Source organism: Pantherophis guttatus, chromosome 13 (genome assembly GCF_059756535.1).
Source record: "Pantherophis guttatus breed Tessera chromosome 13, ASM5975653v1, whole genome shotgun sequence".
Classification (NCBI taxonomy): domain Eukaryota; kingdom Metazoa; phylum Chordata; class Lepidosauria; order Squamata; family Colubridae; genus Pantherophis; species Pantherophis guttatus.
The window spans coordinates 16,461,786-16,602,500 of NC_142075.1; the positions used below are offsets into that span (position 1 = coordinate 16,461,786).

Below are 140,715 nucleotides of genomic sequence, written 5' to 3' on the forward strand. Positions count from 1 at the left end.
AAACTTGTCAACTTGTGGACTTCAACTCCCAGAATTCTGATAATGCTGCTGAGCAGTGGTGGGATTCAAATAATTTAACAATTGGTTCTCTGCCCTAATGACCGGCTGTGTGGGTGTGGCCATGGTGGGTGTGGCCAGGGGGTGTGACAGGCAGCACTCTGCCTCCTGCATCCCCCTGGGAGCGAAAACGGGCCGTGGGGGACCCGCGCCACCCCTCCTGCCCCATTTTGGGCCTAGGAGGCCTCCCTGCATTTACCTGGGAGTCAAAATGGGGCATGTGGAGACTCCTGGAAGGGGCGGGGTGGGGAGGGACAGAGCCAGCCAGCAATTTAACTATCGGTTCACCCGAACCGGCTGAATCCCATTATTGCTGCTGTGGAATTCTGGGATTCAAAGCCCACAAGTTCCCGAATTTGGAGATCCCTGATCTATTGAGCCAAGTAAGATGGAATAGAAAGAGGCAATCCTTTGGTTTATAGCTAGTAAGATCTTTAGGTGTTTAAGTAGCATTTAGATTGGTTTTTGGGGTTCAAAACAAACTACCCAACCCCAGTTAACGAACGAGCAGGAACTATATTCTGAGGTAATGGAAGTTTCCGAAGCATCTTCCAAGGACAATGGAAGAAACCATCTGGAGATTATTAGAAGATGAAGAAGTGCGGCCAGTCTGTGCCTCTTGTGACAAAAGTGGCTCAAACTTCAGACCTAACTTTTAGGAAAACACATTCTTCTCCAAAACAAGATGAAGACTATTATGTTAGGTAGATAAATGGTTCACCAATTCACTCCAACCAGCCAGCCTTCAGTCACTGAGTAGGGGGGGGAAAAAACCCTATGAGTAAGCTTACATTCAACGTTTGCTTAACTATAGCTTTGTTGAATAAAGCACAATTGGTTGGGTTAAGACAAACTGCTGAGCCATAAAATAGTTAAGAAACTACAGCAGCTAGATCAGGGGTGTCAAAGTCAAGGGCCATGGGCCTGATCCCCCCTGTGTTGTGGTTGGATCCAGCCCACGGAGCCATCCTGGTCTACCCAATGCAAACAGGAAAGATTGGGCCATTGTGGCTTCGGCCCAGTCTACCCAGTGCGAAGAGGAGAGATCAGGCCAGCATAGCTTTGGCTTGGGCTACCCAACATGAAGAGGAAACATGTCAATAGTTTGGGGAGTAGTGTCAAGCTGGCCACGCCCACCCGGTTGGCCACACCCACCCAGTCGGCCCTGCCCACCCGGCTCCTGGCTCCCCCGAAGTCAACCACAGCCCCATGTGGCCCTCAATGAAATTGAATTTGACACCCCTGGGCTAAATTCAAACATCATGCTAAAATAAACCATACATGAATAATGGCTCAGACCAATGCATGAATCCTAATATGGATATCTGGAAAAAGAAAATGAATTGGAATATGTAGACATCCCCTTCTCAACTAAAATGCAATTCTTGCCTGCTTTTGTTACAAAAGCATTAACACTCCTAATCTTATGAAATGAAAACAGCTTGGAAGGAGGGATGACTACTTTCCTCCAAGGAGTGACTATTCAAGTTATTTATTTTATACAACTCCGTTCTCCCTAGTAATTAAAAAGTCCGTTCAGTGGTGTTTCCCAAACTCAAGGGAAAAACATAACTGATTCATAATGAGAACAGGTGCCCTGTTTTCTACTTTCAGATCAAAGAAAAATCCTAAAGCATAGAGATAAAAATGTTCTGTTGGAGAATTTGCTCCATCTGCTGAAAAATTCCTCCCAGTGAAGTCCTGCCAAAAAGAGATAACTACCCTATAATTCAGGGGGTCAGTAATATTTACTTTGGCAATGAAACAAGGGGACCAGGGTGTAATATAACATCACCTGTCCCATGTCTTGTCGTGCCTTGTCTTGCCCAACCTTGACGTACCCCATTGAAAAGGAAGATGTAATTGGTTATCAAAGACAGAACATGTTGGTTAATCAGTTTAAATAATAGAAAAGACTTGTAGACTGGCTTTTATATTTTGGCAATGGTTTACTCTCCAAGCTTGTTTCAGTTTAGTTTCTGAATGTTTCGTTACCAGTTTAGGTAACCTCATCAGCGGGATTTTCTTGTCCTATTCCTCTTTAGCTTATATATGACACAGGACACTCCTAATTCATTGCAACATATGTTGGCTGCTTGGATTTACATGGGAATGTTTGCAATCCAGATTCACCCGGTGACTATTCGCTCAAGTATTGGCCTGTAGAACTATGCCTGCTGTCATGCTCATCCTTGAGGTTAACTTGCGTGATTAAATAGGAACGCCATTTCTTCTCCAGCCTCCCAGCTCCACCTTATCCGTGTCAGTGGCATTTCCTTGGGACAGTTACTGGCTGAAAATTTAGGAGGAGGGTATGAAAAATGGGGGAGGGAGGGGTACCATGCAGTAAAGAAAGGGTTGCTTAAACTCTTTACATTTCAACACGCATTGGGGACAGAAATTGTGTTCTATTTTTCTGCCTACGAAGTTAGGATTGAATTAAATGTCAAGCAGAAGACAAGAATTTCTAGGGAATTTAGAATGTCTGAGAAGAGCAATGCAAAGAGAATGTGGACTGATGCTTGTCTTATATGTCATTGCCTGTCTATGTGAGTGGGGACGGACAAACAGACAGACAGGCAAGACACCAGAATATAAACTGACAGCAAACGGCACACCTTACTAGCACTGATGGTGTTATCTCGTTTGGGTAATGAAGTCTGCAAGAAAATAAGCAAGGCAAAAAATTCTGGCACCAGATAAGACAATGGATAGAGGAGATACTAATGCAAAATATAGAAGCAAAACTGGAATTCTTTCTACTGGGTATTATTGAGAGCAAATACAACAAGAGCACAATTTACCTAATGTTACACATTTTAACAGCAGCAAGATTGGCTTTTGCACAAAAATGGAAAAAACAAAGAGACCCCCACAGAAGTGTTAGCTAAAATATTAATTTGCGCGGAAATGGACACACTGACCTTGGAACTTAAAGATAAGAATGAATCAGAGTATTATGAAATCTGGGACAAATTTTATTATTGGCCAGAAAGGGGGAGAAATGCTGGGATATGGGACCGTTGACGAGTAAAATGCTTGGAAGTTTTTATGCTAATTTGTTATGATAGATACGATTGAATTAGATATCGAAATAATCTATATGGATGAAAGAATATACGTATTTGAAATGTGATAATCAGTGTAAATATGTATAGAGACAAGGAAGTGTATTAATTATACAACAAAATTTGATGAAAATGTTTAAACTGGAGATGTCACGTTATGTCCATTGTTTTTAATTTATATCATAAATTAAAAAAAACCTTTTTAAAAAAGAAAGAAAAGAAAACAAGTAAGCTCAGAGAGCACCAAGGAGCCCCCTGAGCTACAAATACTCTCCTTTATTTGTTACTAAACAGAGCTGTTATACCGCTATTCTAATCTGCATCCTTCTTTTGGATGGCAGTGCCAAAAATGGATACCCAAAAGAAAATTTCTTTGGTCAGCTCAGGTCTGACCAGGGAAACTCTAAACATTCTTCCATGTTTCTGAAGCTTTTGTCTTACATATGTCCAGCTATGTCCACATGGTTAACATTCCTTGCTGGAAAATTGCTTAAGCCAACTTCATGCTGGTAAAGAATTGAAGGCAGATTTTTACCTTTCCAGCTGCTCAATAGAATATACTTGATGGTCAAGAGAGACCTCTGCTGGAATCCACTCACCACTACGTGAAAACAAAATATAAACTAGGTTCAATTAATTCTTAAAGGAAATTATTACGATTATGCTTCTAGGTTCAATTAATGCTTAAAGGGAATTTTGAAAAACCTTCTTGAGCATTGATTGAGAAGAGTGGGGTTCAATCTATTTTCCAAAGCACCAGAAGGCAAGACAATAAACAATGGGTGGAAACTAATCAAGGACTGAAGCAACCTAGAATTCCCATAGCTTCGAAGAGTCACTAAATGAATGGTCGTAAATTGAGGAATACCTGTATCTCTGGAGTGGTCCAAGTATCTAAAATGCTCTTAGTGGAGGAAGGCTGATGAAAAAGGCTTTTGATGTTTTTCACTTCAAGCCAAGGTGGCGCAGTGGTTAGAGTGGTTATGGGAGCTTCTGGAGGTTCTGAAGGCCCTGGCTGAATCCCCGCCTCTGGCACCACATCTTCTCCAGCCTCCTCACTGTCTGACTTGAGCGCCAGCTGCACAGGCTGCTGGCTCAGCACCACATCAGCCTCCTTGCTGTCGGAATCAGCTACTAACTGCACAGGCCGCTGGCGGGCCACGACACCCCTGCCCTAGTCCTTCTTTTTACTAGAGATACCCAGTTCCAAAAGAATCATCTTTATCGCTCTTCTCTGACTCTTTCTAGAGCAGAGTTCTCCAACATGGACTCATGGTATGGAGGGAGAGGGGAGGATGGTTCCACACAAGCAGACGGCAAGTGTGCACGATTTGCACCAGTAGCAGGCACACGCACCTGCCACTTCCTTAAATGGAGCATGTGCGCCCACTACTCACAAAGTGAAGATGTGCGTGCACATGCTCGCCAGCCTTCCTGTGGTCCGACTGCAAACCCCTCAGGGCTCAGTAGTGGGCCGCAGCCCACAGGTTGGGGACCCCTAGAGTCTCAACATCTTTTCTTTATCATTGCGACAAAACTGGATGCAGTATTCCAAGTGTGATCTTACCAAGTTAATATGAAGTGGTACTAACACTTCACACTGATCTTGATTCTATCCCTCTGTTAATGCAGCCTAGAACTGCGTTGGCTTACAGGGACACAGTGGCTCAGTGGCTAAGATGCTGAGGTTGTTGATTGAAAGATCGGCAGTTCAGCGGTTCAAATCCCTAGTGCTGCGTAATGGGGTGACTCCTGTTACTTGTCCCAGCTTCTGCCAACCTAGCAGTTCGAAAGCAGGTAAAAAATGCAAGTAGGAAAATAGGGACCACCTTTGGTGGGAAGGTAACAGCGTTCCATGCGCCTTTGGTGTTTAGTCATGCCGGCCACATGACCACAGAGACATCTTCGGACAGCGCTGGCTCTTCGGCTTTGAAATGGAGATGAGCACCGCCCCCTAGAGTCGGGAATGACTAGCACATATGCGCAAAGGGAACCTTTACCTGATGAGTTTCATTAAGTGTTGTACCTTATGATTCTTGATGAATGTATCTTTTATTTTATGTATTTTATGTACACTGAGAGCATATGCACCAAGACAAATTCCTTGTGTGTCCAATCACACTTGGCCAATAAAAATTCTATTCTGTTCTGTTCTGTTCTGTTCTGTTCTGTTCTGTTCTGTTCTGTTCTATTCTATTCTATTCTATTCTATTCTATTCTATTCTATTCTATTCTATTCTATTCTATTCTATTCTATTCTATTCTATTCTATTATTACACACAGGTTACATCTGTTTACTTTAGCTGTTTTGTGGTTTTTTTCCTGCTCAATGATTTTTAGGGTGAAGACTACCAATCAATGGTTAACAATCACCTCTGCAAAACCCAAACCACAATCACAAGGAAATCTCATCAATTGATTATGTTTCACTGCGGCGGCCCAAAACATTTTGGACTTTAAGGCTAGTGGGCAAGCAAAAAGGGATCCAAGATCTCTAGGGAGATGAAGGTTGTCAGAAGGCACAATTTGGGCCTTTTAAAAAAACCTACATTCATACATTTCATTGCATGTAACACATTTCAAACAGGAAGCAGAGTTGCAAAGACAAAAGTTGCCATTCTTTTATTTATCCCCGATGTCAGCTCTCTCTCTCTTTTTTTTTTTTTTTTTTTTGTTGATACAAGACGGGGGCCGCTAAAGAAAGTTACCAACCATTGAGGAAATACATAAAGATACTCACAATAAAAACAACCACCATGCAATTAACAAACGCGGCTTTTGTGTTCTTTTTTTTTTTTCTTCGCCTTCTGCAAACAGCTCCCCCCCTTCCTCCCCCCCGTGGAAAAACTCTTATCCAAGACTCGGCCCTTTTCTTGATCAAGCAGCTAAAAAAAATCTAGTTTTAGCTTTGGATCAAATTCAGCTTCATCAACCCAACAAAATGTAACCGGCTGGCTGGCCGGGTTTTTTTGTTTTGTTTTTTCCTCTGGATTTTTGCACACTCCCTTTGCACACTCAGGTCACAAGCGCCCCCCCCCAATTTCTATAGCTCCTCGGAAGGGACCCCCCCCCCCGGCCGTCCAGCGCGCTCTTTTGTGGCCCTTCTTGCTTTGCGCAGCCAGGAATTCAGCGGCGTTTCGGGCCGCAGAAAAAAGGCACCGAATACAAAACGGTGGTTCGGAACACCGATTCTTTTCCTCCTTTCTCTTCCCGCTCGGCCGGTCCTTCCCTTCCACCCACCCACCCCCCAGCCACCCATCTCCACGCGCGAAGAAAGGGTGTCCGTCCCCGCGCGCCCCGCAGTGGAGAGGAGAAGGACGACCTTCTGGCCGGCGGGGGTTGCGGATGCGCCTTTCCGTGTGCGTGGAAACCCACCCACCCCTTACCCTTCCATCTCGCGTCCCCGGGAAAGAGCGGGAAGGGGAAAGGAGGAGCCGTTGATCTGCGCCCCCACTCCTCCTCTCCAAAAAAAGAAAAGAAAAAAAGGAAGAAAAAAAAAGGAAGAAAGGAAGGAGCCGGGTGAAGGGAGAAGGCATCCAAGGTTGCCGCGTAGTAGCCGAGAAAGCGTCGGGAAGAGAAGGGGGTTTCCCCCGTCTCTCTCCCACCCACCGACCCCCTCACTCCCTCTTTGCTGCAGCGCCGGCGAGATCCAGGATGGGCGAAGCCTCGTAGGAGAGAGAAGCGCAGCGTAGCGCAGCGCAGGCGGAGACATTTCTTCGGGCAACCTTGTTCTCAAGCCAGGGCTGGGGGAGGGGATCCCCGCCTGGAAACCTCCTCTCCCCCTTTCCCCCCCTCCACATACACACATACTCCGCTCCTTTTGCATCAGCCCCCTCCCACTCCTTGCCTTGGCCGGGACCCCCCTCAAAGCGGCTTCATCGTTTTGGGTAGGTGGGTGAGTGGGGGGCAGACTGCTAGTTGCCCAGCCCAGGGCCTTCGCTTTCCCCCTTTTGCACGCGCGCACACACACGTATACACACACACACACACACACACACAGACACAAGCGGACGCAGGCACCCTCGCTCGCTCTCACTCACTCACTGACACACACACACACGGACGTAGTCTCTCTCTCTCTCTCCTTTCCATCTCTTCCTCTCTCTTTCTTTCCATCCCTCCTTCTTTCTTTCTCAGCTCCCCTCTTCTTCCCCTGCTGCTCCTCCTCTTCTTCTTCCATCACCGCCGCCGCCTCTTCCTCCTCCTCCTCCTCCTCCTGCCGCCACCGCCGCTCCGCCCGAGGCCTTTCCCTTCCCTCCGGAACCGATTCGCCTTCCTCCCCCCCCCCGGTGGCGGGAGGAGAGGGAGGGGCAGGCAAACGCTCGCTCGCATCTTCCACCCTCCCCCCTCCGGCCTGTCTCTCTCTCTCTCTCTCTCTCTCTCTCTCTATCTCTCTCTCTACCTCCCCCCCATCTCTCCCTCTCCCTCTCCCCCCCACCTCCTCAACCTTGGCTCGGCGGATCGGGGGCAAGGCCTGGGAGCGGTGCTGGGGGTGGCCTCGGACGCAGAGACGGGGCGGGCAAAGCTGGACTCGGACCCGATGGCTCGTCCCAGGCCCCGTGAATACAAAGCCGGGGATCTGGTCTTCGCCAAAATGAAAGGCTACCCGCATTGGCCGGCCCGGGTGAGTACCAAGCAGGAAAGGATGGGGTGGGGGGGGGAAGATGGGGCGCCTTGGAAGGGGAAAAAAAGGGGGGGGAGGGGGTCCTGGGCCTGGGGAAGAACTGAACGCCGGCCTTTTCTCCTCTTCCCCCCCCCACCCCCAAGCCAGGCCCATCCCTTCCCCACCCACCCCCCTCCCTCCCTCCCTCCCTGTTGGCGCAAAGGGTTGTCTGCCTGTTTAGCCTTTCCGCTCCCCCTCTTGATGATGGAGCCTTTGTGTTGGCAACGCGAGGATAGATGGAGGGCGAGAAAGACACGCATACACACAAAAGAAGAGAAGCCCGCCTCCATCCATCCTTCCATTCTTTCTCTCTGAATTTAACAACCCCCCCTTTTTAAAATGGGATCATTTGGCAACGGAGAAGGGGGGGCGATGGATGGGTGGGTGGGTGGGTTTCCCGGTTCTTTCTCCCAATGGGATCCCCCCCTTTCCCCCATCCAGGCACAAACACGCACACACACACACCCCTTTCTTCCTCTGGATGGTTTGGTTCCCAGGGTCTTTCAAAGCAGCCCTGGGTCCTTGGAATTGGGGAGGGGGGCTGGAGAGGAGGAGAAGAAGAAGGGGGTTGGTGGTGGGCGCGGAGGGATTGTCGTTAAAACGGCTGCAGAAGAGAGAAAAGCCGGTGGGCTGGTCAGCCTGATCATGATGCCAGGTTTATTGTCATCACCGTCACACACATACACACACGCCTTAAATTCCCTGCTGAAAGCCGCCCTCCGCCTCGCCCCCTTCCTGGTTGCTGTTTGCGCGAGAGCGGGAGAGATGGAGGAGGGGAAGAAAAATCCGTATTTTTCACCCCCCTTCCTCATAGCCAGAAGTGCTGAGCCTCTTCTGGAAGGCCTGCCTGGTTTGGAGAGAGGCTGCCCTAGAGATCCATTCTAAGGCTTGTGAAGAAGCCAGATAGATCTCTGGGGGTGCAGAAGCTTTCCTGGGCCTGTTTTTTTTTTTTTTTTAGCTCCTTGGCCTAAATCTTGGATGTTTTGAGGTTGGAAATGGATGCCCCTACCTCCGAAACGGGCAGAAGAGAAGCAGTGTGAGTGGTGGATGGGCCTTGGCAAGGTTTTGAGGCCAAGAGGCCTAGTTGATGCCTTAGATTGGATGGTGGTTGCCTTACACTGGTAGTCCTCAAGTTACGGCCACCATGGAGCTGGAGATTTGCCATGAGACGCTGGTGAATTTCATTTTGTTAGATAGGGCCCAGGGTTCGAGTCTTAACAAGGAAGAGGAGGTTGTTTGTATTTGTTTTGGGAAACTAAAACAACCTGGAAGGCAAATGGAAGCATTGCTGTTCTTCAGAATTAGGGCTTACAAAGAACAGTAGAGATAGTCCTTGACTTATGACCACAATGGAGCCCAGAATTGATGTTGCCGATGGAGACGTTTGTTAAGTGAGTTTTGCTCCATTTTTTACGACCTTGCTTGCCGCAGGGTGTTCGGCGAATCGCTGCCGTTGTTAAGTCAGTAACTTGGTTGTTAAGAGAATCTGGCTTCTCTATGGACGTTGTTCGTCAGAAGGTCACAAAAGGGGGGTCACATGACCTCGGGACACTGCAACCGTCATAAATAGGGAGTCAGAATGTCTGAATGTTGATCATGTGGCCATAGAGCAGGGGTGAAATGCTACCGGTTTGGACCGGTTCGCCTGAACCGGTAGCAATGGTGGTGGGTGGTTCGGAGAACCGGTAGCGACGGCACCACGAGACTCCATCCACCCACCCGGTCATCGTTACTTCCTGGTTTTAACCAGGAAGTAACCTGTTTTTTACCCTCTGCGCATGAGCAGAAGGGTTTGCACATGCGCAGAGGGTCCCCATGTGTGCATGCACTTCCGAACCGGTAGGGAAGGTAAGTAGATTTCACCCCTGCCATAGAGGATGCCGCAATGGTCATAAGCGTGAAAAAACAGGCCAGATGGCTTTTTTTCCCAGCGTCGTTATAACTTCGGGTCACTAAATGAACTGTTTTAAGTCGAGGACTGCCTGTACTGGATGTACAAGATGTGAGAAAGTAGGGTCATAAAATGCATTTGATTGAAGCCAATCAGGTGTTGAGAAGGGTGCATTAAATTCCCTTCCCCTTGCTTCTGACATGCATGAACTTTTGAAGATAATTTGAACCCCAGACACTGAGCTTGGGATCTGTGCATCTGGGCTTCTGTATCTGCAGTGCCAATACAGGTAGTTCTCGACTTAACAACCATTCATTTAGTGTCCGTTACAACAGCACTAGAAAAATGGACTTCGGACTGTTCCTCGCACATACAATGGTCACAGTATTCCCCACCACCACCAATGTTTAAAATGTGAGTGCTTGGCAACCAGCATTTATTTAAAACAGTGGCCACCTCTCTGTGTCACCCGATGACCACTTACAGGCTTCCCAGTGAGGTTCTGACAAGCAAAGTCAATAAGGAAAGCCAGATTTGTTTAAGGATTGCATGATTCATTAAACTGTGGGGATTCACTTAACAACCATGGTTTTAAGAGAAAAAGGTCACGGGATGGGATATAACTCACATAATAACCCCCTCCCCTGCTTAGCAATGGAAATTCTCGCCCCAGTTGCGGTTGGTCATACGTCAAGAAAGGACCACCTGTATTCCTTTTGCTTGCAACTGAAAGCAGGTGGAACTTAGCAAACATCCTTCTGCTGCAGAGGCCTCCTGAGGTGGTCATGTTTGGAAGGCTTTCTGGTAGGGAAACCTTGGCGGTTGTAGACACACGAGAGGTTCCCTCTTCTCTAAGACTGTGGCTTTGTGGCAGAGAATCCTGGGTGGTTGTAGGCACAGGAGAGGTTCCCTCTTCACTAAGACTGTGGCTTTGTGGTAGAGAATCCTTGGCGGTTGTAGGTACAAGAGAAGGTCCCTCTTCTCTAAGAGTGTGGCTTTGTGGTAGAGAATCCTTGGTGGTTGTAGGTACAAGAGAAGGTCCCTTTTCTCTGTGGCTTTGTGGTAGAGAATCCTTGGTGGTTGTAGGCACAAGAGAAGATCCCTCTTCTCTAAGACTGTGGCTTTGTGGTAGAGAATCCTTGGTGGTTGTAGGTACAAGAGAAGGTCCCTCTCCTCTAAGTGGGTGGCTTTGTGGTAGAGAATACTTGGCGGTTGTAGGCACAAGAGAAGGTCCCTCTTCTCTAAGACTGTGGCTTTGTGGTAGAGAATCCTTGGTGGTTGTAGGTACAAGAGAAGGTCCCTCTCCTCTAAGTGGGTGGCTTTGTGGTAGAGAATACTTGGTGGTTGTAGGCACAAGAGAAGGTCCCTCTTCTCTAAGAGTGTGGCTTTGTGGTAGAGAATACTTGGCGGTTGTAGGCACAAGAGAAGGTCCCTCTTCTCTAAGACTGTGGCTTTGTGGTAGAGAATCCTTGGTGGTTGTAGGCACAAGAGAAGATCCCTCTTCTCTAAGACTGTGGCTTTGTGGTATAAAATCCTTCGTGGTTGTAGGCACAAGAGAAGGTCCCTCTTCTCTAAGACTGTGGCTTTGTGGTAGAGAATCCTTGGTGGTTGTAGGCAAAAGAGAAGGTCCCTCTTCTCTAAGACTGTGGCTTTGTGGTAGAGAATCCTTGGTGGTTGTAGGTACAAGAGAAGGTCCCTCTCCTCTAAGTGGGTGGCTTTGTGGTAGAGAATCCTTGGCGGTTGTAGACACACGAGAGGTTCCCTCTTCTCTAAGACTGTGGCTTTGTGATAGAGAATCCTGGGTGGTTGTAGGCACAGGAGAGGTTCCCTCTTCACTAAGACTGTGGCTTTGTGGTAGAGAATCCTTGGCGGTTGTAGGTACAAGAGACGGTCCCTCTTCTCTAAGAGTGTGGCTTTGTGATAGAGAATCCTGGGTGGTTGTAGGTACAATAGAAGGTCCCTCTTCTCTAAGAGTGTGGCTTTGTGGTAGAGAATACTTGGCGGTTGTAGGCACAAGAGAAGGTCCCTCTTCTCTAAGACTGTGGCTTTGTGATAGAGAATCCTGGGTGGTTGTAGGTACAATAGAAGGTCCCTCTTCTCTAAGAGTGTGGCTTTGTGGTAAAGAATCCTTGGTGGTTGTCAGCACAAGAGAAGGTCCCTTATCTCTTAAGAGTGTGGCCAATTCGAACAGGCCATTGAAGAACAGCAAAAGTGCTTATCTGAGCTTTAGTTGTGGAAGAAAACAATGGGTCATTGCACATTTAGATTTATATAGTTGATCTTCATAGACCCACAACTACGAGATTTGCAGATTTGTCTTTGGTTACTGTATAAAAATCTAGAGTAATATCTGCATACGTTGGAGACCAGTTTTGTTTTTCCCAAAGTTCTGCGACACCTAATAATTGCTGTTGTGCTGGATCCCATAATATAAGAAATAAATGTTAATAACAATAACACATCTTCCCCTCCCCTCCAGCTCTTGGAGGGGAGGGGGAGATGTGAATAGCGAAGGTATCCACTTAACATGGCTTTATTGATGTGGCAAGGTTTCTGTCTGTTGGAGGTAGGACAATTTTTTTGACTTTGGAGGAGAATATACGGCATATCCAGAAGATATCTAGATCGGTAGTGAAGGTCTTCAACTTTTGTGTTGAACAGTGAAAAATGTGAAGGTAAAGCACAACAACAGATGTTCCCTAAGACACATGGTTGCTTTGAGGAAAGACCACCAACCTGTGTAGAACATGCTCCAAGGCCCTTCTTCAACTCCAAGCCTTCTCTATTGAAAGGATCCACTTTGGGCTGGATTCTGTAGGAAAGATCTCGCTCTACCTTGAAATATTGGAGTGATGTTGCTAGAGAGAGCAGTATAGTCAAAACAATTGGACATAATATAAGATAGTGTCCTGTATTCTCTTAGTTCAGGAGTCAGCAACCATACACTCTCAAAGAGCCATTTGGACCAGTTTCACACAGAAAAGAAAACACCGGGAGCCACAAAACCCTTCCTGTGCTGACTATTTCCTGAGCGACCAGAAAACTAGCATATGTAGTTGAAATTAAGTGTTCTGTTTTCTTGTGAAACTTTTCTTTTCTTGGATTTATCCATGGTTGGCCTACCAGGAGTCTCAAATCGCGTGCCCGCGGGTGTCACACATTGGTGGTTGTGATGCATATTTTGAGCGACAGGGAGCCGCAGCAGAGGGATGAAAGAGCCACAAATGGCTCCAGAGCCACGAGTTGCTGACTCCTGTCTTAGTTACTTTCAACCGCATGCAGTTAGGGATGGATGGATCGAAGTTGGGTTCAATACCAGATCTTGTAACATCCTCAGCATAGCAGAAGACACGTAGACTTTGGTTATCGTGGGTTGAACAGAATTCCAAATGCAATTATTTATTACTTGCTTTCTCCAACCTGATGCTTCCAAGGATGTTTACATAGCAACTAAAATTCCCTCCAGGGTTGACTGTTGTATCTCCACACCTTTAAAGGAAAAAAAACGGGTTGGAAAGTTGACTTCACAAGCCTGTATTTCATAGTTATGGAAGGCTTCTGAGATCCTAGTGAGGTGTGGTTTTGGAATCAGTTGGAACTATCACAGGTTTGACTTTAAATTAAATGCAAAGCCTTTATTGTCATTGTACATCATGTAAACAATGAAATTGGTTAAAAGGTTCCCTCCTCCAAAAAAATGACAGTTCCAGGACTGTCCTTAATATACAAGCAATTGCCATCCATCAGATGTCCTTAGAAAAGTATTTTGTCCAATTTTTCCTAACTTGGTCCCTTTCAGAAGTTTGGTTTGCACTTCCAAGAACATCCAGCCCCTCGTATAGGTAAAGGTAAAGGTTTCCCTCGCACATATGTGCTAGTCGTTCCTGACACTAGGGGTGGCGGTGCTCATCTCCGTTTCAAAGCCGAAAAGCCAGCCCTGTCTGAAGACGTCTCCATGGTCATGTGGTGGGCATGACTAAACGGCAAAGGTGCACGGAACGTTGTTACCTTCCCACCAAAGATGGTCCCTATTTTTCTACTTGCATTTTTTACGTGCTTTCGAACTGCTAGGTTGGCAGAAGCTGGGACAAAGAACGGGAGCTCACCCCGTTATGCGGCACTAGGGTTTCGAACTGCTGAACTGCCGACCTTTTGATCGACAAGCTCAGCATCTTAGCCACTGAGCCACCGCGTCCCCCTTTATCTGTAAGCAAATGCATAAAACAACCCAGGTGTCAGCAAAAAAAAAAAAAAAAAAAGGATTGGCAGAACTTTGCAAAAATTGTCTTATTTTAACCTTGATCAAATAAACCAACTTTATATTTCTTCTTTCTTTTCGTTCTAACGGCCTTAATCTTTAACTCAATCAAATATTGTCACAGGGTTTGAATTTTTTACGGGCTTTCGAACTGCTAAGTTGGCAGAAGCTGGGCAAAGAACGGGAGTTCACCCCGTTACGCGGCACTAAAGATTCGAACTGCTGAACTGCCCCCCTTTCGATCGACAAGCTCAGCATCTTAGCTACTGAGCCAGCCCTGTAATCTGTTTTTATCTCTGTGTTACCTGGTTACTATGTCTGATGTCAGCAAAAGTACGAGCCATTGAATATCCTGGAGAAAGAACCTTGATACCATTCTTTCCCATAACGAAGACTACAATAGTGCATGTGTTTTAAACCTTTCTGTTTTTATCCTATTCCTGTGTTGAAACTATCAAGAAATGCGGGAGGGAGTATCAGGATAGCATGCAGCATATGTATAATGGGGGCAGGGCTTCCGTTTTGTGGGCATCGCTATCATCTAAAGACCTTTGTGGCATAGAGCAGCGGTCACCAACCCGTGGTCCGTGGACCACTGGTGGTCCGTTAGAAAATTTTGGTGGTCCATAGAAAAATTATTTGCCTTTTTTATGTTGCACTAAATCAGGGGTCTTCAAACTACGGACCCTGGGACGGATACGTGCAATGAACGTTTGTGTTGCTGCAGAGAGTCTCCCCCTTCTGGGCCTTTTTCTGTGGGTCGGAGTGGGGGAGAAATTCTGACTCGGGGTCTGCTTCAGCCTCCTGGTGCGGGGCTTTGGGCGAAGGCTGGAGGGAAGCACTGCTGGTGGCAAAGAGCCGGAGGGCGTTGTTCCAGTGGGACTGTATCATGGCCTGGAACTGGCTGACCATTTCAGCCTGCTGAGCCTCCAGGCGCCGGTACCTGGCCTTGCACTCCCGCAGGTCTTCCCTCTGCTTGGAAAGCCTATGCTTGTAGTCCTCAGTGAGGTGCTTCTACTGAGCCTCCTTCTCGATCAGATCCAATTTGGACTGAGCTGTTTTGCCAACTGTTTCTCATGGTGGCTGCTTAGCTCCAACAACTGCTTCCTGTTGGGACCCTAAGGAGCCCGGGCAGACAGGCAAGGAGTGGCTGGGAGGGGGGAGGGTACAGGCCGTCAAGGCACCCCTCAATGTGAGTGACATCAAGTTGGCCCAGTCACATGACCACCTAGCCACGCCCACCCAGCTGGTCATTAGGCAGATCATATTAGTGGTCTGCGGGATTTAAAATTATGAATTTAGTGGTCCCTGAGGTCCGAAAGGTTGGTGACCCCTGGCATAGAGCAAGAGTCTCTAAACTTGGCAACTTTAAGACTGGTGGACTTCAACTCCCAGAATTGCCCAGCCGGCCATGCTGACTAGGGAATTTTGGGAGTTGACGTCCACAAGTCATAAAAGTTGCCAAGTGTGGAGAGCCTCCTATGGAGTCTGGTTATTTGAGGGATCTCGTGTCTCCCATAATATCTGTTTTGGATTTGGTCCAGTAGGGTTGGCCTACTTGAAGTTCCTTCAATTAAATGATATTTATTGAGACCCTGGAATGATAGTTTTCCTATAGCAATGCCTGCCCCGTAGAATGAGGTGCCCCCTGAGACACCCATCCTACTAGTGTTTCAAAAGTGCTGGAAAACCTGGCTCTACTCCTGGGGTTTTAACAAGTGTGAGTAAAGCACCTTGGGATTCTTTTATTTTCCCCATTCCACTCTAGTTTTTATCATCTTGCTATCTTTATTCCTTATTTAAGATCTGATTGTATCTTTTTAAAACATCGTTGACTTGTGAGCTAGCCAGAGTTGTTGGAAGTTGGGTGAACCTACAAGTTTAATAATAAATACATCTTCATTATATATATATTTTTACACACCTCATCATCCTGTTCTCCTGCCAGAGTAAATGATTTGATATGCTTTAAAGATACCTCTTCAGGGGTGGGTTCTACTTACCTTTTCTACCGGTTCGCAACGGGACCGCGTGCGTGCACTTCTGCACATGTGCAGGAGCTTCCTGATGACATCCGGGCCAGTGGGCGGAGCCTCCCGCTGGTTTTACTACCGGTTCTTGCGAACCGGTCTGAACCGGGGGCAACCCACCACTTGCCTCTGTATTCTAGTTGCTAAGGAGGGTTGTTGCATTTGTTTATCCCTGTTTGTAAACCTCTCTTAGAAATGTAGTAACAAACCTTTTGGGGCTTCTCTTTAAGTTCTCAGTGTGATAAAAGTCCATGATGTTAAATTTCAAGCCTTAGCTCAGCTCAGCTGGAAATTTGTTCTTTGGCTTTAGATCAGCTCATCTCTTCCAAGTATTGGCTTCCCAATTTATACGTGGATTTCTTTCATTTATTTTTTGTGGCTGCCAAAGAGACTGAGTTAAGGTTCTGTTTAAAAATTGTCTTTGGTTTAAAAGATACAATTGTAAGTGGGGGGGGGTGGAAGGAGAAAGAAGAAAAACGATGCATTTCAAACAGTCGCAGCGTTCTTATAATGATGAATCGGGAAGAAACAATTCAGAGGAGAAAGAACATGACAGAGGTGGACTTCAAGCCAAACCAAGGTTGCCAGGAATCAAACCACAATAGAGAGACACAGTTTGACCTTCTAGCCTCAGCCCTACCCAGGTCCAAGGACGGTAAACTGGAATAAATTGAAAGCAGATCCTTTTATAAGCCACTTTGTGCCCCTGGAGAAAAGATGTGATATAAATTACTTTCTCATATGAAGGAGGAACCTTGACTGATGCTATTCATTGTGTTCAACTAGAGAAGGTTATTACAAAGATATTGGAGCTTGTTCTTTGAAAAATTCTATGAGAATTTCTTTTTTCTTTTTTTATTTTGAAGTTTACAACCATTTATTTAGAAACTGTTTGAAGTTACAATGTGTTCTGACCTTGGCTTTCTTAGAAATTAAACAGCACAACCTTAGTCCCGGCAAACCTCTTTAATTCATTCGGCTGTAAATTACTTTCATTTACAGTCCGCAAGGCTTGATAAACAGTCTTTCAGAGGAAGGTTATCAACACCCACCTATCTCACGTGGAACGCTGCCAAAGAGCTAATTTCCAGATGCAGGGCAAGGCCAAACTTGGCACAGAGTCACAAACAGAATTTTCAAATCTTGAATCAGCCAGGGGAACTAATTGCTTCCTGCAAAAGCTCACGTCCCGTTCGCTTCTCTTTTATGTCTTATGGGAGGGGCCTATCATCTCCAAGCTTTACTCCCAAGTCGACCCTGTTTCCTTAATTGTTCCTGTCTCCTGGCAGCTCTGCACATGAGAATTTGAATATGAGAATATGAGAATTTCTTTTGAAACGGCTGCCCATCGTTGAGAATGTGGATGGTTTCATGCCCATCTGGAGGGCAAAGATTGGCAAAGCCTTCTTTGATGTTCACCCTTGACTTAACCTTTCATTTAGTGATGGTTCAAAGTTACACTGGCACTGATAAAGGTGACTTGTCATTGTTTTTCACACTTAACTGAATTATATCCCTTTGAACTATTGACTATTAACTCAGTCTAATTCTGCAATTGAGTGGACTTTGATCTATAAGCTTGATCATAATTCCGCTGGCAGTGATGGAACAAAACTAATGTGTCTTCACAGATGGAAGAGTTTTCATACTTATTTCTTTTAAAATTGCAGCTGAATGGGCAAAGCTACTTTGATATTCCGAACCAACTTATCTGTCAAGCCAAATGATCATCTGTAATAACAGCTTTTGTTTTGGGGTTTTGCCTGTGCCTTTCCTGTCCAAACCTTTTAAACAAACCTACAGCAACTCAAATGTTCTCTCTTCGCTGCGTTTCAAATATGAAAATTGCTTTTTTATTTTTTTTTCCCCCGTGGCAATAATTGCTGCCTGGCAATCTGGTGCCCTTCAGTTTTATGGGATAAGAGCTTCCACAAATCTTAACCACAAACAAACCATCTTGAGTTGGATGACATGGAAATTGAAGTCTAGAACATCTGGAACAATCGTGACCTTAGATTTCAGAACAATGAGATTCCAGATCCTATCCAATACATTGACTCTTAAAAACACACGGAGATGTTTCCATGTGTTTTTAAGAATCAGCGTATTGGATAGGATTGTGAATACTGGTGTGAACTCACCCTAATTTTGAAAGGCTCTCTGGCAGATTGGCAAGCAAATAAAAATCCATTCATCATATACAGCACAGCCATCATCCAGCAGAAGAGGGTTTAGTTTTATCAGCTGTAACAAATTGTGATTTTATGCAAACATATTCCCCTTAATCTTTATGTATAGCAAATTGGAACATCAGTTCTTTGTTTATACAAGGCCACCAGTAGAAGCAATATTAAAAACATGGTGGTACAGATATTAGTGTTAGATCCTTTTTCCGAAGATATTTATTGTTAGGGGGTAAGATGGGGAGATTTTAGACTGCCTTTCTGAAGCACAGGGCCATAGTCGGGTGTCCTACCATCACGAGTGATAGAGAACAAGTTGTATCTTCTTCCATCTCACGTTTTTAGATATTTGAAGCCTATGATCATAAGAGTTGTATTTTCTCAAGGTTAAACATATTGATTTTGTCTGATCACTCCTAGTTGATTTTTAGTCCTGTGGTCCTTTTTGAACTCTTAACTCGGTAGGATGAGTAGGCAAGGAAAGGAGAACGTTAACATTTGGTGTGACTTAGAAATCTTCAGGGTTAATTGTATCTTCCAAGAGAGGCAGGTTGTAAGGGGCACAACTGGAACATGGAATTGTGACTCTTCGCTGGGCTGCCTGAGTAACAAATTGGAAGAGAAACTCGGGTAGCCAGGATTAGGTGTGTGTTTCTGGTTATTTTTCTATCCTTTCCCTCCAGAGTTTCAGAACTCAACCAGTAACTTTGACCTCATGGAAAATGCAAGCTGTTTTGGCTACCATCGAGATTTTTTGCAAAGAACAAGACGTTGGTTTCATCCTTCCTTGTCTTGGTATGTCATCATGAATCCACATCACCCGTGTATTTTACAGAAGGATGTGTAGATAGTCATTGGGAGCACATTAAATGGACTATAACCAGTGGTGGGACTCAGCTGGTTCGGGAAAACCGGTAGTTCAATTGCTGACTGTCCCCACCTTTCCTGCCCCGCTCTTTCCATGGGGAATCCCCATGCGTCCCATTTTGGCTCCCAGGTAACTGCAGGGAGGCCTCTTCGGCCCAAGATGGGGTGCGGGATGGCACCCCACTGCCCGTTTTCGCTCCCAGGAGGCTTCCTAGGCCCGTTTTTGCTTCCCAGGAGGCTTCAGGGAGGCCGCCTGGGCCCAAAACGGGATGTGGGGGGTGTGGCACAGCCTCCCGTGGCCTGTTTTTGCTCCCAGGGGGGTGCAGGAGGCTGAGAGCTGCCTGTCACACCCCCTGGCCATGCCCACCATGTCCATGCCCACCCAGCCGGTCACTAGAGCAGAGAACCAGTTGTTAAATTATTTGAATCCAGGGGTGAAATGCTCCCGGTTCGGACCGGATTGCCCGATCCGGTAGCGATGGAGGCGGGTGGTTAGGAGAACAGGTAGCAAAAATCCCTGCCCCCCCTCCCCCAATTGCCCAGCTGAGCCGTGCAATCATCAGAAGCTTTTTTTTTAATTTTTAAAAGCATTTTTTCTACAACCTCTTTGGCTGAAGAGGTTATAGAAAAAAATGTTTTTAAAAGGAAAAAAAGCCTCTGCTGATCAGGCAAGTCAGCTGGGATCGTCAGAGACTTTTTTTAAAAAGTTGATTCAGTAAGTCGTGCATTAACCAAACGGCAAACTAAAGAGTTGAGTGCTTTGTTCCTACCACGGCTGTAATAGCTTAGGTATGATTTCTGTCCCATTTTGGTCTGTGCTGTTTAATGGGTTTTTTTCGGAATTTTACCAGTAGGAATATGCCTTCTTCTCTTTTCTGAAGCAAAGCGGTTACTTACGTTTGCTCCAATTTGTAGGGCAGAAGTTCAGAGCAACTGCTTAAACACACAAAGGGAAGAGCAATCTTGAAAAGCCTTTTCTGGACCAAAGCCCAGAAAACAACTGGTTAGAAATCTTGGAAATTGTTCTCTCCTGACCTTATAGAAGTACTTCTAAAGGAGCCTGATGACTTCCACATATTTTGGACATTGGTCTCTTGCTAAAGGCTAAGACTATTTTGGGAGCTGATGGGAATTGCATTCCAAACCATCAGATTGCCCAAAATGCATAGTCTTTCCCCCCAAAGACAGAAGAACTAATCTAAACTAATTGAGGAGAGAAGCAACCTAGAACTAAGGAGAAACTTCCTAACAGTGAGAACAATTAATCAGTGGAGTGACTTGCCTCCAGAAGTTGTGGGTGCTCCATCTCTGGAGGATTTCAAGAAGAGATTGGACAACCATTTCTCTGGAATGGTATACGGCCGTGATGGCTAATCCTTTTGCCGTCGTGTGCCGGAAGCAAGGGAAGCGTGGGGGTGTCGTGTGCGCGTGTGCCCATACCCATAATTAAATGCGCCCTGCCCCCCCGTGCATGCGTGCACAATCCCCCGTGCTCCCCCCACTTTTGGCACATGATGGCACGTTGGGCCCGATAGGCCCATTTTTCACCCTCCCCAGGCTCCAAGAAAGCCTCTGGAGGCCGGAAATGGCCTGTTTACTGACTTCCGGTGGGACCAGAAGTCCCGTTTTTCGCCTTCCCCAGCCTCCAGAGCCTTTCTAGGAGCCTGGGGAGGGTGGAAATGAGCCTTCCCCCCCCCCCGGGAGGCCAGAAACAGCCCGTTTGTTTACTTCTGGTGGGCCCAGAAGGCCCGAAAATCAGATGCGCGCACCGGAGCTAAGCTAGGGCAATGCTCGCATGCCCATCGATATGGCTCCATGTGCCACCTTTGGCACGCGTGCCATAGGTGTCAGCACGTCAAGATGCATTTATCCTAGTGCTGACATAAGAAGGAGAACGCAAGTGTCTGCAACGGGACGGTTGCCTTTCACCTACTTATTTTAGCTGGCGATAATGTCCCCTAGGAGATGGATGGGAAGGGGGAAATTCTTTGAATTGGAGCAGTAGATTAGGGGTGAATGATTGGGAAGATGGCCAATGAATGCAGAGGAGTGGGGGAAGGAAGAGGAGGGATTTTGGGTCAGCACGTCAGTGCTGGCTGCATGGAGTCAGTGTAAAAGTTGCCGTGCTAAATAAAATGGAAGTTTGTTTCAAAAAAGACTTTGTTTGAGACGCAATTTATTTGAAGACGGCCTGAAAACCTGAGGTTCGCCATCACAGGTATAGGGTTTCCTGCTTAAACGGGGGGGGGGGGGTTGAACTAAAACAGCGGCCCCGAACCTGGGACTGGTTCCATGGAGAAAGGTTTTTCTCCAGATTGGAGGGGTATAGTTTTGTGTGCCGCCTGCACCATGTGAATGGAACTTCTCTTGTTTGCAACCTATTCTAGTGAATTCGCCTCCTGATTAAAAAAAAAACTTCTCAATCTAATGGCCTTTTCTCTTGGTCTCATGCAAATCAAGAGCAACAAGGCTTGGGATATACATATGCCTTGAAATGGAAAAATGTTGGCAAGGCATCTAATAGTAAGCCACTTAGCAGTGCCGATTGGAATACACGTAAAAGTCTCCAGAAACTAGTACAGCTGAGGAGTTTCAAGGAGAAACATTAGACTGTAAAGCATTCAGAGTCAAATCAAGTGGGAAGTGAGATAGAATTTTATTTGGTTTTTAAGCTTTGTGTGCCCATATTGCTGGATTTTGTAAAGTTTTGAATGAGTCCGATTTAAGGCAAATAAAAAAAAAAAATCTTGAGATATTGGAAAGACTAATTTCAAAGTTCACTTTCATTGTTGTGAATTGTCAAGAACAACCTACAAAATCTTTGTCAAAACTTCTCCAATTTGGTGACTCTACATTTGCAGGGAATAAAATGGTGAATATCCGTATATAGATAGCAGGGCCATCGCTGGCTTGACAAGACAGAATTTAACAGATTGGGGAGAAAGCTGTGGTAGGCTTCCAGAAATTAGAATTCCAGTGCTGTGAATTCTGGTTTCGTATTTGTTCTTTTTAAAGCTCTCTTTTAAGCTTTTTAAAAATCATTCAGAGAATAAGTACCCGGTGTCCCATCTGAGGTTCTAAAGTGGCAAATTAAGTAGAGACAAAGGTAATATTTCTAATAATGAAGATTATTTGATGCTTCTGTGTCAGGTGCAAAGAATGAGGACCTCATAATACGTTCTAGTTAAGCTGATTGATCACTCATGCCTAGATGCAAGGATCTAAATCAACTAATGGTCAGTCCTAAATTGACTCTAGAGACAGAATTCAAGAGAGATTGGATTTTGTGGGAATGTAATGATTCCAAGCTAATTCCTCTCTTGACTTCTCCTCCCCACCTCGGCTTTGCCTGTCCTCCTACTACATCCTGTGTGTATATCCATCTCCATGTTGACTTCAACATTCACACAAGTTGTTTTTCAAGGTGGATCTTGGCTATGCACATCAAAGAAGAGACTAAAGAGGAAATAGCAACAGCACTTAGACTTATATACCGCTCCACCGTCAGCATATTGCCGCCGACAATCTTAGTCCTCATTTTACTGACCTCGGAAGGATGAAAGGCTAAGTCAACCTTGAGACCCATTAGGATCGAACTCCACACCGTGGGCAGAGTCAATCTGCAATACTGCATTCTAACCACTGTGCGACCACAGCTCCTTCTGTAGAGTTAAGTGAACCACCTTCCCAGGGGTGAAATCCAAATTTTTTTCCTACTGGATATGTGGGTGTGGCTTGGTGGGCATGGCAGGGGAAGGCTATTGCAAAATCTCCATTCCCACCCTACTCCAGGGGAAGGATACTTCAAAATCCCCATTCCCTCCCCACTCCTGGGGGAAGGATATTGCAAAATCTCCATTCCCACCCCACTCTGGGGCCAGCCAGAGGTGGTATTTGCCGGTTCTCCAAAACCTGTTAGAACCTGCTGGATTTCACCCCTGCATCTTACTCAGGAAGAGATCAGAATATAAATTTACTTAAATCAACTCTAATATACCATTGGCCTTTACTGCTGTTCTCTCAGGATTAGTCTGAGGCTTTCAGACCTACACCTGAAGCAGAATATATACTGTGGTTAGCTACTCATCACTCTTTTAAATCATCTAATTAATTGTTCTGTTAGATCCATATAAATAGCTGTATCGCTCCCCAGCTACATTGAGGAAATGCAACTTGTGCTGTAGTCAACCAAAGAGGTGGTTTGTTGTTAGAAGAAAAGATTGTGTCTGTTAACTCTGAAGTTGCAGTAACACAACAGAATGCATATTCTTTACCCTGTTTTTAATGATTCAGCCTCACTGATTAATTGGTTCTAACTAATCACAGTACTTTAGTTGATTAATCTAGCGGACCTGTTTCCTGTCATAGAGAAATATAACAGGAGATTGTGTGAGTAAATGATAAAGAAAGCTACATCAATAAATCTGAGGCCATTTAAGAAATAACTGAGAGTAAGGGTTGCTGGGAATTAACAATCTTATATATTTAGTTATTGATTTTTTTTAAGTACATTTTTTTCTGTTTCAAAATTAAGGACAGTGAATCAAAAGCAAGAAACACCTAAACGTTTATGTAGAATTTTAGATGCGAAACATCTGCTACACATCAACTAGTACTATTAATAATCATTAGTTAAATTTATTGGCCACCCAAGTCCTGCAATAATAATAACTATTACTTAACCATCACTATTGCTTAACGCATTGTAAGCCGCCCTGAGTCTCCGGAGAAGGGCGGCATATAAATCGAACCAATAAATAAGTAAATACTATGAATAATTGTAGCAATAATAACTAGTAAGTGGCCAAACTAGTAGAATTGGAAATCCCAAAACTTACGCCCTAAGGCAGGGTTCAGAAACCTGTGGTTCTTTCACCCCTCTGCTGTGGCTCCCTGTCACTCAAAATATGCGCCACAACCGCAAATGTGCGACACCCACCAGCACACAATTTATTGAGCTTTTCAACCACCAGTAGGCCAACCATGGATAAATCCAAGAAAAAAAATTTCCAGAAGAAAACAGAACATTTAATTCAACTATGTATGCTAGTTTTGTGGCCGCTCAAGAAATAGTCAGGCACGGGAAAGGTTTTGTGGCTCCCGGTGTTTTCTTTTCTGTGGGAAATGGGTCCAAATGGCTCTTTGAGTATTTAAGGTTGCGGAACCCTGTCCTAAAGGCAATTGCAGCTATAATTCCACTTCTGTCCTTTAGTTATAAACTGGAATCTTTTGTGTCTTTGTAAACAACATCACATTAAAAGAGATCGTCTGTATGAAATATTCAGAAAAGGAGAAAAGCCAACCAGGATATAATTGTGCCAAATAGCTGGAAGTTATGTTTTTGTCCCAAAGCAAAGATTCTTGCCACAGTGTTTACCAACTGCTCACCTTCAAATGTTGAAGTGGATCCAGCCTTTAACGGGTTTTGGAGGGAAATACACTGAACAATTGAGTTCTCTTTTGGAGGAATGCATGTCACTGTCAGAACTCTGGCCCATGGGTTCTTAAATTGTAGACTACCCTGTTTCCCCCAAAATAAGACATCCCCCGATAATAAGCCCAATCGGGCTTTTGAGCACATGGCAATAAGGCCAAGCGGTTATTTCAGGGTTCAAAAAAATATAAGACAGGGTCTTATTTTCAGGGAAACACGATATGTATTTATTTTTGGACATTTTCTTTCTTTCTTTTTTTAATTAATTTTTTTTAATATAAACATTCCATCTTCCCTTAAACAGTGTGTCATCTGGGTACAAATATCTCATTGAATAACCATCAAAATTTACAACAGCATTCATTACATTGATATTAATTCTCTGATTTTGCAATTGTGATATTGAACATAATAAACCCATTCCTTTTTCCCTCTTAACATATTTTTTAACAAGAATCTAATAATAATATTAAGCATAATAATCCTAATAATCACAATCAGCATATTGTTTACACGTTTGCAACTTCCATTTTTATTCTCTAACCATTGATAAAATAGTTCCCGTATCGTATAATATTCCATTTGTTCTCTCTCCTTAATTGCAAGTGTTAATCTGTTCATTTCTGCACGTTCTAATATTTTCCCTAATCACCTTCTCATCAGTAGGGATCTCTTCACTTTTCCAATTTTGTGCAAAGGATTTGGACATTTTCAAAGTTGGGCTCAGGATGTTACATTGGTGGTTGGAAAGCGTGAACTCCAGCGAGAAGCACCCTCAAGAGATCAAGATTCACGCAGGCTTGAATGAGTTTTGAAGCTGAGAATTGAAGCTTAGAGCACAGAATCTACCTGTACAGCCTATATTACAAGAACCTTGAAAACCTAACAGCATTTCTTCTTGCTTCCCTATACAAAAGGGAAGCATAGAGAAAGGCTGTCCCCCTTCCTTTCCGCTATACCCGTGATGGCGAACCTATGGCACGCGTGCCAGAGGTGGCACACACAGCCCTCTCTGTGGGCACAAACGCGCATCGCCAGCTGCTCCTAGGACTGAGAGGGGGAAAAAATGACTTATTCAAGGTCACCCAGCTGGCTTTGTGTCTAACATGGGACTAGAATTCCCAGTCTCTAGCCAGATGTCTTCACCACTACACCAAATGGGTTACCATACAGTCTGTATATGCCACTTCTATCATACATGTAGAAAAGCCAAGATAACTCTGAAGACCAATTCCCATTACATGTCATTCCTATGTTCTACGTTATATACCTTTACATTGTATCTTGCTTTATTACCAAGTGATGCTCACCCCCAAAATGCAGTTGACCAAGAGATGGCAGCAAAGGGTAGACACCTTAACTCTCTGTTGCCATCTAGTGGTCATCTGGAAAGTTATCAGCCAAGTAGGGCAGAGGTGTCTCTTGCATATTGCTGCCCACACTGTCTCTTAACTGGCAGGGGTCCCCAAACCCTGGTCCATGGACAAGCACTGGTCCGCGGCATGCCAGCCACTGGGCCATGCAAACAAGCGAAGCCCCATCTGCAAGATGCAGGCACCACGCAAAACCACACCCCCTCTAGTCCACGGAAAAACCTCTCTCGGGAACCAGTCCTTAGCCCCCCCAATATTTGGGGGCCACTGCCTTTGTTTGTTTGTTTGTTTGTTTGTTTGTTTGTTTGTTTGTTTGTCAAACATGTACAAGATAGCAGGTATAAATATGAACAAGGACATGAATGAAGGAAATGAATACAAATATACAGTAGGATAGGGATGGTAGGACAGGGACGGTAGCAGTGGTGGGTTCCTCCTGGTTCAGCCTGGTTCGGCCGAACCGGTAGCAGTGATGATGTGATGTCACCAAACCGGTTCTCTTTGTCCGGGAGCTGGGCCCTCACGTGCACGAAGAGAACCGGTAGTAAAGCCGGTTGGAACCCACCACTGGATGGTAGGCACGCTGGTGCGCTTATGCACGCCCCCTTTACAGACCTCTTAGGAATGGGATAAGATCCACGGTAGATGGTTGAAGCTGTGAGTGTTTGAGGCTGTAACAATGGAGTCAGGTAGAGCATTCCAGGCGTTGACCACTCTGTTGCTGAAATCGTATTTTCTGCAATCGAGTTTGGTGCGGTTTACCTTGAGTTTGTACCAATTGTGTGCCCGTGTATTATTGCGGTTGAAGCTGAAGAAGTCGTTGACGGGTAAGACGTTGTAGCAGACAATTTTGTGCACTATGCTTAGCTTGGACCCCAGGTGGTGCAGTTTCAGATTGTCCAAGGCCAAAATTTTCACCCAGGCTAGAACTAAGTCCTGTCCATGCTAAGGGTTTCATGAACTCCCCTCCCTCCTCAATCCTCCTAATTCTAACACCAATTCTCTTCTTCAGCAGCATGAGATCTATTTCTCCATCGTCTTCAGCCTCTGGTTAGATAAAGGCTATTATTTCCCCAAACAGTGGGAAGGTGGATGTACAAGGGGAGGAGAACCAACAAAGAGAATTTTGCTGCTTGGCGCCAACTCTAGCCTGCTGGTGGGGTTGTGTTACAGTCGGCACTTCGGCAGGAGTTTGTTTTCTTTCCCAAAGCAGCCAGCAGCGTGGGGGTTGTCGTGCGGCAGGGGTGAACACAGACGCTCGCCTGTCCCTCCTTTGTTCCTGCATCTCAGTGCCGGGGGTGGGGTGGGGATGGAGGATGGGAGGCGGTTCTAAGTGGGCAACTCCCCCCACCCTCTTTCTTTCCCCTTTGGGTCCTGCAGCCAGTGAGAAGAATTGCCAACGCAGTCTCAGGAAAACACAAACGGCCACGCGGAGCATAACTTGGCGTTGTGTAGAGAGGGATGCCAAGATTGCTACCGAATCTGTCTGGCCGAGGCTGCGCGTGCCCTAATTGTTTTCATTTCCCACCCACCCCCAGCTGATTCCAAGTGGAATTCATACCAGAGTGGAATTCCTCTTTTGGGTTGAAAAGATACAACGAGCCGCAGAGGGCAGAGGGAGCGAGTGTCCGTGCTTGAATAAAAGGCCCACATTTTTGTTTTCCATTTTACAAGGAATATTAATGCTTGGGTCGGGCCCGAGTTGGCCAGGTTGCTTTTCTGCCATGATTGGGCAGGGGAAATGTCACTCCCATGGTGACAATGCAGAGGTCCCTCCTCCAAATTTATATTCCAAAAGAGGAGTCGTCTTGCATTGCCCTGCGTCGATTGGCAGCTCCACCGCCTTCCACCGCACACTCCCCTCCCTTCCTCCAGCTTCTCCTGTCGCTGATACAAAGGGACATCAGCTGCCTTTGCCTTTTCCTGCACACACCATTTAACCACAACGGGAAGGGTGGAGAGAGCGGTATTCTCCAGCCTGGCCCCGAATAGAGTGAGACTCTGGAAATTCCCGAACAAGATTGAACTGGGAATCCTGAACCTGGAAATTCTAAGACCTTCACAAAGAGGTTGGGAAGACCCAAAATTGTGTGTCTTTTGCCTAATGACATTGACACACTCACATGATGCCGCCTTGTCTTCTACATTGCACAATATGGCAGGGCCGTGGTCCTTTCTAATGTCAGGAGCAGACATAATTTAAAGGAAACAGATGCTTCATCCTTCAGGGTTGTTAAAATTGGTACTCCCCGCCCAAATGAACCAGAGCAAAAAGGGCTCCTGATGGATGTTTACTTAAATGTTAATCCCAGTGAGATTGGTGTAGTTGCCCCACCACCCCAAACTCTGCCGTTTGCAACACTCTTTCCCCCAAGATCTGGCATGACCCTGTTCTCCTGCTTCCAAAAAGCTTTAAATGCCTCGTTTTTCCTACAAATCATGCGTTAGTATAAGGCTGGAAGCTCTGCAGTTTGCAGAGTTCTCGGTGCTCTCTCAACTTGTTTTCTTGCAAATGCTTCATTATCCGACTAGGTAACACCTTCGTCTTTATAAACAAAGAGCAAAACCTATCGCCTTCTAGCACTGATGATGCTAGCTAGTTGGGTAATGAAATGCCTGCAAGGAAATAGCCATACACTCGGAGGGCTCCGAGGACTTCACTGTTCAACCCCCGAGCTACAAATATTCATTTCTTGTGGATGCTGTACAATTTGTTGGGTATGTGGAGATGTGTTGTGGTTTGGAAACCAGGAAGGGTTTATTTGCTTATTTGTTTTTAGTTCATTTGTTGGGGGGGGATGTTGGGTTTTTTTTTATGCTTTTTACGGTCTTTATTGTTTTGTGCTTATGAGCCACTCTGCCCCTACACAATGTCAACTTGCAAAGCTTTCAGAAACTTCACACACAAATCTTTTAAATAAATAAACAGTGAGCCAATTTAGGAAGCGTGGACCTGCTTATTAAAAACATTATTTTTTAAAGGAAACCTTCTTAAGTGAATCTGCCAAGTGGAAAAAAGGAGGAGCTTGCCACTGTAAAAATGGAATAAAAATTTCCAATTTTGCAAAAGGCATTTTAGTTGCATTTTTGGCCTCTGGGCTGTGGTGTTGTTGTTTTTTTTCTTGTCTTCCCACTTACTTTTTGAGTGTAGTGGTGGGTGCAGTAACTGCTGCCGTTGTGTTGTCAAGCAATCATATCATATTATTGTTATGTCATACTAGCGAGCAAATGGCTGTTTGCTGTTTGTAAGGAAACACCTTTAAAAAAAACCCAGAGAGCCATGGAAAATTTCCTCTCCGTTTTTAAACCCTTAGATGCTTAAGCAATTATTTTCATCTTTGGGGGTGGCTCAACAACACGCCGCAAACATGTTGCTAGTCCTTAATCAACTTCCTAGCAATTTTATATTTATTTTAGCTTTTTTCCACAAGAGTTTAGAAAGGCCTGCCGATCCCTGTCCCCCAGCTTCAACCTAATAGGGTGGGTTCTAAATTTTTTTACTACCGGTTCTGTGGGCGTGGCTTATTTTGTGGGTGTGGTTTGATGGTCATGTGACAATTCTTTAGGATTTGAGCAGAGGTACTGGTCTACCAGGCTTTTAACTGCTTGCAGAGCTGTACCGGTCTACCCATTTGTTCTTGGAGTGTCCCGGTCTACTCATTTGTTTTTGGAGGCATTGGTCTACCCCAGTGCCTCCAAGGAGTGGGGAGGGAATGGGGATTTTGCAGTATCCTTCCCCCAGGAGTGGGGAGGGAATGGGGATTTTGCAGTATCCTTCCCCCAGGAGTGGGGAGGGAATGGAGATTTTGCAGTATCCTTCTCCCAGGAGTGGGGTGGGAATGGAGATTTTATCCTTCCCCTGTTACGCCCACCAAGCCACACCATGCCCATCAAGCCACGCCCACAGAACCGGTAGTAAAAAAAATTTGAATTTCACCACTGGTGTCAAGTGAGGGCCTTGTGATATTGTGATGGCTCAGCTGTGAGTCATTAGTGAGTCTTGTAACTCTTACATCACTGTAGCTCTTGCATCACATATTCTCGGAATTGTGGGGATAAAATCACGGGAAGACCCCCATAGGAACTGTCCAGAGTTGTCAGGTTGGAGAAATGGACAGGTATGAATATGGGATACCTTGTTTTGGGATTATTTTTTAGAAGGAAAGAATGGAATGGAATGGAAGCTGGTAAATAAAAATAGACCTCTTTTCTTTTAACTTATCCTACAGGAAATCTTTTTTTTATAGAATATTTGGGCATTTTTTTTCTCTTGAAGGCTTCTAGGCGCAATTCATACTTCTGGTTATTACCTATAAAAGTTTATACTGTATTAGTGTTTTTCAAATTTAGCAACTTTAAGACGTGTAAGACATGCTGGCTAGGAAGTTATGGGAGTTGAAGTCTACCTATCTTAAAGTTGCAAGTTTGAAAAGCCCTGGACTATACAGTGTAGAGGACGGTGCCTTGAGGAACCCTGTATCCAAGCAGAATCTGTTCATCCTGGTAAGACATCAAGAGAAGACAAGACATTGCAAAGTAGACCAACTCACAAAACAGCCATGGCAGGGATTCTAAGCACTGTTTTAGGGTAGAATAATAGACTCTTACTTATTTATTCCGTTTTTAATCTTTGCCGCTTTGAGATGACCAAGAAAGAAAGGCTGGATTAAAAACGGAATAAATAAGTAAGAGTCTATTATTCTACCCTTAAAACAGTGCTTGGAATCCCTGCCGTGGCTGTTTTGTGATTCGGTCTACTTTGCAACATGGTGTAGTAGTTAGAATGCAATATTGCAGGCTAACTCTGCTGACTGCCAGCAGTTTGGCAGTTCAATTCAAGGTTGACTCAGCCTTCCATCCTTCCAAAGTTGGTGAAATGAGGACCCAGATTGTTGGGGGGGGCAAGATGCTGACTCTGTAAACTGCTTAGAAAGAGCTGTACAGCACTACGAAGCGGTATATAAGTCTAAGGGCTATTGCTATTCATAACCTGATGTGCCCACTTCCTGTTTTCTCACAACTACCTTCTCACAACTACACGCAACCGGCTCTCAGTCTTAGGGTCTACTACACTGAACCTGCATTTGAATAGCTCTTCCCATTGTCCATTGCTCTGTCTATGCTGTTTGAGTAGTGTGGTTCCTTTTATTGGACATTTATTGATGGATCGTTCTTTCTCTTTGACTGACAGATTGATGAACTCCCTGAGGGAGCTGTGAAACCTCCAGCAAATAAATATCCCATCTTCTTTTTTGGGACTCATGAAACGTAAGTGAGAAAATTCTGCAGTAGACCTTTTAAGAGGCTCTGGGGTTTAAGCATCTCCTTATTTATTTATTCGATTTATTTGCCGCCCATCTCATTTCGAAGCATAGTAGGAGGTGCGAAACATTTTGAATATAAAGTAGTCCTCAATTTGTAACTGGCTGCTTACAGACCGTTCAAAGTTAAAAAGAACCTCCTGAGGGATACTTGCCACCAAGTTCCAAAGTTCCGACAGCTCTGACTCGTAATTATGACCATTTGCTGCATTCTGCAATTACGTGACTGCTTCATTGATGTTTTGCTGAAAACCGGCATTTATAAGCTAGTGGTTAGAATGCAGTACTGCAGGCTACTTCTGCTGACTGCCGGCTGCCGGCAATTTGGCAGATCGAATCTCACCAGGCTCAAAGGTTGACTCAGCCTTCCATCCTTCCGAGGTGGGTAAAATGAGGACCCAGATTGTTGGGGGCAAGAGGCTGACTCTGTAAACCGCGCGGGGGATTATAGGAGCAAGAGGGCGCTCCCATGTGATGCCTTTCCTGCGCGAGCTGCATTGGCTTCCAGTGGTCTTCCGGATGCGCTTCAAGGTGTTGGTCACCACCTTTAAAGCACTCCATGGCATCGGACCTGGGTATTTGCGAGACCCACCGATAGCCTCCCACCGACCAGTACGCTCCCACAGAGAGGGACTCCTCAGGGTGCCGTCAGCCAGGCAATGTTGGCTGGCGACCCCCAGGGGAAGGGCCTTCTCTGTGGCAGCCCCCGCCCTCTGGAACGATTTGCCCCCGGAGATACGAAGGATACCAGATCTCCGGGCCTTTCGCCGTGCCCTAAAAACTTTTGTTTTCCATCAAGCAGAGCTGGCATGAACCCCCCCTTTTTTTTAGCTCTTTTTAGCTTTTTAAGTGTAAATTGGGTTTTAAATTGGATTGTTTTAAACTGTGGGCCAAAGCTGTATAATTCTTTTAATTGATTTTAAATTTTGTATTGGTATGTTTTTTATCCTTGGCTGTGCACCGCCCTGAGTCCAATAGGAGAAGGGCGGTATATAAATTGAAATAATAATAATAATAATAATAATAATAATAATAATAATAATAATAATAATAATAATAATAATAATAATAATAATAGAAAGGGCTGTAAAGCACTGTAAAGCAGTATATAGGTCTAAGTGCTATTTGTTTCTGATTTTCAGCAAAACTCACCCATGGCAAACAATTGGATAATTGGTTTTGCTTAACTATCATGGCATTTCCTTAACAACCACTGCAGAAATGGTTATAAAATCAGGTCACATGGGTAACCCTCTTTACGACTGTCATAATTTATGACCATAATGGACGGGCTCCTTTACAGTCATAAGCCAAGAAGTACTTGTACGTTTTGCACATCCTGAAAAGGGGCTCTTCTTCTGGTATTATTGGAAATGTTCTCAGGTTATCCGTCTCAGAAGCCATCCAAAGGGTCTAACAGAGCTCAGAATTCTTCCAGTCTTGTTGGAAAACCATCAGAGTTGCTTGGAACACAAATCAGCTTGAAAGATTTCACCACGTTCAAAAATAATTTGCAGCTCTGCACGCTTACGAAAGTTCCTTTTCTTTTCTTTTGCGGTGATCTCAGACTGGATCGCAGCTGCATCGAGAGTTTCCTGCTTTTTTCCTGTTTTCTAAGTGTTGGGAGGAAGGGTTATGATTATTAGCTGCCTAATTGCCCCCTTGAATAATCTTTTCCTAATTGTGATCGGGGCACTTCTCTTCCCAAAAGGGGGAGGTTTTGATGCCCTGTTTCCTGCAACTGCAGTATTTTTCGCTTTGCATTATTTTATGGCAACGTATGAAAAAGCAAAATAATAATAATAATAAAAAAAAAAATGCAAGGAAACCCGTAATTACAGCCTTTCGGTTCTGCCTTCCCCATTTGAACAGACAGAGAGCAATTAAGAGGGTATGCATTCATTCAACGGGTCAGACCTTCAGATCCAGGAAATTCAATTCATTCAGGGGGTGGGCGTGGGGTGGAGAGTCAAATGAGACTTAAAAAAAAAAAGCAGTGTAGAAAGATATTGGTCATCCCCGTCACTTAAGGAAAAGGCATGCCTTTGCAACTTTTTGATTCAGGGGTGAGCTTCAAAAATTTTAGCAAGAGGTTCTCTGCCCGGTTGCTGGGTGGGCGTAGCCTAGTCGACCTCCTGCACCATGGCAGGGTGGGGCGTTTTTTTACCTCCCCGGGCTCCGGAGGCTTTCTTCAAGCTTCCATGAGGGTGAAAACGGCCTCCCCAGGCTCCAGAGGCCCTCTGGAGGCAGTAAACAGGCCCGTTTCCGGCCTTCCCAAACTTCTGGTAGGCCTGTTTTTCACCCTCCCTGAGCCTCCACCTGCGGCCTGCACTTACCTGCATCCAAAACGGGCCGTGTGGGGACTCCTGGGAGGGGCGGGGTGGGCGGGGCCAGCCAGAGTGGGATTTGGGGGTTCTCTGAACTGCACAGAATCTTAGCTAGAGGTTCTCCCGAACCCCTGCGAACCCCCAGCAGCCCCACCCCTGCTTTGATTGCATCTGATGAAGTGAGCTGACGGTCATAAAAGCTTACGCGCCTTTTCATAAGAGAGGTTAGTCAGAAAAGATGCTATCAGACTCTTTTATTTTTGCCCTCCCCCTACCCAGAAAGTACAGCAGTTCAGAAGTAAAAGCGCGAAAGCGGCCCTCGCTGTAGCCTGTCATAAAAATACCTCACGGCTAAAGGAAAAGGTCAGAGACGGGATAGTCTCTGAGCACAGCATCAGCCACGGTTTCTGCTGCTTTCTGCAGCGGCAATGGCTCTGCTGCGGTGCTCAGCCTGCGGAGTCATGACTGTTTCCTTGGCAATGGTTTAGCAGACACTGTCATAGAGGACTTGATTGGCAAGAGTAGACCGTGTCTCGTGAGTCACGGGATAAACACTGCTCCACAAATCACGATAGCATCCAGATGACCACCAAGAAATGTTCACAGGCCGGGCTGAGTAAACAAGGATTCCGTAGAGTTCTGTCGTCGTGATATTTGCTTTTTGTGCAGCCTGTCTTTGATCTGCAGCTGAACAGATTTAGCAGAATGTATGATTTCAAGCAACCTGCAAGAAGCGAAGAGACCCCATGTGGTGTAGTTGTGAAGGCATCAGGCTAGAAACCGGGAGACTCTGAGTTCTAGTCCTGCCTTAGGCATGAAGCCAGCTGAGTCACCTTGGGCCAGTCAATTTCTCTCAGCCCTATGAAGGAGGAGGCAATGGCAAACCACTTCTGAAAAACCTTGCCGAGAAAAGTTCAGGGACTTATTCAGGCCGATATCTTCAAAACTTGGCAAGGAGTCTCTGAGAGTCACGAACCAATTAAGCGAACTAATTGTCTCCTGCAAACTCCCCTCCCCTTTCGCTCCTCTTTTATTCCCTATGGGACGGGCCAATCACCATCCACCTGTAGCTTTACTCCTGAGTCGACCCTTGTTCCTTAGCTGTTCCCTTCTCCTGGCAGCTCTGCACAGGCACACACGGGGAACAGGCTCCAGCTCTTCTTCTGCTCCACTGATGTCTGACTCCGAAGGCAGCTGACAACTGTCAGATGGCCCTGACCCCCTCTCTGCCTCCGACGCAGAGCCCTCATCAGAGCCTTCCCCAGACTCCAGGACTGGCCCATGTTCCTCCCCAACGTCCTCACTGTCTTGAGTCTGCCACCAGCTCCGCTGGCAGGCCACAACAACAAGAGAGAAAAAATTATCCCAAACAATTCATAAGAAGCCGAGAATAAATTTTAGTGAATGATCCTTAGTCGGAGGAGGAAGCAGCAACAACAGTAAACAAGAGTGCAGAACTTGGATCTCTCCAGATGTTACTTCTCTGCCACTCCTGCTCTCCTTAACTTCGTATGAAACTAAACGGCCATCATAAATCAATATGTCAGATTCTGCTTTCCTTTGGATGACAAGAAACCAGCTGGATTGCATGCCAGAAGTTGGAATTAAACAGAGTTAGCTAGAGGAAAATCTATATATGCAACCAAGCAGGGGTGAAATGCTCCCGGTTCAGACCGGATCACCCAATCCGGTAGCAATGATGGTGGGTGGTTTGGAGAACCGGTAGCAAAAATCCCTGCCCCCCTGCCCCCATGCCCAGCAGAGCCGCACAATCATCAGAGGCTTTTTTAAATTATTTTTAAAAGCATTTTTTTCTACAACCTCTTCGGCCGAAAAAATGCTTTAAAAAGTTAAAAAAAAAAAAAAAGCCTCTGATGATCGTGCGGCTCAGGCGGGATCGTCAGAGGCTTTTAAAAGAAAAAAAAAGCCTCTGCCGATCAAGCAACTCCGCTGGATGATCAGAGGCTTTTAAAAGCATTTTTTTTACAACCTCTTCGGCTGAAGAGGTTGTAGAAAAAATACTTTTAAAAGTAAAAAAAAAAAAAAAAGCTGGCCATGCTCACCCAGTCACATTACCCACCACCACCAAGCCTCACCCACAGAACCAGTAGTAACAAATTTTACATTTTGCCACTGCAACCAAGCCATAGTTAGACAATCATTCTTGATTGAAAGGGGGGGGTCGCTTCCCTTTTTCTGTCTTCTAAAAATGTATAAAGAAGAGAGGTTTCTGAATATGTACAGATGGTGTTCTCTTCACTGGTGAATAACCGCAGGAGAAGGGCAGGGGAGATCAAGGCAATCATCAGTGTCTTCCTAGCCAAGTGGTGACATGAACAGAATGCTATGTGATGGACCAGTGCTGTGTTGCAATGAGTTGGCAAGTGCTTTTTATGTCTCTTCACCACAGGAGGGCAGATCTTCCTAAACTTTTAACCGTAAGAGAGCTGCAGTTGTTTACAGGAAAAGAAACACATGATTCCTTTCTATTTAGGAAACGCATTTCTCTCCGCTAAGTTGATGAGAGCACAATTTGTCAATTAGAGCATTTGTTCTGCCTTTGGAGCACTCCTGACTAATAGCTAAGATGTCAGCCGTTCAGTAGCATTGCCTGGTGGCAGCAGAGAAATGAACACAGAGAAGAGCACGGCCGAATGATGCCACGGGAGCTAATCAGTGGCGGGATTCAAATAATTGTAACAACCGGTTCTCTGCCCTAATGATTTCTTCCAACAACCAGTTTGCCAAACTGCTCAGAAAGTTAACAACCGGTTCTCCCGAAGTGGTGTGAACTGGCTTAATCCCACCTACTAGAGCTAATGTACCAAATGGTGCAGTAACCCTAGATGTAGGATCAGTTTGCGTCCCCGATGTGCGATGTGCGAAATTCGGGGATAAACGAACGCCCTACCGAACATGTCTTCACAATTCAACTCTCAGCTTCAAGAAATCAGGAATGAAGGCTGTTCAAATGAGTGCAAGTTTATTTCATGCTAGCTCTCTACAAGAATCTGAACTACCCAAGGTCAAAGCAAATTGACAGTAGATAGGAGTCGACGAATTCAAAGTGGCCCAGAGTTACATCTCTTGTGGGCGTGAAGGGACTTCAAACTGATGATGTGCTTGACCCCTCCCTCAGTTTGGTCATGTCCTACATCATGGGTGTCAAACTCAATTTCATTGAGGGCCGCCTCAGGGAGCCGGGCTAGACCAGGCCGAAGCCACACTGGCCTGATATTTCCTCTTCGCATTGGGTAGACTGGGCCGAAGTGACACGGGCCGGACCCTTATATTTTCCAGGATGGCCACACAAGCCGGATCCGACTACATCATTGGCCAGATCCAGCCCGCGGGCCTTGTGTTTGACACACCTGTCCTACATCAGCAGCATTTACAGTAGTTGTCAGGTTTCGAGGTCGTCTCAAATAAATTGCATTTTAAACAAAGTCTTTGATGAAAAACTCCCATTTATTAAGCCCGACATTCTAACTTTGACTCCATCGCAGTCAACACTGGCTTCCTGACCCAAAAACCTCCCTTTCCTTTCCCCACTCCTCTGCACTCATTGGCCATCTTCCAAGTCACTCTACCCCTAATCTACTGCTTCAGCTCAAAGGAATTTCCCCCCTCCCATCCCATCTCCTAGGGGATATTATCTCCAGGGAAAATAAGTAGGTGAAAAGTCAAACGTCCCTTTCCAGATGCCTCCTCTTCTCCTTCTTATGTCAGCACTAGAGTAAATGCAGCTTGAAGTGCTGACAGTAGTAAGGGCTAAACGATCCATTCGCCATCCTGTGTTAACGGGCTGACATGAGTAACTCGGTGTCAGGGCCATATTAAATTGTGTTATACCTGCAGTTAGCAATTATGTAAATGATTTATTTTTTTAAAAAAAACTTTTTAAAAAAAGCAGGGAGCCCCAGGGCTTTGAAATGCTGCTGTATAGAACTTGGCTCTCTTTGTAAGACCTGGCACAGTTTGGAGAGCTAGGATGGTTATGTAGATAAACTTTACCCTCAATGAAATTTGCAGCCACTTAGAAAACTGGGATCACAGAATGTTGGCTAATCTCAAAGTTATGGCTGGTTGGTGCCTGATCTCAAGTCTGCAGTTGTGGAAGAAAAACAGTGACAAATCACTTTAATGTCATTTCCCCGAAGCCTACAAGAATATGTTCCTGTAATCATCAAGAATGAAGCTCAGGTTGTCTTTTCCTTTTTTAAAAAAAAATAATTTTTATTAAACAGTTTGTCTTTAAAAACAACACAAAAAACAATCACACATAGATAAAAAGAAAACATGTCAAGACATAACGTATTGAACATTACATAACATTAATGGTAATTTTACAGCATTTTGTACCAACTTACGTACTTTGCTTTTGTAGTTCTCTGTCATTTCTGTTTACTACTCAATAGTAGAATAACCGCATTATTCCAACATATATATATATATATATATTTATATGTACGTATATATGTATGTAGGTGTCAACTTGCAAAGCTTTCAAGTTGCCATGAGCAGGAGGGAGGGAGAACTGATAGAGCTGATTGATTTCCCTAACTGAAGTGCATTCCATACATTCTTCCTGACCGCAATCAGAAGGAGGTGTTGGATTTCACAGCCAGCCAGAGTGGTTAATTGGAGAATGTGATTTATGACATATGAAGTTCGGCTCATGACTCATGAATTAATTAGGCATCTTTCAGAAACTTCACAGTAGGTCTTTGGTTATTCGGGTTTTCTCCCGTGTAAAACTGGAAGTGTCTTGGCGACATATAATATTCATTGTTCTTATCTACACATCTTATCTACACAGGTTGTCTTTTCCATCCCACTAGTATTCTAAATATGGATAGGTATCCTTTGGTCTTCTCCACTTGGAGTATAATATCCACAGTGATATTATAAATCTCCCAGAATTCCCCAGTCAACATGGCCATGTTAGATGGGGGTGTGTGTCACAGAATACATCCGGAGTGTGCAAAGCAGGGAAAAGCTGGTTAACTCTGATTTCTGAATGGAGAAAAAAAAAATCAGTGGCAGATGTTATATTTTTCCTCCAAAGGCCACCAAGCGGTTCATCTTTCAAAGGTCTAACCACGGATTAAGTGATGAGGTGATGTTCACACACCATGGGTTTGATGTGGTATCTGAACTGAGCCACCGTTGGCCTATCCAACAAAAGGGGATCTGCGTGCCATTTTCCTCTAGTTAATGAATAACACATATCTGTAAAGAATACGGATTATCATTTGATCTGTCATTTGATCCTATCCTTTCTTTCAACTGCAGGGCATTTCTGGGGCCTAAAGACCTCTTCCCTTACAAAGAATATAAAGACAAGTTTGGAAAATCAAACAAACGAAAAGGGTTTAATGAAGGCCTGTGGGAAATCGAAAACAACCCGGGTGTCAAGTTTAGTGGATACCAGGTAAAAAAAACAAAGGACTTCCTTTTCTATCTTTTACCGCCCAATTCCCCACTCCTTCCTTTTGCCAATATGTGATAGTGAGGACTGAAGGCAAAATTTGTGTAGCCAGAAAGTTTGGTTTTTGAGCCCTTCTCTTGTGAGGTTTTGCCTAAGCAAAGTCACAAAAATGACTACTGTGTTTTTTGGAGTATAAGATGCACCTTTCCTTCCCCCCCCCCCACCCCACTAAAAGGGGGTGAAAATTTGGGTGCGTTTTATACACCGAATGTAGCCCCGCCCACCCTTTGGCTTCTGCTTCCCAGCAATTTACCTCCTTGCAGCAAGCAGCAAGAAGAAACAGCCCATTCAGCACAGCCTAATTAGCACAAGTTGATTGCCCATTGGATTGGCCTCCCGACTCTCAGCTGTTTCAGGCTGCAGGGATTGCCCTTGCCTATTGCTGCGCAGGTCTCTGCTGCTTGCTGCAAAGAGGTAAATTGCTGGGAGCAGATTTTTTTCCCCTTGTGCTAATCAAGTTATGCTGAAAATGAAAATGAAAGTAAAGCAGGCTGTTTGCTGCAAAGAGGGAAAATTGCTGGGAGGCAGAGGCAGATTTCTTTTTCTTGTTTTCCTCACCAAAAAAGGTAGGTGCATCTTATAGTCCGGAGTGTCTCGTACTCTGAAAAATACGGCAAGTAGGATTTTATACAACTGGAGAAATGATCTTACCAGGCATGATGCTGTCTACCACCCAGTGTGTAAGGAGCCTTACTGAGTTGAGATCAAAGCTTGCACCTTCTTCAGGTTGTATCATTGGTATACAGGTAGTCCTCAATTTACAACCATTTATTTAATGACCGTTTGAAATTACTCCGGCGGTGAAGAAAAAGTGATTTATGACTTTTTCACACTTAAAATTATTGCAACCTCCCCGTGGTCATGTGATCAAAATCCAGACGCTTGGCAACTGGCTTGACTTTGGGACGGTTGCAGTGTCCCAGGGTCATGTGATCAACTGTCAGAGTTCCAAGTAACATACTTGTAGCAAACAAAACTTCAAGGCAGGTAAATTCCTCAAAGAATAAGTTTATTGGATATGTCATATTAGCACAAACTGGTGAAAAACCTTCTCTGAGTATTCCCACAGTTTTCACCTAATTAAAAATAAAAGTTTTTCACTTTCTCAAAACAATCAGTCACATGGTCCAATCAGGATACTGTCCAGTTGCTAGGTGACACCAGTCCCCTCCTCCTGAGCACCTGCAGGAATGTCCTTGGTTCTCAAGAGAAAGTATCTTGTTTTGACTACAAACCCCAACTATCTCTATTCCCCCCCCCCATCCCTCTGCTCCAGCGTGTTTAGCCCTGAAGTCTCAAAATGGTCTCAGTCAGGCCAGCTTCAGGGCTGACATCAACTTTTGCACAAACTGTTACCAAACAAACCTAGTCGAGGTCTAATTATTGGTTTTATTCCCAAGGCTATTCAGCAACAGAGCTCCTCAGAAACCGAAGGCGAAGGAGGGAACACGGCAGATGCTAGCAGCGAGGAAGAAGGGGATCGGGTAGAAGAAGATGGAAAAGGCAAAAGGAAGAATGAAAAAGCGGGCTCAAAACGGAAAAAATCTTACACTTCAAAGGTAATTCATGAAGCTCTCACTTACGACCTGGAGCTGTTTTGATTTATAGCAGGAGTTTCCAACTTGGCAACTTTACGACTTACGGAGTTCAATTCCCAGAATTCCTCAGCCAGCCATGCTGGGAGTTGAAGTCCCCAAGTCTTAAAGTTGCCAAATGTTTCCCAGCTGCCTTTAAGTCAAGGCTGAGTTTTTAAAATCTGCTTTCCGGAATTGTTCTTCAAGTTGTTGGTGTGTAATTTTTGTCTGCGACGATATAAAAAAATAAAGAGAACACGATCAAAGTTAAGGTTGGCTACTTCACAATCCTAATTCATCCTAATCCTCACCTCCCTCCCACTGTAACATACACAATTATTCACAGATTCTTAACTTTAGGAAAGAGTAAGGCCAATGATATATAAATATGCCATGGTTTTAAAAAGGGCCACCCAGATCTGTAAATCTAAGCGGAGGGAAGGCATTTGCGAGGTGGCACAGTGGTTAGAATGCAGTACTGCAGGCTACTTCTGCTGACTGCCAGCTGCCTGCAGTTTGGCACTTCAAATCTCACCAGGTTCAAGGTTGACAGCTTTCCATCCTTCCGAGGTGGGTAAAAATGTCAGATTGTTGGGGGCAATAGGCTGAGTCTGTAAACTGCTTAAAGAGGGCTGAAAAGCAGTGTGAAGTGGTATATAAGTCTAAGTGCTATTAGGAAGGAAAGGAGAAGGAAGGAAGGAAGGAAGATGAAGGAAGGAAGGAAGGAAGGAAGGAAGGAAGGAAGGAAGGAAGGAAGGAAGGAAGGAAGGAAGGAAGGAAGGAAGGAAGGAAACCAAGAAGGAAGCTGTGGTGACGCAATGGTTAGAACGCAGTATCACTGGCTAATTCTGCCTACTGATAGGAGTTCGAGCCTGACCTGTTCAAGGTTGATTCAGCCTTCCATCCTTTCGAGGTCAGTAAAATGAGGACCCAGATTGTTGGGGGCAATATGCTGACTCTAAATTATTTAGAGAGGGCTGTAAAGGACTGTGAAGCAGTATATAAGTCTAAGTGCTATTGCTGTTTGGGAAGGGAAAGGATGGAATGATTAAGAATAAAACTCCTTTCCTACCCCAGGAAACAAGCCAATGCATTTGTAATTAAACCCAAGAATAGTCGTCTTGATACCCTTAACCAGAACTTAACAATTTATTAATACTAAGCTATATAGTTTGGGAAAATAGCTTTGGTTTTACTTTTTGTTTTGTTTTGTTTTTTTCTTGATGGACGTCCCCTAGAAATCTTCCAAGCAATCAAGGAAATCTCCCGAAGACGAAGATGATAAGGATTGCAAAGAGGAAGAAAATAAGAGTAGCTCTGATGCCGGTGAAGCAGGCAACGACACACGAAACACTTCTTCAGACTTGCAGAAAACTAGTGAAGGGGTAAGGCCTTAGGATTCCTTCCGAAGCTGTGTGATTTTAAATAGACACATGGAGGGCAGGGGGCCGGGTCCATCTGTCTTTTTCAACCCAGTACAATTGACAGCAAGCTGTAACCCCCAAATTTCACAGCCAGCCAGTTTAAGAAGTTTACTTTATTTTTTTTTTTTCTGTTTAAAATCCAATTCAAATTTTAAAGTATTTAGTCTTTTTACCATATCTCCATGATTAGTTCCCTTAGTTCTGTTCCAAAATTGGTTGTTTCTCGGGTCTTTGTCTCTTTAAGGTTACAGTTTAAAATTTTTTCCAAAGCCCCTTTGTTGCACAGCCGCTGTTTTAGGCTAGGGGTCTTCTAAATATTAATATTGCTCCAAACGTTGTTGCAAGCCTGGGTTGTTGTCACTCACCCAGCTTCAGAGAGCTCCGTTTTACTCTGCTTTCCTCCAGCACTTTTCTTACTCCGGTTGTCCAAGCTTCATGGCAGCCGCCATGGCTGCCGCCCCCCGCCGCCGACTCGCAGAGGGTTCCCTCTGACCTCCAAGGAACTTGCCTGTTCCTCTTGGTCGTCCGAGGCACCTCTCCTTTTCCCCCGTCCCTGCAGGACGGTTCTGGTCCGAAGACCTATCGGCGGTGGTTCGGCAGCCGGGGTTTTCGCGGGGCTCATCAGAGCCCGCTATTTCCCCGACTGTCTCGCCGCAACGCCAAACCAGAAGTCCAAGAAGTTTACTTCATTGTCATTGCACCTCGTACAACAAAATTAAAGGCCATCTTCAGTGTGCATTATACATAAAAAATAAAACACAAACACACATCCTTCACATTCTATACCAGTGATAGTGGACCTTTTTGGGTGGAAACGTCACGCGCGTTTGTGCACACTTGTCGGGGCTGTGCTCCGCATAAGCCAAACTTCCGGGTTCTACCGCACATGCGCGCCTGATGATCAGCTGGCTGGCGTGCATGCTTACACCGGGTTTCAGCACTGCCACACATGTGCGAAGGACAGCTGATCGTCACACATGCATGCACGCCAGAAACCCAGAAGACAAACAGGCAAGGCCGTGCATGCCGGACGACTTGGCTTCACGTGCCATTTTGGGCATGCATGCCATAGGTTTGTCATCACGGTTCTATACAATTGAATTGAAAACCCCTGGTGTTGCATTAATATTGCAATATAAAAAATGCAAATAATTTTTCTGCGGACCACCAACATTTTCTCGTGGACCACCAGTTGGTGACTGCTGTTTCAGAAGCCATTTCCCAGGCTGAAGAACGTTTTCAGCCTCTCAAGCATGATCTCTGGGTGAACTGATCAAGAGGTCCTTTATTTTAACCCATTAAGAGGAATGTCCAGGGGTCCAGAGTAGTTTCTGAATGTGCCATTCCACACAGTTGCTTTGGCTCTTCTTGAAACTCTGTACATAGACAGTTGAGAGTCCTCTCTCAGTAGCTTCTCCCTACTTCTTAAAAATTGAATTCTAGATATTTCCCTGATACGCTTGGTGTTTTTCTTAGTTGCTCACTTTAATTAATCTACTTAAACCTGGCTACCAGTTCTTGTTGTTGTTGTTTTTTACAACTCATGACTTGTATTAACTATGGCTTTTTATATTTGAATGGGCTTAGACTGGATTGTTTTGTATTCTCCCCATCTCTGCTAGGTGCCGTCAGAAGGAAAGGGGAAAAACAAGCCTGGATTTCAGTCAGACAAGCCATAGTTCGTTTGCTGTCCACAATATGGCTTCTGGCTTGTTCCTAAATGTCTGTCGAGATTCTCAAGTTATCCAGACCATGGTTCTCCCAAAGGGTTTTTTTCAAGAAGCAACTGGACTTTCTTTGTTTGGAAGACATTTCATTTCTCGTCCAAGACGCTTCTTCAGTTCTAAAGTTAAAAATTGAACGGCCCTCTCTCAACAGAGGGGGAGGGATATGACACCACCCGTCTCCTGTTTACAATGCAATCTTTTCAACAGTTCCAAGGAAGTTCCACATCCATTTGCACTATTCAGATGACCCTGAGGGGGAAGGATAAACCTCTGAGTGGCCTCAGAGGATTCTCAGAGAGAGTACTAACGACCAGATGACTGCAAGGCATACAAACCCTTCCATTCCCCGTCATTCAGTCAGAACTGAAGAAAGCTTCTTGGATGAGAAGCGAAACCTCCTTCAAGGAAGAACAAAGAAAGTCCAGTTATCTCTTGGGAGGGGAAAAAAAAAACACCTTTGGGACGACTTGTTCCACAACTCGTTCAACAAAGTTCAGTTTTCTTTTGTATGAAATGCCTTCCAGTGTTGACGGACTCGTTTCAATCTGAAAAGGTGATCCCTCTTTTGTCTTCTTCTCTCTCCCTAGACTTAACCAACATATTGACTGCTGCATATTAAGGGAAGACACAAGAAAGTGACATGTTTGGTTGTTTAATATTCTTGGATTTGATTGAAGTCAGCACATCTCTCCATCAGCAGCATATATGTTTGTATGCACATTTAGCCACATTCCTACCCATTCTGTTCTCAGCAGCAACTTTCAACATCATCCCACCCCCCACCCTATCGACACCCCCCCCCAACCAGGTCCTTTTCTAAATGTCCTTTGATTTAACTGCACAAAAAGGCTCTTTTTCAAGCAAGACCCACAACCGACAACGGCCATTTTTAGATAACTTCTTTTTTTTTTCTTGTTTCTTTTTTTTTACAGAAAAAGAAGGGCAGCATGTCTAAATTTTAAACCGAATCTTTTAAAAACTGCCTTTTAGAGAGTACAAATTAAACGCTTAGAAATAAATGCCCTCTTCCTAACCAGTCACAAGGATCTCTATTCTGCTTAACAAATCATGACGTTTTAAAAATTAACCCTTTATCCATTCGTTGTTCTGCATTTTTCTTTTCTTTTTTTTTTAAAAAAAGGGGGGGTTTAAAAACAAACATGGCCAACTAGTAACTTAGGAACGCTGGTTTGTCTTGAGTAATTTTTCTCCTCGCTGACATCCGGCTGTGTTTTTTAGCAGATTTGCTCGCATTTTCATTTTTTAGGGAAAAGGGGAGGGGGAAAAAACCCCATGTATTTTCAGCTTGTAAGAAAAAAAAGATCCGCCATCTCTCCTTGGATTTTGTATGCATTATGTAAATGTACATATTTTGTATGTAAAGCAATGTGAAACTCCAAATTTTGAACCCCCGAATCAAGATTCCATCACATTTCTAGATCATTGAATTCACCGTAGGGAAAAACTATTCCTAGCGGTCCTACTTTTTAAACTTCTGTCTGGAAATTCAATCGTTTCCCACCCCACCAGGAGTACAGAAGTTGGCCATCTCTGTTTTTAAAACCTCACAAAATGTACTTGATTTATTATCATTATAAAGAAAGAAAAGTCAATAATTGTAAGAAAGTACCTTTCCTTATTAGAACGCTCTAGCTTAGCTATACTCTTAATCCTTTTCAAGATCATGACGTAACGTAAATTTCTCTAACTTAGTTCCTATATGTGGAGTTAGTAAAAAGTCTTTTGTGTTTCTCTAGATGAATAACAAGGAACTTTTTTTCAGGTCCCAATACAAATCGGAGCTTACTGTGTTTTGGGGACGCCTTCCATTTTTAAGCTTAATTGTGATACTGAAAGGCCAATGGGAAACAAAGCCAAAACATCCGATTAAAATATAAGAATAACAGATATACTGAAAAGCTTAAAAAACACACACAAAAAAAGGGGGAAAATAAACCCTGTCATTTTTCTGTTTTGTTCCTGTTTTGTTTTGTTTTCTACTCTCAAAACTAGATCTAGACTAGTAGATAAGCATTCCAGATTCCATTATTCTGTGTACATTATTGTTGCTATTGTGAGAATAGAGAATTTTATTTATTTTTTAAGGCCAGCTTTTATTGTGAAGACCATATGGGTTTAGTCCGGTTTTATCAACCCTTGTTATGCTCGTCCTTGAACCATCTTTCTGCGTACTCGAGGTTTGTAGTTGAAAAGTTTACTGTACAAAAAAAAAAAAAGGAAAAAAAATCAAAAAACAAAAAAACTATTGTTTTTACAGAATAAATTTATTGGAATGTGTATCTGGGAGTAAGGGTTTGAGGTTGTAAGCAGCTGAGTTAGCGTCATATTTGGCTTCATAATGTGTAATGTGAGGTATTCATGTAACTCGAGTATTAAAGCAACGCATTCTGTTAACACTTGAGTTGGTTATAATAGAACGCCAATGCAGGGGGAAGCTCCCTTGTGTCTCTCCCACGACTTTGATCTCTGGCGGTTGTACTGAATCTGACATTTCAAGGACCAGACCAATCCATGGCTGCCTGCAAATGGCCGACAAACTGTGGTGGCGCAGTGGTTAAAATACGGTACTGCAGGCTGATGTTGCCAGGAGTTCGATTCCCTCAATTCTGACAGGGCTCAAGGTTGACTCGGCCTTCCATCCTTCCGAGATCGGTAAAATGAGGGCACAGATTGTTGGGAGACAATACGCTGACTCTGTAAACTGCTTCGAAAGGATTGTAAAGCGGTATATAAGTGCTATGGCTGGGCTAAACTTTCATATCACATGAGCATCGATAGGGCTCCTTAACCACTGACCCACTAGGTGGCACCCAGCCAATTTTGGCTAAGCAGGGTCGGGCACGGTTAATATTTAGATGAGAGACTTCTAGGAAATAAGAAGAGTGGGAAGTTAAAAACAAATTCCTGGGGAAAAAATCAATAGCAAATCACGACTTATTTGGGCCTCAAAACTAAATAGTCTTTACTACTAGTAAATGATTACAGCCAAGATTGCCTCAACTTACAACCACAATGGGGGCTAGAATTTCCATTGATAAAGCAGGGGGGTTGTTAAGGAAGCCGTGCCCAATTTTATGATTTTTGGGGCCACGGTTGTTAAGCAAATAACCACAAGTGTTTGCCAAAGCAAATGCAGCTTCCCCCATTGATTTTGTTTACCGGAAGCACTGAGAAGGTGCAGAGCTGAAGAAGACAAATCCTTAAGGACATCATTGCTGCTCCATTTGTTAGAGTGTGCTAGATTGTAACTCAGTAGTAGGCTTACTTGTGACTCGGTATTGTACAAGCCAAGATTATTGGATTCCATCAATAAACATAGGTTAAGAAACCACAGTTAACATTCTGTGCAGACGTAGTTTCCTGGTACTTCTCAATAATAACAAAACAGCATATTCGCCATCAGCAAGATGTGGCAAAATTTCTAAGATGGCTGTATTGGTCTTTGATCATCATTTCCCAGCCAAGATTGAAAGTTCCTACTTTTCTCATGTTTTGTCTTTAATTCGTCCCCTCAGAAATTTTAAAAAGAAAAATCCAGTGGGTCGGTCAAGACTGACCCCACCTGAGGAGAAATATCCAGTCCACCACTCATTCCTGAAACCGTTTAATTCACCCATGTGGTTGAAAATGAAATTGGTACGGAGGGAGAATAATTAGACAATGGATGAGGGAGTTTATTAACAAGAGTTTGGACAACATGAGAAGCATTAGTTGCCTGGGGGAGTGAAAGATCTGCCTTCTTGAATGGTTTAAACCTTAACCCCATCGCTAACCCACAAACACTCTTGGGATGAGTCCAAGTGGTGAAATCCAATTTTTTTTACTACCGGTTCTGTGGGCATGGTGTGGTGTGGCTTGGTGGGTGTGGTTTGGTGGGCATGGCAGGGGAAGGATATTGCAAAATCTCCAATCCCATCCCACTCTGGGGCCAGCTAGAGGTGGTATTTTCCAGTTCTTCAAACTACTCAAAATTTCCGCTGCCGGATCTCTGAACTGCTCCAAATTTCCACTACCGGTTCTCCAGAACCTGCTGGATTTCACCTCTGGTGAGTCCCCAACAAAACCAATTCTATTTGGAGAAAGAGATTCCCACGATCTGACGGAATCTGGAGAAGCAAGCTCTTAAGAAATACTATGAAAGACAGAAGTCTTTTATTTTCAGTAATTTTGTTCCAACTGGGGAACCCCTTCTTTGCAACACCCCACAGTTTTGAAGCCTTCTTCTTCTTCAGTCCACCTTCTCTTCTAGCTGGGCTTTCATGAAAAACTCAGGGTTGCGGACACAGCGAAACATAAACAGCTGTGGAAGGACTCCGTGGATCACATTGAGAACAAGAAACCATATCTTCCCTTCATCGGGGACTCTGTAGATGTAGGGCGTTCTGGCATGTATGGAAGCACCAACGTGTGAGAACTGAGCCTGGAAAGCAGAAGGAATGGATTTCAAGTTGTCATTTGTGTAGGAATCGGTGTTAACAGTCCCCATAATCACTGGATGCATTGAGACATTTCCTTCAACCAGAGAACCATTAACTATCACTCTTGAAAGTTCCAGAGCCCCTGTGCTATGGATTTTAATGGATTTTTTTTACATGCGATTCCACCACTCACTTCTTTGTTCTGGACTCATGCATTTGGGGGGAACTGGGGTCTATGTCAATCCTCCAACAAACCCTCCCAAATTCAAATGCATCCCCTTATCTCAAAATCATTATGTTTGCCATCTTCAGGATACAACCCCTGTCGTTGGTTTGTAGCTTTGCATCTTGGGCAAACCCAGCTCATAAAACATTTATTTATCTTATGGCACAATCCACACCACATTTCGATAAAAATACAAGGGATAAAAATATGAAATATAAAATTAAACGTTTAGATTACAGATATAATTTTTTTGCTTCATTAGTCACCACGGGGAAATCAGCAAAATCTTCATTCGAAAAACAATGAGTTGGTTTCGTGGAAAGATTGAAGCTAACCAGCAATGGCTTAGTCCAACTGTGACAACTTTAAGACTTGTGGACTTCAACTCCCAGAATTCTTCAGCCAGCGAAGCTGTTGGGAATTGAAGTCCATAACTGAAGTCTTAAAGTTGCCAAGGTTGGAGACCCCTGGCTTAGTCAACCAGCTAACCCGATTAAGCAAACCGTTTAATTTTGAACCAAAGCTGATTGGGCTTACCCACTACATTAAATCAGAGGGAAGCCACCCATTATTATGGCTAATTCAATATGCATCCCCTTTCCATTAACTTGCTTGTTATTTTAAGCATGGCATCAATTAAAGTTGGCACATAATAGAGCATCCTGTTATTCTGCTTTAAGAAACCAGAATGTTCTGGAGAGGATCCATGTCTCTCTCAGCTCTTGGCATAGAATCGGGACATCCACTAGAGTTTTCCTGCTTTGAACTTTGATACAATGGTATATCGCCTTTCCAAAGCACTCGGAACCTGATCTGCTGCTCGATAAAAAGTTAAGGTGAAAAAAAAAAAATAAGAGCAATTTGCTCTTTCCTTTGCTAAGAGCAAGGCTTTTCGTTTACTTTCAATTTGTCTTTGTAGAGAAGGTGTTGCTGATTGGGATTTCTGGAACATGCCGTAAACTTAACATCTAAGATTATGTGCGAGAACAGAAGTCGTGCCAAGCCAAAGAATATTTTTAGCATAAACAAACACGTAAAGATAGAAGCAGCTAGGACAGTTTAGGATTGTGTTTTGTCCTTTGTCTTTCATCTGTTATCCTCTATTTCAAGCCGTGTGTTCATTTGTGTATTAGCAATGTTGATGACTGACCTGAATTCGTGATCCCTGACTCTGGCCTGCAGAGGAGGAAGGTCATGCTCTAGTTGACTTGAGCTTTTATGGGAATAGGGCTGATCCGTGGGGAACGGGGGGTTCGCTGGGGGTTTGCAGGGGTTCGGGAGAACCTCTAGCTAAGATTCTGTGCAGTTCGGAGAACCCCCAAATCACACTCCTGGCTGGCCCCACCTACCCCACCCCTCCCCTCCCAGGAGTCCCCACGCGGCCCGTTTTGGATGCAGATAAGTGCAGGATGAGCATGGAGGCTAGGGTAGGGTGAAAAACGGGCCTACCAGAAGTTTGGGAAGGCCGGAAATGGATTCGTTTTCGGCCTCCAGAGCCTGGGGAGGCTGTTTTCGTCCTCCTGGAGGCAAGAAAAAAACCTCCGGAGCCTGGGGAGGGCAAAAACACCCCACACACACACTGTGGTGCAGGAGGCCGACTAGGCCACGCCCACCATGGCCACACCCACCCAGCAACCGGGCAGAGAACCCCTTGCTAAAATTTTTGAAGCCCACCCCTAGTGGGGTGGTCCAAATATTAGTCTGCATCCTATGACGAGGACAGAGGAGGATGGCAGGATGAGGAAGTATCTCCAGTGGCAACAATAGTTCTATGTAATAACGGCCTCTGAGATCTCTGTGTTGCAAGAAAGGAATATCTCTATGTTTAAGCTGAGTGGCCATGGAGATTTCCTGCTATTGGGAAAAGGTAGTACAGGATCTTCTTGGGGGTGGCTCCACAATTGTGGGAAGTCCTCTCCCAAGAAAATCTGTCAGCTACCCTGTTTCTCCAATTTAGGCAAACACTGAAAACTAAAAAGGTTCATTCGTTCTTTTTAAAACTCTTATTATTTATTTATTTATTTATTTATTTATTTATTTATTTATTTATTTATTTATTACATGTATTTATATGCCGCCATTCTCCCGAAGGACTCACGGCGGCGAACACAAGTTAAGAAACAAATACAATAAAATCCCATTTTAAACCAAATAACTAATTAATAGTAAATAATAAAACCCGGAATCAGAGTCAGCCTATTTGTTTGAACAGCCAAGTCTTCCGGTTCCGACGGAAGGAACGGAGATCAGGAGCCGTCCGGAGCTCGGTAGGTAATTCATTCCAGAGGGTGGGAGCACCCACAGAGAACGCCCTACCCCTGGGCACAGCAAGACGACATTGGCTCGCCGTCGGAACCCTGAGGAGAGCGGCCCTACGTGAGCGAACAGGACGGTGAGAGGCAGGCAGGAGAAGGTCCTGCAAATATCCCGGACCTAAGTCATGTAGGGCCTTATAGGTGAGGACTAGCACCTTGAAGTGGACCTGGAGAACCACTGGTAACCAGTGCAGCTCACGCAGGAGGGGTGTTATATGGGAGTAACGAGGGGTTCCGGTAACAACCCGTGCGGCTGCATTCTGGATCAGCTGGAGTCTCCGGGTGCATCTCAGGATATATTAATCAAATAAAGAAGGTTCAACATTTTTTAAAAATGTTGATATTGTTGGGTTTGAAATGTGAGCTTCTTCCCCTGCCATTAACCACCTTGGGCATTTTATTTTTAGTACTTGATGAGCTAAAGAAGAAAATGATCCAATAACTCTTCTTTTGAGGAGGAATCAGATGTGGGAATCCTTCCACTCTGATAAACATAGAGGGCCAGAATTCTAGATATTAAAGTATGCAAGCCCAGAAAACTACCTGATACGGTTATTTACTTAGCAGTAGCAGTTACTCCTTGTTGAGTAGCACACTTAGTAATCTGGATTAATTGTATCTGGGCTAAAGGGTGTGGCTGGTGGATGAATATCCTGAAATTATTTTGGGTGTGTTCTTCCAGCTGTTTCTGGGATGAGTTTTTGGAGACGTCCCTTCTACCTGTCTATGGAGATTCTCAGTCATCCAGGTCACAGTTGTCCCAAAGAGGCAACCGGACTGTTTTTATTTTTCCTTAAAGATGTTTCACTTCTCATCCAAGAAGCTTCTTCAGTTCTGACTGTTCCTTCCATCTCTGCTGAACTCAGAGCCTTGATCTCAAGGGTGCAAAATAATAATAATAATAATAATAACATCAGCCAGCTAGTTCCATTACTGATCCATCTATCTGCTTTCTTTAATCTTGCTGTCTTTAGTCTCTTTGCAAGCACTTCATCCACGCTGAATACCTACTGGGTGGGGCTCTAAGCAGGATAATATCTCCAGTGGCAACAGTAGTTCTGCCTGGGTAGTAACGACATCCAGATTTCCCCATGTGCAAACAACAGCAAAAGAAATTGAATAGGTAGCTTTTTCCCTTCTGAACAGTGATTGAACAGTTGGAGTTTATTATGCTAAGCTATGAGGCCTGTTGTGTTCATACAGCATGCTAACTGAACCATCTTTATTTGATTAATACAGTTGCCTGAGTTTATCCAACATATTTACCAGAAATGAAGAACATTGGCCGAGTCTGAACATGTCTGCCAGCCACAAATTAGCTAACCGCTCATTTTAGGTTAGTAGGTTGATCAAATCCAGCCTATGTGGTTAACTTGAGTTTTGGCTTAAGCACGTTGAAGCCTTCCATATGAGATCATTAAAAATGTTCTGGTCTTACCTGAGCTAGACCTCCAGCATGAATAAGGGTTAAATCGGGCATCCAGGTGCACCCAGGTACAAGCAGACCATAGAGTGAAATTATGTAGTATGGCACTGAGTAGAACATGTAGACCAACATCTGCAATGTTAGAAAGGAAGAGAATTGATCCTTGCACTTTCAAAACCGGAGCCATTCGTTTATGTGTGAAGTCTCCCTGTACAATTTTGTAAATGATGTTAATCTAAGCCAGTGGGTCTCAATCTTCCTAATGCTGTGACCCTTTAATACAGTTCCTCATGTTGTGGTGACCCCCAACCATAAAATTATTCCATTGGCCATTGAAAATATGTGTTTTCCAATGGTTTTAGGCGACCCCTGTGAAAGGGTTGTTCGACCCCCAAAGGGGTCCCAACCCACAGGTTGAGAACCACTGATCTAAGCCATGAATCATGGTTTATGAACCATAATAGTTTGGTACACATCTTGTCAAACCATAGTTGATTTAAAAAAAAAAAATCATGCAAAATATGAACCCTGCTACTCTATTAAGGCTTGCAAATTGTGGCCTGGTTGTTGTACGAAGCCAACCAGTAAGGTCTTAGTCTAAAAATGTTGATAACTAGCATGATTTGTCCAGTCACACATCACACCTCAGGCTAAACCATGATCGCTGCAGAAACTCTTTGCTGGATTCATATGCCAGTCATCGCCAGTTTCCAATCCCAATATTTAGATTCACACAGACTTCTAAACGAGGGGTCCCCAACCTGTGGGCCATGAGAGGTTTGCAACCGGGCCACGGAAATGGCTGGCGAGCACATGCGCATGCGCTCCAGTTAAGTGAGCAGCAGGCATGCATGCGCTTGCCAGCCACTCATGCAGAACCATACCCGCCCCACCCCGCCCCTCCGCTGATCCACAAAACCGGAAATGTTGGGGAACTAAACCATAACCATATGTCAGCGTCCCAGCATTGACATATATAAAGAAGGGAGAAGCTTGAACTTTTGCCTACTAAATCTCTTTGAAGATTCTGTCTCCTCGGAGATGGGAGAGGGGGGAGACATTCCTGTGATCTGACGAAGAAGAGATCAGGAAAGTGACTTGGAAGATAGCCAATGAGAAGCAGAGAATTGGGGATCGGAAAGGGAGGGATTGGGGGGCAAAGGTCAGTACTGAACGCGAAAGAGCCAGGATCAGATCGCTGTGCTCGAATGAAGAGAAAATTTCCTTAAAGATCGGCAGTCTGGAAATTCATTTATTTTGAGATAGCATCGAAACTTGACACCATATCTGTTCAATTTTGGCTTAGCCTCATGAATTAAAGTAATCATTCTGGCTTCTTGAAATGCGTACACATAGCAGTAGTGGGTTGCCCCCAGTTCGCACCGGTTCTATAGAACCGGTAGTAAAACTAGTGGGAGGCTCCACCCACCAACCCCGACGTCACTAAAATGCTTCTGTGCATGTGCAGAAGAGCGTGCACGTGAGCGAAGCGAGCTCGCGAGCGTGGCCCTGCTGCAAACCGGTAGTAAAGGTAGGTAGAACCCATCCCTGATGCATAGCTACCAAATGTTATGCGTGAATCACAATGCAAGTGGCTCAGTTGGGGCACCTGAAGCTTTGGGTAGGCAGCAGGATCCTTGAGGTATGGCTCATGAAGTTGGCTGTAAAGTCGACACAGTTCGCCTGGACAGTCCAAAACAATCTAAAGGGGGGGAAAAAATGGATCATAATCTTTGCATAATCTTTGCAATAAACTACAGGCTAGGAAATCCCCGGTGTAGATCTTGTTCCAACTACCATCTCCCTAGGTACGTAAAGGAGGAAGAGAAAAACAAATTGGAGCCGTAAGTGTCTGTTTCTTAACCACACTGATGTGATGACAAAGCGTGTTTCAAGCGCTAGGGACATTGGGCGATTCAGGCAGTTCAAATGAGTATAAAGATTTATTGCAAGTTTAAGCTCTCTACAAGAATCTGGCCAACTAGCAGTCAAGGGAAGTGAGCGGGAGATAAGGGAGGGATTCAAGGTGGGCTGGACTTAGATCGCTTGTGGGTGCTCAGGGACTCGCAACTTATGATGTGTTTGACCCCCTCCTCCCTGGGGCTCAGCCAGGTCATCTCCTACAGTAGATGGATGGATAGATGGATGGATGGACTGATGGATCAGTGGTGGGTTCCTCCTGGTTCCGCCTGGTTCTGCCGAACTGGTAGCGGTGATGATATGACATCACCAAAACGGTTCTGCCTCCCCCGCCGCCCCATGTTATTCTTACCTTTTATTTGGCCCCACCCCCAATCTATTGCTGCCTCCTGAGTCCCAGCTGATGGGCTATAAGGAAAAACTGTTTAAACTCTTGCCGTGGGGCTTCAAAGGGCCGCCCTACAGCTGATCAGTGGTAAAAGGCAGTTTGGTGGTAGACCGGTGCCTCCAAAAACAAATGAGTAGACTGGTGCCTGCAAAAATAAATGGGTAGACCAGTGCCTGCAAAAATACATGAGTAGACCAGTGCCTGCAAAAATAAATGGGTAGACCAGTGCCTGCAAAAATACATGAGTAGACCAGTGCCTGCAAAAATAAATGGGTAGACCAGTGCCTGCAAAAATAAATGGGTAGACCAGTGCCTGCAAAAATAAATGGGTAGACCGGTACAGCTCTGCAAGCAGTTAAAAGCCTGGTAGACCAGTACCCCTGCTAAATCCTAAAGAATTGTCACATGACCATCAGCCACGCCCACAAAATAAGCCACGCCCACAGAACCGGTAGTAAAAAAATTTAGAGCCCACCCCTGGGATGGATGGATAAATGTCAAGCGCCAGTGAAATCAGGAGATTCAGGAAGTTCAAATGAGTATAAAAAGCTTAAGCTCTCTACAAAAATCTGAGCTACTAACGGTGAAGGGAAATGAGAGAGAATAAGACAGCATTCACAGTGGGCTGGACTTAGCTCTCTTGGGGGTGCGCAGGGATTCGTGATTTATGATGCATTTGACCCCTCCCTCAGGTTTAGCCTGGACATCGCCTACTGCGTGCAAAGTTGCAAAACATGCATTGTGACATTATGTGATACACTCCACCCTTCTGGTTTTGCAATGCCGCATTGCACACCAATTCATAAACCTTATCACACCTCCCTCCCCCCACCCCCGCCCTTTATGTCTATGCCTGGACCTTCCCCTTTCCTGCCCCGTGTTGAAGTATAAACATAGCAGCAAACTTAAATGCATTAAATGCATGGCACACACCTCGCGGTGTAAGATTCCTGTCTCTAGTCTTCAAAAAGGCAACTTACCAGGCCCCTGAAGAGGCAAAATCCTGCTGCAAAAATGAAATACGAAGCCAAGAGAAAGTCAGCCGGTCTTCTCAGCAGATTCTGCTTCTGAACTTCTTTAATGACCTGCAACGGGGATGGATGGAAACCCTGTTAGGAGTTTGCGCCAAAAGCAGCAAAGAACTTTGTAGCATCTCTGCAAAACAATATACTTTGTACCGTGTGCCAGATGTTTTTTTAGGAGGGGCCTTGCCCCTGCAATTTAGCAGGAACTTTTTGAGCAGGCCCAAAGTGTCAAAACCATTTGGAAAACAATGCACTGATTTCCTTCGTGCCGCCTGCCAAAATCATGCGGTTGGTTGAGTTTGGGCCGAGTGTTCTAGGAAGCTTCAGCCCTTTGCTTTCCAATCCATGATTTACGGCTTATTCAGTCGTATCCAGCCCAATGTTACTGTTATAATTTAACAATAGCGCAAACTGATCCAATTATACCTAATTCAAAGTGAAACAAATCGCGGCATAGCATGTTACAGAGCGTGACACCCAAAAATCTTTTTCTCCTCCTCCCACCAAAACAAAACAAAACAAACACTGCTCCAACACTGGAAGTTTTTAAGAAGATGTTGGAAAACCATTTGTCTGAAGTGGTGTAGGGTTTCCTGCCTGAGCAGGGGGTTGGACTGGAAGACCTCCAAGGTCCCTTCCAACTCTGTTATTCTATTCTATTCTATTCTATTCTATTCTATTCTATTCTATTCTATTCTATTCTATTCTATTCTATTCTATTCTATTCTATGGTGAAATCCAGCAGGTTCTGACAGGTTCTGGAGAACTGGTAACAGAAATTTTGAGTAGTTCGGAGAACCACCTCTGGCTGGCCCCGGAGTGGGGTGGGAATGGAGATTTTGTAATATCCTTCCCCCCAGGAGTGGAGTGGAAATGGGGATTTTTGCAGTATCCTTCCCCTGGAGTGGGGTGGGAATGGAGATTTTGCAGTATCCTTCCCCGCCATGCCCAAGCCACGCCTACCAAGCCACACCACGCCCACCAAGCCATGCCCACAGAACCAGTAGTAAAAAAATTTGGATTTCACCACTGTTTCCATTCCATTCCATATTCTATTCTGTTCTGTTCTGTTCTGGTCTGGTCTATTCTGTTCTGTTCTGGTCTGGTCTATTCTGTTCTGTTCTGTTCTGGTCTATTCTGTTCTATTCTATTCTATTCTATTTTTTATTCTTTATTCTGTTCTACTCTATTCTATTCTTATTCTAAAACCCTAGAACAAAATGTTTCTCAAAAAAACAGAAAACCGTTTCCTGACTGCGTCTGGAGTACAAACTGTTTGGAGTCGAGCCAACTGAAGTAATTGCGTTGCCATTTACTGCAGCTCTTACAACAAGAAGACACAACAACAAAGCAGAAGGAAAACCACAAGTAGAAACAGGCATCTATTTTCTGTTGAAAAGATTTCGCCGCATGAGGTTGTTTGAGGAATCCTCCTTCAACAGAGGCAGCAGAGTTGGAAACCAAATTGTGTTTAATCACAGACTTGTTTTGTCACTTTCACTTCCCTTCAGAACAAAACCCGTATTTATTTCCCCTTAAAGTGAGATCTTGCTGATGCTCAAAACATTCCCCTCTATCCATATAGTCCTCGAGTTATGACGTAATTGAGCCCAAAATTTCTGTTGCTAAGTGGGACAGTTGTTCAGTGAGTTTTGTCCCATTTTACAACTTTTCTTGCCACTGTTGTTAAGTGAATCACCGCAGTGGTTACGTTAGCAACATGGTTGTTAAATGAATCTGGCTTCTCCATTCACTTTGCTTCTCAGAAGGTCCCGCAAGGAGATCATGTGATCCTGGGATACAGCAATGGCCATAAATATGAGTCAGTTGCAAGCCTCTGAATTTTGATCTCGTAACCGTGGGGATGTTGCCACTGTCATCAGTGTGAAAAAAAAAAGATCAAAAAGTCACTTTTTTCAGTACCGTTGTCCCTAAACAAACTCGTCTCAAAGATGCTTTTTTCACAAGGCAACTGAAATTCATTTTTCCTTGAAGATGTTTCGCTTCTCATCCAAGAAGCTTCTTCAGTTCTGGCTCGGAACCGAAGAAGCTTCTTGGATGAGAAGCGAAAGGTCTTCAAGGAAAAACGAAGTCCAGTTGCCTTGTGAAAAAGCACTTTGGGGGATGACCCTGACCTGGGTAACTGGCAATATCCATAGACACTAAACCAGTGATGGCTAACCTTTTTGGCACCAAGTGCCCAAAGTGTGTGCATGCATACCCATAATGCAATGTGCATGCCTCCCTCCCCCGTGCATGCATGCACAACCCCGTGTGCACCCTGCTCCCCCATGCATGCGTGTGCATCTTCTGCATGCGCCCCACCCCCCAAGCAAGTGCGGCAGTGACCCAAAAACCAGCTGGCTAGCGGGAGGCACGCACGCATCCGCAGTGGAGCTGAGCTGGGGCAACGGCTCGTGTGCCCACAGAGAGGGCTCTACATGCCACAGCTCCGTGTGCCACAGGTTCGCCACCACGGCACTAAACAAACTGTTGTAAGTCTAAGGCAGGGGTGTCAAACTCAAGGGTATTTAGATCTGGCCCATGGGGCCACCCTGGAAACAGCAAAGGACCGGCCCACGGTGCCTCTGCCAGTGAAAACCAGCTCCCAATCTCCGTTTTCAGCTGAGACAGCCTCCTGTAACCCTCTGCCAGCAAAAATGGAGCGGCCCTCCCGAGCTCCGTTTTCCCTGGCATAGGATTGCAGGAGGATGTCCCAGCCGAAAACGGAGATTGGGAGCCCGTTTTCGCTGGCAGAGCACTTGGGCCATCACAGGCGCCCCTGATACGAGTGACGTCAAGCTGGCCACGCCCACCCTGGCCACGCCCACCCCGACACACACACCTCTGGAGGTCAACCACAACCCTGATGCGGTCCCCAATGAAATCGAGTTTGACACCTCTGGTCTAAGGGCTACCGGTACATGGAAAGACTGTGATTCTATGCAGGCTTAGCCTAGGGAGAGTAAGCAAGAAATTTTTTTTTTTAATTTTATTTAAATTTGTATACCGCCCTTCTCCTAGTGGACTCAGGGCAGTGCACAGCCAAGTAAAGAACATCCAATACAAAATTTAAAAATTTAAAAGAATTATACCCCTTGGCCAAAATTTAAGAACCTTACGACTAAAACCCATTAAACAATTAAAAATCTAATATCTCAAAAACGGGGGCGGGGTTCATGCCAGCCCTGCTTGATGGAAAAGAAAAGTTTTTAGGGCACGGCGAAAAGCCCGGAGATCCGATATCCTTCGTATCTCCAGGGGCAAATCGTTCCAGAGGGCAGGAGCTGCCACAGAGAAGGCCCTCCCCCTGGGGGTCGCCAGCCAACACTGCCTAGCTGATGGCGCCCTGAGGAGTCCCTCTCTGTGGGAGCGTACTGGCCGGTGGGAGGCTATTGGCGGCAGAAGGCGGTCCCGCAAATACCCAGGTCCGATGCCATGGAGTGCTTTAAAGGTGGTAACCTTTAAAATGTCTTCACTTACCCTGTTTCCTGGAAAATAAGACATCCCCTGATAATAAGCCCAATCGGGCTTTTGAGCGCATGTGCTAAAATAAGCCCTCCCTGAAAATAAGCCCTCCCCAAAAATATTTAAATGCATGCACAGCCGGTCCCGACATTTCCTCTGGTTTCCTCCACGTGCCCCAGAATAATAATACCTCCCCGAAAATAAGACCAAGCGCTTATTTCGGGGTTCAAAAAAAATATAAGACAGGGTCTTATTTTCGGGGAAACACGGTAGGATAAAATGACATGTTTCAGGCCTTCGGAGTAGCAACGATGTGATTTATTCGTGTTTTGGGCTGAGCGCGAGGTTATCCCAGCACAGCTGCCACCGTTTAAGAAGGATGCTGGCAAGTCACAACCCAGTTTAGAAAAATCAGGAAACAGGATTCCATTCTATTCTTTTTTTTTTTTAATTGAAGCCTTTTTCCTTCTCCTTTTCATAATGACAGTAGTAGTAACAAGAAGAATACCTTTGTTGGAAAATCGGCAGCTGCTGGAGGTTGATTATAGATTTTGAAACCAGCCCATATTGGGAGACAAATATACGGCACACTTAACAAAGATACAGGACACACTCTTGTTCCATATTTTCCTATTTGGCAACAGGGAAAACATGAATTAAGGATCGTTAATGACAGGTTGAACAGCGCAATCTTTTGCATGCCTATTCAGATGAAAATCACAATGAATCCAGTGCAGTCTACTGATCTTGTTTGCATGGCAAGTTTAGCTGGGTTATTTGAATCCTGGTTTATTCAGGTATCCCACTTTCAAATTTCATACAATCATTCAGATATGAGATCAGCTCCCTGGCTGGGTTCACATATCAGACTATCTTACAATAATATTCTCTTATCATGAAGACACAGCCAATATCATGTAAAATGATATTTCTGTCTACAAATATTCTGTCCGGCAACTAGTAGAGTAGAGTAGATAGAGTAGAGTAGAGTAGAGTAGAGTAGGGTAGGGTAGGGTAGGGTAGAGTAGAGTAGAGTACAAGAATGGAATGGAATGGAATGGAATGGAATGGAGTGGAATAGAATAGAATAGAATAGAATAGAATAGAATAGAATAGAATAGAATAGAATAGAATAGAATAGAATAGAATAGAATAGAATAGAATAGAATAGAATAGAATAGAATTCTTCATTGGCCAAGCGTGATTGGACACACAAGGAATTTGTCTTGGTGCATAGGCTCTCGGTGTACATAAAAGAAAAGATACATTTGTCAAGAATCATAAGGTACAACACTTAATGATAGTCATAGGGAAACAGTCAATATAAATCTTAAGGATATCAGCAACAAGGTTACAGTCATACAGTCATAAATGGGAGGAGTTGGGTGATAGGAACGACGAAAAGATTAATAGTAATGCAGACTTAGTAACTAATTTGACAGTGTTGAGGTTATATTCAAGCACATCTGGAGGGAGCTAGGTATGATGATTTCCAGATGTGTTAGGTTACAACTCTCAAAATTCGCAACCCACATGACCAACTCCATCCTGATTGACATTTGTTCCAAGAAATGGAGACAAAGGGAGGAAAGACATCGCGAATGTTCTACTTTGTATTTTCCTCCAGGAGGTGCCAAATATAAATCTGAGCATATTTCAGGTACAAGATAAAATGCTATGATGCAATTTACTTTCAGTTTTACTAAACTCTGGCTTGTTTGTTTTATTAGTTCAACTGGGGGAGTTGAGTCTCCTTCCAGTAGGATTCAACTCCTGGCGATTTCATACAGTTTTCTTGAAACACAACAAAAGGGGTTAATCACTGCTTTGATGCAGGACAGAATGGGACAACTGACAAATGACCACAGCCAATTCACCACAGCCAATTTGTCACTGCGTTTTTGTATTTACCAGATGAGCTCTTATTTTTGAACTTTCAGACTTACCGTAGCTTGCCAAGTTCTTATCAGTAAGCTAACTGCGCATGTCTACATTTTTTCATTTTCTTCTAACTTTCCTTTTTCTCCGGCCAGGAGAGGTGGCCGGGAAAGCTTTGCCAAGATGTAATTAATTAGCTAGTAAGATGTTTTATTTTCTTTATAACAAATAAATGAGTTTTTCTTAGAAAACATATCTTCGGGTTTATTTTCTCAAGTATACTCCAAGGGAAAAGCCTCGATCCATTTCTCTAAATCAAGGTGCAATTACCCAAAAGCAGAATGGGATTAATTGACATCCTGACACAACTTGCCATGTTCAAGTCACCATGTGAGAACGCACCATGGGGACAATTCACTACAGGACAATTCAACAATTCAATTTAATTATTTAAAATAATTAAAAATTATTTAAATTCTTGTCATTCACATTTCCTTTTGTCCTTCCCTGGGTAACCTTTCTTTAATGATTCTAGTCCACTATTTCTTCGATATTAGTGTAACTCTTCTCCCACAGTGAGTTGACCATGGCAAGTTGTCATAGACCTGTCACAGGATGCATTTTTGACTTTCTAGCTAGTGTGCAATTCTACGGGGGTTTTTTTGTTTGTTTGTTTTTTAAATTTGATTTATATGCCCCCCTTCTCCGGAGACTCAGGGTGGCTTACAATGCATTAAGCAATAGCCTTCATACTTTTTGTATATTTATACAAAGTCAGCTTATTGCCCCCACAAACTGGGTCCTCAATTTACCTACCTTAGAAAGGATGGAAGGCTGAGTCAACCTTGAGCCTGGTGAGATTCGAACTTACAGTAATTGCAGACAGCTGGTGTTAATCACAATGCTATCAATCTGCTGAGCCACCAGGCCCGTTTCCCAACCTCCCATCACAGCACTAAACATATCCCATGCTGCTTGGCTTTTGAGATTGGCCAAAATTAGCTAGATGCTCCCAACCTGTAGTACGATACTATAAAACATGCATTTCATTGGTAACCACTGATCTCATTGCCTTGAAAATGCAAGAGTCTGAAAAGAGGCCAATTATTAAAGCCCCAAAGCAAAGCGTATTCTTAATATTTTCCTTACCCACAATATTTCCAGGGATAAAGACAATTATGCTCATTGTGATGGATCCCAGCCAGTACAAGCCAATCGTCCGATAATTTTCCCTGCCAGAGAAAATAGAAAAACTTGCTTTCAGATACCGTTGTGATGCACGTCCTCTTATTGGAGGTACAGTCAAACTATAGGTGTCTATATATTTATAATCACTGAATGTATTGCTTGCACTAAATCGTTGCGTTCGTTTAAAATGTAAATGGGACCGTTTTTAAAATATTCGGCCCTATAAATTGGAGGCGGCAAAAAAGTAAGAAATATTTGCAAGGTGAAAAAAAAAGAAAATATTCCATCTAAATGGGAATAGCATCACTGCGGCTGAAATCAAACAACATCGATGTAGTTTGTTGGGTTAAGGTGGTGGAGCATGACCCAGAAGATTTGAGTTCATGTTTATCTTCAGCCACATTGTTGGAAGATCTCTCTGCCATACCTACATCGCAGGGATGTTTTTGTGCAGATCGCATTGGAAGAAAAGAAGGCTGTATGTATTAAGGACCCAATCTGGATCGTCATTTTACTGACCTCGGGAAGGATGGAAGGCTAAATCAACTTTGAGCTGGTGAGAATCGAACTGCTGGCAGCCAGCAGTCAGCAGTACTGCAGTACTGCATTCTAACCACTGCGCCACCAGAGCTCATATCATGTTTTGTTGTTAGTTGCGAAGTCGTGTCTGACCCATCGCGACCCCTATGGACAACATTCCTCCAGGCCTTCCTGTCCTCTACCATCCTCTGGAGTCCATTTAAGCTCACGCCAACTGCTTCGGTGACTCCATCCAGCCACCTCGTTCTCTGTCGTCCCTTTCTTCTTTTGCCCTCAATCATTCCCAGCATTAAACCCCACCCCCCCAAATGTTACTCTTAGCTCCCCAAAGTATGTCATGCTTACGTACTCCCAGGCGATGGCTGCCACCATCAGAAGATACATCAGATAATGAACGGAACCATCCCAGTAGCAAATCATGTGCCCGTAAGCCGTGTTCAGATAAGGCTCGCCCTACGGAAATAAGCGTAAGAGTAACTGAACGACAAAGAAAATAAGGCTACATAACAGTTTCATCTGGGGGGGGGGGAAACCTGTCTTGAGTTTAACCCTCCTGGAGGTAAAATGTGGCATAATGATAATTTCTTGGTTGTCTTTGAATTCAATGCATTTAATTATCCCGCAGAGGTTGACGGATCTTTCTCCAACCGAAGGGAATATTTGCAGCTTGGGGTTGAACCGTAGGGGTCCTTGGTGGCCTCGGAGCTTGGGTGGTTTGCTCACAGATATTGCATTACTCAAATATGTATGGAGATTCTGTAGACCCCTGGTAGACCCCTGTACTACCAAGAGCCTTGGTAGTACAGGGGTTTAAGGCACCCTGTTATTAAGCTGGTTATTAAGACCAGCTGCCTGCAATTACTGCAGGGTTCGAATCTCGCCAAGGCTCAAGGTTGACTCAGCCTTCCATCCTTTCTAAGGTAGGTGAAATGAGGACCCAGATTGTGGGGGCAATAAGCTGACTTTGTATAAATATACAAAAGGATGAAGGCTATTGCTGAGCACATTGTAAGCCGCCCTGAGTCTCCGGAGAAGGGCGGCATATAAATCAAATTAAAAAAAAAAAAATTCTCAGTTATCCAGGTCATGGTTGTCCCAAAGGTGCTTTTTTTCAGGAGGCAACTGGACTTGCAGGTTTTCCTTTGAAGAGGTTTCGCTTCTCATCCAAGAAGCTTCTTCAGCTCTGAGAGTCAAGGACTCCCTGTACTAGTACTAGAATATACTATATACTAGCGTAGTGGTTGTCAACCTGTGGTCCGTGGATCCCTGGGGGTGAGTGGTGGAATTCAATTTTTTTTTACTACCGGTTCTGTGGGCGTGGCTTGGTGGGCGTGGCAGGGGAAGGATACTGCAAAATCTCCATTCCCACCCCTCTCCAGGGGAAGGATACTGCAAAATCTCCATTCCCACCCCACTCCAGGGGAAGGATACTGCAAAATCTCCATTCCCACCCCACTCCTGGGGAAGGATACTGCAAAATCTCCATTCCCACCCCACTCCTGGGGAAGGATACTGCAAAATCTCCATTCCCACCCCACTCCAGGGGAAAGATACTGCAAAATCTCCATTCCCTCCCCACTCCTGGGGGAAGGATATTGTAAAATCTCCATTCCCACCCCACTCTGGGGCCAGCCAGTGGTGGCATTTGCCGGTTCTCCAAACTACTCAAAATTTCCGCTACCGGTTCTCCAGAACCTGTCAGAACCTGCTGAATAGCACTCCTGCCTGGGGGATTGGGGGGTGGGGAATCTGCAGAACCAGGTTGAGAATCACTGCATTAATATATAAACAGAGAATAAAACTCATTCCCTTCTAAGCGCTTCTACTCTCAAGTCATTCTCCATTTATCACCTTTTTTTAATTCTCATGAAGTGGAGCTTTCCTGAATTTGTACAACACCTGGAGTAATATGCAAATCCATCTTGGTTTAATCTGGTAGACTAAAAAGTGGTTTGGCCAGTTTAGCATTCAATGTGTCACATGTGATACAGATTTTTTTTTTAAAAAAAAACAACTAATTCCAATTTTAAATCTCCATGTAAAGCTTGTTCAAAGCCATCAGGGCCTGATAAATATGCTATCTCCGTGCTAAACTGTGGTTAACTACCCAATAAATCAGGGTTGCCAACTGGCTTTGGGGTAAACATTGGACTCACACAATGCTCTAGTTTATGTCTCAAACTAGCTCCTTTTGTATCCTCGTAAGAATCCAGCTACTTTCTCATTGCTGAATGTGATGGTAAGGAGAAAAGATCTTCTGTGTTTTGTACCTGGAAGACTCGTTCGGATCAACGTGGTGGAAAAGAGGTTTAAGAATACAAATGAATGCAAATGAAATGAAGCATCCTGCTAGCCCACAACAAAGTGTATCTGGAGGCTGTGTATTGCTCCGAGTGAAACAGAAGAATTGAATTGTTGTTCAATTCCTGGACCTTTGGACAAAGTCTGTGCAGAGGGAGGAAATATCTGTGCTGTTAATGTATTTTTGACCTTCCCATGAGTCATAACTTCACTGCAGCATTACACACGTCCAGCTTGAAAGCCTCAAACTTGCAAGCAGGAAGGAGATCGTAAAATCAGAGGAACGGGCAAACCGTAGGTGGTCCAATCATCGCTTTAATGGATTTAGGATCACACACACATATAACCTCTTCCTCCCCACCCCCCCCACCCCGCAAAATGAATTGTGCACTTTCTGGTCTCTTCAAATGAAAGATGAAATCATAGAAGACAATTATTCTTTCCAGCAATCTTCCCTCAATATCCTAAGCCTGCAATTCTGAGAATCTGCAGCTAGCGGAGATTGCGGTTTGCATCCTGATCATAAACATTCTCAGCATCCGTTGGCGAGCCTCCAAGACACCAGCATGAAGGATGCAGAAGTGAATGATCTTTTGCAAGAACTGTACCGGATCTCGCTGCTTTCCATTCGACTATTCCAGGAGAAAATAGCAATAGCCATAGTATTTAGATTTATATACCTCTTCATGGTGCTTTACAGCCTTCTCTAAGCGGTTGACAGAGTCAGCATCTTGCCCCCAACAATTTGGGTCCTCATTTTACCCACCTCGGAAGGATGGAAGGCTGAGTCAACCTTGAGCTCCATCCGGATCGAACGCCTGGCAGTGGGCAGAGTCAGCCTGCAATACTGCATTCTAACCACTGCGCCATCCACGGCTCCCAGCTGTCTACCCACTTTCTCCAGCCCTAATGATCCATAATAATTTACCTCTTTCAAGTAATAAGTCATGAATCCATCAATTATCCCATCGTGTTCCAGCCCAATGATTAGATTCACGATGCTGGTGAAAGCGAACACGGCGTAAACTACAGAAAAACCAAGGAAGGAAAAAAAAAAGCATTTTCTAATTGTCAAGACTTTCAAATATATTAATGCACAAGTTGTTTTTCTGCAACTGTCTGGCCTCGTTCACAGACTTTGTCTTTCACTGATGTTCAGATGTTATCAACGCCATTCTCTATTTGCAGCCCTCTTATTTTCACCTATCCTTTTCTTGCTGGAGGGGAGTGGGAGTGGAGTTACAAATGGAAACATGGAATAAAGCTTTTGCTATCAACTGACTGAGCTGTGAAAAGCAGCCACTGGCTGCTGTTACCTATTACATTAAGCCAGAATTATTTTTTACTATAATTGTTTTGAATTAGCTGCAAGGGCTTAGCTGGTGCTTCATGCTAAATCATGGGTGGGATTGCAAACTGCATCAATGCTGTATTATGGTTTAGTGCAGCATTTGAATGAGGCCACTGTCTAAACCTCAAACTTACCAAAACTTTTTCTTAGTTTCTTAGTTTCTCAAATCAATAATTAATAATACCCAACAATTGTCTTTGCACAATATACTAAACCAGATCTGGAGAAGATCTAAAAAAAAAAATTCATTCATTATATTATGCAACTTCAGAAAATGAATGAATTCAGCCATATGTATTATACAATTAATACTAACAAGCCACTAAAGCATAGTGTTGGATTGTGGCTTAACATTATTAGTTAGCATTCATGCAAATTCAGACAACTGCAGCTAGTACAATGAATTGTACATACCATAGAAAAGTGGGTCGCTTGGTGGTCTCCTTTTCACTAGAAATCGAGCTGCCAAGCCCACCAAGACCAGAATCAACAAGCCAGCTATTACAATGACCCAAGAGCTGCAGGAAATAAAAAAACAAAAAAGTGAGAAACCAAAAGAGGGGGGGGAAGTCATCTTTAACATATTTTTTTCCCCTTCACTTCCTCAAATTAAACCGAAGAAAAAGAGAAATGCTGATTTCACCCAGTGCTTTTCTTCCCTTCCAATTATGTAAAAAAAAAGGATAATTTACAATTATGGAAAAGGAGCCTGGTGGTGCAGTGGACTAAACTACTGTTAAAGTAGTATTTAGCTGCCAGCTGCCAGCTGCCTGCAATTACTGCGAGTTCAATTCTCACCAGGCTCAAGGTTGACTCAGCCTTCCATCTTTTCGAGGTAGGTAAAATGAGGACCCGGATTGTGGGGGCAATAAGTTGACTTTGTATAAAATAGAACATCGCTTAGGGGGGGCCAAAAGCCCTACTAAGCAGGTATATACAAAAGTATGAAGGCTATTGCTTAAAAGCATTGTAAGCCGCCCTGAGTCTCCGGAGAAGGGCGGCATATAAATCAAACTAATAAATAAAAATAAATAAAATAAATAAATGTAGTTCAGAGCATCCCAACACTCATGGGAAATCATTATTGATAGCTCCATGGTGGAAAAATCTGGAACGGTGAATCATTTTCCCCGCGGGATAAATTTTTGCTGAGTTTTGGCAGCTCAGAATTGGACCCTAAGCCGCCTCAGATATTTATAACGGGACCCACAACACATAAGGAGAACTTTTCTTTGGCAAAGGCAGCTTCACCCTTCTGCGAGTCAATGGTTAAAGGAACTGTGAAACTTCGGTGGGGAACACACTTGCAAATCATTTCCTTTTCCCTCCTCACAAGCCACAAAAAACGGTACTGTTGGATTTGCTGTCATATTTCACTGGCTTCATGAAGGGCGGGGGGAAGGGAGGCAGGTTTGAGAAGACAGCTGCAGTTTTATGAAATGCACAACAGATAGCTGTCCTTCTTCTGACAACCCCAGTTGTGTTTCTGATGTGCTCCAACTCAGGCAAAGACCTGGCTTGCAGGTTACTCCAAGCTAAGAATACCGAGTTTGCCATAAACCCTATTTAACCCAATGGTGATTTATTTATTATTTATTTATTTATTTATTTATTTATTTATTTTAATTTGATTTATATGCCGCCCTTCTCCGGAGACTCAGGGCGGCTTACAATGCATTAAGCAATAGCCTTCATCCTTTTGAATATTTATACAAAGTCAGCTTATTGCCCCCACAAACTGAGTCCTCAATTTACCTACCTTAGAAAGGATGGAAGGCTGAGTCAACCTTGAGCCTGGGGAGATTCGAACCCTGCAGTAATTGCAGGCAGCTGGTCTTAATAACAGGGTGCTTTAGACCACTGTACTACCAAGGCTCTGTTATTTATTTATTTGGCAACAAGTACAAGGAAACAAGTAACAGTATAGACATAGACATGGACGCATAAAAAAAATGGGCACAAATAAAAGAATATCAATAGGCAAAGCATAGCCATAAACACATAGAATGAGTACATATAAATGGGGAAAGTAAGACAGGGACAGAAGGCACTCCGATGCGCTTATGCACGCCCCCTTAGGGACCTCTTAAGAAACATGAAAGGTCCACAGCAGACAGTTTAAGGTAAAAGGTATGGGGGATTAGAGAGACTAACAACAGGATCAGGTAGAGTGTTCCAGATATTAACTACTCTATTGCAGAAGTCATATTTCCTACAATCAAGATTAGAGCGAATTACATTGAGTTTGAATCTATTGATGGCCCTTGTGTTATTACGGTTGAAATTAAAGTACTCATTTACAGGTAGTACAGGTACAGAGCTCACTGTAACAGCATTGCCAAAAAGGCATTAAGAGTTGTTAACCTAATCTTGCGAAGCTTCTTCTCCGGTAATATTGCACTGCTAACTAGGGCATACAAAACCTTTGCTAGACCAATTCTTGAATACAGCTCATCTGCCTGGAACCTGCACTGCATATAGGACATTAATACAATCGAGCGAGTCCAGAGATATTTCACGAGAAGAATCCTCCACTCCTCTGCTCGCAACAGAATACCTTATGCCATCACGCTTGAAATTTTGGGCTTAGACAATTTAGAAGTATGGTGCCTTCTGTCTGACTTAAGCATAGTACATAAAATTGTCTGCTACAACGTCCTACCTGTCAATGAATACTTCAGCTTCAACCGCAACAATACACGTGCACACAATAGATACAAACTCAAGGTAAACCGCTCCAAACTCGATTGCAGAAAATACGACTTCAGTAACAGAGTGGTCAACGCCTGGAATGCTCTACCTGACTCTGTAATTTCTTCCCCAAACCTCCAAAACTTTAACCTTAGACTGTCTACTGATGACCTCACCCCATTCCTAAGAGGTCTGTAAGGGGCCTGCATAAGTGCACCAATGTGCCTATTGTCCCTATCCTACTGTCCCCATTTATTCATAGCCATTTCTTGTAATCATAATCATGTTTATACTTATATCTGTTATCTTATACATGTTTGACAAACTAACTAACTAACTAAATAAAAATAAATAAATAAATAAATAAATAAACGTGGCATTTACATCAAGCAAAGAAGTATGCTAAGGAACTATGCGCAGATGTCCAGGGATGCTAATTCTGATTGTGAGTCGCACTCTCTCTTTGCTGAACTGGGAGACGTGGGCTATAACTGTCTGGTTTGGTTCTGCAACCCAACAAGACAGACACAGACTTCAGAGGATAATTAGCAGAAAAAAACAATTACTACCAACCTGCCTTCCATTGGGGATCTGTATACTGCACGAGTCAAAAAGAGGGCTGTGAAAATATCTACAGACCCCTCACATCCTGGACATAAACTATTTCAACTCCTACCCTCAAAACGACTCTATAGAACACTGTACACCAGAACATCTAGACACAAGGACCAGTTTTCCCCAAACACCATCACTCTGCTAAACAAATAATTCCCTCAGCGCTGTCAAACTATTCACTAAGTCTGCACTACTATTAATCTTCCCATCATTCCTATCACCCATCTCCTTACACTTTTGACTGCATGACTGTAACCTTGTTGCTGGTATCCTTATGATTTATATTGACTGTTTCCTAATATGATTTGATTGATTATTTGTTCCCTATGACTATCATTAAGTGTTGTGCCTTATGATTCTTGACGAATGTATCTTGTCTTTTTATGTACACTGAGAGCTTATGCACCAAAGACAAATTCCTTGTGTGTCCAATCACACTTGGCCAATAAAGAATTCTCTCCTCTCCTCTCCTCTCCTCTCCTCTCCTCTCCTCTCCTCTCCTCTCCTCTCCTATCCTATCCTATCCTATCCTATCCTATTCTATTCTATTCTATTCTATTCTATTCTATTCTATTCTATTCTATTCTACTACACGGAGAAAGCCTTTGCACTCAGGCCAAGCCTGCCGCTTCTCTCTTGACAAATGAACCTCTGGCATTTCTTTTGGAGAAAGCAGCTGCTGGCTATTGTTGTGCGCCCCTTTCCAGAACATGTCAGCGCAGGCAGCAGGCAGCCGAGGGCAGGGCAGCTTCTAAAAATACCAGCCCAGCTTATGCAAGTGACCAAAGGGCCCCGGCCTTCCTACTGTTGTTCCTGGCCCGGCCAGGCCTTCCCTCCCCAGGGTACTTTCTAAGCCATTACATCAACAACAGCATGTCCCTCTTTATATAACCTGAAACACAATATGTGCAAACTCCAGGTATTGTTCCAGGGGCAAAGGACATCCAGCCGCAAGGGAGAGCCAACCGGGGGCACAAAATGAGCAGGGAGGGTGTCAGAGATGCCTCCCCCGAGTCAGTGCCTTTCTGACTGCCAAACTGGGGAAGGCCACGACTGGAAGAGTGGGGGGGGGGAGAGAAGAGTGTTTTCTGTGCAAGTTTTATTATTATGGAACAAACTTGTCTGGTCACCCAACTCACACACACAGGTGACTCAGAGTGGCTTACAACATTAAAAGAGCCTTGGTGGCGCAGCGGACTACACTGCTGTTAAAGTAGCACTTAGCTGCCAGCTGCCTGCAATTACTGCGAGTTCAATTCTCACACAGGCTCAAGGTTGACTCAGCCTTCCATCCTTCCGAGGTAGGTAAAATGAGGACCCGGTTTGCGGGGGCAATAAGCTGACTTTGTATAAAATAGAACACCGCTTGGGTGGGCCAAAAAGCCCTTCTAAGCAGGTATATACAAAAGTATGAAGGCTATTGCTTAATGCATTGTAAGCCATCCTGAGTCTCCGGAAAAGGGTGGCATATAAATCGAACTAATAAATAAATTAATTAATTAAAAACTCACAACGTAAAAACCTCACCCTGTGGCGGCGGCACTGACACAATCCAATCAAACTTTGATTTGGTCATAGACCATCAAATAAAAAACAGGAATCACAATTCGTTTTAAGATAAAAGGGGAAAAAATGTAGATCAACCTGCTCAAGGTTGACTCAGCCTTCCATCTTTCTGAGGTCAGTAAAATGAGGACCCCCGATTGTTGGGGACAATAGGCTGACTCTGTAAACTGCTTAGAGTGGGCTGTAAAAGCATTGTGAAGTGGTATATAAGTCTAAGTGCTATTGCTAAGTGGGAAGGAAGGGAGGGAGGGAGGGAGGGAGGGAGGGAGGGAAAGAAGGAAGGAAGGAAGGAAGGAAGGAAGGAAGGAAGGAAGGAAGGAAGGAAGGAAGGAAGGAAGGAAGGAAGGAAGGATGGGAGGGAGGAAGGAAGGAAGGAAGGGCGGGCCATGATGGCACAGTGGTTACAATGCAGCATTGCAAGCTAACTCTGCCGACTGCCAGCAGTTCGACCCTGAATGGCTCAAGGTTGATTCAGCCTTCCATCCTTCCGAGGTGGGTAAAATGAGGACCCCCGATTGTTGGGGACAATAGGCTGACTCTGTAAACTGCTTAGAGAGGGCTGTAAAAGCATTGTGAAGTGGTATATAAGTCTAAGTGCTATTGCTAAGTGGGAAGGAAGGGAGGGAGGGAGGGAGGGAGGAAGGAAGGAAGGAAGGAAGGAAGGAAGGAAGGAAGGAAGGAAGGAAGGAAGGAAGGAAGGAAGGAAGGAAGGACGGGAGGGAGGAAGGAAGGAAGGAAGGAAGGGCGGGCCATGATGGCACAGTGGTTACAATGCAGCATTGCAAGCTAACTCTGCCGACTGCCAGCAGTTCGACCCTGAATGGCTCAAGGTTGATTCAGCCTTCCATCCTTCTGAGGTCGGTAAAATGAGGACCCCAGATTGTTGGGGGCAATAGGCTGACTCTGTAAACTGCTTAGAGTGGGCTGTAAAGCACTGTGAACTGGTAGGTAAGTTTAAGTGCTATTGCTATTCTAAAATATCTAAAAGAAGTTAGAGTTAATACTACTTTGCCACTGATAGAACAGCACTTGGCTGTGGTCAAGGATATCAAATCAGATTGATCTGATAATAACATACACTCCACCCAATGGTAGCGAGCAACACAATCAAATTAACCCCTTGATCGGCTCCATTTGGGGGGATCCCAAAACGACTGATAAAACCACATTTTTAGGGCCTTTTGGAAAAGCAACAAGCTGGAGACTAATCATACACTGAGGACGAGGATGTTCCATAAAGAAAGGGGCCATCACTGAAAGGGTCCTTTTCAGATGTACATCCATGTAATATATCCTGCATTTTAGTCTTGGTAGGCTGGGTGAATGCTTCCCTCTTTAGCAAGGATTCTACAGAGTGACCTCCCTGCCTTCCTCTGACCCCCTCATGCTGGGTCTATGCCCCTGTCAAACCTGTTAGTGCAGTTTATTTATGACTTAAGTGGTGCTTTGTTTTTTTTCTTTTTTGTTTGTTTTTTTTTTGTTTGTTTGCAAACGCAGAGATCTGATTCTTTTAATTAAGGATTAGTTAGCCCCGAGCAAACCTGCTGTTCCCAGGCAATTTGATTGGGCGTGGCGGCATGGAATTGCAAGCCACACCGCAACTCTGCTTTTGTACACCTGGTTTGTGACAGTTAATGTGCGAAGTTGGCTATTTTGGGCTCACTCAAGCGGTTCCGCGTGAGAATGTATCAATGGATCTCGTTCCCAAATTAGGCTGCCGTTTCTATCCTTGTTCTAAAGTGCTTTGGTTGGATTTGAATTCAGCCTGCTGGGCGAACTGGCGGCTATAGCTAACTGAACTGGCCCGCTTATATGCAATATCGCTAAGATGCAAATCGACTTCTATGCAATTTGGAAAAAAACCCATGGGATTTAATATTCTCCCTTGTGGCATTTGGGGAAAGTTAGTTAGTTAGTTAGTTAGTTAGTTAGTTAGTTAGTTAGTTAGTTAGTTAGTTAATTTATTTATTTATTTATTTATTTATTTATTTATTTATTTATTTATTTATTTATATGCCGCCCTTCTCCGGAGACTCAGGGCGGCTTACAATGCGTTAAGCAATAGCCTTCATACTTTTGTATATACCTGCTTAGTAGGGCTTTCGCCCCTCCCTCCCCCAAGCTGTGTTCTTTTTTTATACAAAGTCAACTTATTGCCCCCACAATCCGGGTCCTCGAATTGCCAGAAGGCAAGCAATAACAGTAACAGTAGAGTTGGAAGGGACCTTGGAGGTCATCTAGCTCAACCCCCTGCTCAAGCAGGAGACCTATACTAGGGATTCGAACCGCCAATCGACAAGCTCAGCATCTTAGCCACCTAGCCAGGCTGAAGGTAGGGAAGAGAAGCCACGGCCCCTGATGCTGTTCAATTTATTGAAGCCCCTTTCCCTTCTCCCCCAACGCAATGCATACTTCAGCAACAACCACTCATCCCTATGCAGAGCTAGTCGGATCCAAGGTACTTTATTCTTAAGGCACCGTGCAGGAGGACAGCAGCCACACACAGCTGGATCGGTGTTGACTCACAAGCGATGCCCAGTGGGGTGCAAACGCAGCTTCCTGCAAATCTTTTTTTTTTTCCCTTCTCATTTTTATTTATTTATTTATTTTGTCAAGCATGTATAAGAAAACAGATATAAGTAGAAACACGATTATGACTGCAGGAAATGGATACGGGTAAATGAGGACAGTCGGTGCGCTTATGCACCAACTTCCCCACCCTTGAATTCTCCCCAATCTTGCAAAGCGCTCCCCTCCTCTGGTCTTTGGGGTGCATCTCTGCTCCGGGCGGGCAGAGCGGGCAGAGAAACGGGGTGGGGGTGGGGTGGGGGCTGCCGCCTCCAGGTACCCTGAGAGCTTTTCCACCTGGGATGAACCTCCGCTCTTTTTGCGCGCGCCTCTCTCCCAATCCTCTGGCCACTTCTGCGCCCCCCCTCTTTCTCCTCTTCTTCGCCGCCCAGAGCCCCTTTCCCACAGGACGCCAGGTAGCTCCGCTTGGCAGCGCGCACGTGAGGAAACGTCCGCACCTGCCCCCTTCCTCCCCCCCCACCTTTGGCTCACCTGCCGGTGGCAGCCGAAGCGTTGAAGAGGTAGGTGACGGGGATGGCGCAGAGGGATAACATGAAGACCCCGGTGGCGGCCGCGGCGCTCATCCCAGCAGTTGGCCCGCTTCTTCTTCTTCTTCTTCTTCTTCTTCTTCTTCTTCTTCTTCTTCTTCTTCTTCTTCTTCTTCTTCTTCTTCTTCTTCTTCTTCTTCTTCTTCTTCTTCTTCTTCTTCTTCTTCTTCTTCTTCTTCCTCCTCCTCCTCCTCCTCCTCCTCCTCCTCCTCCTCCTCCTCCTCCTCCTCCTCCTCCTCTTCTTCTTCTTCTTCTTCTTCTTCTTCTTCTTCTTCTTCTTCTTCTTCTTCTTCTTCTTCTTCTTCTTCTTCTTCCTCCTCCTCCTCCTCCTCCTCTTCCTCTTCTTCCTCTTCCTCTTCCTCCTCCTGGTCTGGGTTCAGCGACGGGCTCGGCGGAGTTAGACCGCCGGCATTCCGCTCCCGGCTCAGGTGTTGGGCTTCAGGGCTGCCTGTTCCATGCGTTCCGGGCTGGCCGACACTGCAGGCTACTTACCGGGCGTCGCGGCTCGCAGCCCGGCCGACTGATGCGTGGGGAGGGCTCCCGCCTCGTTCTCCAGCCCTCTCGCCAAGCTGGTGCGCCCTTGTGCGCTCCTGGTGCTGCTGTTGGAGCGGAGCAGGCGCCCAGAGGCTCCCATGGTCAGAGAAACGCCGCCGCCCCGATCAGATCAGGCAAAAGCGGGCGGGTTTCTTGGGGTCCCTCCTCCTCCTCCTCCTCCTCCTCCCCCAGCCCGTCTCTGGGCAGGAATACCCACCTATAGGCAACCCCGGAGAGGCAACCTAAGACATCGGGGTGCCGAGTCAAGCAATTGGGCAGCCGCCTTTGCACGGGGCTGCCCAGGATTCAGACAAGAGCCCCCAGATGCTGGGCTCCAAACTCAGTAATAAGGGCTAGGCTGGTGGGGGGGGGGGCTCCTTTGTACCTGCAGGAAACCCCAGGACCCGATTCCCACGACAGCCGCTGCTGCTGCCTCCTTGGGATTAGAGAAAGGAAGGACTAGGGGAGGACATGCATGATAGCGGGCTTCCAATTGAGCCAGGCTAAGATTCGATATTGGGATAAAACTCAAATATTAGAAATCCAAATCTTTAGTCAAGACAGAAGTGCCTCTTCGGTGCCAAGGTGCTGAGATGACAAACGGTATTTGATGTAGGTACAGAATTGTAAAAGGGCAAACTGACCCTAAACAGATACATCCTGTTGTTTAATGTTTATTACACCCCAAATGTCATGTATATCTTAGAGAAGAAATGCTGCTTCCCTTACTGTCCTCTTTACTGCTCTTGAGGTGCCTTTGAGCCCCTTATCTCCTCTTTATTATGTCTTGAGCTCCGGAGCTGAGAACCTGAGCCTGTGGGAAAAGAGCTGTTATGTCTTTCCTAGGGATAGATTAAAGGGTAACCTCTACGTGTGAAATGTCTCACTCTTCGTAATAACTTTGTCTTTATACTGTATAAATATCTGGCCAAAAGCAGCCATCATTGTTCAGACCCTTTGCTGCCTTTGGACTGTTTGAACCGTGCACAATAAACTCTTTCCTGCATTGAAGAGCTTGGCCTAGTTCCGTCATTTCTCCTACAACACAATATTTGAGGGGCTGCCTCAAAGAAGAGGGGGCCCACCTAGTCTCCAAAGCACTTGAAGGCAGGACAAGAAGCAACGGGTGGAAACTCATCGCGGAGAGAAGCAACCTGGAACTGAGGAGACATTTCCTGACAGTGAGAAACAATTAACCAGTGGAACAGCTTGCCACCAGAAGTTGTGGATGCTCCATCACTGGAGGCTTTTAAGAAGAGACTGTCAGCCACACTTCTGAAAATGGTATAGGGCAGTGATGGCTAACCTTTTTGCCGTCGCACGCCAAAAGCGCGGGGAGGTCACCCACGTGCGTTCCCTGCACGTGGGTGGACATGCAACAATTCTGTGATGTTGTCATGGTGCTAAAAATTTTGTCTCAAGTTGTTTGCAATAGAGGATATGGAAGGCGTGGAATTTGCACAGTTTGGGTCAGGCTGAGGTCAAACTTCATTAAAAATTTGTGTGGGAAGTATTTTTTAATATAGATAAAATCATGCTGGGATCGAAGAGCTAAACCAATCCAGATATAGCTGTTTTTATCGCCTAGTTTTATATGTACAAATGCAACACACACAGATTCCCTGATGTGTTTGCATAGAGTCGCCTGCTGCTATGACACATGGATTTCCATATGAGGTTCTCCAGCATGGATTTCCCAACAAAGAATTCATGTATGTTGTTAGGCATCCTTGCATGTCTCTCTCGCAAACTCTGCTGTGACGCTGAATATGGTTGCACATTGCAGTCTGTTTCAGCAGGTGATCAATAGCCCAGCTCTGACTGGATGGTGGGGAATGCAATAGAAGAGGCAGGGTTTCTATTACACAGCCACGACTGCCGTTTTGACTTTTTAAACTACCTCCCCAAAGATACCTGCACATTATTCTAATTACAGACCCCTGACTGTTCTCAAAGGGGACAGTCTCCCCTCTACCTCCAGTCTCCAACTCCCCTCTACCTCCAGTCTATCTCCAGGCTTCAAAAATTTTAGCAAGTCTGCCCAGTTCCTGGGTGGGCATGGCCTAGTCAGCCTCCTGCACCCAGGGTGGGGAAGGGATGTTTTTTCCCTCCCCAGGCTCCGGAGGCTTTCCTCGACCCTCTGGGAGGGCAGAAATGGCCTCCCCAGGCTCTGGAGTCCCTCCGGAGGCATTTCCAGCCTTCCCGAACTTCCAGTAGGCCTGTTTTCTGCCCTCCCCAAGCCTCAGCATGCACCCTGCACTTACCTGCACCCAAAACAAGCCACATGGGGACACCTGGGAGGGGAAGGTTGGGGTGGGCGGAGCCAGCCAGGAGTGGGATTCGGGGATTCTTTGAACTGCACAGAAACTTAGCTAGGGGTTCTCCTGAACCCCTGCGAACCCCCAGCAGCACACCCCTGGATTTAATTGAAGCATGGAAAGCCAGCAAAGCTGCAGACCTTTTGAAGGACATTTATGTAAGGAAAGATTAGACATTCACCCACATCCCTTGGCTATGATACAAGGAGCTACACTTGGTGGTACAGCAGACTAAAAGTGCTGTTAAAGTAGCAGTTAGCTGCCAGCTGCCTGCAATTACTGCGAGTTCAAATCTCACCAGGCTCAAGGTTGACTCAGCCTTCCATCCTTCCAAGGTAGGTAAAATGAGGATCCAGATTGTGGGGGCAATAAACTGACTTTGTATAAAAAAGAACACCACTTAGGGGGGCCCCGAAAGCCCTACTAAGCAGGTATATACAAAAGTATGAAGGCTATTGCTTAACGCATTGTAAGCCGCCCTGAGTCTCCGGAGAAGGGCGGCATATAAATTGAACCAATAAAATAATAAATAATAAATAATACGCACACGAAGAACTGAATTAACATCATTTTCTTTCATTACATTGAATGAAACCCTGAAGAGAGAGAGAAAAAAAATGCATCTGAAATAAGAAATAAAAGTCTTTTTATCTTATTATCTTATTTATCTTATTCATGGGAGTTATGACAGGAAAAAAATTTTTGCCCGTTCTAGCAATACACATTTTCATTTATATTTTCAATGACAGCCCAATGCATCTTTGAAAGGACCTGCTGGGGCCTCCTCTGCCCTCATTTCAGTAGCTGCCATATTTTAACTGCTGCCGCAGACTCCGTCCAAAGAAGGAAGATAAACATTAATGTTTCCTTGTTTCGTTTGTTAATGAAAGACTTAATAGACTTGGAAATATTATATTGTATCACTGTCTGGCATCGTTGTATCATCCCCTTGGCATTCAGAAACATTCTTCACATGGCAACTTTGTTCCTCATATTGATGAGCAAAAGCTGTTCAGTTAAAGACCGAGGGTTGGAAATCAACATTTGTTTTAAGCTCCCATATTTACATTTCTTTCAAATCACACTGTACACATTATTAAAATGCATCGTGATTTCGTTCAGAGGGCATCACAAATCTACAGCGACAAACACCTCCTTTGATATATAAAGCACGGTCCTTGATTTTGGAAAGCAGCCCTTTGCGTTTATTTACTTTCTTGCTTTTACTCTTGAATTTTCCTTTGTAAAGCATTTTCCTTTGAATCAAGATCACGTGAAGTGTTAATACCACTTTATAAGGCCTTGGTATAAGGCCACACTTGGAATATTGCATTCAGTTTTGGTCGCCACGATGTAAAAAAGATGCGGAGACTCTAGAAAGAGTGCAGAGAAGAGCAACAAAGAGGATTAGGGGACTGGAGGCTAAAACATATGAAGAACAGTTGCAGGAACTGGGTATGTCTAGTTTAATGAAGAGAAGGACTAGGGCAGATATGATAGCAGTCTTCCAATATCTCAGGGGCTGCCACAAAGAAGAGGGAGTCAAGCTATTCTCCAAAGCACTTGAGGGCAGGACAAGAAGCAATGGGTGGAAACTAATCAAGGAGAGAAGCAATTTAGAACTAAGGAGAAATTTCCTGACAGTTAGAACAATTAATCAGTGGAACAACTTGCCTCCAGAAGTTGTGAATGCTCCAACACTGGAAGTTTTTAAGAAGAGGTTGGATAACCATTTGTCTGAAGTGGTGTAGGATTTCCTGCCTAAGCAGGAGGTTGGACTAGAAGACCTCCAAGGTCCCTTCCAACTCTGTTATTTTATTCTAAGCAAAGTCATAAGCATAAGGGTTTTTTAAAAAAATGTTTAAGAGCCTCTTTCAGATTTTGCTCCCTTCTGAGATTTTTCTCAAAAGAATTTTTCAAGATTTTTGCTCCCTTTTATGTTTTCTGCCCAAGAACCTACACATATTCTGCATTCTTGACGAACGTATCTTTTCTTTTATGTACTCTGAGAGCATATGCACCAAAGACAAATTCCTTGTGTGTCCAATCACACTTGGCCAATAAAGAATTCTATTCTATTCTATTCTATTCTATTCTATTCTATTCTATTCTATTCTATTCTATTCTATTCTATTCTATTCTATTCTATTCTACTCTACTCTACTCTACTCTACTCTACTCTACTCTACTCTACTCTACTCTACTCTACATTCTATTCTATTCTATTCTATTCTATTCTATTCTATTCTATTCTATTCTATTCTATTCTATTCTATTCTATTCAAACCAGAAGAAGCAATCCACCGATGGATGGGGAAAAAAAGGGGGAGCATTTTTGGTGGACAAACCCGCGATAAATAGGAAAACTTGCGATTTCCTCTACCGGCGAAGAAAAAACAACAACAACAAAGGAAGAGCCTTATTGGGTTGACCAACAACATATCACGCGAGCCCTTGTTTGACCGCGGCGGGTCCCCCTCTTTCATTCGTATCTCTGCGGAGGAGATGCGCGCGCAGCCGCGATCGGCGTGCGTGGGCGGAGGAGACGCAAAGCCACTCTCCGGGGGGGCGGGGCCGCACGTTCGCGTGCGTCCGCGCGACGTCGCGCCTGCGCAGACGCCCTCCCGGGAGGGAGGCACCGGCAGGATTGTGAGGCGATTTGTGAAAGCGAGCGAGAACGAGAGAGCGCCTGCGCAGGGCCGGAGGAGGAGGAGGAGGGGTGGCAAAATGGCGGCCGCGGGCGGCCTTGAGGCGGCTTTGGCAACCGCCGCGAGCAACGAAAACCCGGCCGGCGTGGCGGGGGTGCCGGCGCCCGCGCCTCCGGTGATGGTGCAACGCGAGCCGGCTTACAACTGGCAGGCCACGAAGCGGTCGTTGAGGGAGCGCTTCGCCTTCCTCTTCGCCAACGAGCTGCTGAGCGACGTGCGCTTCGTGGTGGGCAAAGGCGGCTCAAGAGCCGGCGGAGGAGCGCCCGGGCCGGGTCAGCAACGCATCCCGGCTCACCGTTTCGTCCTGGCGGCGGGCAGCGCCGTCTTCGACGCCATGTTCAACGGCGGCATGGCCACCACCTCGGCCGAGATCGAGCTGCCTGACGTGGAGCCCGCCGCCTTCCTGGCCCTGCTCAGGTCCGAGGGGGATGGAGGCCTGAGGGGGGGATGGGTGCCTGCCTTCCACACGCCGGGTGGGGGGGGGGTGTTATCCCCAAGGAGGGGGGGTGTCTTTAAGGCAGGGGTCTCCAACCTTGGCGACTTTAAGCCTGGCGGACTTCAACTCCCAGAATTCCCCAGCCAGCAAAGCTGGCTGGGGAATTCTGGGAGTTGAAGTCCGCCAGGCTTAAAGTCGCCAAGGTTGGAGACCCCTGGCTTTAGGGCATCACTTGGGGATTGGGGGGTAGGGAGGTGTAGCAAAGCTGGCTGGGGAATTCTGGGAGTTGAAGTCCGCCAGGCTTAAAGTCGCCAAGGTTGGAGACCCCTGGCTTTAGGGCATCACTTGGGGATTGGGGGGTAGGGAGGTGTAGCAAAGCTGGCTGGGGAATTCTGGGAGTTGAAGTCCGCCAGGCTTAAAGTCGCCAAGGTTGGAGACCCCTGCTCTAAAGCAACCGAGAGCAGGACGAGAAGTGATGGATGGAGGCTTGTTCAAGTTGAGATCCAACCGACAAGTCAGGAGAAATTTTCTCTAGAGCTTGGTTGTTTTCTTGCAGATGTTTCATTACCCAAACTGAGTGGTGACATCCCTGCTGATGGTCTTGGATAATGAAATGTTTGCAAGGAAACAACGAAGCCCAGAGGCCACCAAGGGCCCTCATTTCAACCTTGAGTTCCTTTATGGGAGACGTTTTCAGAGATGCAAGAACCATTAATCAATGGAATAGCTTGCTTCCTTCAGTGGTGGGTTCTATGTTCTAAGTTTGGAATCGTGAAGACCGAAACCAAGGTTTCGCCTCCTGTGTTACAATGGTTCTTTAAAGAAGAACTGGGGTGGTGGTGGTGGTAGCAAAGCTGGCTGGGGAATTCTGGGAGTTGAAATCCGCCAGGCTTAAAGTCGCCAAGGTTGGAGACCCCTGGCTTTAGGGCATCACGTGGGGGGGGGGTTAGAGAGGTGATTCCTGAGTTTTGGGGGAGTCCAGGATCCAGTTTGGCATTGACTGGTGAGGATAAAACCCCCCAGCTCTGCTTCTGAAGGGTGGGGGTGGGGGTGGGGGAAGCAATGGCAGGAAGGGAGAGAGATTTGAGGTCGGTGGAAGGTAATATAAGATTTGATTTGGCTTTTGTTTTGGTAGGTGGTAGGTGGGGATAATGACATGCTTTATATCGGTGGTCACCAACCTTTCGGACTAAATTCATAATTTTAAATCCCCCAGACCGCTAATGTGATTTTTTTTTTTAAGAAAAAAAAAAGGTAAATAGTATTGAGTGCAATATAAAAAAATGCAAATAATTTTTTCTACGGATCACCAAAAGTTTCTCACAGATCACCAGTTGGTGACCACTGCTTTATATTAAATATATAGGCTGGTCTACGACTAGTAAAGATTTGATTTGGCCTTTGCTTGGGGGGGGGGCGATAATAGCATAGTTTTTATATAAAGATACATGCTGGTCTAGAGCTAGTAAAGATTTGATTTGGGTTTTTTTGGGTAATGGTGGAAGAATGAATAACATGATTTAAATAGATATGCTTGTCTGTGGCTGTAATAAATATTTGCCTTTGCTTTTTTGGTAGTGGTGGGGGAATAAATATTTAAATTGATTATACTGGTCTATGAATAATAAAGATTTGATTTGATTGTTTTATCTAGGGAAGGGGTAATGACATGGTTTATATAGAGAAATGTGCCGGTTTATAACCATAATAAATATATGAAGGGTCCTTGGTGTTCTCTGAACTTGCTTGTTTTCTTGCAGATATTTCATTACCATAACAAGCAAGCTCAGAGAGCACCAAGGATCCTTATGTCAACCCTCAGCCACAAATAATATCCTTTATTAGTAATAAATATTTTACTTGGCTCTTTTGTCTGGGGGGAGGTGGAGGTAATGACATTATTTATACAGAGATATATGCTGGTCCATGACTGTAATAAGAGATATGGAGATATAAAAACTGGTGAAGATGCTGGTCTAGAAACCAGGAACAGGGAGTTTTAATCCTGCCTTAAGCGTGGAAACTTTCTGGATGACTTTGGGTTAGTTAGTCTCCCTCAGCCCAACCCACCTCACAGGTTTGTGGTGGAGAAAATAGGAGGCAAGTGAACGAAGTGTTTGCTGGTTTGAGTTATGTATAAAAAATAATTTGTGGCCAGGAAAAGGGGTAATTTCAATAGAAGAGAATATATGTAGCTCAGAATTGAATTGAATTGTGATGTTCTTGGGGTTCTTTGTGATTGGATGTCTGTTGCAGCTGTTTTATTACCTAGCTAGGTAACATCATCATTGCTGATTACCTATTTGGGTAATGAAACGTATGAAACAAACAATCAAAACACAGCACCAAGGACACGAAAGGGGTAATTGGATGAAATAATTAAAAACCACTAAGCCATTCATAGTGGTGATCACTATGATCAAATCAGGATGGCTGCATTGGCACAAAGATATGAATCCTGGTTGTTAAGCCAGGATGGTACAGGGAATTTGGCCATCACCTTTCTCCCAAAAAACAAAAACAAAAAAACACCTTTGCTTATTCTTTAAAAGGTATTTGCCATGATGATAATGTGGATTATGCCTGTTGTCAAGATGAGTTTAAAAGGTCCTCTTAAAGGTATACAAAACATTTTTATTTCCACTTGTTGTGCAAAATGCTGTCACATTGCGTATTGTAGAAAAAAGAGGTTGTGTCCCTTGGTGAAATTGTGGGCCCCCAGAAAGTAGGTTTGGCTGCTCATTCATTGCTGAATAACGTGGATTATTGGAGAATTTGAAGTAGAGACTTAGGAGTGAGAGATGCAAGTCAAAATAAGCTAGATGGGGGCATTTTGAACTGGACTTCTAGGAATGCAGCATCTCTTGTTGTGTTAGGCCCAGAGGCAATCTCCTACTTTTTGAGTTTGGAAAGTGATTGATTGCCTTTTTGCAGATATTAGTGGAAGATTTGGTTTATATACGTATTGCAAAATCAGCTTTGTGTCATCAAACGAAGTGTATAAAGAAGCTACTAAGACAAAGTGGCATGAATAAGCATGTATCGAGTAGTTTTCTTAAATTTATCTTCTTCGATATTTTTTTTTTTTAGATTTTTATATTCGGATGAAGTTCAGATTGGTCCTGAAACTGTTATGACCACTCTCTATACAGCTAAGAAATATGCTGTCCCTGCCCTGGAAGCTCATTGTGTAGAATTTCTCACTAAGCACCTTCGGGCAGATAATGCTTTTATGCTGCTTACTCAGGTAACCATCCAACTGTTTTGTTGAAGCTGTGTGTTTCATAACTTTTTTACTGAATTCAAGGCTCCAGGGCTAGACTTTCAACCTGGCTTAGAGACTGATTATCAAATACTTTCTGAAACAAAATTGAAAGAGATTGCAACTTGTATCCAATTCCATTAGACTTGTATATTGCAGAGTTGTCCTTAAATGTAGTTATGGTAAGTACTGTAGAATAAGTTACATTGTTGGTCTTTTATTTTTTACTATGCAGTTCTTCTTTCTTGTAGTAAGAACTAACTCTGGGAAGGCTTGGGAAAGGAGCGTTAAATTAAAAATTCCTTAAAAGCAGCAAACTTGCCTTGAGTTTCCTTCAATTAAAATAACCATGACTTATTATTGAATGTTGAAATATTATCACTTGCTGTGGGAGTGAGATGGGCGGTTTCTCAATTTGATAAATAAAAAAGTAAACATTTAAAAAAACTATTTCTGTTAGTTGTAAACTAAAATAGCATAATTTTGGACAAATATTTTTGGACAGGCTCGTTTATTTGATGAACCTCAACTGGCCAGTCTCTGCCTTGACACAATAGACAAAAGTACTATGGATGCAATAAGTGCAGAAGGCTTTACAGATATTGATATAGGTAAGTAGTTCCTAAACATGAATGTGTTTACATTACATTGGCATTCTGACAATCCAGATGATGTTGGTGTTTGGTTCCCGTCAGTCCTGATCACTGATTGGAATCAGAATCCCACAGAATCCGAAGAGCACTAGATTCCCTGTTCCTTAAAAAATCAGTTTTCATATATATCTCCCATTAAGAGATTTGCTAAGATGTTGTCTTTTTGGTTAGCAGGTTTTTGCAGCATTATCCTATGCTGATTTTACAGTATAATTATTTGACTTTTATGCTTAAAGTTTCTGGCTGAATTACTGTATTTTTTTGAGTATAAGATGCCCTTTTTCCCCCCCTAAAAGGGGGTAAAAATTTAGGTGCGTCTTATACACCGAATGTAGCCCCGCCCACCCACTGGCCCCCATCCTTTGGCCTCTGCCTCCCAGCAGTTTACCTCCTTGCAGCAAGAAGAAATAGCCCATTTCAGCTTCAGCACAGCCTAAGTAGCACAAGTTGATTGGATCGGCCTCCCGACTCTCAGCTGTTTTGCCCCAGCCTCTGCTGCTTGCTTCAAGGAGGTAAATTGCTGGGAGCAATTTTTTTTTTCCTTGTGCTAATCAAGCTATGATGAAAATGAAAATGAAAGTAAAGCAGGCCATTTGTTGTTTGCTGCAACGAGGCAAAATTGCTGGGAGGCAGAGGCAGATTTCTTTTTCTTGTTTTCCTCACCAAAAAAGGTAGGTGTGTCTTATAGTCCGGAGCATCTTATACTCCGAAAAATACGATACTACTGGATGAATTTTTCATTAAGGTGTGAATAGGATTACAGCAGTATCAAACTATTTTTGTGCAGGGCGATTAATAGCTAGAAGTCGTTTTATACAACGGTAGTTCTGACTCATTCTTCAGTATGCAGAAGTAGTTTACCATTAGAAGATGATTCATGTCTTGTTTTCATCAGGGAAGGGACAGCTGTCCGAAACCAGTTTAGCTGGAATTGGGCCTGAAGTCAAACTTGTATGTACCGCGATCTTATTTGATCTATGCAATAAACTCCAATCTTCTTCTTCAGACACATTGTGTGCTGTACTGGAAAGAGACACGCTCAGTATTCGAGAGAGCCGGCTCTTTGGAGCCGTTGTGCGTTGGGCCGAAGCAGAATGTCAGAGGCAGCAGCTACCAGTCACCTCTGCAAATAAGCAGAAAGTACTTGGCAAAGCTCTCTCTTTGATCCGTTTTCCACTCATGACAATTGAAGAGTTTGCAGCAGGTAACTTTTCTGATTGGCTTTGTCGTTGTAAAAGTTACACCAAAGTTAAATAGAAAAACCTGTTTAATAATAATAATAATAATAATAATAATAATAATAATAATAATAATAATAATAATAATAATAATAATAATAATAATAATAATAATTTTATTTCTATACCGCCCTTCTCCCGAAGGACTCAGGGCGGTGTACAGCCAATTTAAAAACACAAGACACAACAATGATTAAAAATTAAAATAATTAAATAGATTTGGCCGGTTTAAAACCCCAAAAATTTAAAATACTCCAATTTAAACTCATGTTGATATTGATAGCCCGGCCTGGCGGAACAGGGTCTTTAATGCGCAACGAAACACCTGGAGGTCGGAGATCTTACGTATTTCCGGGGGCAGTTCATTCCACAGGGCTGGGGCTCCCACAGAGAAGGCCCTCCCCCTGGGTGTCGCCAGCTGACATAACTTGGCCGATGTTAAGACTTCTATCTTATGCATTCTTACTAGAAAGGACCTATTTTATCGCTTTTTTTCGGGCAGTATAAATAGACTTATCTCTCTTTTTTAAAAAATCAGTTGTCATCCTGGTATAGAGTAATGTATGTTCCGCTCAGTTGCACTCCTTCCATTTTTTTTCCCAGGTCCTGCTCAGTCTGGAATTTTGTCAGATCGGGAAGTAGTCAATCTTTTCTTACATTTTACTGTCAACCCTAAACCTAGAGTTGACTATATTGACCGACCAAGATGCTGTCTTAGAGGGAAGGAGTGCAGCATAAACAGATTCCAACAAGTGGAAAGTCGCTGGGGTTACAGTGGAACAAGTGATCGGATCAGGTATGGCTCCTGTTTTTTCAGTAATACGACAATCATAAGGGTTTGAATGGAGAGGTTTCCAAAGTACCACACAGCAAGAAATGTAGTGACTAGTCGGAAAGCAAATATATTAATTTTCCCTCTTAAAACTGATGGATCCCATGATGGCCCATTATAAATACCCCATAATAAAAGCAATAAAATATCACTCAGAGTAACATTTAAAAGACTACATACATATTAAACAGCAGAGGGCCATTAAAATAAGGTGAGTGTGCAAACTGATGAAGCTTTGAATTTAGCAGAAAAGTTATTACCCTTCAACCATGAAGCACCAAAGGAAGAAGCATGTCAGAAAAGTGTTTTTTTTTTTTTTTGCAGAGTTCAGAAGTCTTGAGAATGAAGGGTAGGCCAGTTTATCTAAAGAACTGGCATCGGATTAGTTTTTAGCTGCCATATGTTGGGCTGTGAAATAGAGGGATGTTCTTATGACTTGTAATAAGATTGGCAAAACTTCCCCTGGAAAATAGTACTCTGGTTAAGTTGATAAATGGGTCCATACATTTGCAATTGAAATGAGCTATCGGCAATTTTTTTTAAAAAAAAACTTATAGTTTGGTGAAATAACAGATTCAGATAATAGTCTGTTTTTCTCTTTTTTAAAGGTTCACAGTTAATAGAAGAATTTCAATTGTGGGATTTGGACTATATGGTTCTATTCATGGCCCCACAGATTATCAAGTTAATATTCAGGTACAATTGTTTTTTGAGTTTATAATGAGTGACTTTTCTTGAACTGAAATCAGGGATATTCTACTATTGTGAAATCCTGGGTACTCTCTGAGCTTGGTTGTTTGTTTGTTTGCAGGCATTTCATTACCTAATTAGGTAGCATGATCAGTGCATTAATATTCTATTAATGTTGTATCACTTAGAATGGCTCACGTTAGGTTAAGAGGAAACTGGGAAAATATTTCTGTTTCAACTGTTACACAATTATTTTAACAGGAGATAAATATTAAGTAATAAATAATAAATAATGGCAATATTAATATTACTATTAACAAATAGGTGGGTGTTTTAAAAAGAAAGATGTCTTTTGTAAGCATGGAGGTATACAAATGCTTCATCGTCAATTTTCTATCCCTGAATGAGTCATTCAGTATTGAGTATTGGAAGAATCTGACTGAAACAAATTCATTTTGACATTTACCATGCTTTGATCAAGGAATTCATATACAACACTTGAGTACAAGCTAATTGAGTACATTTAAATTCATAGATGATTTAAAATACAACTGTGCATCTGGAGAGGAACTTCTTTCAAAACCATAGTTTCTTGAAATATAAATGATCAGCTTGTAGGTGCTTTTCAGCCAAGGAATAAGGGTTGAATATTTTGGTTGTCGTTTTGGTCTACGATGGAAATAAAGTGGTTTGCATTATGCCCATAATTACAGGCAGGGTGGATTTGATTTAAATCAAGTCGATTTAAATCATGATTTAAATCACTAGTAAAAAGGCTTGATTTTTAAAGGGCAACTGTCATCTCTGTCCCACAGCGGCTCTTCCTCTGATCTGCTGTTGACTTACCGACTGTTCCAATATTGCAGAATATACAGCCTCATGCTACATAACTAAGCTCCATTTCATGCTGAATAAACTAAATTATTAATGTCTCTTAAATAGAAAACTATCTTTAGATAAATTTTTACTCCAAAAGCATGTTATTAAAATAAATTTGATAAAAATAAAAATCCGATTTTTAAATTTAAAAAAAAAAAATCATCGATTTTTATCGACCCTGATTACAGGGAAGTTAACAGGTTTTTAAACCTCTTCTTAGAAGCAGTATGTCATTCTATTTTAATTAAATCACACCTCACCTTCATTTGAGAACATCCTTGTCACCCAAGATGATGCAAATAACATGATACACATTTGAATTGTTTTAATCACCATGTATGAGATAACATGCAAAGAATTGAATCAGCAGATGCCATTAAAAGCAATCAAACAGCATGTCACTGATCATAATAAAGAGAAGTGTGTTCTGTCATGTATATCGTGTCTCCTTGGTTGCTGTTTGGGGATGGAGATAGCTAGAGAATTTCTAATGTGATTAGTAAACATTATGAGCTGTGCCCAGAAATAGTAAATAGCTGGCATAAAGGCAGGAGTGGGAGGTTAATATTCCTTCTTTATGAGCTGTGTATCTGCATTTTTCTTTTTTTGGCAACAGTACAAAACTGGTGTGCTATTACTTGAGATCAAGCCAAGGTGTTGCCATAGCAAGAGCTGATAATCATTCTTCCAATATTGGTTAGGAGCAGATGTCCCCACCAATTCATTCCTTGATGCTTGCTTAGCTCCCTGCCTTTATTAAATGTTATTGGTAAAAGTGAAACTTATATGTTACAAATTATTAGCTTCAATTGATAATATTTACTTCCTAGAACAGAGATCTTCAAACTTGGCCGCTTTAAGTCTTGTGGACTTCAACTCCCAACCAGCATAGCTCCCAGAATTCTCCATAGCTGGCTGGAGAATTCTGGGAATTGAAGTCCACAAGTCTTAAAGTGGCCAAGTTTGAAGGCCTCTGTCCTAAAATGTTACTGCGAATCTACAAAGCCTCAGAGGCAGTTCAGATGTGCCCATTGGTTCTCAAGAATTAGGGGTGCCTGCTTTGTAAGCAAGGACATTATTCACAAATTCCAATTGAAGGTCCAATTTTACTACGTTGATTTCTGAAAGTTTTGTTTGTTAGAGCCTCATGCTAACATTTGGGTCGGGAACTGGATATGATAAACAGGCTTCAATAGTAATCTTCTGGCTGTGCTTCGCTTAGAAAATACGTTCTTCCAAGAAAAATAAATAAATCTTCCATCGCTTTCTTCCTACAGATAATTGAATATGAGAAAAACCAGACTCTAGGACAAAACGACACTGGATTTAGCTGCGACGGAACAGCCAGCACCTTTAGAGTTATGTTCAAAGAACCAATAGAGATTTTGCCAACCGTGTGTTACACTGCTTGTGCAACCTTGAAAGTAAGGCACTTTATGAAATTGTGGAAACAGTAACTATAAAGCAATGAACAAATAATGTGAAGATACAGGTACGGTAGTCTTTGACTTACAACAGTCCATTTAGTGACCATTCAAAGTTGCAACGGCGCAAATGAAATGGCATTTGGGTCATTTGACCATTTTTTCACACCTATGACCATTGTGGTATCCCCACGGTCACGTGATCAAAATCCAGAGGCTTGGCAACTGACTCATATTTATGACGGTTGCAGTGTCCCGGGGTCATGTGATAATCTTTTGCGACCTTCTGACAATGGGGGAAGCCAGATTCACTTAACAACCATGTTCCTAACTTAACAACAGCAGTGATTCACTTAACAACTGTGGCCAGAAAAGTCATCAAATGGGTCAAAGCTCACTTAACAACAGTCTCCCTTAGCAACAGAAAATTTGGGCTCAAATGTGGTCGTAAGTCAAGAACTACCTATATACTTATAATAATAATAATAATCCAGGAAATGCTGCTTTTAAGTTCTGTTTACTGTAGCATGTCTCCTGTAAAATCATCATGCTTCGCTTAGAATTTCTCATAGCCTAGTGTGCATTCCAAGTTTACTTATCCCAACTGTGAAGAGTGCCACAATAATGAATTTCTGTTTTTTGTTTAGGGCCCTGATTCTCATTACGGCACCAAGGGTTTGAAGAAAGTGATCCACGAATCTCCAACTTCAAGCAAAACTTGCTTTTTCTTTTTTAGCTCACCGGGTAACAACAACGGAACATCAATAGAAGATGGACAAATACCGGAAATTATATTTTATACGTAACTTCCGAAAATGGAGATGGAGCAAAAGAAAAATTTGCTTTGAATATGAACAGAAGGGAAACATGAAATACTGTGAATTTTTGTAAATACATAATCTCAGATGTGTTATAAAACTGAAGTATCGTACACGGAGGGTACCAAGCACTAGTATTCTCTACCTACAATGATGATACACATGCAAACTTTCTTGAACTAAAATATACATAAATACTTAACATGGTCATTGAAAATGTGCTAACCATAGTCTGGAAGCCGGGAAAGAGCACTTTTTCCCCCTGAAATACCCTTGCGGCAGATTACATATCTCTGGATATTGTGATTGTGCTCCTGTACAGTGCAACACGTTAAACTGAATTGTCATTCTTAAAACTAACCATGAATTAGAGTTAAGGATGATGCAAATTCATCCGTAATAGTACTCAATACCTGTATATAAACTTAACTAGTTTTGTTGTGTATTGGAAAAAACCGTTACCCAGAAGTCAGTTGTATGAAGCTATTCTTTAACTATAAAGTGAAGTGTGGATGAAATGAAGCATCTTTTTGAATACTTGCAGAGATCTTGAATATTTTCGGTTTGTAAGGGAGCAGTTCTTAGTCCATAAAATATGCAGTTTTTAAGGAAATTGGGCAAATTTCAGAGAACTATTAATGAGTACTCTAGCCCTAGTTTTCTCAAATGGCAATTTGTTGGAGGAGATGGATGATAATGCAATTATGCATTCTTACTCAGAAGGAAATCTCAATAATACCTTTTGGGGTACTAGAGGATTATTTCCCGTTGATTGGGATAATTATGGCTCAGGTTTTGCTTTAAAACGTCTTACCAGTTCACGCAGTCTTAAACCCTTAAATCTCAGTTTCTACCGATAAAGTTAATTTTGCTGAGGGTTTTCTGCTAACTGGCATGTAAAGTTACTTGAAAATGCTGAAAAATATCTGAAGAGGTAAAACCGAAAAGCACATTTGCTATAATAGATGATGCTTAGAGTCAAATTATTCAATTGCGAACCCTCATCCCTAATGCTAATTTTATCAGTTTGGATTCTAACCATCCTGTAGAAGCTTTTGGCTATGATTACAATGATCTTAATCCCGCCTGCAGTAATATAACTTTGGTTTCTGATTCTAGATCTGTTTACGTGGCAGGTCATAAGTATTCAAAATGTAACTAGATTCAGAAGCACAAAAATACGTGACTGAAGAAACAATAAAAATAAGTTATAATCAATATATACAGGCCCCAGGATACCTTGGGATGAATTGAAATTCCAGCTGCAGACTTCCCCGAATAAAGCATGTAAGGCAACAATGGTACCTTACACAATGTGCATTGAATTAAATCTTCCATTGGGTAGGAATGATGGGCATTGTGGTCTTAACACAAAGGACATTCTTGCGGAAGGTTACTTAAACACTATGGAGAGTGGAATGGGCAAATCTTCAGTGGAACCAGTCAACTATTATTCAAGGACTCCCTCTCTATGTGAGAGTGAATGGCTAGGATACCCTCATCCAACACACTTGAGACTAAAACCTTTTTCAGTTTGTACAACACATTGAGCCATCAACTAATCCAGTGTTTGTCATACTTGATAACTTTTAAGATGTGTGAACTTCAGCTCGGGTGGTATTCACTTACCTTCGCTACTGGTTCGCAAATGTGAGTGTGCACATGCAGGGCATTCCGTGTATGCGCAGAGCATCAAAAACGGGACATGATGACGTCCAGGCAGGTGGGTGGAGCCTCCCAAAGCCGCCGCTACCAGTTCGCCTGAACTGGATAGAACTGGCTGAATACCAACACTACTTCAACTGCCAGAGTTCCCCAGGCAGGCTGGCTGGGGAATTCTGGGAGTTGAAGTTTATGCATCTTTAAAAAGGATTTCAAGTTTGAGAAACATTGAACTAAGTAAGTGGCAATGGGCACTGCCAATATACCATCCTAAACCAATCCCCACCTCCACCCTCTAATTCTAAGTTTGCACTGAGGAAATAGCTCTGAATTTTCTGCTAGATTTTCAAATGACCCTATTAATAATAACTTTTATTGTCATTGTACGTGTATACACAGTATACCCATGCAACGAAATTCATTTAACACCCAAAGACCGGGTCCAACACACACAACAATCCCCAAACACACCCCCACCCACCACAAATTCCCCACCCCTAAACCACCCAAACATCCACACAACAGACCAAGTAATGCTATCCAACAGCTCACTGATGGTGGCCCTTTAGTTCATTGTTGAGTGCAATTATAGCTCTGGGATAAAAACTATTCAGAAGACGTGTTGGTCCGAGTTTTAATTGTTCTGCATCTTCTTCCAGAAGGCAACAGTCCAAAAAGATTGTAAGCAGGATGGGAAGAGTCTCTGAGAATGTTATGCAACTTCCTCAAAACAACGAAATTCGAAGATGTCATCCAGGGCTGGTAGCTGGAGTCCGATGATATTCTGGGCAGTTTTAATGATTCTCTGTAGAGCTTTTTTGTCCGCTACAGAGCTGCTCCCATACTACTACGACGACAACAACAACGATAACGATGATGATGATGTGTGGTAGGAAGATGCCCAAACACCGAAAATCTGGACCTGCTTTAGAATAGATTTAGAATTCTTTTATCGGCCAAGTGTGATTAGACACAAGAGGAATTTGTCTCCAGTGCATAAGCTCTCAGTGTACATACAACAATAGTGACAGATCATTATCATAGAATAGAGTAAAAACGTTATTATCACTTCAAATCTACACTAATTGGGATACATGAAAAAATGAAATTTCATTGCATTCAGTGCTCAAAAGACTTAATTTTAATTTATTTAATTAATTCCTCTAGTCCTAGGAATCTTTTTTTTAAAAATGGCCAAACTTGGTCACAGCTTGGTCTTTAATGATGCTCTTAGCAACCGCTCGCTTCCCCTACCGTAGCTTTTGCTAAAAGCCATCCCGCAGCTGAAAGCATTCGGGACGCACGCCTCTAACTTTTTCTATCTCTAGGAGCAGGGCCGACCGGAAAGAGCAGGCGGAAGTGACGCAAACCCCCTCGATGCTGGGTTGGGCTTTTCCGGCTTTCTGTCGCCGTTCAGGGTCTCCGGTTTGGGCTGCCGCGGGACGGAGATATGCCATGCCCCGGAAGGTCAGACCCGGAATGCGGACGGCCCCAAAAAAGGCTTGCAGGCCTCGTGCGCGCTTTTGAACTACAAGCCTCTCCCTCTCCTACCTTGCTTCCCTCTTGGAGGGATGATGGGAGTTGTAGTCTGGCACTCCTGGAGACGCTGCTCTTCCGGTTTGGGAGATAGAGAGGGGCTGATGGCATTCAGGAAAAAAACTGTCCTTGTATTTAGTTGTTCTGGTGTGCAGTGCTCTATAGCAGTGTTTCCCAAACCTTGCTATTTTAAGATGCATGGACTTCAATTCCCAGAATTCCCCAACCAGTATGCCTGGTTGAGGAATTCTGGGAGTTGAAGTCCATACATCTTCAAAGGGTCAAGTTTGGGAAACACTGCTCTATAGCATCTTTTTCAGTTTTGCTCCTCTTTCAAGTTTGCCCTTTCAGGTTTGCCCAAATGCCTTTTTCCAAGAAAATAGGGTCACCGTAGTTACGTGCCATCACATCATTTTCAACTCCAAGCCACCCCATATGTTTATTTATTTATTTATTTATTATATTTCTATACCGCCTTTCTCCCGTAGGACTCAAGGCGGTGTACAGTCAAGAAAAATATAGACACACAAACATCATAAAATTGCTAATTAAAATTATTACTATTATTACTATTATTAAAATTATTATATGTTGATTTTCTCCATGATCAAACAGCCATCGCAGCAAATAAATGAGAGAGAGGGAGGGATGTTGGGTGGGGAAGATGGTTGTTTATTAATTAAATTTATATGTTGCCCATCTCACTGTCAAGGACTCATTTTGTGTTTTGATGTAAGGGGAAAGCACAGACCAAGGACTTGGTAAAGCCATCTGTTCCTCCAGTTCCAGTGACGAGGGATAAAAATGGTTCCATTGTTATTTCTGTTCATGCCAAACCAGGAGCTAAACAAAATGCTGTAACGGGTAAGTTAGAGCATAAGTTCATATGCAACATTGACAGGGTTTTTGGGTAGAGGTCTTGCCCTGTGCCCCGGCAAGATTTCCTCAGAGAAATGATTTGAGAATGGGGCAGGGGTGAAATTCAGCAGGTTCTGACAGGTTCTGGAGAACCAGTAGCGGAAATTTTGAGTAGTTCGGAGAACTGGCAAATACCCCCTCTGGCTGGCCTCAGAGTGGGGTGGGAATGGGGATTTTGCAATATCTTTCCCCAGGAGTGCGGAGGGAGTGGGGATTTTGCAGTATTCTTCCCCTGGAGTGGGGTGGGAATGGAGATTTTGCAGTAGCCTTCCCCTGCCACACCTACCAAGCCACACCACGCCCACAGAACCGGTAGTAAAAAAAATTTGAATTTCACCACTGGAATTGGGGTTGTCTGAATGAATCCAAACAGTTTGGGAAAGTGTCAAGGCCTTTGCTTATTGCGTAAATAGCTACAGAAGAGGTTTTAGAATAATAGAATGGCATTAGCGTAATAGAAACACTTGACGTGGTGATGTTGGTGTTTATGTATGGGAGGCATTTAAGAGCATTGTTGTGGCCTGTCAGCATCAAGGCAACTTGAGAGCTCTGAGGGGGAAGAGGGAGTGGAAGAGATAGAGACAGAGGCAGAGCCTGGACCATCCATCAGCCCTCAGATGGAGAGTCAACAGCTCCCAGGTCTGGAGGTGGCTGATGAGGAAGAGGAGGAAAAGCTGGGGCCAGTGTCTGATGCACAGATACGCAGAGGAGAGGAGAGCAGTGGAAATCTATGGGCCAATCCTGGGGAAGGAAGAGCCACCGCTGCTAGCGAGGCCCCACCCTAGCTCTGGGGATAAAAGACAGGGGGGCGGAGATGAATAGGTGTGGCAGACAGCTATTCATCTCCCTGCTGGACAGACTTGTTAGCCTGCAGTGAGAGAGAGAAATTTGTTGCTGGACCTGCCGGCGCTCCTAATAAAGGAATCTTTGAGTTAAATTCAGAGGGTTTGTCGTGTTTGGGGAGCTCGGTCAGAACAAGCATGGGTTAAGAAGAGCTTCAGCTAGGTTATATTCCACAGCTATGTCTATAAATCTCTAAGCTAATGTTGACGTTACATACAGGTGAGAGATTCCAAAGAGGCATTTTAGGGCAGGAGTTTAACAGTAGCGACGGCTACATCCTAAAATACTTGTTGCAGATCTGACTACCGAGGCGGTAAGCGTGGCCATCGCAGCCCCTCCATCCGAAGGGGAAGCCAACGCGGAGCTCTGTCGCTACCTCTCTAAAATCCTCGAAGTCAAGAAGAACGATGTGGTGTTGGAGAAGGTACACTATTCTTCTGTCCTTTGCGTAATTCAACTTGGGTTCTTGAGCCTTCCCCTGCACGTCAAATGAGGAGAGAATCCATTCCGGAACCCCTAAAACGTCTCTTGCTTGTGTTTTTAAAACAGGGGAGTAAATCTCGAGAAAAAATTGTGAAAATTTTGGCCCCGCTGACTCCAGAGGACGTTTTGGAGAAGCTGAGGAAAGAGAGTTCCAGCTGAAGCTACGCCTAACCAAAGGCTTAATCAGTTGTTTCTCCAGACGCAAAGAATGACTTCATTTAAGTGTATGAGAGCTCACAAATACAAGTGGTGGAGAACCCAACAAGAGATCTGTAGACAGCTATAAAGCTTAATTTAAGATATAAAAAACGGGTTCGGTTATTTTAGCGTCATAATAACAAGGTGCAGAGTTATTGGAAAGAACCTCACTGGGCCCTGAAGATCACCTTCCTCAGTCCATCTTGACATTTTTTTCAAGTAGTTTAGTTCAGGGGTGAAATCCAGCAGGTTCTGATAGATTCTGGAGAACCAGTAGCGGAAATTTTGAGTAGTTCGGAGAACCGGCAAATACCCCTGTAGCTGGTCCCAGAGTGGGGTGGAAATGGAGATTTTGCAGTATCCTTCCCCTGCCGCATCCACAAAGCCACACCCACAGAACCGGTAGTAAAAAAAATTTGAATTTCACCACTGGTTTAGTTTGTTTAGCTGGTCAGGAAGTCAATAGTCATTTTCACTGCATCAAAGGTGATACAAGAAAGGCATGATGTAGCTGTGATAGATATCCCATCTACAGTAGTGGCCAAAATTTTGAAAATCTTTTGGGAAAAGTATATTTTCTAGCTAATAACACCACTTTTTGGGGGGAGTAGTACCATAAAATTATATATTAATGGAAAGATAATTTAATCAAGAATGTAATGCAATAATGCAGGATTTGCTATTAGAGTAGCAGTTACAGTATAAAGATCTATGTACTGGCATGTGCATGCTTTCGAACTGCTAGGTTGGCAGGAGCTGGGGTGAGAAGGAGAGCTCAGGTCTCAAAATGGAGAGACATTTGGAGTCCCTTAAATCTCCCCTTCTCACCATGTTGTGGCTTTTGTTGTTGTTGTCCTGATGCTAGACAAAAATGCCTCGCTGCTTTTAAAAGAAAACCGGCTGATCTTTTGTCAGTTGGACTTCATGATTTGTATTTCATTTATTTTATTCCATGGATATAGCTGCCCGTCTGGCAAAGCGACTGATGGCCTGTGGTTGCAAGCAGGGGTGGGCTGCTCCGGGTTCACCTGGGTTTGGGCAATCCTCTAGTGAAGATTCTGTGCGGTTCGGTGAACTGATTCCGGGCTTTATTATTTACTACTAATTAATTATTTGGATTAAATTATGATTTTATTGTACTTGTTTCTTAACTTGTGTTCGCCGCCCTGAGTCCTTCGGGAGAATGGCGGCATATAAATACATGTAATAATAATAATAATAATAATAATAATAATAATAATAATAATAACAACAACAACAACAACAACAACAACAACAACAACAACAACAACAACAACAACAACCCCCAAATCCCACTCCTGGCTGGCCCCGCCCTGCCCCTCCCAGAAGTCTCCACGCAGCCCATTTTGGATGCCAGGTAAGTGCAGGGCCCGTGTGGAGGCTCAGGGAGGGCAAAAATTGGGCCTCCAAAAGGCCAGAAACGGACCCATTTCCGGCTTCCGGAGGGCCTCTGAAGCCCAGGGGAGGCCATTTTCGCCCTCCTGAAGGCTCGAGAAAAGCCTCCGGAGCCTGGGGAGGGCAAAATCAGCCTCCACCCACCCACCATGGTGCAGGAGGCCGACTAGGCCATGGCCACGCCCACTCAGCAACCGGGCAGAGAACCCGTTGCTAAAATTTTTGAAGCCCACCCGTGGTTGCAAGACTCCCATTCATATCACTGGAAGCCCGTTGGTTTCATTGCCAGGTATGGTGTTAGTGGCAGGGAGAGAAATCGTTCTGTTTTAACCCAGGGAGCGTTCGATGTTGTCGTTTTGACTTAAACTCTCTTCGCTCCTCCTCGTGCTCCTTCACTTCTTCCCGTGTCATTTATCTTAAAAGGCCCTAGATTTGCATTTCAGTTGTTGGCACATTAAAAGAAATTGCTCATTTTGCCCCTCTTCCTCTCGGTCTTGCTTCTCCATCCTCAGAATGTACCCATGAGCCCTCCGTGCTCAGCACCATAAATTCAAATCATTCCAAGAGATAAAAGCCTTTTCAGGAACACAGCCATAATTTCCCCAGGCGTCAGCAACAACAGCAGCACAAAACAACAACAAAAAGCTTTGCCTTTGGTTCTTCCTTCCACCTCATTATTCTCACTTTGTGTCCATGAGCTCTGTCTTGTTCCGGCTTCTTGTTCTCATGGGTTAACGGGTTCCCCCCATCCCCCTACGTAAGATGATGCATTGCTCAATCAACAGGCTGTTCATCTAACCCACGGGTGTCAAACTCAATTTCATTGAGGGCCGCATCAGGGTTGTGTTTGACCTTAGGGGGCCAGGGTGGGCATGGCCAGCTCGACATCACTCGTAGCCCGAGTGCTCTGAAAACGAGTTGCAGAGCTCTGTTTTCGGCTATGGCTGTCAACTCGCAAAGCATCCCTGGCCTTCTCTCGAGTTGCCATAGGCAAGGGGGATGGGAAACCGACGAAGCAGTACGGCAGCCAAAGACAGGAGCACATTCCAGACATATCTTTCTCAAGGCTGTCTCCCAGGGTTACCCACAGTGCCCCAGGGGGGAGTGATCTCTACAACCCGCAAAATTGCTCCGTTGGCGAAAGTGATTGATGACACACTCTGGGGAGAGGGGGGGAAACAGGGTCATGATTGGGACTGTAAATTACGTGGGGTCAGAGTTGGCTTCATTTGGGAATGTGCTGACATGAAGCTCCTAATAAATAACTGGATTTCTTTTGAAGCTTGGCTCGAGGCGTTTGTTAAGGGATGCGGTGGCTAAGATGCTGAGCTTGTCGATTGAAAGGTCGGCAGTTCAGCGGTTCGAATCCCCTCCAGTGATCCCACAACCTTTGACGGCAAGCCGTTCCACTGGTTAATTGTCCTCGCTGTTAGGAAGTTTCTCCTTAATTCCAGGTTGCTTCTCTCCTTGATTAGTTTCCATCCGTTGTCTCTTGTCTTGCTTTCTGGTGCTTTGGAGCCAATCCATTTGCTAGGACCAATCAACCCACATTAGGGTTGGTAAGAATACAGGTAACCTTCAACCTCCAATGGCCACAATTGAGCCCAAAAATCTTAACATGTGATTCTTCATTCTTCATTCTGATACAGATTGAGCAAGGAATCTAGCAAGACCTTACAGAGTACCCACGGATGGTGTCATCTGGCAGGATTGACGGTTTAATCTCTTTCCCAGGCAAAGGATTCCTGCTAGCTATTTCCTTTGAGAACATCTCCCACCCTGATGTCACAGCCATCTGAAGATGTTCGGGCATGCTCGAATGGGTGGCACACAGCAAAGTCATAATCACGTGGGCCCTTTCTGTTCCCCAGCCTGCTTGGACTTGCCTCCCGAATACCACCTTTCTGCGCTAATCTTTGCAGATCGTCAAGTCTCCTTAGAGGCCTCTTGACAGGCAGGGAGGGTAGATGCTTGGGCATCCTCATGAATGAAGACAGAAGGAGAATATTTGATTCAGTAAAAGTTGCCCGTGAATTTCTGTGGGTAGATGTAGCAATAAATACTGAATTACTCTTTCAACAGGAGCTGACAGGTTGAAGAGGGAGGTGGGTTGAGCAGTAACTCAAACTTTCCAGATACTTAACTCTGTATGAAGCATTTAGCTTGACCTCGGAAGGATGGAAGACTGAGTCAACCTTGAGCTGGTCAGAATCGAACTGCTGGCAGTGGGCAGAATTTGCCTGCAATGCTGCATGCTAACCACTGCGCCATCACTGCTCTTTTAATTGTGAAAAAACAGTCATACGTCTTCTCTTTTTTCCGTGCCGTTTTAACTTTGCTCGCTAGATGAATGGTTGCTTAGTCAAGGACTCCTACTTGTATCGCCCAAGTTATTAAATGGTGATGAAAACGTATCACTTTCCTGGGTAAAAGTTCTTCAGCTTGATGAGAGACTGTGAAGTTGATGTCACTGCTTGGGCTCCCCTGCCGTGAGAGAGAGATCTGGAGCAGCAAATAAGTAGATTTATCTACCCCCCCTTAGAAGTAAAGAAATAAAAACCCTGCTGAGCTTAAATTAGACTGCACAGAACCTTCTACAGCTCTCAGCTCATTGAGCCCTTTGCAATTACGGTTAGCTCTTTGGGAGAAATTTCACAGACTTTACGGCATCTCACTCGTGTCTAGTTCAGGGGTTCACAACTTCTGGTCTGTGGACTGGCATCAGAACATTTTCCATGGCTTCCCTCCTTTATAACACCTTGGTAAGGCCACACTTGGAATGCTGCATCCAGTTTTGGTCGCCACGATGTAAAAAAGATGTGGAAACTCTAGAAAGAGTGCAGAGAAGAGCAACAAAGATGATTAGGGGACTGGAGAATAAAACATGAAGGACGGTTGTTGGAACTGGGTATGTCTAGTCTGATGAAAAGAAGGATTAGGGGTGACAGGATAGCAGTCTTCCAATATCTCAGGGGCTGCCACAAAGAAGAGGGAGTCAAGCTATTCTCCAAAGCATCTGAGGGTAGAACAAGAAGCAAAGGGTGGAAACTAATCAAGGAGAGAAGCAATCTTAGAACTAAGGAGAAATTTCTTGACAGTTAGAACAATTAATCAGTGGAACAACTTGCCTCCAGAAGTTGTGAATGCTCCAACACTGGAAGTTTTTAAGAAGATGTTGGATAATCATTTGTCTGAAGTGGTGTAGGGTTTCCTGCCTAAGCAGGGGGTTGGACTAGAAGACCTCCAAGGTCCCTTCCAACTCTGTTATTCTATTCTATTCTATTCTATTCTATTCTACTCTACTCTACTCTACTCTACTCTACTCTACTCTACTCTACTCTACTCTACCCTATTCCTATTCCTATTCCTATTCCCATTCCCATCGCATCCTATCCTATCCTATCCCCTTTCCTATTCTATTCTATTCTATTCTATTCTATTCTATTCTATTCTATTCTATTCTATTCTATTCTATTCTATTCCATTCCATTCCATTCCATTCCATTCCATTCCCTATCCTATCCTATCCTATCCTATCCTATCCTATCCTATCCTATCCTTTCCAAATGACGTTAAATACTGGCATTTTATTATCATCTACTCTAGAGTCCATATCTAGGGCAGAAGAAGAGGGCGTAGCTTACTCAGTTAAAGGGGGCCCTTTCTCCAGAATTCCACCCTCCTTCTGTCATTTCCACCCCCGTGGGCCCCAAATCTAGTACCGTCGACTTGATTCATCCGATGCTCTTGGTATTTGCAAGCCCTAATCATGTTCCCCTGATGTGTGGGGGAGTTGTTATCTTCTGCAGCGAGGCAAAACTAACACCCTGTAATTACTGCGAGAAGCTGGCGGAGTCCCTCTGCTCTTCCAGCCAAGCAGGCCGAGGAGAGCGCGAAGGGGAGGGAGAGGAAAAGCTCTTCGCAAAGGCGGATGGATGCCAAGGGTTGTGAAACTTCCTGCGATTCCCATGGTGCTAAATTGCAAACTCCGTTTGGAGAGGGCACGATGCCTTTCGCTCTGGGAACATGCTCAGCCACGGATACCAGAACCACATCTGACGGTGGTTTCTAGCAGTGGTGAAATCCAAATTTTTTTACTACCGGTTCTGTGGGTGTGGCTTGGTGGGCGTGGCTTGGTGGGCGTGGCAGGGGAAGGATACTGCAAAATCCCCATTCCCACCGCACTCCTGGGGGAAGAATATTGCAAAATCTCCATTCCCACCCCACTCCAGGGGAAAGATACTGCAAAATCCCCATTCCCACTGCACTCCAGGGGAAGGATACTGCAAAATCCCCATTCCCACCGCACTCCAGGGGAAGGATACTGCAAAATCTCCATTCCCACCCCACTCCAGGGGAAGGATACTGCAAAATCTCCATTCCCACCCTACTCCAGGGGAAGGATACTGCAAAATCCCCATTCCCACCGCACTCCTGGGGGAAGGATACTGCAAATTCTTCATTCCCACCACACTCCTGGGGGAAGGAGACTGCAAAATCTCCATTCCCACCCCACTCCAGAGGAAGGATACTGCAAAATCCCCATTCCCACCCCACTTTAGGGGAAGGATACTGCAAAATCCCCATTCCCACCCCGCTCTGGGGCCAGCCAGAGGTGGTATTTGCCGGTTCTCTGAACTACTCAAAATTTCCGCTACCGGTTCTCCAGAACCTGTCGGAACCTGCTGGATTTCACCCCTGGTTTCTAGGCACTGCCGTGAAGTGAAATCAGGGGTAAAATGCACTTACCTTCGCTACCAGCTCGGAGATGGGAGTGTGCACGTGCACCTCTTCTGTGCATGCGCAGAGGGTCAATGCACGGGACGTGATGACGGCGGGGAGCTGAGCGGGATGGCGGCAGTACCAGGGAAGCCTCGGCACGTCCTCTCTTCAAGCGGGTCAATCCGCGAGCGGCTTTTGCTGCGGTGCGATTGCTCCAGTGGCTTTGGCTCTTTCTCTGGGCATCGAGAGGGCGAGCACAGTGGGTTGCTTGTTTTGCTGCCGAAGCCAACGTGCTGGTGAAACCCAGCCGCGAAGAATTTCCAGCTTGCAGGAAGGGAGATTTGTTACTAAACCCTGGTTTGTTGCGAAGGCCCAATTCGTTGAGTTCACACATCGGACTAAAAGCATGCATTGCTTACTCTATGCATTGTGTAAATTCACTAATTGTGTAAAGTACTAATACAGGTAATCCTTGATTTACCAACAGTTTGTTTAGTGACCATGCCGTGATTCACTTCACGAATTGTGGCAAGAAAGATCGGGAAATGGGTCAAAACCTCACTTAACAACTGTCAAGCTTAAGCAATGGAAATTTTGGACTCCATCGTGGTCGCAAATCGAGGACTACCTAGACCAGTGTTTCCAGATGAGAGTTTAAGGAGCAAAAAACCAATTCGGGAACCTATGTTTCCTGTTCTGTATAAAAGCCTGGCTATCGTGAGGTTTGACGTTTTAAACTGAGCATAGGAACTTCATAATGGAAGAAGAATAGTTGAAGGACAGTTTTGTGCTCGGTAATTTTGCTTTAACAGATTAACAGAGTTGGAAGGGACTTTGGAGGTCATCTAGTCCAACCCCCTGCCCAAGCAGGAGACCCTACACCATTTTTGACAGATGGCAGTCCAGTCTCTTCTTAAAAGCCTCCAGTGATGAAGCTCCCACAACTTCCGAAGGCAACTTCTGTTCCATGGGTTGATTGTTCTCAGTGTCAGAAAATTTCTCCTTATTTCTAGGTTGAATCTCTCTTTGTTCAGTTTCCATCCATTGTTCCTTGTCTGGCCTTCGGGTGCCTTGGAAAATAGCTTGGCCCCACCTCTCTGGGGAAACCCCTCAAATATTGGAAGATGCTCTCATGTCTCCCCTGGTCCTTCTCTTCTCTTCACTAGACTAGCCATGGCCAGTTCCTGCCACCGTTCATCATATGTTTTAGCCTCCAGTCCCCTAATCATCCTGGTTGCTCTTCTCTGCACTCTTTCTAGAGTCTCAACATCTTTTTTATAGTCTGGTGACCAAAACTGGATGCAGTATTCTAGGTGTGGTCTTACTAAGGCTTTATAGAATGGTATTAGTACGTCACTTGATCTTGATTGTATCCCTCTGTTAACGCAATTTAGGATTGCATTGCTTTAGCAAGAGTTGAGTTCCACGTTGGGGACTTGAGTGCAGCAAGTGGCTGAGACTTTCTCCGTTTGGTCTGGGAAAAAAGTACCAGGGATTTCTCTGGAGACGCTTGTTACATCAGATTGTTTACATCAGAGGTTTTTCTTTGGGAAAAGAGAGTTTATTTTAGGCATTTCTTCCCTTCCCCCTTTCAAGTGTCGTCTTCTTAGCAACCGAAAAGGCATGTTTGCATCATCGGACCAAATCCCATGGATGAAGTAAGGGAAAGGCGGACTGAAAGCAAGTGGTGGGATTCAGCCAGTTCGCACCACTTCGGGAGAACCGGTTGTTAACTTTCTGAGCAGTTTGATGAACTGGTTGTTGGAAGAAACCATTAGGGCAGAGAACCGGTTGTTAAATTATTTGAATCTCACCACTGACTGAAAGTGTAGGGTGGAGAGAAGAGCTTGTTGGCAGGAGGGGAACCAACAGAAGCCAAAGGGGTTCTTGGTTCAAATTTCAACTCGACCAAAACCTAACCACGAAATTAGAGAGCTTGAAATGTTTCATCAGCCTTAGACAGGGGTGGGCTTCAAATATTTTAACAAGGGGTTCTCCGCCCGGTTGCTGGGTGGGTGTGGCCATGGTGGGTGTGGCCTAGTAGGTACAGGTATAGATTAATTAATTAATTAATTAATTAATTAATTAATTAATTAATTAATCAATCATATTTCTATGCCACCCACTCTCCGAGGACTCTGGGCAGCTTACAACAATCGACAGTATACTAAATAGCATATTGCCCCCAACAATCTGGGTCCTCACTTTACCCACCTCGGAAGGATGGAAGGCTGAGTCAACCTTGAGCCGGTGAGATTTGATCCGCTGATCTGCTGAACTAGCAGTCAGCTGAAGTAGCTGCAGTACAGCACTCTAACCACTACGCCACCTCGGCTCGTTAATAGACAAGTATGTATAATTATGTAGAAATATGATATAGATTGTTAGTATGATGTTATGTATAAATAACGTATAAGGTTAAGGAATTATATTATAATATTAACTAACATAATTTGTATTAATTTAAAGTGTTGGAAGATATTTAGAACCAGTGATGTCATATCTACGTCTGATGTTTTTAATTTTGAATGATTAATAAAAAATGTTTTTAAAATTAAAAAAAAAGAAAAGAAAACATTTTCCAGTTCCATTCTCCTGGTTTGTCATTTGTATTTCTCTTTTGAGTTTCAAAGCTTCAGTTAGTTTCTTTTATACGTCCAATCAAGTATCCTTTTCCAAATCATTCCCTTGGCCTGTCATTTGTGGTACCTCTGAAATTCTTGATGTGATTCCCCCAGGCTGATTTCTTCTTGTTTTGCTCCTAATTTAAGAATCGCTTCCCTGCTGCAAACGGCAGCAACTCTACATAGATGACCACTTGATACCGTACTGCTATGCCCCAAAGGTGGATTGTGCGTTTATTACATAGTGCACCATTTTTCTATCTCACTAGCTGCTCTTTCTGGAGGCTTTTATTAGGGAAAAATCAGCTTAACATTGGCAGGTGATTGCATCAACAGATTTGGAGTTTGTCACCTGCATCTTCCTAAACCCTTTTTTTCTTTAGAGCTCTCATCAATTGGAAGTCTGCTTCTTTGAAATTTTAAAATTCTTGCTGTAAAGTTTTTGAAGGGGGAACACTTTTGGGAAATATAGGTAGACCTCAACTTATAACAGTTCATTTAGTGAGCATTCGAAGTTAACTAAAGGTAAAGGTTCCCCTTGCACATATGTGCTAGTCGTTCCCGACTCTAGGGGGCGGTGCTGATCTCCATTTCAAAGCCGAAGAGCCAGCGCTGTCCGAAGATGTCTCCGTGGTCATGTGACCGGCATGACTCAATGGCAAAGGCGCACGGAACGCTATTACCTTCCCACCAAAGGTGGTCCTTATTTTTTCTACTTCCATTTTTTACGTGCTTTCGAACTGCTAGGTTGGCAGAAGCTGAGACAAGTAACAGGAGCTCACCCCGTTACGCGGCACTAGGGATTCGAACCGCTGAACTGCCAACCTTTCGATCGACAACCTCAGCGTCTTAGCCACTGAGACACCACGTCTCTTTAGTAATTCAAAGTTACAACGGTACTGAAAAATGTGACAGTTATGATCTTTGCAGCATCCCCACAGTCGTGATCAAAATTCAGTGGCTTGGCAACTGGTTCATATTTATGACCGTTGTAAGGTCCCAAGGTCATGTGATCCCCTTTTTGCAACCTCCTGACAAGCAAAAGTCCATGGGGAAGCCAGATTCACTTAACAACCAGGTTAGTCACTTACCCACTACAGTGATTCACTTAACAACTTTGGCAAGAAAGGTCATAAACTGGGGGCGAAACTCACTTAACCAATGTCTCACTTAACAACAGAAATTTCGGGCTCAATTGTGGTTGTAAATTGAGCATGGGTGAAATCTAGCAGGTTCTGACAGGTTCTGGAGAACCGGTAGTGGAAATTTTGAGTAGTTCAGAGAACCGGCAAATACCATCTCTGGCTGGCCCTAGAGTGAGGTGGGAATGGAGATTTTGCAATATCCTTTCCCCAGGAGTGGGGAGGGAATGGGGATTTTGCAGTATCCTTCCCCTGGAGTGGGGTGGGAATGGGGATTTTGCAATATCCTTCCCCCAGGAGTGGGGAGGGAATGGGGATTTTGCAGTATCTTTCCCCTGCCATGCCCACCAAGCCACACCCACCAAGCCACGCCCACAGAACCGGTAATTAAAAAATTTGGATTTCACCACTGAAGTCGAGGACTACCTGTACAAAGAAAATAAGTTCTTTAAAGGCCAAGTTGGGCTACAATGGGTGAGAGCAGAAGAGCAAAAGATGGACAACCAACACACAACTTGGCATCCTGACAATTTCAGGGTTTTCTTTCTTTGTTTCAAATGTCTCATCTTTGTTTACTTTATTCTCTGCACTTAAAATGCTGACAGTGGTTTGTTTGTTTTTTAAAGAGTTATCTAAAAGCTCTGCTCACCCTTGCTGTAATTTTTCTTGTCTTGTGGCCTGAGGTTTCGAAGGTGACCTTCCCTTGCTCACCTATTCAGAAGGTAGAAGAGGCTTAACGATACTGTACATTGTGCTAGTGAAATATTTATAAGCCGCCTTTCGGTAGCAAATCTATCCAAGGAGCGAAGCAAAGCAAACAAAGGAGGAGGATAAAAATAAAACAGTGCATTAATGATTTATTCTAGTACCCGTTTTAAAATGCCAAATGTGCTAGGCATTGTCCTTCTCTGGAGTCCTTCTCTGCTGGTTCCTCATCAGCTCAGCTGACAGAAGAAAATTGTCCCGAATTTTCCTTCCTTCTTTTGACGGCTAAAATACCAGAAGCTTTTTTTTAAAAAAAACAAAAACTCAGCAATTCAGGATCCAAACGGGGAGGAATGTGGCAAAAACCTTTGATTGTCCTTTGTGTTTGTGACTTTGTGTGTGCCACTTCAGGCATGTGTGCCATAGACAAAAGGCTAGCCAGTTTCTTCTTAAAAACTTCCAGTGATGGAGCACCCACAACTTCTGAAGGCAAGTTGTTCCATTGATTAATTGTCCTCACTGCCAGGAAATTTCTGCTTAGTTCTAGGTTGCTTCTCTCCTTGATTAGTTTCCATCCATTGTTTCTTGTCCCTGTTCTGCCCCAGCTACGGACCCCAAAGAACGCAGCACACACAAAGTCCGTACAAACCTTAGTTTACTAATTAAGGACTACTAATGAGCTTTCTTAGTAGTTGTTCAAACACAAGTACAGTTTAAATCAGTCTTTTCTGAACAAGGGCTGTTAATTTAACTTCATTAACAGCCGACAAGAGTCCCAGGAATAATAACTCAATTCTGAGGCACAGTCTTTCAGATAACCGTAAGCTTACTGTGGTTGGCAGAATGCCCAGAAGCAATTTGCAGGAAAAATGACAAGAGAGAAGCAAGAGCCGAATCAAACGTTTCTGGAGTCAATACGCGAAGGAATATGAACGAAGTTGTTTTCTGCAAATTGCCTCAGTTGTCGTCATTCCTTAAATAGGCTAGGGGAGTGGCCAATTAGCCCCAAGCCTTACTCTCAAGGAGACCTCTTCCTGAGGAGCCACTCCTGCCTTTTGGCAGCTCTGCGTGCCCGTGCATTGAGAAGTGGCTCCTCCTCTTCTTCCTCTTCACTTATGGGAGTTTCTGGAAGTTCTGAAGGCCCTGGCTGAATCCCCGCCTCTGGCACCACATCTTCTCCAGCCTCCTCATTGTCTGACTCGAGTGCCTGCTGCACAGGCTGCTGGCGAATCACCACACCAGCCTCCTCGCTGTCGGAATCAGCTACCAGCTGCACAGGCCGCTGGCGGGCCACAACAGTCCTGTCTTTGGGTGCTTTGGAGAGTAGCTTGACTCCCTCTTCTTTGTGGCAGCCCCTCAAATATTGAAACATTGCTATCATGTCTCCCCTAGACCTTCTTTTCACTGGACTGGACTAGACTAGACTACCCTGTGTCCATGTGTAATAGAAATGGGAAGCAACACACAGCCACAAGAGGGGATGCAAATGACAAGAGCAGTCCTTGGATTTCTTGCATCCATGCACACACACACACACACACACACACACACACACACACGTTTGTTTGTTTATTTATTTATTTATTTATTTATTTATTTATTTATTTATTTATTTATTTATTTATTTATTTATTTATTTATTTATTGGTTCGATTTATATGCCGCCCTTCTCCGGAGACTCAGGGCAGCTTACAATGCATCAAGCAATAGCCTTCATACTTTTGTATATACCTGCTTAGTAGGGCTTTCGGGCCTCCCCCCTAAGCGGTGTTCTTTTTTATACCAAGTCAACTTATTGCCCCCACAATCCGGGTCCTCATTTTACCTACCTCGAAAGGATGGAAGGCTGAGTCAACCTTGAGCCTGTGTGAGAATTGAACTCGCAGTAATTGCAGGCGGCTGGTGCTACTTAACAGCACTTTAGTCTGCTGCGCCACCAAGGCTCTTATGTTTGTAGCTCAACATTCTGATTTCACAAAATAAAGTTTTGCTTTCCTTTTTTAAAAACTGTTGTCAAAAGGAAATCTGCTACTCTGGTCCCTGAAGGTCAGTGCCGAGAAAACCACTTCTGATTGCCTTTAAAAATAGAACATGAGACAGAAACATTTTAAACGGTTGTTTAAATAAAATGCTGTGTAGGTTCTACATGTTTCTTTAAATAATGGGAAGAGGTTAGAGGAAACGAATTCCTTGGCGCCGGCTTCTAAAAAAAAAAACGAAAACAAAAACCATTCAGGGTGGAAGTGCTTGGAGTGAGTATCCTGATTTAGCACTCATTTGCATATAATTATATATAGCTGGTAAGGGCAATTCCAGGCATGTGGGAAGGACCAGTGCCTGCTCCCTCTTAAGGGTTTTAATTTGTCTCTTTAGGTTCTGAAGGGGAGAAAAATGAAGAAAACAGAACATCCTACTTTTCCTCGTGGTTAAAAGGCATCATTGCAGAAACAGATGGCCTTCGGCCTGGGGAATGAGAAGAGCCTTGGTAGTACAGCGGTCTAAGGCACCCTGTTATTAAGCTGGTTATTAAGACCAGCTGCCTGCAATTACTGCAGTTTCGAATCTCGCCAAGGCTCAAGGCTGACTCAGCCTTCCATCCTTTCTAAGGTAGGTAAATTGAGGACCCAGTTGTGGGGGCAATAAGCTGACTTTGTATAAATATACAAAAGGATGAAGGCTATTGCTGAGCACATTGTAAGCCGCCCTGAGTCTCCGGAGAAGGGCGGCATATAAATCAAATTAAAAAAAAAAAAACAAACTCCTTCATTGGTCCAGCCACAGTGGCTCAGCCAAACCACTTTTAGGCTAATTGTGAACACGAATTCGGACAATCCCAGCTGTCCGATAACTTGAAGCCACGAGGTTGGTCCTGCTGCATCATCTTTATTGACTTTTAAAAACAATTTGCCTTGTGGAATGCCGTTTTGATCCCATGCTGGCTTCTGCGCCTTGTCTGTCCAAAATTTAGGATTTCAGAAAAAGCTGTTTATAAAAGACAGATGGCAGGAGGACACCATCTTCTTGTGGCCTGTTGGATGCCGGCCCCTCCAGCAGCTGAATCAGATGAGGTGGTGTGGGAGTCAGAGCCAGCATCAAAGCAATCTGAGAGCTCCGAGGGGAAGAGGGAATGGAGCTGGCAGAGAGAGAGAGAGACGGATAGAGGTGGAGCCTGGGCCATCCATCAGCCCTCAGATGGAGAGTCAACAGCCCCCAGATCTGGAGGTAACTGATGAGGAAGAGGAGGAGGAGCTGGGTCTAATGCCTGACACGCGGATGCACAGACAACAGAGGAGAGGAGAGCAGTGGAAAGCTATAGGCCGGTCCTTGGGACGGAAGAGCCACTGCTGCTAGTGAAGCCCCTCCCTAGCTCTGGGGATAAAAGGCAGGGGCGGAGATGAATAGGTATGGCAGACAACTATTCATCTCCCTGCCGGTCAGCCTGTACTTCCGAATCCTATCTGCAAATTATCAGAATTCTTCTTGGAATCTGCAATGCCTTCTGATTGTATGTGCGTGTGAGTCTCTGCTGCTGGAAGAAAGCGAACGTACCTTCCAGGACTTCCTTTGCAAGTGGGGGAAGAGAGAGAGAGAGAGAGAGAGAGAGAGGGAGGGAGGGAGGGAGGGAGAGAGAGAGAGAGAGAGAGAGAGAGAGAGAGAGAGAGAGAGAGAGAGAGAGAGAGAGAGAGAGAGAGAGAGACTCCTAGTGTGTTGGGACCATTTCAGGGAGAAGGGGAGCAAGCATCACTTTCCACAGGACTTAGAGCAGGGGGGTCAAACTCGATTTCATTGAGGGCTGCATCAGGGTTGTGTTTGACCCCAGGGGGACCAGGTGGGCGTGGCCAGGGTGGGCATGGCCAGCTCGATGTCACTCGTGTCGGGGGTGCCTATGATGGCCCGAGTGCTCTGCCAGAGAAAACGGGCTCACAAGCTCCGTTTCAGCTGCGACGGCCTCCTGCAACCCTCTGCCAGCGAAAATGGAGCTTGGGAGTGCCACCTGCGGCCCTCGCGAGCTCCATTTTCGGCTGCGACAACCTCCTGCAGCCCTCTGCCAGTGAAAATGAAGCTCGGGAGGGCCGTACGCAGCCTTCCCAAGCTCCATTTTCGCTGGCAGAGGCACTGCAGGCCTGTCCTTCGCTGTTTCCAAGGCGGCCTCATGGGCCAGATCTAAGCACCCCGCGGGCCAGATCTCGGTGAGACTTAAGCGGAGATCTGTGGCGAGAGAAGATCACATGTTAAACAAAACCCACAGCTCCCAGCTTCTATATGCTCTTTTTAACAGCGCATACATCTCGTAAACATATCCTGACTTTTAACCAAAAGCTTTTTTAGTCATTCTTTTAAAAGGGAAGGTTGTGTTTTTCTTCTTCTCTTGTTTATACTGCAGCCTTTTTTCCCCTTTTTTCCCCTTCCCCTTCTCTTGCTGTAACAGCAGTACATAATAGCATTTATACTCAGGGCCCCGGAAAATCTGTTTGTGATGCATCCTGCTGAGGAACTTAATCAATGGCATTAAAAGGCTCTGTTCTTCCCACACTAATGGAGCTTATCAGATCGGCTGTGAAACCGAAGTGTTTCTACTAGGCATCTCTTGATAATAAGGCAGGTAAGACTTAGCTCTCTGCCTGCTTAAATCACGGTCTTGTATCAGTCAAGGCGCTTTTTAGTTTAGCCACTGAATTTGGACGGTGTACGAAAAGGGTGATAAAAGTTATTCTGCGGTTGGATTATATTTTTATTTCAAGGCAGAGCTGCTAATGGGATTTTCTGTCTCGTGTGCCAAACAGATCTGGTTCATCTATTTTGCTAAGTTAACGCTTTTATTAAATAAATCACTGGAGTAAAAACATCGTAAGCCATGAAGCAGACGTTGCCAGATAACCCTTTTGGGATTTAAATAACCCATCACTCCAGCAGCACATGTTGTGACTTAATGGGATAGGTAAAGGTAAAGGTTCCCCTTGCACATATGTACTAGTCGTTCCCGACTCTAGGGGGCGATGCTCATCTCCGTTTCAAAGCCGAAGAGCCAGCACTGTCCGAAGACGTCTCCGTGGTCATGTGGCCGGCATAACTAAACGCCAAAGGCGCACGGAATGCTGTTACCTTCCCACCAAAGGTGGTCCCTATTTTTCTACTTGCATTTTTTACGTGCTTTCAAACTGTTTGCTAACGTTGATCGCGTGACTCCAGGCCAATGCAACCGTCAAAAATAGGGAGTCGATTGACAAGTGTCTGAATTTTGATCAGGTGACCATGGGGGGGGGGATGCTGCAACGGTCGTTAAGTGTGAAAAATGGCCCCGAGTCACTTTTTTTCAGTGCCGGTGTAACTTTGAAAGGTCGCTAAAGGAAACTGTTGTAAGTTGAGGACTACCTCTACTAGTTGCGGCATTTGTTTTGCTTGTTTTTGTAGTCGCTTCGAGAATTCCGCTGAGCAGAACAGAAGGTTTTAGGTCGAATAAAAATAAATAAATAAATCCAGCCTTTTGTTGCGAATTATTCCATGTATGATAACTGTTAGGAAATGGTTATTTGTCTAACTAGTTGGTCAGGCAATATATAAACCAACAATGTATGTTTGCAGTCAGAAAGGTATTATATTGCTTTAAGATTGTATTGCATCATCCTGTATCCTGATTGGCTAAGCTCTGTAGCCAATCATGGCTTGTGTGGATACTACACCATTTTACCTGCTTATTTGCTGTAACTCTCTACCTGATCTCTCTGCATGATCACTGTTTGATCATAGCTACATGTTGCTTTCTACTATTTATTGAATGTTTTATATTGAACTTGTTCCTGTTTTGAAACTCAAGAAGAACTGTTTTATTGTGTATGACTACAACTGGTAAGAAGACTTTGTACTTGAAATATCCCTGGATTGATCTTTTAACTCTCATCTTATCTTTGCATGACTTGGATTGTTTTTGGACTTTGCTTTACTTTTTTCTAAAAGTAAAAGATTACAACAACTCAGTGTGTTTGTTTGTTAACTGTGATTGTTCACAACCACTCCCAGTCGCTTTTCATGCGTTTACTCAAAGGGTACTCTTATGAGCCAAGAATATCCTTAACAATAATCGCTCACTTTGCTGAAATTGGAGCACAGATACAACGGGACGCCATTTAATTATAACGAATTTTAGCTTTAATGCAAAAACAAAACAGGCCTTCAAAACGCAGCACGTTTTTACAATCATCTCCCTGTTTATGTGACATTTTAGCTTAATCGCTTGCAAATTAAACCTTGGAAGGGTAATCACCTTGCACAGATAAACATAGGAACAAACCAGAACCTAAACAAAATAAAACCCACAAAAGCAACCAAGTATTTTTTTCCCCCTATCATGACATATTACCGATATTCATCACGATATTCGTCATTGGTAACAAAACTGCGTGAGTCAGGACTCGGAGAAGATCAGCTCCCCTAGGCTAAAGTCGGATTCTCCCAGTGGCCCCGTTTCCTTCTTAGCAAATTACAGACGTCAAGACGAAAACCAGCGAAGTGACAAACTCACCACTAAGCTGCTCCCCTCCGACGTCACCGCCTCTCGTCTTCTGGGTTAAACTTATTTGCATATAAATACACAAAAGATTTCTATGGGATGTACGAACGTTTGAAATACAACAAAACGAAGGGAACCCTTTGGAAGCCTGCGGCTGCTCTCGTTTACACTTGAAATGCCAAGGCAGGCTGGCGTGCTAGTAGCGGCCGTACCGCGGCTCCTGGAAATACGACCCGTAGCCGCGCTGCGGCCAGCCATGTTGAGGATAGGACGACTGCCCGTGTTGGTGCTGATGATAGTTACTGCCGTAGCCTTTGTCGTGCCACTGCTCAGATCTGTAGCCTCCTGGGTGGTCGTATCGGTGTCCCCTGTTTCGGAATTGCCGGCTGTCCCTGAATCTGTGAAAAAGGGAAACACGGCATGCTAAAACGCAAGGCTCATTTTCAGAGTTGCATCCCCGGCATTATTCCAGCACAGCCCATCCATTTAGAAGAAGAAAAATATTACAGGTACCCTGTTCCCCTGAAAATAAGACCTCCCCTGATAATAAGCCCAATGGGGCTTTTGAGCCCATGCGCTAAAATAAGCCCCCCCCCAAAATAAGCCCTCCCCGAAAATATTTAAATGCATGCACAGCTGGTCGCTACCATTTCCTCTGGTTAGGGTTGGAGAGGCAGAGCTGGAAATTTTATTTTTTATTTTATTTTACTTTAGATTTATATACCGCCCTTCTCCCTAGGGACTCAGGGCGGTGTACAGCCAAGTAAAAACACATAAATACATAATATATAATACAAAGATTAAGAACAGATTAAAAGGAAATATCTCAATTTGGCCCAAAATTTAAAAAGACAAACAAATTTAAAATCATTTAAAAGGATTTGTTAGGCCAGCCCGACTTGTTGAAAAAGGAAAGTTTTAAGGGAAATCAGGTAAGACGGCAAGAGGAGTCCCGTCTTGTTCCATGCGCCCCAAAATAATAAGACCTCCCCGAAAATAAGGCCAAGTGCTTATTTTGGGTTAAAAAAAAATATAAGACAGGGTCTTATTTTTGGGGAAACACGGTAGAACCTGATTTATGAACAATTGAGCCTAATATTTATCTCGCTAAGGTGAAACATTTCTTAGGTGGATTTTGCCCCATTTTACGACCTTTCCTGCTACATCCATTAAGTGAATTGCTGCAGTTGTTAACTTGGTGACACAGTTGTTAAATGAATCCGGCTTCCTTGTTGATTTTGCTTTCCAGAAAGGTCACCAAAGCCCCGGGACATTGTGGCAGTCATAAATATGAACCGGTTGCCAAGCAGTTTTGATCACATGACCAGGGGGGGATGTGCAACGGTCGTTAAGTGTGAAAAACAGTCATCGGTCATTTTTTTAAAAAGTGCTCTTGTAACTTTGGTCACTAAATGAACTGTTGTAAGTCGAGGACTAGCTGTATAGAGATGGTTTAGCAAATTATTAGGCCTTCATAGATTTGTTAAGATTCTGGAGGCAGATTCTAGTTGCCTAGTGGGACCGAGCCAAAGGGGAAGGGAAGGCAAGAGAGGAACAAGGGATTGAGTTGAACCTTAAATCTAGGATGAATGAAGCTACTCAAAGAGAAGATTATCCCGCGTCATTTGCGTCTCTTGAGTTGTTGTTTCTACAGAGATTTATCTGTAACTCATCAATTTTGTCTACTTTTCCAAAAAGTGACACAACACTTTGTCTTTTTGGCATTTTAATAGCAATAGAGAATTATATTTTTAAATGTAGACTTAGAAACTCTGAAGTAGTATTCATCAACATCTGATGAATATCTAATGTGTATAATTTCCCTCCTTGCTTTCTTTTAGTTTAGTCATGCTGAGCCAAATGGGCTTGGTCTGTGTAAAAGGGAGAATTAATTTGACGGCTTGTCAAATATTCGCGTTCTTCTCCTCGGTGTGAAGATGTTGGGTTTCTTTCATTTAGGAAACCTTTGAAGAGCCAGGAATTTAGAATTTGGACCCAGCCACTTCTTTCCCCCATCCTTTTTCTCAACTAATTTAATCAGGTGTTGCTCAGGGCAGTTCCACTATCATTCTTATTTCTCCTGACTGGAATTGAGGGGCTGGGTGAGGTGTCTAGTCCTCCTCACCCAGAGAAGACTTCAGTTAACAAAGGAAGGAGACAGTAAAGAAAAAGTGGGGAATTTGTACAAGCAGTGGTAGGACTGCTCGCCAGTAAGCATGAAGACCTTCAGCTCCCCATCAACAGAGACCCAGATATATCTGAAAAATACAGCTTGAAGCTTAACACCTCAAAAACCAAGATCATGGTTGTCAGCAAACAACCCATTAATTTACCACCGATAACTTCGGAAGGAATACCACTAGAAAAAGTTGAAAGGATCATGTACCTCGATTCTAATTTACATGAAAGCCGGGGCATGACCACTGAAGTAAAGACAAGGATAGAGAAAGCGCGAACAGCATTCTTCAAAATGAAAAAAAGATCTTCTGCAGTCACGACATAAGCGTAAGACTGAAAATCAGGCTTGTGAGATGTTACATCTTTTCTATCCTGCTCTACGGAGTGGAGAGTTGGTCTCTGACAGAAAACCACTTGAAGAAGACTAGAAGCATTTGAAATGTGGATTTGCAGGTGGCTGTTACGTATAAGCTGGGTTGATAAAATCACAAATGAGGAGGTGATAAGCCACCTGGGAAAGCCAAGGGAAACCATCAAAACCATTAAAAAAAGCGAAAGTTAGAATATTTTGGACATGTGATGCAACACCCAGAAAAATACGGCATCCTTCACTTAATCCTCCAGGGAAAGATTGAAGGCAAATGAGGTCCAGACAGAAGAAGAACATCATGGCTTCACAACCTAAGGGACCGGTTTGGAGAAAACTCAGCAGCACTTTTTCATACGGCTGTTGACAAAAATAGGATCGTCAACATGATCGCCAACATCCGATGATGGATACAGAAGAAGAAGAAGAAGAAGAAGAAGAAGAAGAAGAAGAGGAGGAGGAGGAGGAGGAGGAGGAGGAGGAGGAGGAGGAGGAGGAGATAGGACAAAGAGCCCTGGTGGCACAGCAGACTAAAGCACTGTTATTAACATCAGCTGCCTGCAATTACTGCAAGTTCAAATCTCACCAGGCTCAAGGTTGACTCAGCCTTCCATCCTTTCTAAGGTAGGTAAAATAAGGACCCGGATTGTGGGGGCAATAAGCTGACTTTGTATAAATATACAAAAGTATGAAGGCTATTGCTTAACGCATTGTAAGCCGCCCTGAGTCTCCGGAAAAGGGTGGCATATAAATCAAATCAAAATAAAACAAAAAACAAAAAACAAAAAACAAAACTTAACTTCTTTTTTCCTGGTTCTCATAAGGAGTCTGGAGGCTAAACCATATGATGGATGATTGAGGGAGCTAGGTATGTTCCAGTCTAACAAAGAGAAGGACTAAGGGTGATAAGGTAGCAGTCTTCCAGAACTTGAAGGGCTGTTACAAAGAAGAGGGAGTCAACTGATTCTGCAAAGCACCTGAGGGGTAGGGCAAGAAGTAACGTGTGGAAGATAATTCAAGGGAGATTCCAAGCTAGAACGAAGGAGAAATTTCCTGACAGTTAGAACAATTAATCAGCGGAACAACTTGTCTCCAGAAGCTGTGAATTCTCCAACGCTGGAAGTTCTCAAGAAGAGACAGGGATGGTCATTTGTCTGGAATGCTATAGGATCTCCTACCCTGGGCAGAGGATTGGCCTAGAAGGCCTCCAAAGGTAACTTCCAACTGTATTATTCTACATTCTTGCCCTCTGAGACAGGCAGAAAAGGCAATTCAATTCAAACAAGCTCGAGGAGGAGTTGCTGGGCAGGGTTGATGCATTAACTCTGGCAGATCCCAACTTGTTAGGTCTTCACAACATCTCGGCTCTCTTCACAAGAAAAGCTAGGTTGGCTAACAGACAAAAATGATATAAAGCACTTATCAACTTCTGAAGGGCCACTCCTTGTCCGCCCTTGTTCTAGAGAGACAAAGCCAAGAAACAAGTTGTTCTGAAGACTCCACGTCACTTCTTGGTTGACATCATCTACCTTCCCACCAAGTGGGGTGGCACCACCAGAAGGAAGCCAACATCTAACTTCTTCATAGCAATCTGAACTATCTCTGCGACTTTCAGCATCGCCTGAATCAGAGATGGGGAATCTTCTTGGAACAGCCAAAAGGACTGGCATTGCAAACTGGGGTCCCTGACTTTCAACAGTTCATTTAGTGACCGTTCGAAGTGGCAAGATCACTGAAAAAGGGGACTTGTCAATGTTTCTCACGCAACCATTGCAGCATCCCCACGTGATCCAAATTCAGACCGACTCACATTTATGACGGTTGCCGTATCACGGGGGTCTCCCTTTGCAACCTTCTGACAAGCAAAGTTCAATGGGGAATCCAGACTCATTTAACGCCCGTGTTTACTAATTTGACAAGCACAGTGATCCACTTAACAACAGTGTCAAGGAAGGTCGTAAAATGCCCCCCCCCATCAAAACTCACTTAAGGGACGTCTCACTGAGCAACAAAAGTCTTAGGCTCAATTGGGGTCATAAGTCGAGGACTACCTGTACAGTGTCCACATTTTTTCCCATCCATATAATAAAAACTTTTTTAAAAAAAAAAAAAGAAGAAGAAAAAAGCAGCTGTAATACCGATCTCTGTATCGCTGGTTATCACTCGATCTATTTCGCCAGCCTTCTACTAAGGGAGGCGGATCAGCGGGACGTTGAACATACTTCTGATACTCCTCGTCTTCGGAAGTGAATCGATGGGCAAACTTATTTTCGTAATTCTGGAGGATCTCCGACACAGACGGCACACTCGGGTCTCTGAAAGTTCAAAAAGCACCCCGTGAAACGTTTGTAAAAGTTAAGACATGAAAGTTACGTTTTTGGCTGAGGGGTCCTTGGTGCTCTCTGAGCTTGCTTGTTTTCTTGTAGACATTTCTGTTCTGACCTAGGCTCCCTTAAAAAGCAGGAAGCAGGAATTGGTCCCGGCAAAACCTCTTTTATTTACACGACTGTGAATTACTTTCATTCACAGTCAGCAAGGTTTGGCCAAACAGTTTTTCAAAGGAATATTTATCAACACAAACCTTATCTCGCTTGGCAAGCTGCCACGTAACTTGTTTCCAACCGTAGAGTAAGGCAAAACTTGGCACAGAGTCTCTTAGAGTCACGAACAGAACTTTCCACTCTTGAAACTATCGAACAAATGAATTGTTTCCTGCAAAAGCCCCTTCCCCGTTTGCTCCTCTTTTGTTTCCTATGAGAGGGGGCAATCAATTCCAAGGTTTGGCTTTATTCCAGAGTCGACCCTGCTTTCTGAGTTGTTCTTGTCTTCTGGAAGCTCTGTGCATGCACACACTGGGAACGGGCTCCAGCTGTTCCTCTGCCTCAGTGCTGTCTATTTCCCTCTCTGCCTCCAACGCAGAGCTCTCGTCCGAGTTTTCCCCAGCCCCCAGGACTGGCCCATATTCCTCCCCAACCTCCTCACTGTCTGACTCTGTTGCCAGCTCTGCTGGCCGCTGGCGGGTCACAACAATTTCATTACCCAAACTGGGAAACATCGTCGGTGCTCGTAAGGAGTACTGTTTGCTCTCAGTTTATATTCTGGTATCTTGCCTATCTATGTGGGTGGGGATGGACAGGCAGTCAAGACACCAGAATATAAACTGACAGCAAACTGCACTCCTTACTAGCACTGATGATGTTACTTAGTTGGGTAATGAAACGTCTGCAAGAAAACTACCAAGCTCAGAGAGCACCAAATGAGCACCCCACATTTCAACCCCGACCTACAAATATTCTCCTTTATTGGTGCATTTTGGTTGGTATTCATGCAGATAAATTTATTGCATGTTTGTTTATTCATGTATTCATTTATATCTCACCTTTATTATTTTTACAAACAAGTCGGCAAGAACATATCCAACACACTTTCCTCCTATTTTCCCCAAAACAACAACCCTGTGAGGTTTGTTGGGCTGAGGGGGGGGAGAGGGAGGGACTTGGTTCAAAGTCACCCAGCTGGCTTTCATGCCTAAGGCAGGACTAGAACTCACAGCCTCTTGCTTTCTAACCTGATTCCTCAACCACTAGACCGATAGGCCTAATGTTGCTTGTCCGGTTGTGTCCATATATTGTATTAGCTACCTCGATCTTAAACCATTAATCTGTTTACAAAGCTAGACTATATTAGTTTATTCAAAAACCATGGATAAATAAGCCATTGGGCCTCCATAAACCTTTACAGCTGTTTACAGTTTTATTAACATTACCATTTATATAAAGGTTTTTCAATTTTCTTGTATGGAAACCCCGTGTTCTTAAAACGACAGCATTTGGAGAGCAGCTTACAATTAAAATGATTTAAAAAAAAAAAAAAGTAACTGAAATGTATAAACAGGGACAGGAAAGCAATAGCCATTTTGGTAAATATATTAGAGGGACTATAAATAAATCAAGTTGTTATTACACCCATTATACAGGTCAGGATGTAGCAAATACTCTGCTGCAGGCAATTCAATTACTGTAAATTGTCTCTCTAATCTTAGACATATTTGGTCTCTTGCCTTTACGCACGTGAGCCAACAGAGTAACATGGGCAGATAAACTTTTATAAATTCTCATCATACCACATCTGTAAACCATTAACATAGGTAACAGTACATAACCACATTTTTATCGGGGAAAATGTGGAAGGAATTTGCATGTTGATCTATAAAGCTCTTTCAGGAGGATATGCACAAAACCAAATATTTTTAATCCATACAAACAGATTTAATCCTTTTTAATCCATACAAACACAGTCATTTAAGATAAATGGACCTTAACCACTGTGGAGCGAGCTATATTTAGGCTTTATGGCTTGTTCTGCATTCTGCTATCTTGGTTTGGGGTTTTGCCTTTATGGCACACGCTGCATAATTATGACTCCCCACAGTCATCCAACAAAATTTTAACGTAAGGAGAATGTTAACAGACCTGTCCATCCAGTCTTCAATTATAGGAGGTGGTTTGGCAGAACACTGGAGGTATTTTTGGTATTCCTTATCCTCTGTAGTGTATCGATGAGCAAACATACTTTGATAATTCTGAATGATATCAGTGGTAGAAGCCATTCTGGAATTCCTGAAAATATATATATATAAAATCCCACCATCTGTTATTTCGTGAAAACAAAACACCTGTGTAAATGTTAAATTTGATATTGTCGACAATCTGGTCATTGTTCAACAAAACCAGTTCAACATAAGTAAGCTTCTCTTTTCTATATTAAGTGATAGCTGTCCTTTAAGGACTGTGAGCCCATAAAACATGTACCGTGTTTTCCCCAAAATAAGATTGGGTCTTATATTAATTTTTGCTCCAAAAAACAGCGCATTATGGCTAATTTTCCAGTTAGGGCTTATTTTGGGGTAAATATAGTACTAAACGCCTCCGTCTACTGACTCTCTTAATTGGGGCTTATTTTTGGGTTAGGGCTTATGTTACGAGCATCCTGAAAAATTATGCTGGGGCTTATTTTTCGGTTGGGTCTTTTCGAGGGAAACAGGATACTTATTCTGAAAGAGTAACTAACGGAACACACTATTTTGTTTCCAAAAAGAGCAAATCAAACAGCACAGTATTGTTTAACAATCCTTGTACATCCTCTTCAGACCCATTGTTGCAAGGCGATATCAGGACAATCTTAAGAGACGTTGCAGAATGTAAATTATCAAATTGTCATAGCGGTCCAGCAAAAGGAATTGAAAGTAACAGTCAACCCCAAGAAAAAGAACGTTTGAATAAAAGCAGAGAAGAAAAGGAATAGAAATGCAGCTTTTGAGCCAATGCAAGATACTCCATTTCCCCTTCCACGATAGCCATGGAGAAAATTCTTGAGGTCTGTTGCCTTGGGGATGAGTTTACTGGAAGCCCATTCATGTCTGAGTAAATCTGATCAGGACTAAACTTCAGAAGGGCAGGGGAAATATTTGCAGTCGCTCACAAAGAGAGCAGGAAGTGGAGCCACCCTCTCCTCTCATTGCAAATATCCAGCATTTTTTATTTTAAAAGGATGCATTGATCCAGGGATAGTAGTTAAGGCATCAGGCTAGAGACCAGAAGAATGTGACTTGTGGCCCTCCTGCCTTGGAGACGAAGCCAGCTGGGTGACTTTGGGCCAGTCACTCCCACCCAGCCCTAGAAAGCAAGCAAGGGCAAACCAAATTAAAAAAAAACCTTTGTCATGAAAACGGCAGGGACTAGTCAAAAGCAGACTTGAAGCCATGCATGCACACTCACACTCTTATACAATCTATGGGGTCTCTACCCATAGAAAAAAACTTCCTGTTACAAGTGTAATTCTGGGAAAAGCTTTGATGGCTACTAAACCTGAGGGATATTTATATTTCCTGCCTAAGCAGGGGGTTGGACTAGAAGACCTCCAAGGTCCCTTCCAACTCTGTTATTCTATTCTATTAATTATTCTCCAAAGCACCAGAGGGCAGGACAAGAAACAACGGATGGAAACTAAACGAAGAGAGAAGCAACCTAGAACTAAGGAGAAACTTCCTAACGGTGAGGAGGACAATTAACCATCGGGAACGGCTTGCCACCAGAAATTGTGGGCGCTCCATCACTGGAGGTTTTTAAGAAGAGACTGGGACAGCCCCTTGTCTGACATGGTATAGATCAGTGGTTCTCAACCTGTGGGTCGGGACCCCTTTGGGGGTCGAACGACCCTTTCACAAGGGTCGCCTAAGACCATCGGAAAACACATATTTTCAATGGTTTTAGGAATAATTTTATGGTTGGGGGTCACCACAACATGAGGAACTGTATTAAAGGGTCGCAGCATTAGGAAGGTTGAGAACCACTGGTATAGATTCTCCTGCTTGGGCAGGGGGCTGGACTAGAAGACCTCCAAGGACCCTTTTTCCAGCTCTATTCTATTCTAAAATTATGGTAATTTCTGGGCTCTTTAAACAATTGCAAAGTTGGCAGCAGGTGGTGGCCTTCCTGTCTTTGCATTACCCCCCCCACCCCCACCCCCAAGACCCGAAGCTACTGCTGTAGATCCAGAAATTACACAACGGGTTTGCCATCATCACACAATTACACAACGAGTCACCCACGGGATGGGGTGGGGGTGGGGGTAGTAGGATCAGAGGGAGGGAAAAAAGAAAGCCACCCTGATCTGATCTGAGCCAGATCCCGCTTCCACCCTGCCTGTCCTTCCCCTTCCAAAAGCTCCTGGGCAGCTGCAGAAATCCTTGCAAGATCCAGAGGACTAGCTCCTTGGTGCAAAAAAATCAAAACAATCCAGGAAAGGGTTAAAAAAAAAAAAAGGAGGAGACGCCCCCCACAGGCTTATAAAGCCCCCCCCACAGGCTTTAAAATAAGCAATTATTATTACTATTATTATTATTATCATCATTGCATCTTATTACCCAACAAAGCGAGGCAAAGGGAAGAGATGCCCCCTCGCCTTCAATCCAAAACCGGGCACCGCCTCCTTCCCGCCCTCCCTTCCGCCCGGTCCTTCCCGGATTTCCGGTCCCGCTTGGCCCCGCCTCCTGGGAGGCCGGCCCCGAGGCCGTTTGAGAGCGGCGGGCCGGTGGGCGGGGCTTCAGCGCTCTATAAAAGGCAGGCTTCTCCTCAGGCGAGCGTTTCATTCGGGTGGAGTCTAGGCCGGGGTGGGTGGTTCTTTGTTGGTTGCTTTTTTTGCTTCTTTAAGCTTTGAAGGGATTTAAGTCTCAGTTCCAGCCGGGAGAGATGGAAGCAGGGTTTCTGTTTTAGAAAGTTAAATTTCTAAAGAAGAAGAAATTTAAATCCTTCTTTAGAAGAATAATTTAAATTCCTCAGCCCACTGAGCCAAGTCAGCTTTCTAAAAGTTTGCAGGAATTGGCCTGTAACTTTTTAACTGCAGTTTTTGGGGGTCTGGAGTTTGTCCTATGACAACTCCCCTTAAAATTAGGGGAAAGGACAGCAATGCCCTCTGAGAAGGCTGACGGGCAGGACCAGCTCTAAGCTATAAAAATTTAGTCTTTGGCGCACTGGTCCTGGGGTGCTAAAATTAAAAAGACTTCTGAAAAGTGTAATAAAAAAACTGGGGGGGAGCAGTAACTGTATGAGCCATAAAGCAGTAACTTTATGAGCTTAACACATAGAATAACAGAGTTGGAAGCAAGGGTGAAATCCAGCAGGTTCTGACAAGTTCTGGAGAACCGGTAGCGGAAATTTTGAGTAGTTAGGAGAACTGGCAAATAGCACCTCTGGCTGGCCCCAGAGTGGGGTGGGAATGGGGATTTTACACTATCCTTCCCCTGCCACGCCCACCAAGCCACGCTCACAGAGCTGTAGTAAAAAAAATTGGATTTCACCACTGGTTGGAAGGGACCTTGGAGGTCTTCTAGTCTAACCCCCTGCTCAGGGAGGAAACCCTACACCACTTCAGACAAATGGTTATCCAATCTCTTCCAATCTAACTATTCACTAAGTCTGCATTACTATCAATCTTCTCATCGTTCCTATCATCCATCTCCTCCTACTTATGACTGTAACCTTAAGATTTATATTTGTTTCTCTATGACAATCATTAAGTGTTGTACCTTATGATTCTTGACGAACGTATCTTTTCATGTACACCGAGAGCATATGCACCAAGACAAACTCCTTGTGTATCCAATCACACTTGGTCAATAAAGAATTCTATTCTATTCTTTAAAACTTTCAGTGTTGGAGCATTCACAACTTCTGGAGGCAAGTTGTTCCACTGATTAATTGTTCTCACTGTCAGGAAATGTCGTCTTAGTTCTAAGTTGCTTCTCTCGTTGATTAGTTTCCACCCATTGCTTCTTGTCCTGCCTTCAGATCTGAGGTGGGATTCACTTATTTTCCCTACCAGTTCGCAAATGTGAGAGCTCACAGCCTTCTGTGCGTGCGCACTGCTCACGCATTATGTCTAGGGTGGGCGGAGCCTCCTGCAGTCGCCGCTAAGGGTTCACCCAATCCAGAGAGAACCGGCTGAATCCCACCTATGCTTCAGATGCTTTGGAGAATAGCTTGACTCCATCTTCTTTGGGGCAGCCCCTGAGATATTGGAACACTGCTATCATGTCACCCCTAGTCCTTCTTTTCATTAAACTAGACATACCCAGTTCCTGCAACTGCTCTTCATATGTTTTAGCCTCCAGTCCCCTAGTCATCTTTGTTGCTCTTCTCTGCACTCTTTCTAGAGTCTCCACATCTTTTTTACATCGTGGCGACCATCGTGCCTCTTTTTTGGCAGCTGCTGCACACTGCTGGCTCATATTTAAATGGTTGTCCACTAGGACTCCAAGATCCCTCTCACAATTACTACTATTGAGCAAGGTATACTGCACATATACTGCACCTGTGCATTTTGTTTTTCTTGCCTAAATGTAGGCAAGAGAAACAAATAGACATGAACCATATCTACATAACTGTGCAACCATATCTACATACTGTGCAAAAGAGACAATGAGCCAAAAAGGGAACAACAACAACAAAACAGTTCTTCACCAGCAATCAACATATCCAGATGAGCATGGATGAACTCCAAGATTAACGTCAGATCAACAGTCAAGAAGTAAACAACCCCCGGTAGACCAACCATGGATAAATCCAAGAAAAGAAAAGTTTCAGAAGAAAACAGAACATTTAATTCAACTACATAGGCTGGTTTTGTGGCTACTCAAGAAATAGTCAGGCACGGGAAGTGTTTTGTGGCTCCCGGTGTTTTCTTTTCTGTGGGAAATGGGTCCAAATGGCTCTTTGAGTGTTTAAGGTTGCAGGCCCCTGGCCTAACCAAAGAGCCTCTAAGACCACAGCCCCAAACACTGACTGGGTAAGCCACCAGAATATAAACTGAAAGCAAATCCCACTCCTTACTAGCACTGATGATGTTACCTAGTTTGGGTAATGAAATGTCTGCAAGAAAATAACTAAGCTCGGAGCGCATCAAAGACCCCTCATGTCTTAGGACTGGATATCATACACATTAAAAATGCTAACAAAAATCTGGGGATAAATCCTTGGAAGTCTTGGCTCCATACAGGTAGTCCTCAATTTACGACCACAATTGAGCCCCAAATTTCTGTTGCTAAGTGAGACATTTGTTCAGTGAGCCTTGCCCCATTTTTACGACCTTTCTTGCCACGTTTGTTAAGTGAATCACTGAAGTTGTTAGTAATACAATTGCTAAGTGAATTTTCCCCATGGATTTCGCTTGTCAGAAGGTTGCTAAAAAGGATTGCATGACCCGGGGCCAATGTCACCGTCATAAATATGAGTCAGTTGCCAAGCATCTGAATTTTTAGTCATGTGACCTTTCGGGATGCTGCAACGGTTGTGAAACAATGGTCGTAAGTCCGTTTTTTCAGTGCTATCCTAACTTTGAACCAGTCTCTAAATGAGCTGCCGTTAAGTCGTGGACTACCTGTATTAAGTTATACTCTTAGAACAGCTTTTAGGCTTCAGTGTTAAAGTGTTACCAGGAAACTCTGTCTGGAATCAATATTTTTCATCATCACACAACTGAAATTATGTGTCGAGACTGGGATTGTTACAATACCTTTTAAAGAGACACTTTCAAACAAACAAAACAAAAAATTCTCAGTCTGTGATGGACTGAAATTCCAAAACAATGCCTATTAGAAGAGCCCTTCGCAACCCTGACCTTTAAATGTTAACTGCCTGTGCTTTTTAAAAATTATTTTTATGTTGAAGAGCAGACATTGTTAAAATGCATTTCTAGAACCTTTGTTTTTAAGAGATGGGGGATTAACTCTTCCCTCTTACAATACCAGACAACACAGTATCAACAGTAGAGACCTTCAAATTTCTAGGTTCTACCATATCTCAAGACCTAAAATGGATACCTAACATCAAAGACATCATCAAAAAAGTTCAACAAAGAATGTTCTTTCTGCGCCAACTCAGAAAGTTCAAACTGCCCAAGGAGCTGCTGATCCAGTTCTACAGAGGAATTACTGAGTCTGTCATCTGCACCTCCATAACTGTCTGGTTTGGTTCTGCAACCCAACAAGACAGACACAGACTTCAGAGGAGAATTAGAACTGCAGAAAAAACAATTACTACCAACTTGCCTTCCATTGAAGACCTGTATTCTGCACGAATCAAAAAGAGGGCTGTGAAAATATCTACAGACCCCTCACATCCTGGACATAAACTCTTTCAACTCCTATCCTCAAAACGACACTACAAAGCACTGCACACCAGAACAACTAGACACAAGGACAGTTTTTTCCTGAACACCATCACTCTGCTTAACAACTAATTCCCTCAACACTGTCAAACTAGTTACTAAGTCTGCGTTACTAATAATCTTCTCATCGTTCCTATCACCCATCTCCTCCCACTTACGACTGTGTGACTGTAACCTTGTTGCTGGTATCCTTAAGATTTATATTGGCTGTTTCCCAATATGATTTGATTGCTTATTTGTTCCCTATAACTATCATTAAGTGTTGTACCTTATGATTCTTGACGAATGTATCTTTTCTTATATGTACACTGACAGCGTATGCACCAAGACAAATTCCTTGTGTGTCCAATCACACTTGGCCAATAATTCTATTCTATTCTATTCTATTCTATTCTATTCTATTCTATTCTATTCTATTCTATTCTATTCTATTCTATTCTATTCTATTCTATTCATATAATTATTCCCTTCCCTCTGCTTTCTTAATAGTACCTGTTTCCTCCCTTATAGTGATGATAATTTTCCGCTGGGGACAGCATTATTAAGTCGACATATCGTTTCCCCACATAGTACTTTGAACTAGGAAACATGGAGAACCTAATAGTTGATCAAGAACTCTAATTCAGATCACTTCAGATTGCAATATTCTTATTCTTGAAGATTTGGGTATGTTTTTTTGGATTTGACATTATCATGGTGTAACTGATGTCAGTTACGTCATGATAAAATCAAATCCCAAAAATTGAATTCTTGGAATCTTGGCACCCAGACAAATTATCCATCAATAGACAGATAAATTAAATTTACAAACCATAATAATTTACAAATAATAATAATAATAATAATAATAATAATAATAATAATAATAATAATAATAATAATACTACAAACCATTCAAAAGTGATAATAAAAAGTTAAGGCTGTAGGATACTGGATGAGATGTGATCTGATCTTCTTGTTTCTTCTTAGCTGTTTTATTTCCTCCTTTGAATGGTGTGTAAATCTGCTTTATCTCTCTGTTTCTGTAGATGGCTAATTTTTCTGGGTGCCAAGCTTCTAGGAATTCTCTAATGCTCTTGGAATTAGCTTGGTCTAGAATGCTCACACTTCCTCAGCTGAAACTACGCTTGCGACTGTGTTGTGAACTTAAGAAATCCTCATGACTTCTGATTGGTTGTTGGAGTTCATGGATGTTCTGTGCTGTCTCTATCTACGTTTCCTTGTAAAATACATGGGAAAATCCCATTGGGGGCCAAGCCCACTTAGGGTTAGAGTTAGGTCTCTGTGAATTTGAAGAGCAAAATGGATATTGCCAATGGCTTCATAGCACATTGGTATGCTTATTTACCCTATTATGTATAAAAAAAATAATAAAGGCAGGATAGAAGTAAATTTTTTAAAAACCATATAGAATCTCATTCTAGACCTGGAAATACATGAGCCAAATTCATGCAATTTCCTCCCTCCCCCCAAATCAGGAACAACTGTCTTTAACGGGATGTCTTTTCCATATTTTTACTGTCCAGACATATCTGGAAAATGACAGGTTGAAGGTAACTGATGTTGGCTGTGTGTATAAGGGGAAAAGTCATGAGGCATTTTGGAAGTACATTTAAAACAGATGGACAAAAGCAACAGGAAAGCTGAGCCAAGTACATACCAGATGGACTTGGACGTATTTAAAGACTTGAGTGAACATTACTTTCCTACTGGGTGAACAAAAATCGAACTAACTTATCCTCAACCCAATGAAAAAAAATAAAACAGACAATGGCATTGTGTGTGTGAGAGAGAGAGAGGGGGGGAGGGGGAGAGGGAGAAGGAGCGAGTGTTGGAGAGGGATGGAGGGAGAGAGTGGGAGGGAAGGAGAGAGAGTTGGAAAGGGACAGCGAGGGAATTGGAGAGGGAGAGAGGGATGGAGGGAGAGAGAGAGGGAGAGAGTTGGAGAGGGAGAGGGAGGGAGAGAGAGAGGGAGAGAGTTGGAGAGGGAGAGGGAGGGAGAGAGTTGGAGAGGGAGGAAAGGGAGGAAGAGGGAGGGAGAGAGGGAGAGGGAGGGGAGAGAGAGGGAGATAGAAAGAGGGAGAGAGAGTTGGAGAGGGAGGGAGGGAGGGGGAGAGAGAGGGAGAGAGAGAGAGAGAGAAGAAAACAATACATATAAGATAGACCCATAATATAATCCTTATATACTGTATGAATCTGGACAGCGACTTCTCTGGAATGTTATATTTGAGCAGGGGGTTGGACTAGAAGACCTCGAAGGTCCCTTCCAACTCTAATCCTATTCTATTCTATTCAGACATGGAAGCCTAACTCTGCATTTCCTAGTTCTTGAAGAGGTAACTTCAGCAATTGCCTCTTGAATATAGTCACTCATGTTCTAGTCACCTTGAGCTTGGATTACTGCAGTGCTCTTTACAGGGGACTCCCCTTGGCAACCAACTGATCAAGAACACAACAGTCCATGTAATTACACGTGCAGACATACCAGTGGTGAAATCCAATTTTTTTTACTACTGGTTCTGTGGGCGTGGCTTGGTGGGCGTGGTGTGGCTTGGTGGGCGTGATGGGAAGGATACTGCAAAATCTCCATTCCCTCCCCACTCCTGGGGGAAGGACACTGCAAAATCTCCATTCCCTCCCCACTCCAGGGGAAGGATATTGCAAAATCTCCATTCCTACCCCACTCTGGGGCCAGCCAGAGGTGGTATTTGCCGGTTCTCTGAACTGCTCAAAATTTCCGCTACCGGTTCTCCAGAACCTGTCAGAACCTGCTGGATTTCATCCCTGAGTCATACATTATGTTGATATACCAAAGTCCATCCACATAATGTCGTCTGCAAGCTGTATCGGTGTATTTCGGGGTGCAATTTGAGGTCTTTTTCTTGGAACTACAAAGCCCTTCATAGCTCAGGGTCACGTTGCTTGTAAGACAATCTACCTCCAATGACATCAACCCATCCCAACAGGATCAAAATTATGATCCAGTAGGATCAAAGATCAAATTTTGGGACTTGCTGTTTGGTGATGTCATCTGGCAGGAACTAGGTTTTCTCTTTTATTTTTCTCATGGTCTGGAGTAACATCAGCCCAGATTTTACTTGACCCTGTGTGACCATTTTTGGACAGCATGAGAGATCTGTTGTTGTTTTTCCAAGCATTCGATCTGGGATGACTTTTGTCTTTGGACAGCTCTAGGTTTGCCCATCATTCTTCTGGATTCTGGTTTTTTTTTCTGCTTTGTTTTTATTATGTGGTCTTTATAGATTTATTATTGCCCTGGATAACGTACGTCACCCTCAGACACACTCTTGGGGCCGCGACATAAATGGCTAAAGATAATTAATGAATCGGTATTAAAAATTAATCTGTAGCATTTCAATTTGCAGTACGCAGGCTTTGCCCGCGCGACGGACGATGTCCACCGGAATTGAAAAAGGAAGCATTAAAATGTTAAACTGTCTACTTGGTTTGAAATATAGGCTTCTGTTCATTACATGAGTTTGGATTATGAATCTCGGATGACACAGAGACGGATATTTTAAGCAGATGTCTGCAATTTTTCTCAGGCATGGGGATTTGAGTGACAAGAGGCTGAGATTTCAAAAACACCCAAATTACAGGCGTATGTGAAGAAGAAAAAAAAATACTTTGCAGAATGAAATGATTTTGTTATTTAATTATCTTGGAAATGAGGCTGATTTCTTCCAAAATTGCTTTTCCTTTATATATATATATATATATATATTCTATTTTGTTCTTCTGCTGTTTGTTGCTTTGTCTATCAAAACATTCCGGATAATACATAGGCTCGAGAAATTGGAAGGCCTCTTAAAAAATATCTTCCTGTGTGGCAACCTACTGAGTTTCCACAGCTGGGTTATAATATGATCTCCTTGTTTGCATCTTGGCATATTATATGAGTCCTACCAAATGACTTTCCTTCGATGAATCAGGGTTCAATAAACGATGGCTTCTCGTAATGCATGATCTCATGTTGAAATGAGTTCAATAAACTGTAATGCAATTTGATGTAGGTTTAGCATGGTGTGTGAAGCCTAGGATTGTGGAATCTAGTCTACTGAATGAAGTGTGATTAAGCAGATGATGGCTTAGTGCAGGATATGAAACCTGGCTTAACTTTGGTTTAGTAAAAAAAAATCATGACTAAAACGAGTCTTGATTTAATGTTATTTGCAAGCACGGCTGGTGCAATTATAAGAACCTCAACAGAATATTATTGTGCACTGTTGGATCAGTCCTATCTAGTCCAGTGGTGGGTTCCTCCCGGTTCCACCGAGCTGGTAGCAGTAACAATATAATGTCATCGAACCGGTTCTGCCCCCCTGCCCCCACCCCCCGCGTTATTCTTACCTTTTATTTGGCCCCACCCCCAATCTATTGCTGCCTCCTGAGTCCCAGCTGATGGGGTATAAGGAAAAAAACTGTTTAAATTCTTGCTGCGGGGCTTCAAAGGGCCACCCTACAGCTGATCAGTGATAAAAGGCAGTTTGGTGGTAGACAGGTGCCTGCAAAAACAAATGAGTAGACCACTGCCTGCAAAAATAAATGGGTAGACCAGTGGCTGCAAAAATAAATGGGTAGACCAGTGGCTGCAAAAATACATGAGTAGACCGGTGCCTGCAAAAATAAATGGGTAGACCAGTGGCTGCAAAAATAAATGGGTAGACCAGTGGCTGCAAAAATACATGAGTAGACCGGTGCCTGCAAAAATAAATGGGTAGACCAGTGCCTGCAAAAATAAATGGGTAGACCGGTACAGCTCTGCAAACAGTTAAAAGCTTGGTAGACCAGTACCTCTGCTAAATCTTACAAGAATTGTCACATGACCATCAAGCCACACCCACAAAATAAGCCACGCCCACAGAACCAGTAGTAAAAAAAATTAGAACCCACCCCTGATCTAGTCCATTCTCACAGGGACTGACCATCTGTGCAAGTGTCCAACAGATGGCCGTCAGAGATGGCCAACACTAATAACCATGGATGTCCTCATATGATTTCCATAAATTGGTCCATCTCTTTTTGGGAACCAACCAAACTGGTAGCCACCACCATGTCAGGTGATAGCAAATTCCAAAGTTTGCTTGCTGTATGGTTGCATCTTGTGAGAAGGTGCTACATAGGGTTATGCTGCAAGACAACAACCTGCCTCTTGTGTGGGATGGAGTCCCAGAAGAAAAGGCAAAACTTCAAGAGAGAAGGAGAAATATCACCAATGACTTGGACGAGGGGATAGATGGAGAAACTCATCAAATTTGCAAATGACACCAAGCTGGCAGGAATAGCCAACACTCCAGAAGATAGGCTCAGGATACAGAAGGATCTTGACAGACTTGAACATTGGGCGCTATCTAACAAAATGAAATTCAACAGTGAAAAAAGCAAGGTTCTACATTTAGGCAGGAAAAACAAAATGCACAGGTACCGTATATGTGGAAGGGATTGTCACTCTCAAATTGGCCTTTTTAGTCACACTAGATGCTGTTTTAGGACCTCTTTCCAGAGCACAATACCATAGTCTCTTGATACGAATGTATCTTTTCTTTTTATGTACACTGAGAGCCTATGCACCAAAAACAAATTCCTTGTGTGTCCAATCACACTTGGCCAATAAAGAATCCTCTTCTCTTCTCTTCTCTTCTCTTCTCTTCTCTTCTCTTCTCTTCTCTTCTCTTCTCTTCTCTTCTACTCTACTCTATTCTATGATTCTTGACGAATGTATCTTTTCTTTTATGTACATTGAGAGTGTATGCACCAAAGACAAATTCCTTGTGTGTCCAATCACACTTGGCCAATAAAGAATCCTCTTCTCTTCTCTTCTCTTCTCTTCTCTTCTCTTCTCTTCTCTTCTCTTCTCTTCTATGATTCTTGATGAATGTATCTTTTCTTTTATGTACATTGAGAGCATATGCACCAAAGACAAATTCCTTGTGTGTCCAATCACACTTGGCCAATAAAGAATGCTAATTCTAATTTAGATGTTTTGGTTCCAAACTGCACCTCACAGTAAAGCTTGAAACGTCTGAAGGTTTTGCAACCGGAGGATGGGATGTAATTACATCGGTGGCACCGGTGATATGAAACACGGCTAAACTTCCCTGAGGTGGACTTGATATCATGCCTGGGATAGAATTTCATTTTAAATTGCACTGTGAGCAGAATATCTGTAATCCTTCTGTTTAAGGTTCCACGTGTCTTCTGGCCACAAGTGTGATTTTATGCATTTAGAAGCCATAGAAAGGATTTTGCTGAAAGCCGGAAGACAATTATTTAGATGGTCGTAATGAAAAAGTCCACTTTTGCTGTGCTTGAGAACCTTCTGATGCCATCACTTAAATTGGTTCCCTCTTAGCCATTTGGGGACACGATGGCTCAATGGCTAAGGCACTGAGCTTGTCGATCAAAAGGTCGGCAGTTCAGTGGTTCGAATCCCCAGTGCTGCATAATGGGGTGAGCTCCCGTGACTTGTCCCAGCTTCTGCCAACCTAGCAGTTCGAAAGCACGTAAAAAATGCAAGTAGGAAAATAGGGACCACCTTCGGTGGGAAGGTAACAGAGTTCCATGTGCCTTTGGCATTGAATCATGCCGGCCACATGACCACAGAGATGTCTTCGGACAGTGCTGGCTCTTCGGCTTTGAAATGGAGATGAACACCACCCCCTAGAGTCGGGAATGACTAGCACATATGTGCGAGGGGAACCTTTACCTTTACCTTAGCCATTTGGGGAATTGACTTGTTACAAGTCACCCTCAGAGCTGAAGAAGCTTCTCATAGGAGAAGCGAAACGTCTTCAAGAGAAAACCAGAAAGTCCAGTTGCCTCTTGAAAAAAGCACCGTGGGGACAACCATGACTTGGATGACTGAGAATCTCCATAGACAAATCAGCCTAAAGCTGCCTCTTTTTTATTGCCATTATTTGACTCGGCCGTCCATCCTTCCGAGGTTGGTAAAATGAGGACCCAGATTGTTAGGGGCAATATGCTGACTCTGTAAACTGCTTAGAGAGCGCTGTGAAGCACTGTGAAGTGGTATATAAGTCTAGGTGCTATTGCTAAGTGGAAAGGGAGGGAGGGAGGGAAGGGGGAAGAAAGGAAGGAAGGAAGGAAGGAAGGAAGGAAGGAAGGAAGGAAGGAAGGAAGGAAGGAAGGAGGGCCAGCCATGGATACTGCAAAATCCCCATTTCCTCCCCACTCCTGGGGGAAGGATACTGCAAAATCCCCATTCCCTCCCCACTCCTGGGGGAAGGATATTGCAAAAATCTCCATACTCACCCCACTCTGGGGCCAGCCGGAGGTGGTATATGCTGGTTCTACAAACTACTCAAAATTTCCGCTACCGGTTCTCCAGAACCTGTCAGAACCTGCTGGATTTCACCCCTGGTTCACGTATATTAAAATTGCTGAGGTCGAGAAACACTGATTTAGCCTAATGTATTTTGCCCTGGTAGATTATCATTTTCCTCGTAGGCAGAAATAATTTTGTCTCACCCTTTTTTCTCCCGAGATGTCAAATTCTAAATAGCTTTATACGGCTGTGGTATTTCTAAATTTTCCTTGTGCAGCTGCTGCTGCTGCCTTTAACTACAGCTTGGCTGATTGTTTTACTGCAACATGATTTTTTTGTATTGATTTTGTTTGTGTTTTCCTTGTGTGTCGCCACGAGAGATTCTTTTCTTATTGCAACGGGTTTTTGCCGAAAAATTGAATTTAAAGCAATCTTACTTATAAAGACGTGATTTGCTGAAAAATATGTTTCTCTCTTTGCAAGTTGGTTCCGTGCACCCGGTGCTGTCACCGCACCCAACTTTCTGAAGTGTGAGAAGTTTCGTAGTGCCAGGAGTGTACAAGGATTGTTGTTTAGAATTGCACCAAGAAGGGAAAAAAACAGGTTAAAAAAAAAAAAGAGAGAGAGCTGATATTTTTGTCGAACACCTCTTTAAAGTCTCCTTCGAGTCAGGCTGGATTCCTTCTGACCTCACCAACAAGTCAGTGCAGTTTTCTTGGCAACAACATGGAAATGCTTTAGAAATTCTCAAGAATTGTTTATTTTTGTTGGCTTTCCACTCTAGCCTACAGCAACCTGACAATCTCCCATCCAAATTCTAATCAAGCCCAATCCTGCTTAGCTTCCAGACCTAAACAAGATCCACCATGTTCAAAGGTGGGTTTCAGATAATTTTACCACTGGTTCACTGCGCACCGAAAATGTGAGCACGAGTGCACCTTCCATGCATGCACCCAGTCTTCCATGCATGTGCTTTGCTCGTTCATGAGGCTTGCATGCATGCATGCTGCTTAGAAAACGGGGCTCCGAATAAATCTCCAGTATGTTGGAAATGTAATAAGAGGTACGGAACATATTACCATCTTTGGTGGACGTGTCCGGCTGCAAAAAAAATTCTGGGCTAAGATTAAGAAATGGTTAGAAAAAAATAACAGAGCAACCTATGGATGGAAAACCAGAGACATTCTTATTAGGAATATTTACAGAAAACTACACCAAAGAAATAAAATATTTGATTTTACATGTTATAACAGCTGCCCGCGTATCATACGCACAAAACTGGAAAAGGGAAAACATACCAACAGAAGAAGAATTGATAAAAAAAAAATCCTAGAATGTGCTGAGATGGACAAATTAACAAAAGAGCTCAAAGAAAAAGAAGATACAGAATATTATATAATCTGGAACAAATGGCATAAGTGGCTAGAGACTAGAAATAATGGATAATAAAAATAGGGGTGAATTTGAAAATGGAAAGAACGAATATGACAATGTATAGAACGTATAAAATCAATATGATTGTTAAGAAGTATAATGTCATGAAAAGAGAACGGGACAAGAAGAAAATGAAACAGGATAAAGGGAATCCAGGGAGAATGTAAATATTAGAAGAGGACCATCACGAAATAGCTGTAAAAAGAGAGTATATATATATACTGCTCAAAAAAATAAAGGGAACACAAGCAGAAGACATCCGAGATCTGAATGAATGAAATAGCCTTATTAAATACTGTATAAATCCCTCCCCACTCCTGGGGGAAGGATATTGCAAAATCTCCATTCCCACCCCACTCCAGGGGAAAGGATACTGTAAAATCCCCATTCCCTCCCCTCTCCTGGGGGAAGGAGATTGCAAAATCCCCATTCCCACCCCATTCCAGGGGAAGGCTATTACAAAATCTCCATTCCCACCCCACTCTGGGGCCAGCCAGAGGTGGTATTTTGCCGGTTCTCGGAACTATTCAAAATTTCTGCTACCGATTCTCCGAACTACTCAAAATTTCCGCTACCGGTTCTCCAGAACCTGTCAGAACCTGCTGGATTTCACCCCTGATTTGTTTTTTTTTTAATGATGTTTTCATGATGCATTAAAAAAAACAACAACACAACAACAACTGCACGGGAGAAGACGAGGAGAGGGAAAAAGAGAGCAAAATGCATCTTGGTTAAACATTCCTCTTGCAAACCGGATTTATTCTTATATCATTAGCCCCCAGCAGCGTTTTTTTCCTGCCCACCAGAAGGAAACCCTTCTCCGGCTCTGCCCTCGCGCAACCCTATCCTGGGGAGGGGGGGGGTAGGAAGAAATCCTCCCGATCCCACGCAAGCAGCGCCGTCTTCCCCGGGAAGCTGCATCTGCACGGCTGGCGGGTTGGGCGGAGGGGGGGGGAAGGTTCAGGATCGCGCGCAGCCAGAGCGCCCGGCTGGGTGGCGGCGGTACCCGGCGTGGACTGCCCGCCCTCGACTCCGCCTGCCCGCCGCGTGCTGCCGGCTTCTCTCCGCCCCGCGAGTGGGAGGCGGCGGCGGCTGCGGGCGAAGCAGGTGGGGAACTCGCCGCTGGAGCCGCTGCCTGCTTTGCTTTCCCTTCGCCCAACCGGCCCTTCCCGACGGCGCGGGGGCTTCCCGGGTCTCCCCGCAGGCGACCCCCGGGGAGGCGGGCAGCGCGCAGCGCAGAGTCTAGCCAGGCCGGCGGACGGGCGCCTCCTTGGCGAGCCCGGGTCTCCAAGGGAAAAGGACGCGCTCCTCGGACAGCTGGATGTGCGAGGTCGGGACGCGCCCGGCGCTGGCCGCTGGCGACCGAGGGGGCGAGGAGACCCCGCCGGCCAGCGCGCTCTCGCCGCCCAGCTTCGGGGCTGGAGACAAGTGCCGGGAGATGGGGTGAGTCTTGAGCCTGAGCGCGTCGGTAGGAACAGCTGGGCTGGGCGCATCCTCGGGCGCCCGGCTTGGGGCGCAGACCCTGGAAAGGGGGGAGGGGGTGATGGTGTCTCAAGGCTGGGGTGGGGGGGGCAAGGGGTATCCCTCCCGGTTGCCCCACCCTCCTCCAGGGGTGGGGGACACAGTTCCGTCGGAGTTGGCAAGGGGCTGCTTTCCCCAACCCGGTGCCCTCCGGAGACCCTCCTCGAGTGCGCCCCTGGCTATCCTTAGTTCGCTCAGACCGCGCGAATCCCGTGGCTCTCGAGCCAGCTGGAGCTCCCCAGCGCCTCCGCTTTCCAGACGCCTTCCACTACAACTCCCATCATCCCGCCCTGAAAAAGTACACCGTCCCCGTCCCCCCCTCCGTTCGGTTCCAAGAGCGCGTTTCTTGGGTTGCCAAGCCCGATCCCGGGAGACGGGTGGGCGGGTAAGGCGGCGTCAACGGTGGTGGCCGCCCTCCAGATGTTGTACCACCAACCACCAAGGAGCCTGGTGGTGCAGTGGACTAAACTACTGTTAAAGTAGTATTTAGCTGCCAGCTGCCTGCAATTACTGCGAGTTCAATTCTCACCAGGCTCAAGGTTGACTCAGCCTTCCATCCTTTCGAGGTAGGTAAAATGAGGACCCGGATTGTGGGGGCAATAAGCTGACTTTGTATAAAAAAGAACACCGCTTAGGAAGGGGGGGGGTCAAAAGCCCTACTAAGCAGGTATATACAAAAGTATGAAGGCTATTGCTTAAAAGCATTGTAAGCCACCCTGAGTCTCCGGAGAAGGGGGGGCATATAAATCAAACTAATAAAATAAATAAATAAAAACCACCAACGTCGCTGGTGGTAACTCCCGGAAGAGATGCTGGGGATTGAAGGTCATCGACATCTGGAGGGGAAGAAGGCAGCAGATTTCTCTGGCTTGACAGTCCCTGGTGCTGAAATATTCTCTGGAGGCGTCCTGAGATTTGGGGGGGGGGGTGGCATGCCACGTTTCGCAACAGAGAAACTTTAGAAAAGATGGTTTATGGTGTTGCCAGCTGCCGTTCGGGGGCTCCTCAGCTCTGGCAAGGCAAGCTCTCCAAGGCTGAGGCTCTGCTGGGTGGCAGCGTGCCAACCTGACTTCAGGCTTGGTCTTTGGAGCTGCCTCCTACCCCCCTCTCGCAGATTTCAACCTTCCCAGGGGGTTAAAACAGAGCTTACTTCAATCAAGGTCTTTTTTTTTTTTTTTTTTAATGCTTAGGGCTTGGAAAGAGCTGTGAAGAAGACAAGCAGGTGCTTTCCTTACAGCTGAAAGAAGGGCGGAGAAAAGGGCTGTCATTGAGAGGGTGGGATCCCTCCCACACCCCAGATTACAGGCGTCATCAGATCGGATTCCTTTAGTTGTACCACAGACGAGTCAGCAGCAGCCAAAGCGTTGCTCGAATCTGCTGAGTTTATGCCACGATTAAGCCCAGGTGGGCATCCTTTCAATAAGAGTGGTGGTGGTGGAAGAGGACGAGTAGCTGCCGGGTGAAATAGGGATAGCAGAGGCGTAGTCTGGAATCTCGCAGTAAAATATGCACTGATGCCTTGGTGGGAATATTGTTCTTCCTCTTTCTTCCCTGGGTATATATTATTCCCACAGTGCCTTTGTAAAATAGATTAGGCTAAGAGCCCCATTGCTGGTCTGAATTCACCCTGTGAGTTTTAAATAGAAGGAGATTTGGGGAGCCCTTACTAGCTCTCCGTCCAGGCAGGGTTGACGACTGAATCCTTCCTTTGTGACTCCCCACCCATAGCTGGCATCTTCTCTGAGGCAACGTCTTTCTGCAAATTCCAATGTAGCACCGCAGCTCTCCGTTAACAGTATTTGTTTACCAATCCTAGTGAATTCGTGGGATCAGACTGCCAGTTCCGGTTATGGCAAGCCAGGATTTTGCAAAGCTGGCTACGGGTTCTCAGAACTTGTGCGCGTCCTCATGCCTTTTAAGGAGGCCAGCTTGTTAAAGGCTTGCCGAGCCTATTTGACTTGGAGTAGCCCTTGAATGCAATCTGATTTACTTTTCCAAGTAAACAGGCATCTGAATGAACTGTGCATCGTGCTGGACACAAAATAATGGCAGACTGTCAACCTCGAGTTCGTTTATTTATTAAATTATGTGCCATCTGCTTCCCTATCCAAAAATGATTCTGGGTAGCTTACAATGGCTATAAAAGTTACAGCGATCAAAACATTAAAAGCATTAGTTCTCTTTAGATTCTCTTTAGGTTTCTGAGTCCCCAACTGGCTGTTTTTCTCCAATCTAAGCAATGCAGTTCCAAAACTTTTCATAATAGCTTGCAAAAGTAAGTTTGTGTGTGTGTGTCCATATGTATGCAAAAATAAATAAATAATGAATTTAACCAGGTTGTATCTGAATAGCAATTAGGATTGTAGGAATTATATCCCAGGTAATTATATCCGGATGGGCACTTCTCAGATGTTACGATCCTTCATTGTTACTCCTGTGCTCTGTCTCATTTTATTCTTGCTCCAAACAGAGGTTTAAGGAAGTTTTAGAGCTATGAACTGGGAGACAGTAGGCCCATGATGGCGAACCTATGGCACGCATGCCAGAGGTGGCACGCAGAGTCCTTTCTGTGGGCATGCGCACAGTCGCCAACTGCTCTTCCAGTTTCTGGTGCATAACTGGTCGTCGTGCACGCCAGAGCACCGGAAACCCAAAAACCAGCTGGCTGGCGTACACATGCACACTGCCCAGCTGGTCTTCCGGTTTCTGTCGCGTTTGAAGAGCAACTGGCCGGCGCGCATGCATGTGCCGGAAACCGGAAGAGCAGCTGGCTGGCGTGCATGTGCACTGGCTAGATGGTCTTTGGGTTTCTGGCGCTCTGGTGAGCGAAGACCCTGAAAAGCAGCTGGCTGGCGCTTGCACGCGCACTAGCCAGCTGATCTTCAGATTTCTGGCAGTCTGGCTTGCGTGTTCCACTTTTGACACTCGGTCCGAAAAGGTTTGCTATCACTGCACTAGACCAGGGGTCTGCAACCTTAAACCTTGATAGTACAGGGGTTTAGTGCACCTTGTTATTAACACAGCTGCCTGCAATTTCTGCTGGTTCGAATCTCTCCAAGGCTCAAGGTTGACTCAGCCTTCCATCCTTTCTAAGGTAGGTGAAATGAGGACCCAGTTTGTGGGGGCAATAAGCTGACTTTGTATAAATATACAAAAGAATGAAGGCTATTGCTTAACACATTGTAAGCCACCCTGAGTCTCCAGAGAAGGGCGGCATATAAATCAAATTTAAAAAAAAAAAAAAAACACCCAAAGAGCCATTTGGACCCGTTTCCCACAGAAAAGAAAACACCGGGAGCCACAAAACCCATTTGACATCTAAAATGAAGACAACACTGTGTATATCGTTTTTTACCTTTATGCTATGTATTAAAAAAAAAACCTTATTTATCCATGGTTGGCCTACTGGGGGTCAAAAAGCTCAATAGTGTGCCGGCGGGTGTCACACATTGGCGGTTGTGACGTATATTTTGGGTGACAGGGAGCCGCAGCAGAGGGATGAAGGAGCCACAGGCGGCTCCAGAGCCGCAGGTTGCTGACCCCTGCACTAGGCCATTACAGTTGTGTTGAACTAAGACCAGGGAGATGCCGGTTCAAACCCCTGACTTGGCCTGAAGCTCTCGTTGATGACTTTTTGCCAATCGCCGAATCCGTTCCATTTGCTGAGCTGTGGGTTAAGGTGTTGCATGAATCCAGGTATTGTGGTTTGTTGATCAAAACTCATGACTCAGTGTGGTGATGCGTAATGCTTGCTCTCTAGGGGCTTTAGAGCTGAGATCTCAAGTCTAATCTATTTCTGCCCGGAGCTTCTGCAACATAAACGTAAGGAGGACTTAATAAGGGGCAGCGGACAAATATTTGGATTCCCCTGATTGCACTTCCAACTTCCCTTTGGATCAGAACAACTACTAACCCATCGGGATAACGGCAATCATCTTCTGTTTTATGGCAGGTTTTCTAAAATAAATATCCCTTGATTGCTATACCTAATAAAAATGACTGGCCAGTTGCAGTTTGTGTTATTTTGTCAAGTGCAGGCATGCGTTTGTGTTAACGCTGAATTGGTTCCCAGGGCTTTAAAAATAAAAAAAGGCCTGCTGAAGATGGATCCTTGATGTGGAAGTCAATGGCTCTTCGGATAATTGGATGGCTTGATTTTTGCTGGCTGGTTGAATGCATTGTTATCGGGGCGCCCAAGGAGCTCTTGGGATTTCTAGTTACTTCGCCGCTTCCGATAGCTCTGCTTTCAAAGGCAAAACGATGCAGAATCAATAAGATATTTCCCCCCCCCTAGCCTCGAAACAAAGCAGAACAATAGTGGGTTTCAATTTCGTTCGCTACTGGTTCGCTCGTGGGCTCGTGGGTGCGGGGGCACGACGCTTTGCACATGCGCAGAGACATCCAGGCGGGTGGGTGGAGCCTCCCGCTGCCGCCGCTACCGGTTCACGCGATTCGGGGCGAACCGGTAGCAACCCACCACTGGTGTGAAACCA

The 140,715-nt window shown here is 44.2% G+C and overlaps 6 protein-coding genes across 7 annotated transcripts in view; 4 read left to right on the forward strand and 2 right to left on the reverse strand.

The window, feature by feature from the left end:
- The first annotated feature begins 6,510 nt into the window (after window positions 1–6,510).
- On the forward strand, window positions 6,511–46,104 carry HDGFL3 (HDGF like 3). 2 transcript variants are annotated; one of them, XM_034434644.3, is made up of 6 exons: window positions 6,511–7,750; window positions 31,017–31,093; window positions 38,769–38,907; window positions 40,365–40,523; window positions 41,777–41,923; window positions 43,585–46,104. In XM_034434644.3, the coding sequence occupies exons 1-6, from the start codon at window positions 7,667–7,669 to the stop codon at window positions 43,639–43,641; spliced, it is 663 nt and encodes a 220-aa protein (XP_034290535.1). In that variant the 5' UTR covers window positions 6,511–7,666; the 3' UTR covers window positions 43,642–46,104. The 2 variants fall into 2 exon arrangements, with proteins under 2 accessions (XP_034290535.1, XP_034290536.1); XM_034434645.3 differs by having other exon boundaries at window positions 6,532–7,750; window positions 44,277–46,104.
- Window positions 46,105–47,840: 1,736 nt separating this feature from the next.
- TM6SF1 (transmembrane 6 superfamily member 1) lies at window positions 47,841–74,746 on the reverse strand. Its single transcript, XM_034434646.3, has 10 exons — window positions 74,087–74,746; window positions 66,569–66,672; window positions 65,732–65,829; window positions 62,852–62,955; window positions 61,924–62,006; window positions 59,405–59,526; window positions 55,384–55,488; window positions 53,705–53,797; window positions 52,108–52,227; window positions 47,841–48,130 (listed from the first exon to the last, which is right to left on the reverse strand). Exons 1-10 carry the CDS (start codon window positions 74,176–74,178, stop codon window positions 47,939–47,941), a joined length of 1,113 nt encoding a protein of 370 aa, XP_034290537.2. The 5' UTR covers window positions 74,179–74,746; the 3' UTR covers window positions 47,841–47,938.
- A 4,940-nt stretch (window positions 74,747–79,686) lies between these two features.
- On the forward strand, window positions 79,687–90,452 carry BTBD1 (BTB domain containing 1). The gene is made up of 8 exons (XM_034434649.3): window positions 79,687–80,119; window positions 83,229–83,385; window positions 83,906–84,011; window positions 85,060–85,257; window positions 85,895–86,087; window positions 86,732–86,819; window positions 88,970–89,116; window positions 89,764–90,452. The coding sequence occupies exons 1-8, from the start codon at window positions 79,722–79,724 to the stop codon at window positions 89,920–89,922; spliced, it is 1,446 nt and encodes a 481-aa protein (XP_034290540.2). The 5' UTR covers window positions 79,687–79,721; the 3' UTR covers window positions 89,923–90,452.
- A 2,466-nt stretch (window positions 90,453–92,918) lies between these two features.
- C13H15orf40 (chromosome 13 C15orf40 homolog) lies at window positions 92,919–96,713 on the forward strand. Its single transcript, XM_034434650.3, has 4 exons — window positions 92,919–93,063; window positions 93,870–93,996; window positions 95,190–95,317; window positions 95,443–96,713. Exons 1-4 carry the CDS (start codon window positions 92,974–92,976, stop codon window positions 95,533–95,535), a joined length of 438 nt encoding a protein of 145 aa, XP_034290541.2. The 5' UTR covers window positions 92,919–92,973; the 3' UTR covers window positions 95,536–96,713.
- Window positions 96,714–112,307: 15,594 nt separating this feature from the next.
- Window positions 112,308–122,276, reverse strand: RAMAC (RNA guanine-7 methyltransferase activating subunit). The gene is made up of 4 exons (XM_034434651.2): window positions 122,162–122,276; window positions 119,709–119,855; window positions 117,375–117,551; window positions 112,308–113,089 (listed from the first exon to the last, which is right to left on the reverse strand). The coding sequence occupies exons 2-4, from the start codon at window positions 119,843–119,845 to the stop codon at window positions 112,888–112,890; spliced, it is 516 nt and encodes a 171-aa protein (XP_034290542.2). The 5' UTR covers window positions 119,846–119,855; window positions 122,162–122,276; the 3' UTR covers window positions 112,308–112,887.
- Window positions 122,277–135,778: 13,502 nt separating this feature from the next.
- HOMER2 (homer scaffold protein 2) overlaps window positions 135,779–140,715 on the forward strand; it is a 61,804-nt gene continuing 56,867 nt past the window's right edge. Inside the window, exon 1 of the mRNA XM_060693305.2 lies at window positions 135,779–136,144. Coding sequence (XP_060549288.2) covers window positions 136,023–136,144 — 122 coding nt within the window. The 5' untranslated portion in view covers window positions 135,779–136,022. The remainder of the gene's footprint in view (window positions 136,145–140,715) is intronic.

Bases quoted from the DNA above. Each gene is read 5' to 3' on its own strand.
- HDGFL3 (XM_034434644.3), top strand. From the start codon at position 7,667: ATGGCTCGTCCCAGGCCCCGTGAATACAAAGCCGGGGATCTGGTCTTC. The intron at 31,094-38,768 runs GTAAGTGAGAAA...TTTCAACTGCAG, and splicing joins TTTTTTGGGACTCATGAAAC to GGCATTTCTGGGGCCTAAAG. The intron at 40,524-41,776 runs GTAATTCATGAA...GACGTCCCCTAG, and splicing joins AAAAATCTTACACTTCAAAG to AAATCTTCCAAGCAATCAAG.
- TM6SF1 (XM_034434646.3), bottom strand. From the start codon at position 74,178: ATGAGCGCCGCGGCCGCCACCGGGGTCTTCATGTTATCCCTCTGCGCC. The intron at 62,956-65,731 runs GTAAATTATTAT...TTATTTCCGTAG, and splicing joins TGACTTATTACTTGAAAGAG to GGCGAGCCTTATCTGAACAC. The intron at 52,228-53,704 runs GTGCCCCAACTG...CTAACATTGCAG, and splicing joins CTGCCTACCCAAAGCTTCAG to ATGTTGGTCTACATGTTCTA.
- BTBD1 (XM_034434649.3), top strand. From the start codon at position 79,722: ATGGCGGCCGCGGGCGGCCTTGAGGCGGCTTTGGCAACCGCCGCGAGC. The intron at 84,012-85,059 runs GTAAGTAGTTCC...CTTCTTCTTCAG, and splicing joins CTTTACAGATATTGATATAG to ACACATTGTGTGCTGTACTG. The intron at 86,088-86,731 runs GTATGGCTCCTG...TCTTTTTTAAAG, and splicing joins GGAACAAGTGATCGGATCAG to GTTCACAGTTAATAGAAGAA.
- C13H15orf40 (XM_034434650.3), top strand. From the start codon at position 92,974: ATGCTGGGTTGGGCTTTTCCGGCTTTCTGTCGCCGTTCAGGGTCTCCG. The intron at 93,064-93,869 runs GTCAGACCCGGA...TTTTGATGTAAG, and splicing joins GATATGCCATGCCCCGGAAG to GGGAAAGCACAGACCAAGGA. The intron at 95,318-95,442 runs GTACACTATTCT...TTTTTAAAACAG, and splicing joins ACGATGTGGTGTTGGAGAAG to GGGAGTAAATCTCGAGAAAA.
- RAMAC (XM_034434651.2), bottom strand. From the start codon at position 119,845: ATGGCTTCTACCACTGATATCATTCAGAATTATCAAAGTATGTTTGCT. The intron at 117,552-119,708 runs GTCTGTTAACAT...TTGAACTTTCAG, and splicing joins ATTGAAGACTGGATGGACAG to AGACCCGAGTGTGCCGTCTG. The intron at 113,090-117,374 runs GTATTACAGCTG...CCTTTTTCACAG, and splicing joins AACCAGCGATACAGAGATCG to ATTCAGGGACAGCCGGCAAT.